This window comes from Rhea pennata, chromosome 3 (genome assembly GCF_028389875.1).
Source record: "Rhea pennata isolate bPtePen1 chromosome 3, bPtePen1.pri, whole genome shotgun sequence".
NCBI lineage: Eukaryota > Metazoa > Chordata > Aves > Rheiformes > Rheidae > Rhea > Rhea pennata.
The window spans coordinates 61,199,979-61,344,157 of NC_084665.1; the positions used below are offsets into that span (position 1 = coordinate 61,199,979).

Consider the following 144,179-nt stretch of genomic DNA (forward strand, 5'->3'; position numbering starts at 1 on the left):
ATTTCAATTTTCTTGGCAAAATTAACAAAAGTTATTTTGTGTGATCCAAAATATTTAGTTTCATTTCCAGAAAGTATTAAGAATCATTGAAACAAAATTAAACGGCAGAGAAAAAGGAGAAAAATACTTGGTTGAGGAAAAGGTGTATTGTAGAAAACTAAATACTGTTGACACTGTAAACTAGCATATGTTGTGTGCTTATGTAGTATCCAGCAAGTCTGGATCTGTGGGGCTTCTTTCAAAGTCTGGCATGACAACAATATTATAATTAATTTGTGTTGATTTTTTTGTTTGCTTTTCAAAATTCATTGTGAAAAATGTGGAAATTGTGTCTACAATAATGCCTTGCTTTTTTTCAGGCTGTGAGGATATTAGAAGATCTTTCAGTTTGGTAACTATCACATCACCTCCCTTTTTTGGTTGGAAGTAAAAGCAATTGGTTTAGCAGTATAGGAACTTGTGGAGTATAGTTATCTCATGTCCAAAATGCTATAATTTCCTAGCTTGTGTTTATTTAATCATTTAAATAATTTGTCTGATATGCTTACAACATAGTCAAGTAGATTCTGTCATGAAGAATGGTAACATATTTTCTGTATATGTAAGATGTAAGATCTCAGCAAATTAGCTTCCCTGTTGTTTCAAGACTTGCCTTTGTAACACCTCCACACTGAAGACAGGCTAATAGATAGCAAATTCTGATGATTCTCAACAACAATAGAGTACCTTTTCTAAGGTAAGTATACATTGCTGTAATATATTAGTCATTGCATGACATCAGCCCGAGTCAAAAATTCGGTAAGAAATTAGAAGAATACATACCATAACATGATCTTACAACATTTTATGAAGAGAGGATTTAGTCTTCCTACCTGTTCTGTTTATGATTTAATCTATTCAGTGGCTCAAACCAATTTTCATTAATATTGCCAATAAACAATAACAAATGTTTTCAAGAATAACAGATGGTCAGTTGTCTGAAATATTAGCTATATAAAGCATTTTTTGGAGAGAAATGTTCAAGTGGTTTTTAAAGCAAGTTTAAGGAGATAATTAAGGTTGATTAAGGTGTTCACAATGTGTTTTTTAAAAGGACATCAGCAAAATGTTCACAGACCAATTTGAAAGAAGCAAAGTAGTGTTTCTGTTGGTGCAGATATTTAAAATAATAGGATCAGATGCAATACTGGTCACTGAATAGGCAGTGGAACAGGCAATCGTGTGAAAAGTACCGTATGTAGCACTAGATAACAGTAACAGAAATGAGAAGAGAAGCTACAGCAGAGTAGACCTGCTATTGAAAGAAAAAGTGTGTTCTCTGAATTTGACCTTTAGAATTATTTTTCCAGGCACTCCTCAGATTCATCTATGTATTTTGCTCAATTAATACGACCAAATTTCACTTTACAGCAATAATGTCTTAAACAAAACTCAAGGGAAATACTATGGGGTAAGACAGCATCTCAAATGAGGTGCTGCTGTTGTTTACAAATGTTTTGTCTTTCTGATATTAATGTGAGTGCTACCTATGAATATAAGCCAACAATGACATCTTTACATAAACTGTTTGCTCTGTTTCTGTACGCCTGAAGTATCCCCTGATGTCAGGAGAGAATAGTGCCATTTCACATCATACAATCATTAGTATTGTCAAAGAACTTAAAACAGATTTTCAGCAATGTGCTTAATAAAAAGCCAGTGAAGACAGAAAATGTTTGTCAGTGAACCACAACATTTCTTTCTTCAGCTTTGTGTTGGCATATATTGATGCTGAATTCATGAACATAGAAAAGTTATTGTCTGTTTATAGTGAATATTTTAAATAATGCTGTGACGTCCAAGTTGTGAGATAGCAAGCGAACTGTTGAGGGAGTGGAGGAGGAGAAGGGAAGGAGTAACGCAGCTCTATCTTTTACATGCTGTGAAGGGATGCCATTGCATTTGCAAGTGTGATGTCATGAAATGGTTTCACATCCTGTTGTCCGCTTGCCAAAGAACTCCTCTTTTCCCTTGTGCAGAGGAGGCTGCCCTCCATACTCTTGCTACCTGGTTTACCATCCCCCAATGTATTGCTGTGTGTTGATGAACACGGTGCAGGCTCAGCAGGAGCGCGTCTACTATGCTACTCTAGTTTCGGGTGTGCTTGATGTTAAAACTGGGAAATACTTGCATGTTAGCACATGAGGAGTAGGGAAGCACATGTGTTGGCCCATTTTCTGTTATCAGGGAAGAGTGCTTAACTTCAGCCAGTGAAGTATGAGAAAATACTAGTTAAGGCAGATAGCCCAGAAGTGGTGGACGGCTCGTGCAGCGCCCAGCAGCACGGGCTGGGGGCTGCAGCTCTGGTCTGTAGCCCTAGTTGAAATACAGTGCGGACAAGACCCCCCACCAGCAGACAGGCGGAAGGAAGCGGAGGAAAGCACGCCGGCCAGGCAAGGCTACCTCGGCAGAATTCGGCCCTCCGCAAGGGCGGGGCGCCGCGGCGTGGGCGAAGTTGACCCAAACCCCGCGCGGGGCAGCAACCACCCTCCAAACGGCCGCGGGAGCCCGTCCCAGCCGCCCTCGCCTCGCGCCCGGGCTCTACCAGCGCTCGCGCGCTGCCCTCCGCGGGGCTCGCAAGGCATGCTGGGGCTTGCAGTCCTTCCCGCCGCCTCTTCCCCCGGGGACCCTTGGCGGGCGGGAGGGGCGAAACTACAGGTCCCGGCGGGCGGAGGGGCGCGTCCCCGAGCGCGTGTGCGCCCCTGCACGGGACGGGGCGGTCCCGCCGGGCCGCGCAGGCGGGCGGCGCTGCTCCCGGTGGTTCCCGCACGAGCCGTCGGCCTGAGAGCTCGAGCAGGGCAGGAGGGGGTCGCCGCCACCCGGGCCTGGCTGCGGACATCGCTCGGGGTCCGGCGGCGCGTGCTCGCCCCGCGCGCCCCTGCGCGTGCGTGTGGGCCACTGCGTGGGCTGGGGGTAGGCGAGGCGAGGCTGAGCGGGCGCCCCGCGCGGGCGGCGGCGGAGCAGGAGCGGGGCTGTAGCGCCGGCACTGCACCTCCCGCCCGGGAAGCTGCTGCCTGCGGAGGCGGCGGTGCGGACGGGCCAGCGCTGCCGCCGCGCTCCAGTGGCCGGAGAGCTGGGCTGGGCTGGCGGAGCGGCGTCGCCGTCGCGGGATGGGGAGCGGGAGGTGCCCGCCCTCTCGCTGGGAAGTGCCTGACTGAGCGGCGGTGGCGGCGTGCGTGCCTGTGCGGAGCCGGCCCTCGCCGCCGCCTCCCCCCTGCCCGCTCCGGCGGTGCCGCGGCGGGGATTATCGCCTGACCCTGAAGATGAAGAGGTGGCTGGTGCTGCTGCTGCTTGTGGGTCTGGCCGCGGGCGATAAACCTGGATAAAGGCTCAAGAAAACCCCCAAACCACCCACCCCCCCCCCAAAAAAAAAAAAAAAAAAAAAAAAGCCCCGCCCGGCACCCAAAAGACAACGGAAGGCAGAAAGTCCCCGCTCTGCCGCGTGCGGAGGGGGGACGGGGCGTTTTTCTCACCTTGCTGCCGGCGAAAGGAAAGCAAAACTAGAGAGGCGGGCGGCGGGGCGGGCCGAAGGCCGCCTCCGCGCCGCGCCGCGGGGGAGGGGGCAGGATGCGGGGGGAGCCGCGGCAGCGCCGCGGGCCGTGGGCGAGAGCCTGCGCGGCGGCGGCGGGCGGCGGCGGCGGGCGGCGAGGATGGTAGAGGGCCGGAGCGGCGCCGGCAGGGGTGTCCGGCGGGCGGCGGCGGCGGCGCGGGGCTGAGCCGTTGGGCAGCATGCGGCGGCGGCGGGGACCTGTTGTGTAGGGGCAGGCGGGGGTTAAAGGCGGCGGCGGCGGCGCCGCCCGGGGCGTGAGGCGGGGAAGCGGTTCCGCTCGCTGCCTGCGGGAGGATGAGGAGCTGCGCCGGCGGCGCTGGCGGCCGCCGAGGAGCGGCCCTGCTCCGCGCCGCCCGCGGCCCAGGAAAATCCCCTCTGGCGACGGGGGAGCAGGGCCCGCGGTGAGCCGTGCCCCGGGCCGGGTCTGCGCGGAGCGGCGGCCTGCGGCCCCTTGCCGTTGAATTACCGCTTCAGGAGGAAGAGATCGTGAAGTGTTTTTCTCGGAAGCTGGAGTTGCAGCGTGTTTTTCTTTCCTGTTTTTTTTTCTTTTTCCCCTTCTCCTTTCCCCTAATGATTTGTCTCTTGAGGGGACGCTTTAGGAATGCTCTTTTTTAGCAGTGAAATCTGCCGCACGAAGGAGGATTATAACAAATCTCAATGAATGATAGACTCGAGCGCTAAACCTTGCCTTGACCAACCTTTTGACCCTCGGAGATTTCTCTTGGGGTGGACGTGGGAAAGCAAACCCTTCCTCTTTGAAAACAAACTTGAAAGAAAGACCATATTTTTCTGACAGCCAGACTGTTTTACAATTTTTGAGGGGCTTGTTTTGTGATAAGATGTTTTAAAAAAGGATTGTCCTACATGGTTTTGTAACTGGTGGAGCAAGGAGGGATCCCTCTCAAGCATTTCTAATATGACAGCTTTGGTTTCTCAGGAGTTAAGTGGTGTTTGCATGATGTACCTATCGCTAGCCTGGTAGCAGACTTTTCAGTTTTTGCTTTTTAATTGGGGCTGCTGGAGAGGGTGATCTTAGTCGGAAGGATATCTGCCCATATATATATTGTGTATATTTTTTGGTGGGGTTCTCCCCACATTTTACTCTCTCTTGATGACTCCTGGAGGTGGTAGTGGGCCCATGAAAGACTGTGAATACAGTCAGATCAGCACACACAGCTCTTCGTCTCCCATGGAGTCTCCCCATAAGAAAAAGAAATCAGCTCCCAAGAGAAAATGGGAGGTTTTTCCTGGAAGAAACAAATTCTTCTGCAATGGGAGGATCATGATGGCTCGACAGACTGGAGTCTTCTACCTGACTCTTGTTCTCATCTTGGTCACCAGTGGACTCTTCTTTGCATTTGAGTAAGTGGCATTAAAGTCTTCGTATTTTCCCTCTCTTGCCGTATTTATTACTTTTCTGGCTGAAAGCAAAGCAAATGTATTTAACCAGGTGCTTTAGAGGATACTGGTTGATTTCAGCTATTGCTGGCTTATGTAATTGAAAATACAATCTGGGAAGAAGATGGTCTTGCTTTCATTATTGCACTCTGTGGAAAGCTGGGGTTCCTATTGCAGGAGGAGTGCTAAACAGCAGGTTTAGGATCGCCAGGAAATGATACTGCTTCTTGTCTACCAGTTACTCTCTTGATAATCAGAACTGACAGGTGCAGTGGTACCCTTTGTCACAGAGGTGAATGCAAGAAAGCCGTTTCTTTCATTAAGAGGAAAAAAAAAGCCTCATTTATAAGCTAAAGCTGTTGAATAGTTCACAGTCAAGAATTCCACATTATTAAAAAAGTGCAACTGTACAATTTCTGATATACCTAGCTTTCCACCACTAGGTAACAGCATTACTGTGTGATGCTAACTTGTATGTGAGTTTGGTGATCCTATTTTAAGTTATGTTTGTTTTAGAATGTTTTTTTAAAGCAGGCTTTCAGTGTCTTCCTGTGGCTTTTTTTTCTATGTTATTGTGAATCTTCAGAAATCTTTTCATGTGTATAAAATGATCACACAGTGCCATCAAATCAGAAATACTGAATTTGCACTTACACTGGAGTGGGGAAATTAACTATGCATGGCAATAAAAAACTGGGCATTTGATATGGGAAACACAGTTCAACTTTTTTTTTTAAGCACAGTGACAAAAGCTTGCTGTAATAATAATTGAATTCTTTTTAAATGGTTAGTGCTACTTTACCTTTTAAAAACAGTTCTAGCTTAATTGTTGGTTTGGGGCAGGAAGAAAACTCTACAAAAATACATGTACAGCTCTTACCATTTTCCTGAGTAGGAGCTGTTAATCATAAATAACGGTAGATGCTACTTCTGGAAATTTGGTTGAACACCATCTACTTGGTGTCTTTAAGGAAAAAGATAGTGACATTAGCAAATTCTAAATGGTACCAGATAAATGCAGAACATCTTAATACAGTGGTAGCAGTTAAGAAGGTAAAAATACTCAGCAGGTGACCAGAGGCTAAATATGTATGTGAGCTCAGCAGATGAATTGTCTTCATTGTGCTCCAGGTGACTTTAGAGGGATTTATTTGTTGTAAACCTTACTGCAGTCATTATGAAACTCCTTGAATGTCCTGAGAGTAGTTGAAGTAACACTTTGAATGGTGCTGTCCACATATTGCAAGCGTGTTTACTTTTCTGATTTTAAAGAAGTATTAAAGATGTATCCTGATAGTATTGATTGGGGCTGGGTGGTACTCTGTTCTATTTCCATGATTAGGCCCAGTTTTGGCAAGCTCTTCTGTGTGGGCTGACAGTTGGATCTGCATGCAGTCTCACCACCTTCAGTAGAGCCTCTGAGGGCGAGTGCTGGACTTCCTGCAAATACCGGAATGTAAATGAAATATGAAAACTAATGTTTTTTCTTTACAATTGCAATTGTAATTGTAAAACTCATTTATTAAGCCACCATTTAGAGTTTATTTAAACATGTTTTACCTTTGGATTTTTCAAAGAAAAATACTTTGTTTCATTGCATGATTCAGAATTGCTAAAGCAGGATGAACTGCTAGCTGTTCATCAAGCTTCTGATATCATTGCTAGTGTAAGTTATCTGCTCTGAGAGCCAAACACTTCCACTTATATTGTGTCTTTGAGCTTATTTGAAATGTAATTATATGCAATGAACTGTATTCTTAGCCAAGTTGCAGTATTTTGAAATATATGTAATGCTTATTCTAACCAGAAGTCTTTAAACAAGGAAAAATCTTTGACTTTATAAGTATATAAAATTATATGTATGTATACTGTACTTGAGTCATTCTTTTATCACTTGCACTCTCCATTTAAGGAAGTTCAAAATAAGAGAGTGACATGGTATTTCATTTTTATAATAATAAGGTAGATTTTCATCTTCAGAAAGCACTTGCACAGGAATTATTACTCATCTTCTGAAAGCTAATAAAAAAAAAAGGATTAGACTCAGAATGGTGTTCAGTGAGTCTGTAAACACCACAAAAGGTTGATAACGTTAACAAAGAGAAAAGGAGAGGCTCCTCTTGATTAAAAAGTGTTACTTTGACGCAGTTTCTAATTGTGTTACTTAGTACTCTGAAGTTACTATTTGTTGATCAGTTAAGATGTCTTAAGTTGTTAGAATGTCATTTTTATTATTTGGCTGATTTGGTTGTGAAGCTACTTGAACCAATGATTCACAGCATATGGTATAGATGTGTTGCAGTCTTTTGTGTACACAAGGGCCCAAGAGATATTTTAAATGGGTATATGCTATAAGGTAAACTGCCACTGAAAAGGAAGATACTCTTTTTGTTTTGGGGGTTGTTTATTTTTCACTTTGGTTTTGGAAACGGGAAAATAGATAGTAATGTTCCAAGGCATTCCACACTTGCAGGCAGTAAAGAAGAGGAGTAGGAAAGAGATAACTTTGACAGCTAATTCCTGAGAAAGCATTATCCTAACAGACACTTTTTCTGTATCCTTTTGACTTCATTTATTCTTTTAACATATATTTTCTTCAGACATACATATATTTTTTTTCTCCTCTTTCCTAGCCTTTATTTTCTTCTTACACCAATTCATCTGGAGCTGTATCTCATAGGCTTTGGAATCCTCTTCACGGGAGAATTACATTTCTCTTAATCAACAACTTCTGGCTTTCAAAAACAAACCTATATAATATATCTTGACCTATATAGTTTTTAACCTTGAACTACACCTTTCTGTTCTTTTGTTTTTTTTTCATATTTATGTTTATTCTTCTACGATCTGCTACTTTTATTCTTTTTCCCCTGTTGACTTTTCTTTCATCTTCCCAAGTACATCACCTCTTCTTCCTTTTATTATTTCATGATTCTTTTTCATTTTAGAAGTAAGCTAGAACTTATTTTTTCTATTTTAGAAAAAAAAACCTTAAGTTTTCATGCAGTTGAAATAATTCTTGCCTCCCTCCCCTTCCAAAGGAAGGGAATGCAAATAACACAGTTATTTCTGTGACATGCCTCTTAAGTGTAATATATTAATATATTAATTAATATATATTGCAATGTATTAATTAATATATAGCCAGTACTGTTGGACACCAAGATGGACTGTTGATGCTGTGCTTGAGATATTGTTAAAAATTATATCTATTTCAAAATGCTCAAAATTAGGCAGCATTTGTCTCTAAAGATTTGGATATGTTATTTTATCTTGGAAGTATAATTTATCACACTTTTTTTTTCCTGGCAAATTTGGCTTTGTGTTGGACATTTTTTTTTCACTTTGCCCCCCTACACAGACATATGTATTTTTAAAAACTATTTGGTGCTCATGTGAAAGCATCTGCGCAACAAACATTCTTTCCTCAGAGCAAAGATAGCATCAGTAACTAATGGGCAGATCTCGCTAATCTACCTAGCCAGTTCAACTACTGTGTTTAAAGTTTTTTATTGGTACAATAAAGAGAGGCAAAATTAAGGCAGTTTATCCTTGCTGCTTTTAATCAGCTAGGTATGAATACCCAACAGAGAAGAAAACATTTTATATCTACAGTCATTTAGGCTACTGTTTTTATAGGTTACTGGAAAGCAAATGGAAGCTGAATGGCCTATTTAACACAGTAGGTCACGTAAACCAAACATACTGTTGTTAGGTGGCAAGTCTTGTGAGAGTGCACAAGCTTGGTGAGTTTCAGCAGTGGGGCTTGAGCGCTTTGCTGCTCTTTTTTACCACCCCATATTCGCTGACAGGTCTGCTCCTTCTTGGAACTGACTGCGCAGTAGCAGGAGGGAACTTGTCTGCACCTGAGCTACTTCACTACAATCTGGCAAATTAAAGGACTGATAAAAGCTGGATGTGAGTGAAGATGCTGACTGAACTAAACTGGCACAGGCAGAGTCATGTTTTCTTCTGTCAACTCAGTTGCAGGGTCAGTAACTCTGTAAGAAGGTTGGAGCAGATGGCTAGATGCTGGAAGGGCTGAACCAGCGCAGCTCTTTTCTCTGTAAACGTGAGTCAGAGCCCTATCACTTCTGATTTAATTTGATACTTGTACTGATTCAGCTAGCTGGAGTTCTTTTTCTTCTTTTTCTTTTTTTTTCTTTTTTGAGCTTGTACAAATGGTCACACAAAACAAGTGTTAACAATTGCACTGTTTTTCACAAGATAGATGTAAGAAAATTATTTAGACTGAGATTGTGAATGTGTATGTGTGTGTATGTATCATTGCTTTCTATCGCTCTTACAGTTGTTGGCAGCCTGTTCTATGCCTCCCACTTTGAAAAGCGGTGTGACTAGAGGACATTCATGACTCATGGTTTTTCATGAGCTGTAGATCATTCAATATTGAACTTTTATAGCACATGCTATGGTAAAATGGTGTAACTTGCGGCTTGCTGTTACAAACTTCTGTGTGAACACTGATGTTGGTAAGCTAAGCATTTTCACTGTGATATCAACAGTTGTCTTCGTCTAATGGAAGACGTTTTATGCTCTTGAAAGAGATGGATTCTTACTGTTAGGTCATATTGCAAGTAGTTAGAATGTATTTTATCTGATAACCTCATTTATCTTTCTTCTGCTCCCTTTAAGAGGAGTAGATCACATCATCTTTTCCTTTTCTTCTTTTTCAATCCATGCACAAAAATGACTTCCCTCCCTTTTTGCTTAGAGGTAATAGAAGATAAACTCTTTGGTGAAGAGTTTTTTCTTTTAATGGTTCATTAAAGGTCTAGTTTTGATGATCTGATAGAAATTCAAGATCTTTATATAAAGATGATACATTGAACATATTTATAATAATCAGTTGATAGGCCGCATAGTATCTGTAGGACCTCGTAGCATCTATCATAATTTTGCTGTAAAGGTACTAAAAAACATGCACGCTAAGAATAAAACTTAATATTTACTCTAGACATGTATTACACTGTGTAGTCCCCTTTCACTGAGTGTTAGTCTTTTGTAGCAGCAGCGGTATTTATCTATTACTAGAACTGGAGCAAGTTTTCACTCTCTAATATCTGCTCTGAAAGGATTTAAAGTGGCTCTGTTAAAACTGTTTGAGGGAAATACATAATCGTTTAGTAAAAACAGAAATCAAAGAAGAAATGGTCTACTTTTCCCATAGAATACTCCAGCCTCTTTTGAGCAGTGTTCTAATTATTGAAACATTCTGGATATTATTGTTATAGTGTCCTGTCTCATTTTTGTATATCCTGCTGTGGGGTTTTTGATAGAGTGCCTACTGATAGAGAGTTTTACTTAGACATAACAAGTAGGACTACATTTCCTCCTTATCCCTACAGAGAACAGCTGTAAACCAGCATTCTGTTAAATACTGTTGTCACAGTCTTACGATGACCATGTGCTTAAGCTACCTGTTGCTTGAAAGGAAGTGCTACCAATTCTGACTTCATCTGTTAGAGGCTGCTATAAATTTGTACAATATTTCCTGCTGATGGTGTCAAGATGCATTTCAAAGCAAGTATTAGGATCTACAACTATAATGATTGTTCAACAGAGATCTGTATCCTTTTCTGTGTGCAAAGCAGTAGCTGCTTAATAATGCCTAGTATCATAGACAAATGTCTCAATGGATAGGTGAGGTTTGTGGGATTTTTTTCCCCTTCAGATTTCATTGCTTAAAAAATCTGTTGCAATATTTCTGTTTCTCATTTTGCTATATTATGCATCTCTGATAACTTAAATGAAAAATGCAAAGAATAATATAAACCTAACCTTTTGGGTTTGCTTTTTTACTTAGTTTATATAGATACACTGAAGGGCATGGCAAATTCATATGGAATGGTATGTGTTCCAGACACACTTAAATTATTCTAAAAATGTTAACTGTCAGAATCAAATATCTTTCAGGTACAAAGCGTATTTAATATTTTTTCCTTGACAAGTAATTTTCCTTGATCACAACAAGTTTACTTAATTCACCTTTTCCAAGTTTCTCAATGATCTGTGCAAGTATGCCTGCTGCAATTTCTCCCTGGCCAAAAGGGAATTGTTTTGTTTTAGCTTATCTTCAGGTAGCACTTCACTGAGCAGGTACATCAGTTCAAGCTTTCAGACCTTTGAATGCATTATATGATACAGATTGAAATTCTTTTACCTAGAAATACATTAATAACATTTGATATTAGGTCATGCATCTCCACTTTTCAGGGCTAGCTATTCTTTGTAGAAATGGGTAATTATTAAGTGCTTTATTTTTCAAGATAAAATTCTGTGGGGATGGCAGAAGGTAACCTCTCTTACTTTTAGAATTCATACTTTCTTCAGTTCTCCTGAAACTACAGGTATTTTTATGATTTTTATAATGCTTTCACTCTTTTCTGTACAATAGTGAAACACTGAAGTGTTTTTGTATTATGCTTAGTTGCTGGTCTTCTACACTGTTTCATGGAGGAGGCAAACTTTAAACATAATTTTTAGGTCTTTCAGCTTCTTTTTCACCTGTAGTTCTGTTTGTGTTTCTCTCAGCTTCATCTTTTCCACCTGTGAAAAAAAGCATTAAATATTTTTTCTCCTTCTTTCTAGAAGGTGGGGACAAGGGGACATAGGGAGTATGTAACAAGTAGTGTTGGCTCCTCAGATACTATTTATTCTCAGGATCTTGAGGAGATCACTGTGTGGCTTTGGACCGTCAATGCACATGAATCTGCACATGCAACTGCAGCATAAAATAGGAAAATTTGTTGTCTCCCTTGCCTGATGTCACCCTGACCTTTTAGAGAAAGTGTGAAAATTCCATAGCAGTCTCATATGAGATAATTTGCTATTCCCATTTTAGCTCAACCTGATTGTTTTAGATAGGCATAACTCTCAAGTATGACATTTGAATTTAATATCGCTTCTAGGGTAAGAAAAACAGCTAACTTCAAAAATTCAGATGTTCTTACCTGTATAAATGCTTAGAAATGTTTACAATTCCTGGTGGATAGTTGTTATGTATGTTTTCAGTTTCAAAACTGTGACGTTAGACTTGTAATCTTGTGAAAGGTGTTTGACAAAATCTATTTTAATTCATCACTCAATTTTGAAGTTTCTATCATTGATATAATCTGTATAGCATGCTTGGTTTTTGTTTTATTTTTCCTTGGGTGTAGGTAGTGTTGCCACTTTTTCTTAATGAGTATGTGCCAAAGGATTAAAATGTATCTACCAGAGGCTAGTTGGGAGGGAGGAGAGATCCATGTTAAATCAATTTAGGTTATCGAAAAATAAGTTCTCATAGTTCTTCTTAGAAGAATTAAGCATTCCTGTGTGACCTTAGACTCTACCCATCAATCCTGCAGTAGTCTTCACACCTTGTTTGAAGAAAAGGTATTTTCTGAGACTATGTCACAGGTCAGTTTCTTATGAATTATATTACATTTTTTGTTCAGATAAGGTATTTTTTAACCTCGTTTTTAAATTTGGACTCATGATGGAAAGAATACTTGCTACATGATTTGATTTCTATTATAGCTGTGTTACGTCATTATTTAGCAAATGGCATTTCATACAAAATAGAAAGTAGGTAAGTGATTAGCCTGCCTCTGGGTAACTGAGAAATTCACCTCCTTTGGAACAGAAAGAGAAAGCTTAACTCTGTGTAAGACTTGAACAAACCTATGCTTTTCATAGTCTTCTGTGAAGAAAACATACTGTGTTAAAAATTTGTAAGCTCATTTCTAGGTGCTGTAGAAACTGAAATTCTGAAACTTGAACTGGATATTTTAAAATGCAAATTCTCTTTTAGTAACTAAGTTATACCTTTCATGTGGTTAAGAAGCAAAACATAACTAACCCACCCACACCCAGTGCCCATGTACTGCCTTTATATGAAAAACATTTCTGTTCTAGTGCAACTGTAAAACTTAGAGTTGGGACATTCAGACATTAACTAATTAATGAGAAAGTAAAGATGGCTGCAGAAGAAAAGAAAGTTGAGAATATTGCTAGCCTGTCTAAGCTGTGTGATTGTTTCAAAATTGCCCAGCCAGAAATCCCATTGGCTTAAAATACTGGGGCATTTTAATAAATTCCTTAAATACTTTAACAACATTATCTAGGAAATGTTTTTATTGTGATGATGATCCTTCTAAGTAAAACTTCAGTAGCTGATGATCATGTAAGTCCCAGGTTGCCAATAAAAGGCTTGTGTAGGTCAATGCTGCTTAGTCTTTCTCTTGTTGAAGCTGATGGAAAGAGGAAAAAGTCTCACTGAAGTCAGCTGGAACTACCGGAGTTTATTATATGTGGTATAATTCCAAACAATTTTTTTTCCTGAATTTAATACGAAAACTATGAAGTCATTTAACTCTTTACAAACTAAAGAAACTTTGATCAAATTTGAGAATTCAAGCTGAAGTCAATGTATAATGCCAAAAAATTGAGTTCTGTTCATATTTCTCACTTTGTAGAAATGCTTACTGTTCCTAACATAGAAACCTACCTAGAGATCCTGTTTGTAGACCAGATCATGAGAAGGAAGCTGGAGTGTGTTGGAGTTTAATTTTGTTTAACATACTGTCTCATTCTGTCTGTTAGCCTATTGTACATATTCTTAGAGGTTTTGAGCCATCTGAAGCTCCTGTTGCTACTTATGTAAGCATCCTTTGCGTAATAACAGCAGTATTTGGGAAGCCTGACGATAGGATTTCTGCAGTATGCATCACTGTATATCTTACTCAGTTGTATTCCAGACATTAACTGCTAAGTTAATGATGTGCTGTAATATTACATGATTATTCAACCTCTATATCCCTGATTTCTCTTCCTTTTCATCAGTGTCTGTAGGATTTATGTGGATGGGAGCTAATGAGATCTTATATAATGAGCTTGGCTAATGAGATCACAGCTGGCTTTGTTTTACTTTTTTACTTTGGCTTTCCCCTTAAGTTGCTTAGTGCAACAAATACTGGCAGTATGCATTTACTGTAGTAAATTTACAACTACTTCCACTTTTTATTTGAATTTTACTCTTTTATTTTACAGAATATGTTTTACAAAGCACAGACTCAATACAATACTAAGAACCTGGACTCGGAAGTTAAGATTATATAAAATCTGCAGTTTGTGAGTTTCATGGCATAATTAAGTGCAAGATAGAGCTGGTATACTGCCTGCTTTAAGTGAATATATGAAATAAATGTATGTTTTTAATGTGTGTTTATTATAGATATGATCAATATATATTAACTCGGAAGAACTTAATAGCAAGGAACTAACATTTGTTAATATTTTATCACAGTTGCTTTGTAGATTGTTAGGAGTTATGAATGTATATTAAACAGCACTGAAAGAGTTCAGAAGTTTTCTTCAAGAGAAGAGGAATAGTAATGAGAAAGACTATAGAAAACTTTTGTTTCTGATGGTGATAAATTTTGACATCCAGACAGCTTGAAGAGGAGGGTACACAGGGAAGTGCAATTTTGCTATTGTGTGTTCAAATGCTTGTTAGATATCCCACTGGTTATTAATGCCACGTTTCAGGATAGAAGCGAGTGTAAGACTAGCCTGTAGTTAAATTTTGCTGGTATATTTGTTTGTGCTCATGGTGTGGGTTTTCATGGCATAGCCATCTATGTATAAGTTCCTTAATAAATACTGTTATAAATTAACTGAGCAGAAAAGTAAAAGCCAAAAAAAGAGTGACTTCTCTAGCATAGATATTGCAAGTCAGTAATAAACTTGCTTCTTGTGTATGTTTTTGTTTGTTTGTTTGTTGTTTTGGATTTTTTTTGGCTTTTTGGACTCTGTCCGTGGCTGAGCAAGCCTTGGGTGTGGAACCAGTCAGAGTAAACTTTTTTGTTATTAGTTGGTGATAGACTGGTACATAAAATGTGTTCTGTGGTATCATATAAAAGATTGGAGTGCCCTGTGTGCATAGCATGTTTGCCTCAGCGAATTAGCTTGGAGAAAAGAAGGCTTGGGAGATTTTATTGAAGTATATAAGTACCCAGTGATGCCCAGTGAAAGAATGAGCGGCAATGGGCAGAGAATGAAATACAGGAAATTAAATTTAAGAAAGTTTTTTACTCAGAGGGTTGTCAAACACTGGCACAGCTTGCCCAGAGAGGCTATGGCATCTCCAGCCTTGTGGATATTCAAAACCCAAGTGGACATGGTCCTGAGCAAACTTTTTGAGATGACCCTGCTTGAGCAGGGAATTTGGACTGGGTGATCTGTAGAGATCCTCACCAATTCTGTGATAAATTCTTCACATAAGTCAGAAGGAAATACATCTAATGAAATAATTTTATTACGTGCTTATTTCATGATAACTTATTTCAGCTAAAGTTCTAGGAGCTGAACTTAAAGCATCAGTCCAGGAAAATGTAAAGATTTGCAAGTATTTAAGCCCATTTAAGTCATAGTGAAATAACTGTAGTCCTTCTTTCTGTTCCCTCTCTCCTCTTTTCCTACTTTTAAAAATAATTTTCCCAGTTCAGAGAAGACTTTCCAAGACTTCTGGTTATTCTTTTCATGCATTTTTTCACTTATCTGCTGCTCTCTGTCAAGTTTTGCCCTTTAGTGTCTATCTGAGAAATAAACATAACTTGTGCTGAATTGCAGTATCTTTTTTTTTTTTTTTCCTGGTAAACTACCAGCATTAAATTTAAACAAAATCAATTTTACTCTAATGTCCCTGTATACTGTTGTTCCAGCAGTGTGATGTGCTCATCTGTTCGTGCATGGTTCACTTAAATTTTATGGTTCTGTCCATCTAATCTTCCCAGGCACTTGTTTACTTCTAATAGAACTGTGAGGAGAGAGCAGATACAAACTTGGAGGACCTTTTTATTTCCCATCCAATAGTCATAAGGGATGAAAATGTTTTTTTGTTTGTTTGGGGTTTTTTTTGTTTGTTTGTTTGTTTGTTTTCCGAGAAGTAATTAGGATTTACATTGCATTTGCCTTTGCCAGTGTGGAGTTAATGTAAAATCAGAGGTCTTTCTCCAGTTGCCTGAGTTAGATCAGTAGGTTGTTGCATCCTGTGAGCTGGACCCCTTCCTTGAGCCTGCTACTTGGCAGTGCTAGCTCTTGTAGGTTAATAGCTATTACATTCCAGCCTCTGGATTGTTAGACATAAAAGATGAAATGGTTTGTCTGGAAAGTCACTTTAGCTGGGTCTGTTACCACTGGAGAAGGAAAAATGCCCTGAATGTGTCAAGTTAACCCAAACTCACTTTAAATAGTGATTAAATAAATAATAATTTCACTAAGGCAGATGTCCAGTTCTTGATTACAATTTGGAAATGAAATTACAGGAAGAGCAAGCTAAAATGAAGCTGAACATATTTTGTTTGAGTGAAATACAACCGAACCTCTATGATGTGTAGTAATTTTCATTTTGTTTCTTTTGGGTTGGTGGAACCAAAGGGGCATCTTGCAAGTACCTTATCTTTAAAGTACACTTTAAATTTAGAGTGGACCTCATCCCTGTAGACCTGTTTGCTTGTGTGTGTGTGTGTGTGTGTGTGTGTGTGTGTGTGTGGAGGGAGTCTGGATTCTTACTACTCATGAATTAAAGCAGAATGGCAAAGTGTTTCATAAGAACCTCCCTGTTTCCTCTCTCTGTGGTAGATTGACTTGCAGTGAGACCAATCTAAAGGCTATAAGCTGCTGAAAAGGATGGACCCACCTCTTCCCTTCTCCCAGGCCCTAGATGTTACTTCCCTTGTCCAGCTCTGCTGTTTTTCCCACCCTGTGGTGAACCCGTTCAGGGAGTTCCTTCACTGCAAAAGGCTTATCCATCCCTTCTGCCCACAAAAAGAGAAAGAAAAACTTCCTAGCAGTTTAGATCCATGAGCTGACTGCCTGACAAGTCAGAAGAGTGCCCTTGCCAGTGCAAGGGAGAAAGTAGGAAAGGGGGGGGGAAGGAAACTGTTAGATCATCTTAGATGTGGTTTGAAATTGTATCCCAGCTTGGGGGACCTTCTTGCAATATTTTGATTTGTTGTTTGGCATCTGTGAGAGTGCAAGCAGAACATCTTTAGGCCTGTCTGAATTACTTTTCAGTCACTTAATGAGGATCTACAGAGTTTTGATTTCTTATTTGTGTTTTATTTTTGAAGTAAACTGAATTGCAGTTAACAAACTCAATCGCAATGTCTTTCAGATAGCACCTTATTAAGTGCTTCTTAGTTGTTCGTGTTGTCTTGTTCTTTTGTAAGTTTCTTTCAAGACGCTATGCCCAACTCTGTAGTTCAACGCAGGGGCAGTAACTGGAGCAACTCTTCTTCCCGCATCGCTGCTTGTATAGTCTCTCAGTTCCTCATACCCTGACTGAGGAGTCAGTATATTGCATTGCTTAAGTAACAGTCTGTGGAGAAGATGCATGAGCACTCCTTTATCTGTTTTCATGCAGAAACAGCAAGTTAGCTCAAACCATGCTAAGCTGAACTAGGAAAGACATATTTTCATAATCCTTGCCACTTTTCCAACCCTTAAGCTATGACATCAAGAAACTCAGAGAAATTGCCTGTTTCTTTGCAGTCTGCCTATTGGGGTCTTTCTGTTGTTTCGTTTTGTGGGTTTATTTGGTGTTGTATATGTTGAAAGTTTCAGCTTAGTAGGATGAAGGAAGAATTATGAAGTGTGCTAATGGGAAATTGAGCAGTCTGCATGCAAGAGGCGCTTGGAGTGGATGTTTCTATTCACAGTGTGATAAAAGAATTAACCTTTAAAATGATTTTGTTAAATAAGACACCTAAAACTAATCAGAGCAGAAGAACTGGCCACAGAGCAGGAGATGAGGAGGAAGTCATGAACTGAAATCTGACTGAGATGAATCTAATTCGATATAAGACCTTGAAAGGATAATTATTATTCTTTTACAAGGCGGTAAGCTCAGAAAATTCTCTTTTCTTTAGCTCAAGATGTGGAGGCAGGGACTCTGATAGTTCCAGTGAATATATGTGTCCATTTTCAAAGTACAGTATGTTTCTTCTCTAATGTAAAGAGTCTCAGTCCCTGTTGAGGTCAGGCTATACTGTTCATATATATATTTTTTTTTAACACCAATCTTTACTAAATCATGAAATAAAAGCCTAACCCTACTAAATCATGAGATGAAAGGCTGAATCTTGTTTCCAGTACTACAGTGTATCAGTACAAATGTGGTAGGGGCAGAAGGGCAACGTGTGTGAAGGTTGGGTGGGATAAAATAATTCTGTTGTTTTACTCTGTCCTGATTGTAGAGGAGTTTGGAAAATAAGCAATTGGCTATGAATAAGAACACCAGGACAGGAACTGACATGATTTGGTCCCAGTAAATGAAACTGTTTTGGCTGACATCCAGCTTGATTGAAAGGTAAACATGCCCTTCCACACACACTATTACTACATCCTCGAGAACTTTAACAGTTAGAGTTGCTCAGATATAGTCTGGAGGTGCAGTATTACCCAATTGTTGACTCCATTTTGCAAAAATAAGATTACTTTAGTTTCTGAAACTTTTTTTATTTTTTAAACAGTTATTGGCACTAACCCTTGTGGTTACAGCAAAGAAATGGCTTTTGTGAAAGGAGACCATAGGTTCATTGCTTCTTCGTTCTCATATATGTGAGAGTAATTGAAGCAACGTTTGTTACACAGGTAATTCACTGTTGAAATAAGCTTTTAATTTTGGCTCTATTTCAAATAGTCTTTCTGAATGCAAAATAAAAGTCAGAGATTTAGGGAGCATGGAAACCTGTCACTGGAGTTGATGTCTACAGGTAAGAGATGCATAGTTATGGTTATGATCCAGAATGAGTGCATCTGTAGTGCAGGTGTGCTTACCTTCATATTCTGAAAGACAAAAAGAATGATGCTGATAATTTCAGAAGATTTTATAATGTATTCATAGTTTGAGGGGGAAAAGAAATAATTGGTGACTGGGAAGGAACTGAAATAGTTGCTGTAGTATTTGCTTCTGAAAACTGATCTCAGTTACTTCAGGGACAGTTGTTTTATGTACATGTTTAATTAGTACTTACAAATAATGTAGCAGTAACTTCTTATATATATGCTTTAGTTTTCAGTAATCATTAATACATCTGGTACTTATAATGGAGTTGGAATGTATAGCAAAATACTTAGGTTACACTGCTCTCTAAGATATTTATGTATATTTTATCATACCAACATCTCTCTCTGTTCAGAAAGAAAGTGAATGTGCAAAATATGCTTGTGAAAAACAGAATATAAAAATTGTGTGCAAATATATTTGTGAATATGAGGGAAGTTGCCACCATAAGGTTTAATTGATATATAAATAAAAAATGAATATAATAATGCAGACAGGGTAAACAGTACAACATTTATAAAGAAAAGCTGAGTACAACTTTGCCAATATATGCTCTTTACTGTGCAGGTGTTAAAATCCGACAGGAGGGGAGTATAGACTGACAGTTTACAAGATTGGCCTCTTTAACGGACCTCTAAACTGTGAAATAGGTGGAGATTCTGAAGAAGTGGGATTATAGAAAGGAAAAGAAAAAATTATTTGAAGGGATAAATGCCAGATCAAATTTGACTTTCAAGTGTGCATTTTATTTGCACATTTGTGTCTACGCACACACAATATGTTTGCACATTTTATGTATGAAAACTACTGTTTTCATACATAAGAATTCCTTGCAGTTCAAGTCTTTTAGGATTGTGTTTAGTGAGTGTAAGTTTGAAAGTGAAGCTGGCACCTATTGCCAGCTGAAACATGAGAAATAGGTTAAAACTGACATAACCTTAAAAATCTAATACTTCTGTTGGTGTTTTCTAGTACTACTGACAGTCTGGAGCAGGGAAGAGAACCTATATTTGATGAGATCCTGCTAGAAAAAGAGTAAACGGATGTCTAAATCATGTTTGATGGTAGATTACACACTGGATATGAGATGCAGAAGTAGTTCATGGAGATACACTGGCAGTCCTGGTTTATCAGCACAGAATTAAGAACTGTAGAAATGACTGCCTGATGCTTAATCTTTATTATTTTTCTTTTTCTGGGTGACTTTGTATACTAGCATTAAGAACAGCAGCTGTTAAGGACAGTAATACCAACAGCCTTTTAAAATTTCAAAATCTTCTTAACAGGTTTTTGAACTCAGAAAGTATCTTTTCCATTTTCTCACTATTGTGCCTTCCTGTGCTATTTTTTCATGTCAAGGAAACTCTGTGGCTCTGTCCAAAGGACTTTTGTAGATTTGCTTTTCCCCTGCCCCAGTGCCACAATGGCAGAGGACAGACCCAGGAGACAGACTTGCAGGACATACAGAAATGAGGTGGAGTGGCTTATTCTGGATCTTTGTTATACATAGGCAAGAGTCTGCAAATTTTTTTCTCATTTGCTCTTATTTCAGGGTGCATTTCTTTCACTTTGTATTCTCTAAGATACAGCAACACATGCATCTTTTATGTACCTTGCCAGATAAAATGCTACTACTGTTCACGCTCCTTCTCAAGATAAGAAAAAACTCTAAATGCAAAATAAATACATGTTGAGTAATTTGGCTAACTTCTGGCAGTTGGCATGTTGAGGAACAAATATAGTATAATTATTTATGCAGAACAACTGGTAAGGCTGATCTCCAGAACAGTCCCACTCACAGCACTGAGCAAAGAAGGGCTCCTGGCAAAATGGAAGGGGGATATAGGAGGTGGGGAATCACCAAAATTAAAAGCTGTATTGGAAGATGTGTGAATGGGGGAAGGAGAACCTTGTACAGACTTGTTCTCTTCAGTTGGGTTCCATGGACTGATGTTTCTCCCTCTACTGCTTTTCAGAAAGCTGCGAGGGGCAGCACCTCCTCTTTCTTTTGCTCAAACCTACTTCTGGCCTTGCTGCAGGAGTGGGAGAGGTACAGCCAAGGGACCTTTTGTCCTCCTGTTGTAGTCTTGCCGTATTTGCTTCTTACTTCTCCAAGTCCTGCAGATAAATCTCTTAATGTTGCTTTTGCTTTTCTACGCCGCATGCGTAGTTGAGAAGGGAAGCACTATGGATAGCACCAGGAGAGCACTAGGAAGGGAGAGGTCCTGTGCTGGGCTGCCTGCTTTTGCAATTGGCTGTTCAGGTAGCACTTGCTTTCCTCTATTGAAATAGCTTTCACACTGCTCACGATGGGGATGATTGGAAAAAATTGTGGAGAGTGCGGAGATGCTGTTTGCAGATGATGAAGTGTAAGCAGGAATGAGTGAGATTGGACAGCACAGGCCTTGTCAGAAATGTTCCCACACAGAGGACTGCTGCTCTGCTGTAAAAGACTGGGTGACTTGCTATCACGTGGTACATACATTGTACAGAATGCTTGACTAACAGGGTCTAAATGCTGCTTTCATAGGAATTGCTTTAAATAAAAACACTTTTTAACTGTAAATACTCATCTTGCTTTTCAGTTAAAGTTTTAAGGAAGTTGCGTAGGGAAGCTATTTAAGTACCTGTGAATAGTCAAATCTGTGGGATGGCAAAGTGACCTATAAAACTCCCTGGATCTTGGTGAAATGGAAATTCTCCGTTAATTTATGGCTGGCAGAGTCCATGGTATTTAATGTGCACAGTTTTCATTTCATGACCATTTCACATATGGACTTTTTTTTACATTTGCAAAAGACCAATCTTTTAATGCCTAAGCATACTCTTTAAGAGGTAAGATACTGCAGACAGTTTGGTATTTAGGCCTACCAGCCCCATACTGTCTGGTTTTATTTTTGTACTGTAGAGCTTCAGAATCTTAAAGTATATGAATTTGACAGGTTATGTGTTGTTAATCAGAAGCTATTTGTATTTTTTTCTTTAATTTTTGCAATTACTTCCTGTTTAATTTCTGTATTCTAATTGTAGATGGCAGTCAGTTTATTTTTGCCTTTTGTGCATTAAAGGTAAATATCCCTTCTTCTGAAGGTACAGGCCACCTATTGCTTCTTCAGCTTTGACCTTATAGTTCTAAATTTAATTTTCCATTTGTAAGATGAGTCTGCCTTCTGATTGCTGTGTTGACTGAAATGGAGTAAAGTTCATATGACAGTAAAGGAAACTGAGGAGGTTAGTTTGGTTCTAAAGTGACAGCATTAGTATAGGATGCGGAACAAAAAAAGGTACGAATAACTCAAAAGTATTATTTAACTGTATTTGGTAGTTCTGAAAGGACCAGGTGTTGATCAGACTACAGAGCACTCAGGTCTCTGGTCAAGCATGTGCTTGATAGACATGCTAGGTAATAATTTTTGCTGCAATACCAGTTTCCCTCAGCTGTGTTAATCAACAGGCATGAGAACTAGTTTTTGATAAATAGTTGGGGGAGGGAGAAGCAAAACTACTTTTGTTTGCTGTTTGTAGTTATTTATTGTTATGTTATTGCACTGTAGCTTAGTGAAGCTTTTTTGCTGTAAGATTGGCACTGGCTGCTTCCTCAGCAAGTTATCAAGGCTCCCTGCCATCTCTGGGGTTTATTTTTCTTGCACAAGCCTGGGAAAGAAGATGACTCTTGCTGTGAAGGTCACTATGTCCAAACTTCTTTCTGACCAATGGGAATGAGTGCATTTTAGAGCTGCTGACCCTTCATACATAATATTGCGTCACTGGCTGCCCGTATTTAAATCAAGGACTCTCAGGACACTGGCGGGATTTCAGCATTTGTGGAAATAAATGATGAGAATGTCTCCCTAAGGTAGCTGAATGCTACCTACTGAATACTTACTGTTCTGTCAAATTCAATTGCAATTTTCTCTTAGGTATTTATTCTGGATGATTTTTTTTGCTTTTTCTGTTTTTGAAAACAGAGATCTAAGGGAACTATCTTACTATTATAGTAAGACATTAGTTAAATTTAAGCATCATTTTTGACTTCTTATAGGGGAGGCTGGCCTCAGGGAAAGCTGGCTTCCAGTCATCTGTGTCTGTTTCTTTTGATCTTACGTTATGTTTGTGAACACAACTGTTGAAATAAAGGTATACCTGAAGAGTGGAATTTGATGAATGGCTGAATATTTGCAAAGATGAAAATGACCACTGATGGATGCAGGCCCAGCATTTACTTACTCTTTTTTGGCCTGGGAAGAACCTATTCTGTCCTTTTCCAAGAAGGAAGAGGAGTAGTATCTGAAATGTAGATATATTCGAGAAATGTGGTTTTATAGCACCGTTAGTACTATGAATTGAAGACTAACTCTAGATTTGTATTTATTACAGCTGAAATATCTTGGAATGCATTGTATTTTAAGGTGGTGTCTTCCCATTTTTTTCCCTCATGCTCACGCTTTAAAATATTCTTCAAAAATTCTGGTTTTGGTTTGCATTCTGCTGGGAGGACCAACTTAGTCAAATCAAAATGTCCTCAGAATACTGAATTTCTCCTTGCAACATATCTTGGTCAGAAACAGGATAGGAGTTAAAAAATTATCTGTGCTCTGCATTGTTTTTTTTTTTTAAAAAAAAAAGAAAAAGAAAAAATCCCCAAACCAAAAAAAGCTGTATCAAGAAACCTGTTGGAGACAAGTGGACTCCTCTTTCTTTCTCCTACACTGAAACCAGATCAGATCAAATTAAGAAAACTTCAGCCAAATCTGAAAAGAATAAATACTTAAAGTGAAATCTTGAAAGTATTTGAGAAAGATCTCAGGGAATGCTCTGATGTGTCCAAAAAGCTGTTGAATGCTGTTAGTGTCAGTGTAAACTCTTAGTATAGATCAGAACTGGTATGTATTTAATTATATGAACATATGTATGTATTTAATTATATGAACATATGTATGTATTTAATTATATGAAGCTTGTTTCTCTTGTTTCTGCTGGAGAGCTCTATCTCAGGGTTTATAGTCCTGACTGTGCCTAGGGATGTTATAATAAAAGATACTGTCTTCCCTAGGATGTTGGCTTACTACAAGAAATACTAATTATGTCTTTAAATTGAGAAATTTCTTAGGAATTCTGGAATTTCAGTTTTCTGAGCCTCTCCTTTTATTTATTCTTTTTCTTCCCCCCCCCTTTTTAAAAATCAGCTTATCAGTAAAACTGGCAGTGTACTCATCATGAGAATTTCTTCCTTTTCTCTTCAGTTTCCCTCCTGCCCCCCACAACACCCCTTCTCCCCAGGTATTTCAAAAGAGGCTTGACTGTTGAAAGGTTGGGGGTTCTTTCACCTAGAATGCTGAGAGAGTTCTGGTAATTGTCTCTGGATATGTGGCAAGATAATAATAAATAGCTCTCTGCATCGTTTGGGATATGACAGGAAGTTCTGGCTTTAAGTTGCAGCAAGAAATATTCATATTCCTAGGAAGATTGTGGAATTGTTATTATTAGAAGTTTTTTGCAAAGCAGGCCAGATAAAATATTATTTGAAATGCTGTATGTGTTGTTGATCTTTTCTTGGAGAAGGGTAACTTCCAAAGATCATTTCACTGCCATTATTCAGGAATATACCTATGAAATGCTAGGATGTTAGTACCTAAAAACACTTGAAACCATTGTTTTGCTTGTTCTTATTAATAATGCAGCAGTATTAGGGGTGGGGAGAGGAAGAAGTTTGTACTGTATGTTGAGTAGAATATAATGTGTAAGTGCATTAACGCATTATAGCTGTTAATATATAGAGATGATGTTACAAAAGGATTTTTCTTAACTTTTCAGGGGAGGGGAAAGGCTACTGGTGACTCATAAAATAGTTTTAAGAGGAACCTAAAATCTAGATTGTAGAATAATCTTAGTAGACTGTTAGTGTGAGAATAAATCAATCTATAAGTATTCACTGATGTTTTAGGAAAGGTAATTAATGGAGAATGACATGAAAAATTTAATAGGTTACCAAATTGACCAGATGGTGTTTTCCAATCCTGCTGCATACAAAAAACCTAATTCTATTATGAAACATGCTCTTTTTTCTGTGCAAAACAATTAATTAAATTCCATTTATAATAATAAACTAAAATCAACTAATTATAAATGTATTTTCTTATTAGTAGGAAAAATCATACTCTATTAGTAAACATATGATTTGCTTATTGTCTATCAAGATGATTCATCTGTCTGTCTCCTGCAAATCCTGATGGCTTTTTGCAGCAGTTAGTACTAGACTTCTGGACATAATTTTTCCCAGAGAAAAGATGTAATCCAGGATATATATCTAGCTCTAATGTGGGAAGGGTCAAACCCCTCTATTTCTCATTCAAGAAAAATGGCAGATAGGAACAGTTTGCTGATGGCTGCAGCTTTTTTGGTGGCTAGAGGTAGGTTAGACCAATTATTCTGACAATGGCATTTAGTTCCTGGCTACTTGATTTCTCAGGATGGTGTATTTTTAATTTCTTAGAAGCTCGGAGATTGCTACATGTATATATATATGTCAGCTGTCTTGACATATGGCAGGGAAAGGGCTATTACCTTCAGCTGTCTCCTGCCACTAGAGAAGCTTATAAGGTCACCTTATTAGAAAAGATGGAATCTGACATCTTAAATATGTTGAGCTAAAATGAAAGATGGGACCTGAAACCTCCAAAAATTGTGAAGCACTTGCATGTTCATGTGACACATGATGTGACACAAAGATGTGGATTTGTTATGAATTTCAGCAGTATCGGTGAGAGATCTGTTAACAAATGAATGTAATGTGAAACCCTGAATGCTTGTTTTGGCCAACATAAGTACTCAGGGAATCCGTTCTTTTCATCATTGTTAGCAGTACTAAACATCTGGTTCCAGACACACGAAAGACAGGAAGGTGATTGGGGTAGTCGGCATGGATTTACAAAGGAGGAATTGTGCTTAACCAGTCTGCTAGGCTTCTGTGATAGGGTGACTGGCTTCTTGAATGATGGGAGAGCAGTGGATGTTGTTTACCTTGACTTTAGTAAGGCTTTTGACGTATGTGCATCTATTACTTTCTGGCTGTAAAGCGTAGTTGTATATTATGCGAAAAAGAATGATACTTGTTGTTAAAGGGACTATATAGGGATTGTGTGGAACAGAAGTTTCAAACTGGAAAGCTCTTGTAGCTGAAAATTAAAATCTGCATGATAGGATCATAATTGTTTAGTATCAGACTCCCACTATGTATAAAAATCATAATTGTGCTTCCATATAAATAGAAAAAAAGCATGTTTTTAGATTTCGCTTTCAAAAAAAATGTTTTTGAACTTCATTGTGTGCCTGTTAAAAACACAGTATTTTAAATATCTTATTCACTGCAGGGAATGCTAAATAAAGAGTTGCTCTTAGGCCTAACTTGGCTTCTAACTCTGGAACTTAACTTTGTTTTTATCCCAGTATGTAGGTGTTGAAGTCTGGCATAGTGTGGTAAAGACCAAAAATTTAAGGTCACTAATATTAACCTTTTTTTGTTGTCAAATTCAGTAATATAATTGATCGTAGCCTCTATTGAGGTAATGTGTAAAAACAGGAACGTATTGGTTCGTGACGCTAGGGAAACGAATTAGCATTTGATGTTATTGTGACCTTCTTCAGTAGGATCCTTCCAAAATTTTATTATTTTTGTCTAATAAATATAATTCAGATCAATTCTATGATTACCGCTTAGAGGTATTTTGAAAGTTAGTAGAAGATAGGGACAATGCCTTAGTTCTCAAGGCATCTTACCTCTGCTTCGGTTAGCTGACAAAGATAAATTTTCTACACTTTCAATACTAATTAAAAAGGAATGATTTCTGTCACTTAAACATTAGAAAGTAATACAATGAACAGAAAAAATACAGATCTGTTTATATTATGATTTTCTGTGAATGTAGGAATATTTGTTCTTAGATTTCAAAAGAAAGAAAATATTCATGAGTATTAAGTACATTTGAAAAGCAAAAACAAATTGTGGAATAGGTTTGAAAAGAAGTAACTATTACCTGAGATTTTTCATTTTGATCTAAAAGAAATTAAAATTATGCATTAATCTTTACTCTTGGGAGGTGTTTTAAAGTATATAACTTTAGACTTGATGAAAACTTGCCACATTAGAGATCTAGGTCTCTCAATCCCTTTAAACCATTAGCAAATTGTTTATAAAAACCTATTTCTTCATATCTTCTGTTATTTGTAATGCAGGATTTAAATGAGCATCATAGCTATGACTGTCACGTGGTTCAGAGCAGGTCAATTAGATTATTGAAATGATATTTCAAGTCTACTTTATTTACTATTTGTTTAGCTTTTACACTCATTTATGTTAAATTTAGTCCCTGTTTTAGGGAATGTACAGCGCGACTCGTAAAATTCATGGGACAGTCTACTTTTTGTGTCATTTTGTAAGGACATAATTCTGTTTTAGTTATTTTAGATTAAAAATGTAGCCACCAAAGTGCTTATTATATCTTCTTGCGTGGGGCTTTAGCCCTTAACACACTTGGGCTTAATGCATGAGATTTACCAATAGTGCATAATTTGATTGTGGGGAAGCACTGAGCTAATTCAGAGAGCAACATAAAATTAGTTCCCCTTTGATCGTCATTGAACGTTTTCTAAAACATTTCTTAAAAAAAAAACCCAACTCATTATCATTGTAGTTCCTATATGCTTCTGAAAAAAGAAAGTATATTATCACTTGAATACTAGCCAATTTCATTTCCATTGAAAGATATAAAGTCTTTCCATGAGCATTATCAATTGCAGAATTTTGCAACAGAAGGAAAAAGTATCTCCTTTGACATAAGACAGAAGGTTAGGAAGAAAACAATCTGTGAGGATTGTTGATTTTTATTATAGTCTATCATTGCAAATTTAAGATTTTGATGAGGCTTACACTGAGTAATTGCTGGCATATTCAGGCAGAAACGTGGATTTTTTTTTTTTCTTGATGAAGTTAATTAATTCATCCCATGCTGCCTATTCGTGCTCTCTTTTGAAATCTTAAATGGAACTTTTCCAACCTTACTTGTTTTATATTATCCTATTCTTTTTTATGTTGCCAAAGATATATATTTTGCATGCAAAAGTTTTCTTATATCCATCTGTAATATAGTTCTTCCTGAATATTTTAAAAAAATGCAGAACTTTTTGCTGCCTGTGTCTTCATTAAATACTTCTGATCGTTTTTCCAAATCATTAAAAATAAGGGGTTTTGATCACTAATCTGTCATTGATTTCAGGAGAGCTACAGCAAAATGGCAGAGAGAGTTTAATTCAAGGACTTCTCTTGTATACGTCTGTTTTCTTGTATGCACTTAAAAAGATCTGAAAGACTTTGGAGTGAAATAGAACAGACACCTGCATAATATTTTGGAAAACTGAATCTGTCTTCTCTTTGAGTGTCTCTTGCAATATGAGTTATTGTCCTGTTCCAAAGGTCTGAGTAGTTGAAGTTGTCCGATTACTTTATGGGCAAGGTTCAAGGAGACTTGACGTACTTTAGACCTTGGCTGGCTGGCAGTTATATGGATATTCATAGAATCACAAAATCATAGAATCAGTAAGGTTGGAAGGGACCTCTGGAGATCATCTAGTCCAACCTCCCTGCTCAGCACGGTCACCTAGAGCATGTCAGACAGGGTTGCGTCTAGGCAGGCCTTGAAGATCTCCAGAGAAGGAGACTCTACAACCTCTCTGGGCAACCTGTGCCAGTGCTCTGTCACTCTCACAGGGAAGAAATTCCCCCTCATGGTCAGGCAGAACTTCCTGTGCTTCAATTTCTGCCCACTGCCTCTTGTCCTGTCACAAGGGACAACTGAAAAGAGTTTGTCCCCGTCCCCTTGACACCCTCCCTTCAGATATTGTTGAAATAGATCTGGCTCTTCCTTTTTAACAGGTAGAGGTTCATATTAAATCAAGTCTAAAGTCTCCTTCTCAAATGTTCTAGCTTTGTATTTCCTCCAGTGGAGGAATAGATTGGCTTCTCCGGATTACTTTTTTTTTAAACTCAATTTTCTTTTAGACTATTTTTTTCTGTTGTTGACTATTTGGGATGTAATTGGCATGCCTGGAATTATTCTCCTTCCATTCCTACCCTGATTCTTTTAAAAAGTTGTCTAGGAAGAGGCCACCTTAAAAAAAAAAAAAAAATCTCAGAATTGGTTTATCCACTATGCCTTCTGAGCAGCTTTTTATGTCACTATCCATGATGTTTTCGGTTTTTGTTCATGGATGAGATTATCCAAAGGTAAAATATAAAGGAAAAAGAGGAAAGGAATTTGAGAACAATTCCCTTCAAAACCTAAAACTAAAATGCATTAACCCAAGAAGAGAATCAGGAGAAAAACATAGTTATGAAAGACACAGAATAACATAAAGTCCACTGTCATTTTTGTGGTGACAATTTAGATATATCTGTCTGTGCAGCATTTAACCTCTAGTGCCTAAACTGAAGTCTCAGCCTCATTCTCTGACATTTTCTTATGACTGTCTAACCACCAGCTAAGGCTTGGCAAAAAACAAAGCCTCTCTGCTGTGCCCACTTCCTCTCTGATCACTAAGAGCAGATCCTGGATTGTTGGCATTAGGTGATGGTCACTATAAATTGGATATTGTAAATGAAGTTATCTAAATTTGCATTTCTCTCATATCTGATGCCACTAACAGCAGGGTTTTTAGCCCTGCATATATTCCGGGAGAAGTGCACAGTTGCTTAAGCACTTTGTTCCTATAGCTCCTGGCTGTTTTGCTGTTTGCACAGTAGTTTACTTTTGGTGGCCTGCCAGAAGCCTGCTGTGATTTAGACATTCATAGCTGAAGAATGGTTTAGAAAATGTCTTCTATAAACTCATAGAAAGGTTATACAGGAAAGTATATAGGATGTCTTTTGTAAAGATATACGTCAAGATATGCTTGTAGAATGTTTATAGATGCTAGCGTATTTTTGAGAGTTTGAGGGTATGACTCTAAGGGTGTAAAGCTGACTTTTGGACATGAGATAAAACTCATCTTTGGCTATTTTGTTTAACTGCCGCCTAGTATTTGACATCTGGATGCAGATTCTTACGGAGTTCTGTCCTGAGCTAATCAGTAGTGCGTAATCAGGATGAAGGATATTAAAGTGCAGCTGAACATCAAGAAGCAGGTAAAACACTTTTGTGAAGCAACTTACAATTTTTTTTTATAATTATATATAAAGCACATTTTAGTAGTGCTTTTCAGAGAGTAGGAGTGTGAAGAGTCCAAATCCAGGGTTCTTGTGAATACTGTAATTATCAAACTCTGCTCTGGTATGGTGACTGTAGCCATGGAAGAACAAATATTTTTCTTTGTTACAGGCAGGAGAGGTGTCAACAGCTGCTGTCAAAGAAAAAATTACTCCAAATGATTTTATCAGGTGTGTCAGTCATTTTTAGGTAGTAAGTGAAGAATGGATGGTTTTGGCATAGTTCTTATTTCAGTAATTTAGCCTTGTCATCAAAATTAGTTTCCTAATTCCTTGCACTGTAGATGATATCAGACATGGCAGAAATGCAGCAGAAAATATAATCTTATTTTCTGAATTTCATAATAAATATAATTACGTTAAGCATCTATGTATTTAATCAGTTCCTTTAAAAAAAAAAAATAAAAATAACAGGGCTTTTCATTGTTCAATGTCAAAAACATATACCCCGAAGAAATATTTCTTCCAATAAGGTTTGGTGTTCTATTTTTTTTTTAAACAAAGGCGGCTTTTGTCCTTGCCCTATTGAAAGGAATAATGTTAAATGTATAATCTATATTCTTAATGTAATTGTTTGTAGAACAGATTAGACAGCCCTATTAGTTAAGCAGTGAAATAGTCTACATGGATTACAGTCATTTTCAGAGTTCATTTTAAAAAAATACTGGAAACACACTTTACTATATAAACAAATGTCTGTCTATATAATCAATTTTCTTTTACATAAAGATCATCTCTAATTGAGTTTGGTAAAACTGAAACAAATGCAATGACGGCCTGTATGATTTGCAAATATAGAACTTAAATAGTAAGTATGATCTCTTTCATGACTAAACTCAAATATTCATATCATTCTGTGATAGGATTTTGTGCTCTGCCTTTTTTATTGACTGCTTCTTGGAGGTACAGTTCAATTTTGAGAGCTGTGTTGTACACTGTTTAGATGGTAAGCTATTCTTCTTCAGTTACACTTATTCCTTCAGTCTTGTTAACAATAAAGCTCAGATGTAGGTTATACTAAACATGTCTGAAAGACTTGTAGTAACTGCAGAACAAACAGAGATTCATTGTGGTGATTTTGCTAGTGATTAAAAAAATAAAGGCTTTTTGAATAGCACCACAACCAGACAAACTGAGTTCCTCTGCTTAAGTTTAGGAATGAATATAGACAGTAGAACTGAAAAAATTCTGAAGTAGCTTATTAAGATCTTTGTACTTGTTAATGTGAAATGTACAGGTCACAGATTCACAGGATAGTTGGGGTCTGAAGGGAGTGGAAGGGACTTCTGGAAGTCATCTGGTCCAAGCTCCCTGCTGAAGCAGGGTTGTCTACAGCAAGTGACTGAGGGCTATGTCCGGTCAGATTTTGAGCATCTCCAAGGATGGAGATGCCACAACCTCTCTGGGCAACCTGTGTCAGTGCTCGGTCACCCTCAAAGTGAAGAGGTGTTTTCTTGCCTTCAAATGGAATGAATTTCCCGTGTTTCGCTTTAATGCAAGAAAGCATGCCTGTTGCCTGTCATTTTGTCACTGGGCACCACTGAGAAGAGTTTGGCCATGTTCTCCTGACATCATCCCATCAAATACTTATACATAGTGATAATAAAGTGATAAAAAAGATTGAGAGATTCATCTTTAAATGTAAAGTGATCTTTGTTTCAGTTCTTCTTCACCTTCTTTTCTACTCGAACAGCAAGAACCATGCCAGAGGATTTTGAGTGATTTCTGTAAACATACTGTACCAGAAGTTTCTAAGTGAGGTGAAAATGCACAGGACGAATATTTACTATAAAGTAAAACCAAAGTGCTGTTGCATATTTTCCTTAATCTATCTTTAATTCTTTCAAATAGAGGCAGATGATTAGCTGGAAACTTTAGAAAGGATTTTTGAAAACTAGAAGCCCAAGTCTCTCATTCCCTTAATTTATTCCTATAGTCCCACTCTAAGTGGAAAGATAATCTGTGCAATTTGTTTGCACTTGTAAGACCTGTTATCTGTGTGAAAGGATACTGTCCTGAATAGATATTTTTTCTCATGAAAATGATATGACAAATGCAGTGGGTTTGTTTTTTTGTCACATCTTGGTTTCCAGAATCATAATTTTTCTGTTAAGCTAGCAAAATAATAGCTAAGATACTTTGAGGTGGTGGGTTAATATCTCAACAGTAGTCCACATATAATAGTTAATGTCCGTAGAGTAGAAAATATGTGGGAACTTTCTATTTGCACATTCTACTTGGCCAAGGAATTCTATGACTATTACAAGGAATGGACCTGCTACCTGAGACAGTAACTAACTATTGCAGCTGGCAGAACAGAGTGTTTCTTGGAATATATATCATCAGCTATTTTTTGTTTTCTTTTTATAGGAGCATATGCTGGGGAGGGGCAGGTAAGCCTCTGTCTGTGGCATATGCTTTCATGTGTGTATGACTGAGCACTTGCATCCTGACTGCCATGGTTTTGGTTTAAGAAGGAGCTATAAGAGCTCTCTGAACATGCATGCCTAACATGCAGTTATGTAGAGTTTGTTGATGGTGGAGCTTTCTTTTTTGCTGCCTAGATTTATACTGAGTTCCGTAGAGGACAGAGTAACTGAGGAGTTTGCTTGCAGCAGGTGCGTATCATCCACTTGTCCTAAACAGGATTCTTTTACATATTCTTATCAGAATTGAATATCCTGTTAATAAGTCGAGATATGTAAACTCCTGTCTGTGATATATTAATGAGATTTTTGTTTGAAAGAAACAATTTGAGAAATCATACTACTACTATTTACTTTACTCTTTCCATAGCAACAAAATAAACTGATAAATCTTTGTCATTGTAAAATTGGTTTATATGGAATTAATGTACTGTGGTCCACAGAGATATTTAGATACTTGCCTTCCTGCTGAGATTTATATGATTTGAGAGAAACACCTTAAATACCTTTCTCAACCTGGTCACAAGTAGTTCAAATACCTTTTTTAGGCCCAATGATAACTTGTCTTTGGAAGTGATCACTTTTCTTTAGAAGCATAAGTTTCTTCTGTGAGAGAGGTTGGTAGAATGTTTTTTTATCGCAGAGAATGCTAGAAGGAGTAAACTTATTTCAAAATGATTATCTCTCTTTGAATTTAATTTTCTTTGCCAGCTGTCAGCAGAGGAGTTGTGTTCTCTGAGGGTAACTTGACTCTGCTTTCAGAAGAAGCAGTAAGTGCAGAAGACAGTTACTCTATTGATAAATAGACATGATTTATATGTTATATTAAGGTGTCTGCTGACAGAAAATGTTTTAATTGGGAAAATAATGAAAATTTTTTATAAAGAAAAGCAGTGTATGGGAGGAAGACAATAATGAAAGGAGGGTGGATATATTTGATTATATAGCAAATTGCTATATAATCCCCCCTATTTGTAGGGGATTCGTTCTGGCATTCTACCATGTGGTGTCACCACCAGAGGGAAGCAGAGGGAACAGTGAAAGATTTTTAGGTCCTTTGAGTGTGAACCTGGCTTAATTGACCGTAATTACATGGTTTCTTTAGGGAGGGTCCTTCATGCTGTTTGTGTCCAGAAAGAACCATTAAATCATCTAATCTCTTTTGCATGCTACAGCTCTTTAATTCATTCACTTGTCCTAAAAATGAACCTACTGACGTACTGGAGGAGATACAGTTTGTGCTTAGCTGAAGTGTATTTGCCAGAGGGATATCCATCTTTCATTAAAAACATTAAGAGATGTGGACACTTCCTGTGCTAGTTTGTTCTGATGATTAATCAGATAATGAAATAAGAAAGTTTCCTTATTTAACAAAAGAGAGATTTAAATGTATTTCAGTATTACAATACTGATTTAAAATAGGTTCTAACTTTCTTGACTGATAACATGTTTTACAGCTGTATCTGTATAATTAAAATGTGTACAACTCCAAAAGTAGCTGCATATTCCCAATCTTAACTCTATTTAATATATTTTTAATGTTATTTTGGAGAATTCTCTTATACTCTATGGTGGATGTAAGGATACAGTACAAAAATCATAGATTGATTGAAATTAATATAAAAGATTTTGTCATAGTTCTCTCTAGTGAAAGTTCTATATAAAATGCCAGAAATTATTGAAACAATAATAAAATGATTCTTTAAGAGCTTCCTATTACCATTGCTTTTGAAACCATTTATAGCAGAGAGCTTTTGTTGATACTGTTAGATGACAGTACCAAGACTGTTAGGCAATTAGTAAATATTGCACAGACTCAGCTATTAGGTTTTAATCATGTTTGGTTGCTAGTTTTCTTTTAACATGTGCTGTCCCCACAGTTAAATCTAGAACCCATCTGGCTTAGGTTTTTCACAATGTCCTACAAAGATGATATTTTTATCTTTATGAAGTTGTGTCTCAGCTGTATGTATCCTTAATGCTGGTCATTTCCTACAATGTATGTGTACTTCAAAAGCATTGCATTTGCCAAAATTCCCAGTAACTTTGTGGCTTCCTATGTGAGTATTCCTTTCAGTCAATTTGGGGATTATAGATACATGCCCCACGTAGTATTAGTGGAGATACTATGTATTTTCCTTTCTCCTTTATTGTGTTGCTATTTGGCCATCTAGAGATGCAAAATTGCTTTCAGGATGTATGTTTTGATATGCAGAACTCTCCCCTCCTCCCCCTTGGTGGCAACGTTTCAGCCCTTCATCTGTGATTTTCGTATTTTTAGCTTGATGACCTACATTTTTCATCCCTGTATATATTTGAGTAGCTTGGGACTACCAGCCATATCATTGACTTTAATTTAGAATTTAATTATAGAGTACAACTCAGTGTTGCATTGAGAGCTGGATTCCATTCCTACCTTTTCCAAGCTTCTTTAAGTGATTTGCTTAAAATCAAAATTGTGTAGGTGGTCACTAATTGAGTTTTTTTTTGTTTTTTTTTTTTTTTTTTTTTTTTGCTTCAACTTGAGAATCTGGAATTTGTCTTGAAAAGGTGTGACATGCTTTTGGGTGCAGTTGAGTTCACACTAACATGTTGAGTAAATATAAAATATACCTTTTCAAATAATTAAAATACTGTATAAAATATTAGGCTGGAAAATATGCTGCTAGATCTCCACAACTCTTGAATATTATTGCCTTTCTGTGCCTGAATTCTTCCATCTCAAATCTTGGGGGGATTCTCTGTCGGTGTGTTTTGAGGACAGTGGTTCATGAAACACTTGGGTGATATAACACTGAGCCTCACGGAATATTGCAGCAGGAGACTGAGGATTCTGCTTTCACAGAAATACTGGAATAGTGATCAGTATGTAAGGCCTCAGGCTATACTTTGAATGTTGAGAAAAAAATCAAATACTGCATAGTTAGTAAGTGAGTATATGTGGAGGGGGTTGTGTGCTTGAACTGAGTTAGGAAGCAGTCTTGTGGGGGGAGATAGAATTTGATCGTATGTTTAAAAAGTAAATCATAATACACATGCACAGGGCAAGGGCAAATTAAGATGCCGAGGCATCTTACACGTTGTTTCTGACAATGCCTTTGACATTTGCTAACTCCAGAGTGCTTGATTTCACACTTAATGTTCTCTGCTCTTAGCTGTGCAATTCTAGGAACAGCCTTGGGACCCTATGACATTGAGGAGTTGTGGTATAGAGCAGGTTTTAAAAGTTTATTTTGACAAGGTCCATTGATTGAAAAGCAAAGGGTCATGCCAGGAAAAAAGGGTCAGGCTTTTTGAATTTAGAGCAAGTGCTTTGATATGCCAACATATTTGCAAAATGCGTTAAATTATTGCAGTGGGCAGTTCATAACTTATCTGCCACTAAAAAAAAGGAACGTAAAATTTTCTTCTCACAATGAGCAATCTTGTGTGGGAGCTATTCATCAAAGTTTGAATGTCAGAAAGGTCATGGGAAGAGATTTGTAAAAATTTTCATAATTCCAGAAATAACTCTTTCGGCATCCAAAAAGAAACTTGAGTGTTTAGGAAAGAACCCATAGTGTATCTAATACCACCCTGCAGAAGGGTGGGTTAGCTGTGTGTGGTGAACGTTCTGCTCAGCTGAGCTGTATGTTTTCACATAACCCTCTCTCTTACCCTGAAGGGAGGAGGAGGGAGGTATTAAACATTATTGTGTGTGAGAAATAGATTTAATTAGATTTAATTCCTACTGCTGCTTATATATTTATTTTGATTTTGCTACTCTGCATGAAAACTGACAGTACTTTAGACACCCTGCATTAGACTTGCTGTTAATTAACTTTTTTTAGGAATTAAATTTTTCCCCATAGGACAAATGTTAGTAGGGAAGATTTACAATGGAGTTTTAATAGAGGGGCTTCTATTGTAACACACTGTATTCTTTATCAAGGCTCTGTATAATCTAAAATATCAGAATAGCAAGATATTCAGCAGCCTTTTTATTAATACCTCTTCTTTCAATAGGCAGATGCATCACCATAGAAGAATCCCCTGTTGTTGCCCCAAGTATTTTCTACCTCCATTCAGTCTTGTAGCCCCTAGCTGTCATTAATTCTAAACATAACTTCTGTGTCAAACTAGGAAACTGAACAAAGATGCTAGGAAAGCTAATCTTAAACTATTAACATTTTATGGTTAAAAGTTAGAACAGGAAATAGATTTCATTTATTTTTCCTGGACTAAATATATCAAAATGCAGAATATTTATTTGCTCATTGTAGCTTTATTTGTGAACTGCCCTTGAAAAACTGTACTTTCGAAGAGAGTAGTATGAGGAATCAATATTATTCCTATTTTGTTCAGGTTTTTTTTCCCCACCTCCAAGAGTCTATTTAATTTTTTTGATCAGTATTAATTCAGGTAATGGTAGAAAATTAAAATGCTGTCTCTGAGAACAGTATCAGGAATAATTTAGTTTCTTCTTTTTAAAAAAAGCAAAGCATATGACAGTTTAATGTAGAAAAGGATATGACATAATTGGAATAAACCAATTTCAAATTGAAGTGTTTGTAGATAAGGTTCACAGCACAATAAAAATTGCTTGCCAAAATTCCCTGTGTTTTCCCCTTTACTAAGTACGTGTGCAATGTCAGATGAAGGAACACTTGCTATGTAATTGGTAGGTCAACATAAATCTCCTGGCAATAGCCAGCACTGCCATAAGTAAATTCTCTAACAAATTCCAGATCAGCATTGTGTAGGTTCCTTTCTGCTAGCTTTTTTAATTAGCTTTTGGATAGACTTTGCAGATGGTTGATGTAACAAGGTAGGCAAAGAGTGCAGTTGATCCAAAGACATCTTGAGGTCTTTCCCTATACTTTTCACTGTTGGAAGAGAACCAGCATGTAACAAGGTTTTAAAAATATTCTCTTGCCTATGATTGGAGGCTTTTCTTATGGTAATATACTTTATGCAAAAATCTCTGAAGTTTTCAGAAAAGACAATTAACTTAACCCTTAATATTTTAGTTCAAAATCAAAAGTCAGTGAAAAGGAATGTTCCCAAGATATCTAAAGTGTTTTTAGTGAAGCAATTTGAAAATAAATATCACTGTGGAAAAAAAATCATTTTTCTATATGGAGTAAAGTGTGTTTTATCAAAGAAAAAGTGTATGTGTGTATATACATGTAAATGTGAAATAATAGTACATTAATGTTTCAAGTTATGCATATTTTGGCATACTTTTTGTCTGCCTGCATTCTGTGTCATCTGTTGCATGATATGCTTTGCAGTTTTTTCCCCTTTCTGTTTTCAGAATATAGAGTGCAGCTTGGCAATTTTGTTCTTACTGTATAGTGCTTTGTTTCTGATATTTGTTACTTGTAATAAAAATGAGCACAAATCTAGAAATCTAGAAAAGCGTTATCGGCAGAGATGCTTTGTAGAGGAGTTGTGAAGACTACAGTCGTGTTAATGCCACGTAAGTTCCCATAGATGGTACCTTTAATTGTGAAGTGAGTTGACATTACTGGAAGTGGTTCTAGAAAGTATGAGAACTTCAGTTCTTTGGTTGAAAGGAATTATGAGACCAGGAAGTGCTGTGTAATGATTTTCTTGATAATTCACAGCATGTTTATTCTTAGCCAAGAAAAAAAAAATTCACAACCTAGCAGTGTTTGGAAAAGCTGTGAAAGCAAAAGAAATAAAAAGGTTTGTCCTAGAATGCATCACACATACTCCAAAGGAAAAATCTATTTAAATCACAATACCTTTTTGTACATTTGGTGGTCTTAATAATACAGTTTTAAATTTATCTAATTTTTGAAGATAGACTTTAACATAAAGTGGAACATTTTTATTATTTATTGGATGCTATTCTTTAAAGCCACTGAATAACATGACTTTTATGGCTTGGGGAGTCACACTGTTAACTTTATTTCTTCCCATTTTTATCAATACCACAGTGTAATGAACTTGCTATTTTAAAAACAGTCTCAGATTTGGAGTAGTTCTGGTGAGGAAAAAACAGCTTCAGAAATGTTTTAATAAGCTCTCTGTATCAGATGTCCTGGTAGAGAAGAGAATTCCTGTTTTAGTATGTTCAGGTCAAAGATATTTTCTTACTTATAATTCTCATTTTGGTTATGATTAGTAGCACCAGAGCATGAGTTTAGGACTGTGCAGCCCTCAGTCAGCAAGGACTCCTGCTGATGTTCAAACTTATTGGTTACAAAGGTCAGAAATGAAATGTTTTTTGATAACTACATTTTGTGTATTATTTTGTTTAGTTTGTTTCTATCAAATTCTGTCTTTTAGAGTGTTAGATAAGTGGATAAAAATATGTTTAACTGTGGCATTACAGATATCTTTGGATTCTTTTTTTTCTTATTTCTTTTATTCTTCTAGAATAGCTAATGCTTATGTGATGTGTCTTTGTTGTTTTTCAGAGATAAAAATTTAATCAGCTTTTTAAAGTATTCTGTACTTAGATACATTTATCTTGGAAAAACTTTTTAAGGTTTTTTTGTGACTATGAGGTTCAAAGTATACATATGTGTATACAAAAGTTTGAGTAGAATTGTGTGTGTGTACACGTATGCACACACGTACCTACATCTATGCATACACATCTGTGATCTTTGATTCTGAAAAATCTGGATCTTGTACAAGACACACGAAAGCATGAAGAAGCCTAGCTAATTCCTTGCAGCTGGTGAGATTTACACATGCAACTATTATAGAAGAATTTAAAGATGGTTTTAATTCTTGCTTTGCAGTAGGGACCTTTTTTTTGGTACAAAACATCTGTTTTCATTCCCTGCTTTGTCAAGGCAGCTGGCCTGTTATGGAGATCATTCAGTGTACTTATGAGTGTTTATGTAGAGCTCAGGTATCCAGTCACGGCTGGAAGCCCTGTAATCTTGGCTGTCATCTTTTGAAGCTTTAGTAATAGACCAGTCTTAACAGTCTTGCAGCTAAGAAGTTCTTCAAGATTGAATTATATTTATTTTAACATAATATACTACACTGTACTGTATATTGCTTTCATTGTTGCTGTATCTTACATATTATATGTACTAAATATATAATAATTACTGTATTTTACGATTGTTTTGGTTTTAGTGTGATGTAATATAGAGTTGAGAGTGAAATTAGTGTTATTTAGAGTTAACATTTTTTCCTAAGCTCTTAGTAGATGTGTCTAGCAATACCATGAGTAAAAGTACATTTTGCTTCCTCAAAATCACTTAAAAATGTTAATGTTGAGGGGAAATGACTATTTAATGGCCTACTGCTTTAAGACAGTGTCTGCTATTATTGCTAATTTCTTCAATTAGGTGTGAAACAGCATTGAGCAAATGCAGTATATGAAAATAAGACTTAAAAGGACTTAAATGCCATTTGTGTTTTGCATTGACTGTCAGCATGGGATGAATCTCATCTGCAGTGAGAGAATATCAAAATGAGCAACTCTGTAAAACTACTTGCAAAGCCTTGGCAAAGATTGGATAGGAAAATAGAAACTGGAAGAACAGAGTGGAAAGCAAATATTATTAAACTACTAGGTGCAGGGAAAATACAAGATCATGGTTTGAGGGAGTAAGGCAGTGGTTCCTTCAGTAGCTGAGACAAGCTAATACTGGACTACTGGCACCAGGAGAGAGGGATGCCTTCTTCCTGTCCCGGCTGACGGCCGTGGGTATGGTGCTTCCCTCCGCCTTGCCTCCGTTGGGTTGCTCCGGAGCTAGTCCCTGCCTGCCGCGGGCTGCGGAGGCAGCAGAAAGGGTCCTTGCCCAGGTGCCTCCGGGCTGCGTGGAGGAGCTGAGCCGGTCCCGTGCCAGGGCCGAGGTGCCCTGGGCAGTGGCACCTGCAGCTGCGGGGCACATCGCCTTGTCCCTCCTGTTGCCAGAGGCGTACCTTTGCCTGGAACCCACTTCCTTGCATTTTTCATTTTCCAGTGCACTCATTTTTCAAATACACCTCATATGCAGCTTTGTGATTTTGCCCTTTTCAATACCATATTGCTAGGCTTTCTTACCCAAGCAACTTGCCAAGAGATCAGATGTTCCTCTCCTTGACCTCCACAAGTCTTTTTTTTTATTTTATTTATTTATTTATTTATTTATTTTAGGAGTTTTAGATTTTAGCCCTTACCTTTTTAACATATCTTCACAACTGCACATTTCAGTGCCTTTATTTTATTCTGGAGCTGTGCTTCTTAATTTTCATATTTTGCATAAAACCTTATCGGTATGCTTATTGCAATTTCTAAATCCCCTGAATGGGTTTCTAACAAACTGTAGAAATCCTTTCCCGTGAAGCTTTAGGTACCAAATGCTAACATAATTTCCTGCCTGACCTGCTGATTGATTTTGCTTTTCTTTTTTCTTTTTTTTTTTACTCATGTCTTTGTTGATCTAGGAATTAGAGTTCATTTCATATTATATTAAACAGTTTGGTTGAGAATAGTTCCCTTGGCTAAATGTATATGAATGTGAAACTTTAAAATTATCATTGAATGGTTTTTAGACAGAGGCAAAATTCTACTATTTTTGTACAACCTATTTTTTTTGTTAATAGGGTTATTATCTAAGTTCAGTGGATTTTTTCCAGATTTCCAGGAGTTTGCCAAGAATATATTTTCATCTCATATCAAAAAAATGTAAATTTAAATAACTAATCTACTTGAGCCATTCCCTACCACACTTTATTTACTATATGTCAGAAATACTGACTTTTTAAATTGTTGTTTTGGGGGTAATTTACAGGTCCATCACTTTCTGTAGTCCATATTTTGCTTTATATAGTATATACGTATTGTGAATCACGTAGTAATTTGAGAAAATATTCTTGTTTGTTTTTTTTTCTAGTGATGCTAATTTATATATCTGTTTAAATTGTGTTGTTTTCATAAAAGTCCTTCCAATAAATTAAAGTTCTTTTGTGTAGCACCTGGGATTAGTAATCTGCTTTTTGAAAGTGTACTAATTTCAGATGGAATCATTGAAGCAGCCTGTAAAATACATGGTCAGCACATTGTGTTAGCTTTCTGATGACTTATGCGTGGAAAAATGAAATTGCAAAAGTGACTATAGCTAAAATGTGATTGTATAACCAAAAACAGGAGATTATTTTCTTCAGAAATTTCTCTCTCTCATTCTTATTAGAGGACTTCTAATTGTCTTTTATTGTCTTTTAATAGGTCATTTTTGCCTTTGGAAATCTGTTGCTATTTGCATGTGGTAGAGATTTTTGGCAAGCTTGTGCCAGAACAAGGTTTCAGGATACTCTGCAGGTCTTTGCAAAGAATGTGTGATTTTTACAAGAGGCAGTGTAAACTGCAAATGTGGATTGGCTGAAGGAGAAGGCGGCTCTTTGGTGGGTTTAATGGTGAAGAAATCTAGATTAGTAATATGTGTCACCTAAGTGTAATTGATTTCACACCTTGACTTAATTATCTTTACTTCACCTCAATTGGTGAGTAAACATGGAAGAAGTGTCAGGAGAGAAGATTCTCCTGTCATTGTCCCATTTCTACTTCAGATGTGCTACCTACAAGTTGGTACCATTTTGAGTGTTTGACTGTCTTAGTTTCAGTTCTGTTTCGATTCTTGTTCTGTGTCAGTCACTAAGTTATTGGGCATCTGAGTATTTTAAATTTTGTGGATAAAAGTATAACCAAGAGCCTCTTGGCTGGTAGCCTTGCATTTTGAATATTTGCAGTTTACAGGACTATATGGCTGAAGGTATATTAAAAACAACAGTTACTTCAATGTTTTTGTTCATAACTGTTTTTCCTGAAGGCTTATAAAGTTCTTAACTGAAAGGTCCCTAACTGGAAGGGTCCTGCCAAAGATGAGTATCTCATCTTTGGTTGGATGTCAGTTGAATGACCTGAAATCTCTCAGCAAAGAAGAAAGAAAAATGCCAGTGTTAATGTTTGTGTTACTTGAAATAACAGGGACGTGTTCCTTCTTTCCAAACACATCACTTGTATTTTTATATCTCTATATCTGTAGTTACATTTCATGAACTCCCAGTAATTTTAAAAAGTATGAATAGCAAATCACTTTTCTTCTACATAATTCCCCTTATGGTATCATCATTGTTTCCCTGTAGCAAGTTTCTTACCCAGCCTATCACTGTTGTACAATCTTCCTCCTCCTTCAAGTGGCATTATATAATATAAAGTCTGCTGAAGTCCAGAGAGATTAGATGTACCACATTTGCACCATCTAGAGTTTTTTTTAGCTCATCAAAGGTAAGTATTGGGTACAACTTTGTACAGTCTATCTTTGGTACTTCCTTTTCTATTCTTTGCTACAAAGTGCATTCTAAAGTTTTTTTTAATGGTATTTAGGGCAAATTTACAGTTCTATATTTATCTAAATCTTTTTTGCAAAAGCGATTCTTTGCTATTGCATACTCATATGATAATATGTAGTTAATATCACAGTTTTATAAAAATAAAACCCTACTTAATTTGCTCTTTAATATGTTGCTTTTTTCAGTTTTTTTGGATTATCAGATGCACAATGGAGCATGGCATGCTCCCTGAATTTCTTTCACATCGTATGTGGTCATTTGCATTTCTCTTCACTCAGTTTCATTACTTTTCTTGCTGTGGCTCTGATACTCACTGTTCAATTTTTTGAAAAAGAGATGAAACATCTGTTTGGATCATCACCTTATATTGTCTTTTATCTCCACCTGAATGACCTAAATACACATTTCTTTTTCTGTTCATTATTTAAAAAAAAAAATATATAAAAAGAGTGACAAAATTTTACTTTTTAATTCAAACTTTTCTCCTAAGAGCTAATTTAGCTTGAGGGGTTTTTTTTTTTTTTTTTGAGCAGTTCTCATTTTAAGCAAACACTTCCTGACTTCCCAGACAGAAATTTCTTACATAAGTCTGTCTTTCCGCAGCATATCTAATGACCTTTTATTTAATCCTGGTAACTTTCTTGAGGTGTTTATTTCCGTAGTTAATTTGGGAGCACCTGCTTCTCTTTCCCTCTGTATAAAACCTGTATAGCTTTTGCACTTTCAGCTTAAAATGTGAAACCTCCTTCAGATCCAGGTTCCTATGTTCTCCAGTTCCATTGACTTTGTCCAAAAGCACCAAAAAAAGAAAAATTTAGAGGATAAATTGCATATTGCTTTATCTTTCCATTTAACTTGAGTGTTTAAACAGTTGATTTACTTTAATACTAATATATTTTCTGTGACCTGCTCTTTTATAAAATCCTTCCTACTGTCCAAAGCCAGATTTTAAATAACATTGCCTTGTTGCTAAAGGAGTGCATTTTGATTGAAATAGTCTTTGACTATCAGACTCAGGAATACTCGTGTTAATAGCACTTGGATTTTTGATCTGTATTTGTGAAGATAGTCTTCCCAAGATGATGAAATGTCTTATTCTGTTAGCGTCTATTTATCTCTCGGCCCAAATACTGGGAGCCCATTGCAGCACTGTAAATATAACCTTTAAAAACTATCATTTCACTGAATCAGTCTGACCCAGGTTATTTCTACATTATCCAAGTAACCTTATTTCTAATTGGTAACACATTATCAATGCATGTCAGTATCTAACTGGCTTTACTTTTATTTCATTTTCCTAAATACCATATAGCCTTCAGCTGTGATACTACTATTCCATTATTATTATTTTTTTGGTAGTTTCTTTAATCTTGGGGAGTTTAATGTCCTGAACTAGTGTTTCTAATTTCTTGCAGTGGGTCTTCCAGATTTCTTACGCTCAAGTGCAAATGTCTGTTGTTGCTTTCTAACCTCTTCTGTAGGAGCCAGTTCACATTCATTTCTTTTGAGAACTACTGCTGTGACTGCACATCTCATCAGTATTAGAACCTCTTCCTTGCTGTCCTATAGCTGAATTCTTTCACTGTCTTGTATCTGTGTGCCCCTGACTTTTCTTGTGCATAGACACCAAACGGGTTACAACTCTCTTTGAATGCAAGATTCCAAAAACTTTTAAAACTTCCTACAAGAACAGGTTTAAGTGTAAGCTTGTACACACAGGGATTTTCCGTACTCTCTACATAATGGCTGTTTTAGACATTTTTGCTTTGGTCTACTGAATTACACAAAAATTAACCTACTGTGGATTGTGTGACTCACCTATAGGGTATAAAGCTGCTTCAGCTTGCTTAAAATCATGCCTTAATTAAGGGGGTGCAACTCTGAGTACAGATGAGATGTGATTAAAATCCAAAGTACAACTGGCAGTATATTTCTGTTCTTTGCTGTTAGACAAAACAAAAACAAATGCCAGAAAAATTAAATTATTAAAAGTTGAAATAATTTACAAAGCTCATCTGAGTGTCCTCTATATAATATATACAAGTAATAATATGAATGTTTTATTTTTGTGAAGCATATTTTTGTATACCTTATGATCAAGGCAGTACTTGTTGGTAATATTCATTGGGTTGACCCAATTTATTCAGCATCATGTCACTTAATAAAACAGTAATGGTGGCACGCGGATAATTGCTGGGAATGCAGAAAAGAAAAAAAGATGGCGGGGAGGGAGAATAATAATCTTGGTAAGAAATGACTTTCTGTTCTGCCTCTTGAATGTTTGCATTTGTTCACAGCCCTTACTTGTCTTGTTTTGAAACTTGAGGCTATACAAGGACATACATTTTTGTATGGTATTCATTATTCCCTCTACTGTTATTCTATCCTTTTTCCCCCCGTTTAAGACTTTGCCATTGATTGCACAGTCACAATGTGAGCTGCAGGGCAGATAGGGAAATGTACTTTTCTGTCACTCAGAATTTGCCTTTGTTGGGAAAAGAAGCAATGCTGAAAGGAACAAAAATGAAGCATTCAGTGCTGCATTGAAAATGCTTTCTAGAAAAGAACTCTTTCTTTATTATATTATTAGGTTGGTAGGATCATTAAAACTCTTGAGTTACAACATCCTCATATATAATGGGCCTCTCAGGTGTAGTCAGTCTCTGCTGTTTCTCTGTTGAGCAGAGGCAATGGTCTCCTGGCTGGAGTCCTCGCTGTTGGAGTATCCAAGTGTTTGTCAAGTCCTGAGGAACTAGGAAAAAAAAAGTAAATTTTTATTTATAAGAGCTTATTATCATGGTGCTTCCTTGGACAGCTGTATAATCAGGCATATATGACTGTCGCTGCAGTCTTCTACAAGATTCATTTCACCTTGAACATAAGGCAATGTTTGGGACTTTTTTTGTTTTATTTTTGTTTTGTTTTTGTTTTTCTTTGTCACCACTGTCCATGACCCAGGGCTTCTGTGCACCAGGGGGTGAAAGAACAACGTTCAGGACACTTGAACACCAGTAATGGGGATTGATCTGTTCACTTCACAGATAGCGAAGTCCAGTTTGTGGAAAGGGCTATAGAGTAGGAACAGCTATTAGCCAGTATTTAGTTTTAGGGGAAGGTACTCTGATGCTTGCCAGTTTGGATAGTCAGTAAGCTCTACTACTTACCAAGCTGATTATTTCATTTCTAGTTCTCCTTCAGTGTTGTAGCATTAATCTTTTCCAGTTCAGAAGTATTTGTGTCATCTTAAAGATGGCAGTCAGGATTCAGCTTTCAGAATAGGACTATGTGATTAATTCTGTTTTCTGGAGCTCATTTAATCAACTCCTACAGACGTTGTGAACAAATACGAATTTTTCCAGAGTTTTAAATAAGGAATTCTAATAAATCCCAGAGAAACTGACTTGAAAAGGCTTACTTTTCTTGCAAATAAAAAGAGGTTACGCTGCAAGATGTCTGATGTCTATATTCATGATTTAAAGAGAGCAAGAAATAAAGTTTGACATTATAAGGAAGCTTTTATTCATACTTAACCAGTCCAGGAAACGATCAAGTTATCAAAGTGGATTATATTAGCAGTAATGGTATACTGTAAAATGGGGGAACACCTATCACCTATTTTTTCCAGGGATTTGTTATTCTATCCAAGAATTTTTCAGTTCTACAAAGGAAACTCATCTTACAGCAAATGTTTTGCTTGACACAGGAGCAAATTGTACACTAAACAGCTTTTATGTTAAATGGCAACAATTACCATACATCACCAACGTGGGTTTTTTTATTCGATATTTTAGAATCAGATGACTACTGTATAACAAAATCAATAGGGAAATAAGGAGCAAAGTGAGATCATCTTGTTTCTATTGTGATGGTAATGGTAATGGATTTATTTTGTAAATATAGTTCACATCTCTGGTAGATGACCCAAAACATCTTGATATCAATAATTATGTTTTGAACAAGCAGAGGGAAGTTACAGATTTTAGTTTTGCTAACTTGGCTTTGAACTACTTTTAATAGAATGAATTATTTCTCAAAAAGAATGAGTCAAATGGATAGTTACCTGAAGAAGCTTTCTAAACTTGTGAAAAACAACTTGAGAAAGCAATAGTGTATTGGGCTAAAAAGGATGGAAAAACTTTGGAAAGGTGTTTTGGTAAAATTTTGTGGAGTTCAAGAGTAAAATGTTCAAAAGTGCTGAGTATTTTGTGTGCTTTGGTGCATGTTATTCCCTTAGCCAGTCAGCTAAATTATAATATACAGCAAATATTGCTTGATAAATAATATGAATAGGCATTACTAATGTCTGCTGCTTTCCTTTAAAGTTTTTAATTGAATTATTTGATTTTGCAAGTTCACTATTTCTACAGAATACTCCAGTGATTCTAGTGTGCCTTATAACATTATTGCACAGAACTTGTTATATTGACTTGTTACAGTCAGTTCTGTGGTATGTCCCAAGAGAAGTGGAGGTGTCTGTTTCTTCCTATGAATATTGCAGTGTCTGTCTCTGTTGCAGGTATTCTTACAATGTAACTAAAGATAATTAAAATTTTTGAAGGTCAGCAGTCAACTATTTATGTATCTTAGAAACAGCCATTTCCCTTCTTTTTTGCCTGAACTCATTTCCCTCTCTGCATTTTCCCTTGCAAGAGTGTCAGCCTGGGCTGCTGCTTAGTTCACTGTGTAACTGCAGAACGTTAGTGTCAGCATAGAGGAAGAGGAGTTGAAGTTGGCACTGTCAACCAAAGTTATTCATGAAACTTCACTGAGCTGGCATGTTGGTAGAGGAAATTGCTTTGGTCTATACAGACTACTGTTAGTCTTCACAGTGGCAAGTAGTCGATGTGTGATTCCTTCAAGACTCAGATACTGTTATTCATAAAGACTGGGGCTTGTTTCTATGAAGATATTTTCTTGGAACATATGCTTCACAATATCATTCACTTTAATCCTCATTTTCTCTTAAGAAAGCATCTTAAGAAACTTTTTTTTCCCCAGGGCTTTATTTTTTCCTCTGAATTATTGCTAAAATGTTTGACAGACATACACTGACTATATTTGGAAAGAAACTATTTCTAAAAATAGCTCTTAAGATCAGATTCCTATTGCATGTTTTCGAAAACCAGCTAAGTTCTTGTGTAAACCTGACTCAATATTGTTTTTTTCTAAAATGATTTAAATTTATAAGGGCAATATCCTACCTCTTTAGGAGTGGTTGAAGCATTTCTGTTTCTGTTTATTTTCTCAGTTCTTTGTAACCACATTTTTTGGGGGGGATGTATCTACAGTCAGCAGTGTGAGATACGGAGTTACTATTTTAAGCCCTCCTTTTCTGTTGTTGTATTGTGTAAGCCAAGCTGTGTATCCTGTTAGTAATTATTTGTATTTCAGTATTTGTATTTCAGTATTGCCTAGAGATTCCAGCTGATTTGTTTGCTGCTTGGGCTGTGTTTTGTACAGGCGAGCCCAAGAACATGATCAGTGCCCATTGGCAGCAAAAAAAATGTAAAATATAAATAGCCAGGGGTCTACCTATAGCCTTATAGTCATACAGTTTCTCATATAATTACTGTCTTGCTTATGTCCTGGATAGGTGTATGCTCTCATAAAGCATAGGGATAGTTACTGATTCCTGGTCTCCTGTCCTATCCACTGAACTGCTTCTGACCTCTGTTTTCATAGGCTGCTCCTAGGTTAGTCCATCCCGTTTCTTAGAGAAAATAAAATCGTACTTCATCAACCAAAAATCAAGTCTAAACCATAAGTTCATTGCCCTTCAAGAGATACAAAAGAAGCAAAGATGGGTATTTTATTTAGGAACAGTTGGACAACATAGCACTGTTTGTGCAATGCTCTCTTAAGTCTCCGGAGATTCTTTTCTAAGCATAAAATGTTGAGGAAGTGGGCTCATTGGCATGGTGTCGGAGCAGCTGGAGACGGTTGGCTGAGCTACAAGCATCTGAGTGCAGAGCAGGTCAAAAAATAAGGAATGTTGCTTTGTTGTTTTGAAAGAATATACAGTTTTAGCTAATTTTAGCAAGAGTAGTGCAATGTCCACATGCAAAATAGATGACTGTGATACAGAATTTGCACAGAACGTGTGCTAACTATAGCTTTTTAAGCTATATATTTTCAATATCACCTTTTAAAAAATCATTTAGACATACTCTTATAGAGGTTTGGCTGTAATAGACCACCTCTGGCCAGTAACGCTCCCTGAGAATTTGTCTGCACTTCACTGCTGTGCATTGGCTTTCCATATCAGGGAGATTTGGTTTTTTTTTTTTTTTTTCAGACTTAACTGAAACAGAACTGTTACTTGAAGAATTCTAAGATGTTTTTATAGATAAAAGGTTTATTTTGCTGTTCAGTTTGCTTCAGATGAGAAGCACCTCGAGAGGTTTTTGACAACAGCAGTGTGCCCAGCTTTTCAAGTAGAACATTAAGAATGAACTAAGGAAAGAGCTTAAGTCCTTAACTTCGAACAGAGAATAATCCTCAAAAGAGTAACAAAACATCATATAACATTATTTGCAGTTGTTCAACTTCCCTTCTTAAAAATCTCTAATGATTTTTTTGATCATATTTGACTTGTATATTTAAAAATGGTTTCATTTATGGCTCTTCGATTTTAATACAAGTGTCTACCATGCTTTTCTGTGAATATTATTCTGTATGAACTGACACTGTTGGCAGTGACAGTGGAGACTGGAGTTCAAGCAAACTCCTGTTTGAAAGCCAACAGAAGAAGCCCAGGTCAGTTTATGGATCTCTGTCTTACTGGCTGTTCTCTTCTGTTTATCTTAATATCCAGTTAGGTATTACAAGTTTCAGAATATCATATCATGGACTCACTCCTATGGGTGTTTATTATTATTGAGCGCATGTGTCTGCATGTGTGTATTTTCCCAGAAATGAGGGTTAGCAGAAGATGAATTCATAAAACTCCCTCAAGACTAGGTTCATACTGGCATCTAGGACCCATTACCATCACTGGTAGTTATATGCCTAAATACTACTGTGAATCTGGGACCTCATCCTAGCGCTGGGCTTTCATGGAAGTGTTCGCACTTTTAGGTTGTTGATCAAAATGTATCTTAGGATGCTGTGAATAATCCTCATCGTTATTGAGAAGCAGTACAGCATGTTTGCTTTATGAAAAGCAAGATTTGTGTTATCCTGGGAATGTTCGCAGAGAGTTGCTTCTTCTGTCTTGGTGAGTGCATGAGCCCTAAGCACAGACCTAGCACTCAATTGACATATATGAACTATTACATTTTAATGGCTATTCACTGGTGTAATAGATTGAAAAACTGCAGAGAGCCTGCATCCTAGTATTTTTCAGTATCTGTGAGGGTTTGGACACCAGTGGAAGCTCTCATACACATTTGTGGCTATGGATTTTAATTCAAGATATTTGCATAAAAATTCTTTGAGGGGAACAATGTGATTATACAATGTGATTTCAGCTTTTCTGAATAGAAAAACTGCATGTCCCACCCTGACATGTTACTTCGGTTCTTCCACTTCCAGTATCTTCTGCATGTTTTAAATAAGTTAATAGGTAGTTAGCATGTATTTGGGGGCATAGAGGATATTAGCATTGTTTTGCAATCTAGAACAAAATGCAATGTTTAGAAATTTAATTAACATACATCTGAAATGCAAATCTCTCTAGATTATAGAATGTGATTGAGAACCATGTGTGTTGCTTATAAGCCGTGTGGTCTTCAGTCTTATCCTTTCAGCAAAATCTTGTTAGAATCTTCTGTCTGTAGTGAGAAGCTTTGAATAGGTTGGCAGAATAGAAGCATCTCTGACCAGTGTCAAACAGGGAAAGAATGAAAGCAGTAAACCAAATTATTCTATTTGGTCACTTCAAGAAGGGCTTTAAAGAAAAAAAAGGTGTAAGCTCTGTACTCACTTCATCAAAAGGGAAATTCAGTGCCTGGCATCGATTCTGGATTTTGATTTGCGAACTTACTCACAGGGAAGTGATGAATTATTTTGTGTATTCCTCATACCAGTGAACCCTTTGAGAGTTTGGTCTTCTTCAGGCTAATGAGATAGATAATACATTATTGTTTAATGGATGTGAAAAATGAGTTTTTTTCTGGAGTGTAAGAGGACAAAATAATTGCTATTGCAGGGATAAGTGCACATAATGTTATTTAGGCTTGTAATGTCAAGTTCAGTGGACCTCAAATTAGATTTACAGCTGTATTTTGATTTAAGTTTCCTTGCATGACTGTCCATTTTTTCTTGCTCTCTTACTTTTTTCAGACTAAACAGAGTATCAGTACTAAAAAATGCTACACTTGAATTGCAATGTGGAATATTTACTTAGGCCTTGAGACAAAAAGGATTCTTCTATACTTATGAAGAAATAGAATATTTTGTTCCTTGTCTGCCTTCTATTTGTAAATAAAAGTTACTTATTTTGCTGTTATGTGCGTCTTTCATACACTATCCTTCATCACATATTCATTGTGAGCATTTGCTTAATGTTTATTATATATTAAAAATAAGAAATGCAGTGCCAGGGAGTGTTTTACAAGACTGCTTTGTTTTTGTATTAGATGGCAGCCTCAAGTAAGATTTTATGCAGATTTTGCTTTAAAATGACAGCCTTGAGCAGCTTCTATGTAGATTTTTTAAAATGAAACAAGAAAACAAATAAAATTCTCCTAAGACATGGGGGATTGTATGTGAAAGGTGTAGAGTAAATAGGAAGTTATTTTAAGGTTTTTTTTTTTCAGAGTTCCAAGTATTTCTTTAGAAGGTGATTTTTGTAGTACTTGACATATAGTCTATAAGTAGTTTGCCTGATATGAAATCAAATCTGTTTATCTTTGAAGGGGATATATATACCACCAACTTCCTTGTCCCTGTGAAGGTATCTTTCTTAAGCTGACACTATCTGTAGTTAGGAGCAAGATCTACCAAGGCCTCTCCTTTCTGAATACAGACAGAAAATGCCATGAATCCCTATTAATCACACGCTGCACAGGAAAGCTATTGGAAAATGAAGAACAGTACCTGGCCTCTATTGAATTTTATGCCATCATATTTGTACGGGCACAGGAAAGAAGGAGGAGGAACATGTTGGTCATTTATTCTTTTATTTAGTGCAACTATTTCAAGTAAAATAACTAGCGCATTACTGGTCACTTCTGCGTAGTTTGTCTCTTTGAATGTTGAACCTTGTTTTGCAAGCCTGCAAGGCAAGCTTTTCCACTGCGGACAGACTTAGAGAGCAGAACAGAAGAGGACAGTGAAGACTGCAGGAAATCACCCAACTGTGGATCTTCCTCCTTATTATGGTATGTTCCTGTCACTGCGTGGCAAGCAGCAGATTAATCCAGGTAACAGCTTCTCTTTGAGTTCGGTCACCAGTGTCTTCAGATGAAGTTGGGCGCTGGCTGGGGGGCGAAAGGGCTGCAGGCTAGTGCTGCAGCGCCCCTCCGCTACCGCGGCTGAGGGGACAGGGGCGGTTCGGAGCTGCCCTGCTACGTGGCTCCTTCCCCTCTTCGCACTTCTTGTTTCTTCCTCAAGTGCCCGGGCGGCCTGCTGTGTGCCGGCACGAGGGAGCCAAGGAGGCGACGAGGGGCTGGGGAAGGCAGTAGCAAACCTGGTTAAAGACAAGGCGCCAGAGCAAAAGCTGGGGTTAGGGATGTCAGGACTTGGAGGACTCGGTGGAATACGACACACATCACCAATTTACATTTAGAGGGAGTGCGCTGCAGGAATGTAGGAAATAGCATGTTACGTTGTTTTATACAGGCAGACGCCTTTTTTTGTAAGTAGTCTTAAAACAATGTTTGGTTTGCTTCTGTAGTGCCGATTTTATTTAGCGTCTGTAAAATTGTTTTATATATTCAAAAGATTTTTCCTTTCTGTTTAACTGCGTGCCCTGCTAGTTTCCTGTTCTTATGAAGGTGCCGAACTGCATTTACAGCAGTATTTGCATGGCTGAGCGTGTCTGGGGGGAATTGTTTACATGTCTGCATCCAAAACTAGGACAACAGAGCATGTTTGACAACGAAAAGTCGTATCACAAATCTCGTGTTGTAATTCCTTGAAGTATATTCTGGGAACAATGAAGTAGCTGAGCTTTCCTCTGATTTTTCAAGGCTGGTTTGCTTTAGGGATAGAGATTGGATTATTCCACTTGCAAAATCATCTATTAAATGTCAGTGTAAACAGTAGCAAAAGAAATGCTGCCTCAGGCTTGGGACTATATCACAGACTCTCCTTGCTTTGCTTCACCTTCTTGTGAAAAGGTGAAACTTTTTTTATGTTTTGGCAGTCTCACAAAAGTAGACAGATACTAAATTGAAGAAGTAAGTTACACTTTTGAGGAAAGGTTAGCTGTAATATCCTGTGTTCATTATTCTCTATGATGTGAAATATTGGTTCGATTTACATTAAAATTTTGGTTCTGAGGTAATTACTGAACAAAATTGCAGTAATAATTCAATTGGAAAAAGGCTTGAAAGTTTAAATGAAGTACGGGAAAGCAGAATTGTATATCAAATAATTTAAATGCTTAACTGAGTGGGAGTTTTTAATGTAATATTTTTGAGAAACCCTGTAAAAGTTTTGTATTTCTTTGTCTTCCTTTCATTCAGGTCTTGTACATGCATTAACAATCAAAATATTTAGTAACTCTGCACTGATTTACTTAAATGACTGATGCTTGGATGTTGTTCTCTTAAGTATGTTATTTATTTCTACTGTTGAGCTTGTTCCAGAATCTTGTGTGGTACTCTCAGTTTCTAACCTTTCATATGGAGGATTTTGATTTTCAGTTTTTAATTTTTGTACTTCTGTTAGCATTTCCTTTGTGTATTTTTATGTAGCACATTTTTTGATTTAGTAGACTTAAGAGAAAATTTATAGGACTATATTTCCTATATTTAAAGAGGTGACTGAAATAATAGAATTGGTGCATAGTAGAAATAACTTCTGGTGAACTACAGGATTGTCCAGAAAAAGGATAGGGAATAAATAATTTCTGTCCGAGGCCTTTCTGAAGAGGATAGCACCTGTGCATGATGTATTTATGGAACAACAGGAAAAAAAAAGTGATAAAGCCACTGATTTAAATTTGTATATACCTTTTAGATTTGATAAGTGAACATTTAACATAATAGTGTCTACACAGAACATTTTAAATATCTTCCTTAAAAAATGGAAAAATTCAGACAAAAATATTTTAATATTCAAATAGCACAGTTTTCCTCTTCTCTGTACATCCCTCGAGCTAATGAAATGCTGTGATGTAGTTAACTCTGGTAATTTAGAAGCAGTCTTGCAACGTATAACATTTCTTAAACTTCTCACGACTCTAATGACTTGCATCCAAATCTCAGCTTTAGTACAAAAAAGTGAAAGAATGTTACTAGTTGTTTAAATTATATTGCTACCCAAAATATTTGCAGTAGTAACACTTTGTGTGCAGATGAATCACTTTATGCTTTAATTTTTCATGAAGTAAAAGGTTTGCCTCAAGCTGGTCTTGTAATTTATATATATTTAGACAGAATCATTTTTAGATATGGAGAGCTGGCACTGCTTTGGCACGATATCTGCCAATCTTTTTTTTTTTTTTTTTTTTGTTATCTGAAGTCGGCTGCTTTATGCAGTCTTCACGCTTTCCTGTGCCAGTCTGTTTGGCCAGTGAGTGCTTGGTCCAGAGTAAGAAAATTGCGGTGTTATTGTGGAAGAACAAAAAACCAAAGGATGGTGTTTCCGGTGCAAGTCTGCTACCCTGTGCGGAGACCCAACCTGTGAAGTTACTACAAACAGGCTCCTAAAGGTTTTGGAAGGATGACCAGGTCACTGAGTTGCCACTGCCTTACTCTGCCTCTTTTTACGAAAAAAGAGCGTTTCCTTTTTATACCCTTTCAGTTTTATACTCATCTTTGTTTAGTGATTCCCAGATGCTTTATTTGTAACAATGTTTTATATACTTTTGATATGTAATGTGGACAAGATCCTCAGTTCTCTGATTTTTTTTTTTTCTTTTTTGATACAAGTAACACAGGTACAGGAAGTGCAGTGTCTGTGAAGCTTAGTTCTGCTTTCCAGTAAAGCAGAGGCTCATATTTTGATGGGCCCTGCTGAGTGGTTAAGGTGTTAATATTTTTTCCCCTGGTTTTACAGTAAATTCCTTTGGGTGTTTCCTGCAAAAGACCTGTAATTCGGAGATTTTGCAGGGGGCGAGGGGGAGAAGTCACAATAAAAATCAATAAATAAAAAAAGGAAGATACTAGATCTAGTACTGCTAAGCTTTTATGACTATGGGTGGGGTTTCTTTTTATGGCTAAATTCACGTAACAGTTGAATGCCTCTGAAAATGGCGGTTCCACTTGATCCTGCCCTCTGCTGCGTGATGTACCTGTGGCACCAGCACTCCACTCAGTTCATCGTGCAGTGAAGCGGTTCAGGAAACTAATCTAGCAGAAAACATTTCTTTTTTTTTTTTTTTTTTAGAACAATTTTGCTAGTTTAACTCACTGTTAGCCCGCTCACTGAGGCCTGCACCAGGGAAGTGGCAGAAGAGTGTGGCCCTGGGCATGGATTGCATTGATAAGCCTTCGCCTTTGGCAAGAGCTAGGCTTTATAGCTAGCCTTTCAGACCTTGCAAATTGTGCAGGGCGAACACAAAATGCTACTTACTCAGAAGTGCCTGTTATTTGACAGGAGCTTACTTGCCAAGGTTTCACGTTCTGGAGAATCCTTCAGAAAATCAGCCTAGAAGCTTGTCCCCCTTTAGGGACTGCTGTTTGCAGCATAAGGCATTTCCTTTGGTTCTGTCCCAGTTTTTGTTTGTGTTCATAACTACTTGGGATTAGCTTAACGGCTTAGAACACTTTCTTTTTCCCTGTTATATTTAATATTATTTCCTGTTATGTCCTCATTATTTCTTATTATTTCCTGTTATGTGATTTTTCTATGTGACTTGTTTAAAACTTAAGTCTTGAGTTTTTGCATCTAGTAGAATTTACTAATTGATGGTCTTTTACTATGGAAGCCTTTCACAGTATATGAAGACAGTGAATTAAAGCACAAATACATTTTTGGCTTCTTATGCAAATAACAGAAGTGAACAGAAGCTGCATTAAAAAGCCATGTATCTGCTGCATGGCAACTCTTTTTCTAAGTTTTTGTTTTTCAAAAGTATGTCATATTTCCATTGGCCTTCCATAAAGGAAGTGATTATGTGATAAGACTTAAGCTCATGGTATGTAAGGAGTTAAATATTTCTCATTTGCTTATTACCTCACTTTGATTGTACCCACTGTTGGCAAGAAATTTCAGTGTTTTAGAAATTTTAGCTGTATTCTGCAAAACAAATAAGCTCTTGCTTCTTTGAGGAAAAATTTAGGAAATAAAGGAAAAATTTAGTCACGCCTTGTAGGAGCTACAATAACCACATCTGTTTTGCAGACAGGCTCTTTTTGCATTATGCATTTCATCTATCTCAGCTTTGAAATTTGACAGTGGATCGTTAGAGTTAATTTATGTAGCAATAAAAGTTGGGAGGTCATGTGAAGCTCTTCTTTTGATTGTTGCATATCTGTTACAAGAAACCTGAAAGACTTCTGCATGTGGGAGTTTGTAGTTAGCTTACACAATGTCATAATCAATGCCACTTACTGAGCTTTGTCTAAACTCCTATATCTAAATCCAACCAAGTGTAAATCTGATTTCAGTGGTAATGCACTGTAATTAAATTGAGCCAGTGCTGCTAGGACTTTCACTGAACGGTTGCTGCCTTGTAACAATGGGGAAAGAGGTGTCCCTGAAGTCCTTCACTCTTAGAAAAATACTTACATGTTTTGATATCAGCGTTAAAGACCAGACTGTGCCAGGTGTTCGCATGAAATTTTGAAGACTAGTTGTTGAACTGTTACTCATCAGTAATAGCATTTAGCTAATTTTATTCTATACTAGGTTTGAGAGAATTTCTGAAGTAGTTAATTTATTAAAGATCACAGTGTTCACTAATCTTTGTGATTTCATCAACTTAATCTACTTTGTTTTATGTAACGATTTTTAAATGCTGGTAGAAGCTGAAACACTTATACACAGTATGATGTAATGTAGAATACATAATTGTCTATGTGTTCCCAGTTCTGAGTGATTTTTAATTAGAGTTAAAATTAAATGGAGTTACCCCCAGCAATATAAAAAATACAGAAAATTTGAGATATAACCAACGTCTTCAAGTATGGCATAAACTGATGTAGCATTCAAACAAGTTTAAATGCTTCTTTTCTGAAACCATTCACTAAATCTACATTTATGATTAGTGTATGATACATTAGGTTATTAAACTGATTATGAAAGAGAGATAAGTTTCACCCTACTCCTCCCTTTCCTGCTGCTGTCCTGTTTCTTTTTTTTCTTAGCTGTTGTGTTTTCCATAGTCTTTACTTGTTTATAGCATTACAAACATTTTAGATTTGAAAAGGCGAAGATATTAGAAGATATTAGATTTTTATTTTGTATTTTAGCAAAAGAGTAAGTTCTCAAAACATCCTGAAATGAGGGAACGTAGGATGTTGCAAAATATTTTAAAACACAAAGAATAATGAAATGCCTAAAGCCATTTTAAGGGAAATTTCAAAGCCCATTGGAATTAGTCTGTGGTTTCCTTAATATCTTTTGAAAATTCAAATAGGAATTTTAAAAACTGTACAAAAAGATCTCGCAGATGTAGGAAACTAATGCAGAGCTCCTCTAGCTGATTTTGTTAGGCATTTATGTAATGTTGTTTTGGGCCCTAACCAACACTCAGATTACTTCATATTTTCTGTGCACGTCAACAACATGCTTGTGAAGAGCTAACCATAAATCAGTTGATGTGCAGCAACTTGTTCTTATTGTAACTTGTTCATGTGCCTGACCTTTCTTAAGAGTTTCTTAACCTTCACTTTAAAATCAGGTCCTCTCAATCAGGTAGTTGTAGATTTTTTTTGCAGGAGTTGATGGAGATTGCTGGAAACGTGAGCATCCCAGAAATATTGACCAGAGAAATGATACACTCAGTTCTTTTGATAAATCTTGGACATTGAATCTGAGGACCAGAAAGCCCGTGTCCTTTCCCACTTCTAGAAGGCTACAGTGCAGAGATATAAAGTTAACAACTCTGCTTTAGATGAGACAATTTTACATCTTTAACATTGTAAGCTAGTTACAGCATTTTCTCTGCTAAAATTATTTTGACATTCTGTTTGACTTTACTGCTTTTTAGTATCTTTCCTCTTAACAACAACGTCCATACCAACATAATATTTCTGTAATAAAAGTTTGTAATAAACAAGCTGTTCTTGTTGCCCGGATTAAATGGGGAGGGCAGAGAAGACATGAAGAGATTGAGAGGGGAAAGATCAGCTTCCCAACACCCATTGGAAGCAAGTCTGCCAGCGTAGATGCAGCCTTCACAGCACAGGTGCAGAACTTCTGTGTAACATCATCCAGCTGTTTCATATGTGGGCTTCTTCTACAGATGGGTTGTTTTTGTAACATGTTATTCCATGCTGGAGTTGCACTCTTTGATCTTACTTTTCCCTGGCTTTCCACAATAGTTCTGTGCTCTTTTCTGTGGCATTGTTTTCTGTTGTAGCTATAGATGTCCAGTGGGAAAACTGTGCAATGTGTCTTGTAATTCTGGATGCGGTAAAACACTGTTTTAATGTCATAGCTGCAGTATATCTGAAGTCTCCAAAAACAGTTTGAAGCCTATGTTATCTCTGAGAATCCATGATACCATCCTTAGAGGTGCTTCTGTGTTCCTATACCTCCTTATACTTTGCTAACACTTTTCCTAATAGCAGTATGAAACATAATGTTGTGTATTTGAGATTTTGGTGGAAAACAAACCAACCCCTCCCCCCCCCAACCCTGCAACAGTGGAATTATTTCACTCTGATCATTCTCTTTGTCAGGTTTATCTGCCTGTAATTTTGGGGGTAACCCTCAAGATCCTTGCTGTGACCTCATGTTTTGCCCATCCTCACATCTCTCACTATCCCTTTTCTATTGTGGTCTACATGTACATCTTTGGCTACTTTCTTTATACTGGTAACTTTTCATTGGAAAAGTGTATTCTGATCTATTTTTGTACTTTTAGTCCAGAGTTTTGATTTGCCTTTGATGCATCTTTGTGGTAATGCTGTTGCTGATTTTAAGCTGGATATGATCAGAATTATAATGTGGTTTCACTAGAGGCAATGAAAAGCTTACTGCTGCTGAAATGGAAGTCTCTTTCCTCCGTCCCATCATCTTCCCTTTCCCACTGTTTCTTGTGTGTGCTAATGTCAGTGCTCTTGAGACCCTTCCAGGAACAGATTTGACTTATTAAAAAGGCAGAAAGAGAACTCAATGATATAATTTTCTTATATTTTAGTATACTAAATTGACTCGCAAAAGAACCTGACAAAGATCTGTGTTGGCACAAAGTTAGTGGTTTGGGACTGAGTGACTTGGGGCAGTGATGAGGAGCAAGTGAAACGAAGGGAAGGTTGAGGGGAGCCATAAATAAGAGCAGAAGACCAAGCAGTGATGCCAACGGTTAGTTGGAGGAATGCAGCGTGCTGCCGCTCAGGTGTCAGTTGTAATGTGAACAGAACCCAGGAATCCCAGTGCAAGTCTCTTTCTCTTAGCATTGGGCAGTGTCTTCACACCAATAGGTACTGGTGAGCAGTACCTAAGGGCACAGAAATTAAATCGATGATATAGGAAAATGAATGCAAGTTTTCCCCTTATGCTACTTGATTTCTTCTATACTTATTGGATTATACTTTTCCTACAATAACTTTTTTTTATATATATACACATATATACATACATACATATATATATATGTATGTATGTATATGTATGCTGCAGGGAGTTTTAGGTCAGTGAAAAGCTTGACATATTGTATGCTAATACTGGTCTCACCAGCCAAGCTCATAGGTCATTTTAATTGGTGTAATTGAACGTGATAGCTGTATGTTTGCATAAAACCTGAATTTTTATTATATTCTGTCTTCCTGCTTAACGAGGAGTAAACAAGATCTCCCAGTTTCTCATAGATATTAAAAAAATTCTTTTTTTCCCTGCTCTGTAGGAAGTGGCTGTATTCGTCAGTTGTTAATGGGTTTTATGACTGCAAAGCTAGTCCAAGCTAAACTCTCTCAAGGTCCCTATCATCTTTACTGGCTGGATTTGTCATTTCATATCTCCCCATCAGTGAATGACAACTGTCAATGATACCTGTTTAGAAAAACCTACTTCTTTCCAGCAAAGGTCTAAAGATGGCTTCTTTTTCTTCCCTTTTCTAGTAAAAGAGGTTGAAGGTTGTAGGCTTACTGCTGAGCACTCTCTTCAATGAGGTCACTGCGTGTCTATCTTTCTGCTGGTCTTGGTAGCCATGGGGCACATGGTTATGCACTCGAGAGTGCTGCCGGTGGTACAAATTACTTTTGTTCTTCAGCATGCTTAGTTCAGGGGGATGATACCTGATAATTATCTCTTAAATGCCATCATTTTTTACTCTTATCTGGCTGTGACAGACTAGTCTTCCAGCAGATTCATTTCCCTCCTACACTCATACAGGCTTTCACAAGATGCTGCAAAAAAAGAGATGAGAAGCAAAGCAAAAAGCAGACTGACTTGTATACAGTCTGTCCATTTAAATTTAAGCTGCAGGTTATGTTGCTGGTTGCTATGTGCAAATGCAGACATTGTTCTCTGAAGACACTATTTCTTCTGTAAAAATGTTTAGTGTGGTTTATGGTCAAATAATACTTCTCAAAAACAGGTTTTCAGGGATAGTGAATATTGGTTCTGTGCTATCACTACTGATACTAATTAATGGCACTTGTTTACTGTGTAAACTGAGGATGCTAGTTCACTGCTGGAAACTACTGATGTGGTAGTTTGAAAAGGTCTTCCCTACTTGCTGTGGAGATATCCGTAAGACAGAGATTCGTTTTGGTTTTCATGCTGCTTTATCATATATGATATTATGGTCAGTTCTCAAAGGGGAGTGGTTGTATTTAAAATTTTTGAAATTTGCTGTCAGGAGCAATTTGCTGATATTTACTTTAAAAATGCAGTGAAAATGCCATCCAGAAAAGAAATTTCCTGTAATATTTGAGGAAAGTTAATGCCTGATGGGATGCAAACTCAATTGAAGCGAATTAAGGAATTTGAGCAAGTGTTAGGAAAGACCTTCTTTGTGTACAGCATTTGACTGTTCTAGAAGTAATAACGATAAACTAATTTTTTTGAAATAACATTGGACTTACGTAGTAGTACGAAAACATGTTTTATACAAGTATAGAAATTATATAAATATGCAAAAATATTTTTACAGATGTATTGACTATTTTGAGTTCAGATTTTTAATAAGTCATATTTTACTGGATTTTTTTTTAATAACTCTGAGGACATTAAGATTTTTCCCTGCTTTTTTAAATGGGCCTGTGAACAAAAATATGGATAATCAAATGGAGCGTATTTAGCTGTGCTTTTCTTCCCTTTCTAAAGCCCAGGGCAGGAAGTTCATTTGAGCTTTTCCTTCCAGACCTGTTTATGATCTGTCGTTGTCTATCTTCATTCTAGTTCATGAAAACAATTGCACAGAGTGGTGTCAAATGCAGAAAGTGAATTGTGTAGACACTTTCTGTTTTTTCGAATCTGATTGACAGGAATTTGAAAAATTGTTTGGCCTTTCTAAAAGATAGAAATTGCTTGGCTCTTTGCAGGCCTGTGTAACGTTTTGCGGCCTGTTGTTACGTGAGTCAGACTGGATTGAATGGTTCTGCCTAAGTTTGTTATCTGAATCTTTGCAAGGACTAGATTTGCAATTTGAAACAATTTCTGAATTGATGGAGCACCGCTTGGTTGTTGTTGCTAATGGTTATATCTTCAGTCTTTCCTACAGGTGTAAACTGCTGAAGTACTTCCAAATAGAAGTTGATAAAATACAAGTTGCTATGCCCTGGAAAAACACGCTGGAGTAAAACGGATTACCTTACGCTTGCATATGTTGAAAAGTCAGCAGGGCTTTGGGGGTGTTTTTCACTGCAGATGGCCTGTCGTTCAGCAAGGCATAGATAGGGAGGTATTTTTCAGGGCTTTTTTGCTGTAATGAAGTCATCGCTTTCCTGCAGTGAAAAGCTTTCTTAGGAAAGCATGGGAATTGGTTCTTTCTTTAAAATTTGCATGAAGTTAATCTTGCGATGGCGCTTCAGTTTTCTCTCTCTGAGTGTCCACCGTGGGTTCTAGATTTAAGTGTGTAGCTGGAGCGTGTTGCTGTGTGTGCATTAGCACCTGCCTAAAGTGTATTACACCTGCTGCGCCACCCTAAGATTATCTCAGGGTGCCTTTCACATACGTACGGCTCTTGCCAGGTCAACAGACCTCATCACAACTGCAGTTTCTGTGGTATGTAACATCAATAATGCAATAGAAGAATAACAGCACTATGCTATATTTAGTGTTCATTAATGTACATGTTCCCGCTAATCCTTTTAAAAATATGTTCCTGCAGCATATTTGTACTCTCGTCTGAGCCTATTACAGTGGTTTTGATTTTAGTAATCCTTTGTGGTGAGAAATATATTGAGCAGCAGGACATTTATGTGGCATGAAAGCTTCTGTTTGGTTGTTTGTGCTGTCTGGTTTCTCTGGCATTAAGGCAGTAAGGCCTCTATTTGTGAAGTGTCTTGCTGCTTGATTCCTTTAGCTGATACTGATTTTCTGGATCTGGGTCTTGGAAGTGAATTTCTGAAAGCGTGTGTGTTTGAAGTATGCTTCCAAGCATTTAAAGACCCTGTTTTTTATACAAAATGACAATGTACCCCTGCTTCTTTTACCAATTTTTTTTTAACCTTTCGTAAGTTGTTACACCTATAGCGTCACGTTCACGTAGGGTGAAGGATTCGTTCCACACATGGTGGTGGCATGACACGCCATGTGATGTGCTTGGATTGACTGCAGCTGTTAAACCCACTGTGTTTGGTATGTTTAACAGGATTATGCAGGATGAGAAACGCTCGGTGCATGGTAGCTGATGGGTGTTTCCATTCTCTCCCCATCCTATCCGCCAAAGGGACCCCCAGTGAAGGTGATGCTGCTGTCAGCGCTGGCTCAGAGTTCCTGATCCAGGGAGGTTAATGTGCAGTGCCGGGGCTCGCGCCGCTGAACCATCACTTAAGACAGTTAGCAGAAATGCAGAAGACGAAGTTAATTAAATTTGATTGATATGTAGAAACCTTATAGGGAGCCCTAGGCCTAGAACTTTTTGCTGTTGTTTTTAGGCTTCTGTTGTGACTTGTCATACAGACGCTGGAAATGTATGATGCTGCGTGTGCATTTTGCCTTCTCTGCTCTGTCTAAGAGCTTGTGGAAAGTTTGTCTGGGCATTCTCTAAAATGATCCTGTAGTGCTTACTATATGACTCAGATTAACTGAAGTCATATACCGTGTGATGTCTAAGTATTCATATCCTCTCTTTTAACACAACCATAATGATAAAGAGATATTTATGTTCATTTATTGTTTAGATTCCAATGCTTCTGTCCATGATGATTTTATTACATGTGGACTAAAGAGAAAATTGCTAAAGTTGCTGTATTATCTTGTAGCCCTGTAATTATATTGTAAATCTGGTAACCATAGAGCCTTTCGTCTGTAGTGGTAAAGGGCAGTTGACTTTGCCCTAGACCAACTGGATTATTTGTTCCCATAGGGGTTGCACTGTCACTGCACTCATCCCATTCTGTAAATGACTAAACAGACTTACTAAGTTTCAAGAAATGGATTTAGAAAGAGAATCAAAAGACTTTGGAACAGCATCCATTGGTGTTGTAATATTGATATATGCCAAGGCTGTTAAAGAGGAATGTGTCACAGGTGTAAGTTCTTGAATACCCTCTTTTTGATGGGCTAGCAATTTGTTTTATAGACCTTATTACATTTTTCACTATGGATTACTTCATCATGTTATCTGCTTTTACTTTTTATTGCTGAATATCTTCAGGTTACTTCCCTTTTCCCCCAACTACTTTGTGTAAGTAAGCAGTAGATGAACCAATATATGGGCTCATAATATTCTGTAATAAAAACATTTTCTTACGTAAGTTAGAGTATTACAGGTATTAGTGAGATCATTGCTATGCTATTTGGATTTTTATTATACTAAACAAATTAGGAGAAATGTCAGAGGAAGCGTCATGAATGCATAAACACCAATTTCAGCTTCAATAAAGTTGAGAGAAATAGTGCAACACAAAAAATGTATCCATAAGAGAAAGTGATTTCTTGATATTCATTTATAATGGTAAATATTTTTGAAAACAAGTTGCACTGTTTGTTGTTGATTGCACTTCCTTTTTTTTTTTTCTTTTCCAGTTGCCCATACTTGTCAGAGAAGATTACACCTGCTATTCCTGCAATTGGTGGGATTCTTTTCTTTTTCGTGATGGGGACCCTGCTGCGTACTAGTTTCAGTGATCCTGGTGTCCTCCCACGCGCAACACCAGATGAAGCAGCAGATCTAGAGAGACAAATAGGTAACACTGAAGGTCTGTTGTCTCTTCACTTTTCTCCCGAGGGTGTTATGTACTTTGTGAAGGCAGTGTGCTGCTCTGCTCATGGGAAGAGTTACTCCTGTTTTGCCACAGCGATTGTTCTGGAATTGTACTGTCCGATGACATTGCACTGATTCCTGGAAAGACTGTTGGTCAGTTCTTCACTCAAAGACAGTAAATAAAATGCTGGCCCTGGAGAGTGAGAGTTATTACTGCAGATACTTTTCTGCAAAATATGGTAGAAATCTCTAGTGCACAAGAGGGTATTTTCTAAAGCATTTCTGGCAAGAAAGCTGATATTGCAAAGATTCTGAAATTGTGCATCTTTTAAAAGTAATGTACCCTCAGAGTTTAGTTGAATTTAATTACATTGTTACTTGTATTTCCACAAGCTCAGAAAAGTCTCTATGTTAATATACAGACTTGTAAATTGATAGTCTTGTGTCTATTGTGCTTCCGTCATGGTAACAAAATGTTACCATTTTTTAATTGTGGAAAGGCATCGCACTTAGGGGAGAGTGAATTAGATTTTCATCGGCCTTGCTCATTGGGAGAATTGTTAACTTAAGTTCAAACTGTGGAATTTCTATAGCTACAAATGTGCTAAATAGATTAAAACACACACACACACACACACACACACACACACGCTACCTGGGTAAGAAAACACAGAGTGAGTTTGCAGAGCTGTTTAGTATTTCTGTTTATTTTTTAGTAAGCTACTAAAGCTTACCATGGTCTACTATATATGTACTTTGATATGACAGTCATTGGAAATCACATGTTCAGAGGTAACTTCAGAGGAACCCTCACCCTTGTAACTAAAAAGATAGATACCAAGTATATCCCCGCACAGCAGAAGTACCTGTTGAGTCTTTGATGTTTCTTTTGGTACTATAGTAGCATCTTAGACCTTGTCTACTGTAACAAGTAATTTCATGCAGTAAGAGCAAATGAATTGACTAAAGTTGTTAGTACAGTTCCCTACATCTACACTGTGTGAATCTGAGGGATTAACTTCAGACTAGGTTTTGTTCAGTTCTCTGGACTAAATGTCTTCTACAGCACATTTTTTGATAAAGTTCATTTTTAATAGCTTAAGTACTCTAGTAGTTCTTCAGATCTCCTGTGATTAAGAATTTTATCTTCAGGACTCAGTTTCAGAATAGTTGCAGTTGGAAGAGAAAGGGTGATTTTACTTTTTTGGAAAGACGTGTTATCTTTAGCATGGATGTTCTAAGAAGTGGGATTTCAGAATGCAGAGATGAGTTCTTTGGTTGTCACTACACTGAGATAATTTTCTTTCAGCAGTTTTGAAAGGTCCTAACCACAGATGTTATGGTACATTAGAGCATAAGATGAAAAACCATCTGTGTAATAATCTGTATTTTCTGTACCTCAGCAACTGAATTTGAGTTCTGAAGTAGAGTCAGTACATCTGCAATGTACTAGATGCAAAAGCTATTTTTACTTATTCCATATACTCTCTGTGTAGGTTTGAGGCTTTTGGAACTATATGGTCATGGAGCAGCTCTGTTTGTTGAACTCTGAGAGAGGAAAATTCTTTCCCATGGGTGTGCAAATTCTGGGAAGTATGATTTGTCAATTTTTATAGAGCTAGTACAGCATTATGAAAACAGTGCATTCTGCTAGCATGTTATATTGCTTTTGTTCATTGTTTGGATCAATTATGTGGAGCCACAAGTGAGCTCTCATGGCCACGGCAGAAAGGAGGTTATGTTTAGCCAGTTATGACTTTGCTTTGGGCAAGGGCAAGAAAACTGATAGATCCTAGATGACTCAGATATCTCAGCCCCAGATAGATGAATTTAGATTCGTATGAGTTTCTTATGTTTGATCACTTTTGGATATGGCATTCTGGGCAATTTAAAAATATAAACATCAATCAACCTGTCCTTAAATGTCATAAATAAATAATAAGTGGAGGAACATTTTGAAGCTGCATTCTCATCACAATCCAAAAAACATTAAAAATGGACATGAAATGTGTTAATGCTGAGGAATCAGAATGCTCTTCAAACAGAGTAATTCCCATCCTTTTTTGTGTAATAGAAGGAATTCCTAAGATGCACAGAATTCAGATATATGAAAAACAAATGCCAAAGTTCAAATTTATGTTGCTGGGGAAACTAAGGAAATATTTTTTGGCCTGATTTTGGAGTTTAGTTTTTAGCTTTGCTAGTGCTGCCATTGAAAACATTTTTCAAAATCTAATACTGAGTAATGTGCTGCGTGCAAGTGTGTACGTTGCTAGGATGGGTAATGATATTATATTTCTAGTTAGAAAGGAAAGGATGGAGAGTAAGGGAAAAAAATCTGAGAACTGTTTAGGGAAACTCAGAAAAAACTATGATTTCTCTCCTCCTTTTTTTCTCTTCCCCTCACCTCTTCCCCAAAAAGTTATTCAGTGTGTAGGAACTTGTGAGAGGAGGATGGAATTCAGGCAGGTGTGAGTGGTGCTCCTTGGAGAGTTGCTGAGAAATGAGTGTCTTTTTCTATCACGAAATGATGTTATAATTTGTACATAAGCAATTGTTTAAAATATAGGGCTTTCCGGAAAGAACCATTTTGAAATTGAGCTTCCTGTGTAAGTGAAAAGATTGCTATATTTGATGCTACTCACTAGTTCTCTGTATTTTTAAAATATTATTTTGCTTCAGTTATATTATTGCAGTATTTGGGGAGCAGTGGGCATTCTGTATCTGTTTCAGCAGTAGTTTGCAGTAGTGAGATTTAAAAAAGAAATCTTATAGTTGGAACGTAAATATCATTATTAAATGTTTGGAATCATAAGAATGTTGTCTTTCTAATAGAAGAACCTTCCCTAAGGCTTGTTTGAGGAACATGGACTTGTGTCAAACCTCTAGACTTTGTAAGTGTCCCTTTGCCACAGTCTGACTTCTGCCAGCTGTTTAACTTTCCCAGAATGGTGAAGCACAAGTAGGCTGCATTTGCAGATAATTGCCCTGGTTTTTATTGTCCTGATAAGTTACAGAACCTGAACAATTTCGAAAGAATAAAAGTAGATGTTTGTCATACCTGATATGAACTATTTAAGATATTTCTAAATAAGAAACAAATGTTTTTAAAACATAGAAAAAAATGTTGACTATCTCAGGTAAATTTTAACCTTCCTTTTTTTTAATCAAACTGACATTTAAAGGTAATTCAAAAATGAAAGCTTAGCAGTTGTTAAGTGATAATTCAAAACCCACTTTAGTCGTCATCTGTTCCTACTGAACAACACATACATCATCTTACATACACACCTACGCAAACAACCAGCACTTTTGTGTTAGCTGGTCCTTTTCTGGCTCATTAGTACAGGACACTGCTGTACCTGATCAGATGTTCTCTTTAGGTAAAGGTTGGAGCACCATAGGAGGACACTGTATGGAAGTCTGTGCTGCTGATGCATGCTTTAAATCAGAGCTAGGAGAAGGAAAGACATCTGTGTCTGAGCTTGTTGACCAACCATCTGTCTTTCATCTGTTATATTAACAAATCTAAAACAAATTGCAAGATATATGCATGCTGTATGTATATAGCAAAATTGGAAATTGATAGCGGGTTGACTGAGGTAGTAATAGTGTTCTGAAAAGGTACAGCATGTTTTTTCTTTGAATGTTCAGATGTCATTGATTACTCAAACTAGTCTGAAATAAAGCTTCAAGGAGAAGTTGCACTTTTTCAGAGATCATGGATAGATTCATAAAAGTGAATGATTATGTGATGGGGGTGGAGCACCTAAAAACTCTTTAAAGTATAGAATTTTATGAAGAAAAATTCTTTAAATCCAGGGACTACCAGTAGTAGAGATGATCATTATTTTTTTGGCTAAGGTTAGGATTTGCAAACAAGTCGTGGGGCTTTGATTTTCTCTGATGTTGGACAAGCATTGATGATTGAGAGAATGATTTATTCCTTTTGTAATGAGAGGTCATTGTAAGAAAAAAGCTTGAGCATTATTTTATATGAAGTAAAAGATATTGGATGAGGGAAGTTACTTTAGCTCTATTTTAACTAAAAAAAAATCACTGTCATTGTTTCTTGACTGTTTGAATATTAATGAAACAAAATCTTCCCAAACAATACAAAGCATTTCTACCAGTGTTTGAAAAGAGAACAGTGGGGAGAGAAAGATGAATTGCGAAGAATAGTGGTACCCAGTTAGGTACTGTCCTGATTTCCTTGTCATCTCTGTAGGTCTTTCTCCACTTCTCTGTCTGTATCTTTGAGTTTCTTAAGCTCTTTAGGCAAAAAAATGACATTAAAATTCATTAATGAAGGTGCTGCTGAAATTTACTGGCTGATTATATGCCAGCGATAGTAACAATGCTGCACTTGGGAAAATTTGTTCTGAACAAAAACCTCTACAGCCTGGTCTTTTTATGTAAAATAACTAGGCTTCCTAATGGAAAGGCGCCTTTTTAGTAGTTACATATAAAGATGATAATATTGGTGATGAGCTAAAACAGATTGCAAGTGAGTCACTGGAGTATAACTAGCTGTTAGGATTTAGTTATCTTACTGTGACAGATACCACTATATCCAGCTGCTTGGTGAAATGCATGAGCAGGTGCATTGATATGTATATATTGTTCAATCGATCTGTAAATTGTATTTTAAATCTGGCTTTTACTAGGAGATTTTTCCCTCAATTTAACCACAACAAATGAATTTCTCAGTTTTTCACATCTTGTATCCATACATGTAGTATTTAATTGTAGCCATGGCTTTGAAACAGCCATGATGTAATAGTCACTTTAGAGTTTTCATAATGTGCAATTTAATTCTCTAGAATGGCAAAAATATAAACAGCCTGTAAATGTTAATTGGGTGAGTGCTTGGCCCCATTTGAAGGATGAAATATTTTGAATACTTGCTAATTGGCATAGAAAGTGGCTTAGATCTGCTATTTTCATAATCCAGTGGATATAACAAAAAAAAAAAAATCCAAAAGTAGGAATAAAATGCTCTTTGAGTAATAAAACTCCTAGACAGATAAGGAAGAGACAGTATTTTAGCAATACACTTCTTGTTATCAGGGCATTGACACAGAAGCAAGTAACTGCGGGTTGTTTAAAAAAGAAATCTTTTGCTTGTTGGAAGAGCTATTCCTCTCTGCTCCAAATGAAGGAAAATGGTAGTTACACCCATGACTTTATTCAGATACTGGATACAGTACACAAAAATCCCTAGCTTCCCAATCATGCAGACAAATAAAATACCTAGTTGTTGCTGCTGCATAATGTCTGCTGACATTATTCACACTTGGAAGAATCCTAGAGACTTCCATTTTTAAGAGTTTTGATTTTAATTTTGATTCTTTATGGTAGTGTCTCTAGCTATTTATAGCTTTTGTTTCCTTTAGGCATTATTCACATATTCACATACTTTCATTGATTTCTATTTATAGAATTTCCTCAAACAAACTAGAATTGTTTCACAGATAATCATAAATGTTTGCTTATTTTGGAGAGCAGTGAAGGAAGGAGCTTCTTGTCATTCCTTTCCCCTAGATGGCTGGCATCTACCCATCCCTAAATTAATTTCTATATTCCTGACAATTTTAACAGTTTTAGAAATTCACTATTGAAATGCTGGCTCCTGTTCATTGAAGTCTTCTGGTGAACTTAATACAGATGCAAAACTACAATAAATCACACTAACTGCATATCATCCCTGTAGTACATTAAACCTTTAATATTTTGTTAATGTGCTTGAACCTGAAAGTTCAGCATACACATACATATAATCCTAACTGCTCAGAAAAGCTGTCTATTGTATTTCTGAAAGGGCTTTGACTTACAGGCCTTTGCTGGCTTGCTCATGGTTTCCATCAGTAGGTATCAGCTCATCAGTGGGAGAGAACTGTGCTAATTCGAATAATTTTTGCCTTTACTCTTTGCAAAGAACACGTGCAGAGACTGTTACCATGGAACAAAACTGTGGTACCTTATCTGCAATAACTTGTTCATCTGTCTGAGCTAACACAGTACTTTTTGTAGTTTTATACATGTATTTGTCAGACTAAAGAGTTTGTGCAGAATTTTTCAAGGCTAGGTTTGATGTGTATGTTGGAAAGCAGTGGTAGTAAGTTGTACCAGACTTTAGAAAACAAAACGGGAACGCCAGTGTCATGAAATGAATTATTATATACAAAAGAAATTTTTGAGAGGTTCAAATTAAGATTATGCAGATGATCCCAAATCCACATATCCTATTGTCCATTGGGGTGTACTTTCTTTAGAAATGGTAACATGTATTAATACTACTTTTACTCTTAGCATAGCTTCTGAGTCACTGAAGCAGTTAAAGTAACTGGTAGGTGACTCCGAGGATATGCATTTCCAGTGGGTTTCAGCTCCTGTTTCCGGAGAATTGTCTGCTCCCTCGCACTTAGAGTCCATTCCATAGCTCTTTTCTGCCCCTTATTCATATTGCACATGTTACGTGCATACACCCTGATTTCTGCCCTTTCCTTCCGATGCTTCTTTTCAGCACCACCTCCATGACTTCTATCTTGTTTCCCTTTACATCTTTTACTGTCTATCTCTCTTTCTTCTTTTTCTGGTACTTCTCCCCTTCCTCCTGTCTTGCTTGCCTCATGTTTCTGCAGTGAAATTTGCTGGCAGCTTTTCCTATCTCTGAACCTGGGAGGTGGCTCCTCTTTCTTGTTGAGGTACTAGGAGAGACAGCCAGGTTCCCAGCTCAAAGTACTCAGCCACAGCAGTCCATGATCAGTCCAGGTTTTTGGAATGTAATGTCCTTAATCTCTCTAGAATGACAGTATATCTTTTAAGCTGCTACTGAGGATGTGTGACCCCATCACCACCACCTCCTCCTCCTGCCAAAAAGTGCGTGGAAACAGTTGCTGCAGCATGTGCCAGATCTCAGCTCCTTTCTCCAAAGTCTCAAGTATGATAGAGCTATTAAAAACGTTTGCTATTCGTCTTGCTTTCTGAAATGTTGAAATGATTTGGTGAAGCATCTGAAAACCTCAGAATGAGGCATGTAACTCAGGTTACAAAAACTTGAAGGGTCTTTTTAAAAAGAAAAGAAAATTATAACGAAGTATACGTTGAGCACCTTTACTTAATCGGCATTGCTGTGTAATTTCATTAAGCTCTTTCATGGCATCATATACCTGGAATAGGTACCAGCTCTAATCCAAAATACAGGCATAAGGTCCTGCTGAAGGAATTACTGATCTGTAAAGAAGTAGATCATTTCAAATGAACGTCTGACAATAATTATTTTTTGTAACAGGAACAGACTGTGAGATACAGGATTTTGGCTGAATGCAAAATGAAAAGTATAAATTGAATGTGGAAAAGATGAAGATTATATGAAAAATAATACATATGTATATAAAATTGTGATTATTGATTAGAGGAATCAAAATGTTTCCGTGTGCGAATATTTCAGAATTTGTGTAGGACATACTGAAAATAGAACTGTATTCCACGACTTGCTTCCCTGGTGTAAACTGCTGAGCTGATCAAACCCACCATCTTTTGTTCAACAGTAGCAAAACCAGGAATCTCCAAAAAGGCCAGTGGAATCCTGAAGTGGGGGATATATTGCCAGCAGAGGTGGGATCTGGGCTTCAAGTTCCTAAATATGAGGGCTTATGGCAAGTCTAATGGAGAGGAACAAGTTAGGTAATTATAACAAATTCTTCTGCCTCTAAAACGTGTGATTCTGAATCAACAAAGGAAGTGGAAAGAAGTGTCTTTGTATTGTTCAAATGCATTTTTTTAATGTGCCCTGAAAAGATGTGTCATAGTGGGGTGGCATCTGTGCTACAGGGAGTGTCTCGTGCAGTTCAAAGGAAACTCCTTACATGCTCCAAAACTATTTTTCTGGTTTGGGTTGCCTTGGAACTTACTGGGCCTTTGAACTTGAAGTGTCTTCTGGAAATGTGATGCGAGGTTGGTGATAATACAGTTTTAAGGAACAAGTTCTCAAGATAATTCTCCTAAAAACAGTGTATTTAACAAATTGTTTCACAGCACTGTAGCTCTGATTCTACTCAGGTTGGTCTCAGATGCTTGAAACTTAACTCTGCCCTACCTGTCTCTTTGGGAAGCCATCTCACAGAAATTACTACAGATGCAGTAAGGAGCAGTTAGGGAGGGAGGGCAGAAGTTCTGAATGTTAAAAATGTTATTTTTAAGTTCTTTCAAAGCTTCATTTAGCTTTGTTTTTCATACTTCAGAGCACATAGAATAGAGTGAACTGATTAAGGAGAATGGGTCTAAAACCAAGACCTTTTCAAGAAACACTGTCTACCAGTACTCCATGTTCGTTATAGTAACTTTTCTCTGAAACAGGATGGTCCTGCTGATAGCATAAAATGCTTCCTTTTGGGCAATCACTTTTTTTACAGGTGAAGATGGAGGACGGAGCTGAGATGCTGCTGTTCCCTCCACCAGGGTGGAAGGGGAAAACAGTTGCTACTTGAGGATTTGTTGAGGTGGTGGTAGCTGAGCCATCTGTATTGTCTCTAGCAAAAAAAAAAAAAAAAAAAAAAAAAAAAAAGTGAAAGCAGTTTTGTAAAAAATAGGGATGTCCCCAAAGTGCAAGATGAGTAAAAAAAACTCTCAGTTATTGAAAAATATAATATTAAATGCATATCATCAGACTATCCCAATGCAGAGGAAGGCTGGGAAGTACAGTAAGAGGCCATTCTGGCTGTATCAATAGTTTTTTACAAAGATCACAATCCAAAAGGTATGAAAAATAGGGACGGGTGAATATAAAGAAATATCACAAGCCTACGGGGCAATGTCAGAAAGGCGAAGGGGAAAAAATCAGTTACCTGTAGTAAGGAACATTAGAAGGCAGCAGAAGAGGTTCTGTAAGAAGACAGGAAGAAATTGAGAAAGTGTTGGCATCTTATGTAATTGCATTCAACACTGTCTCTACTTTGACCTCAAAAGTACTTGTATAATTCTTGGCAGCTGATAGGAATACAGGTCAGAAGAGAGAAAGAAGTAGTTAAAATAAAACATCCAATGCTTTTTCTGGAAAGATGTGGAGCAAACTACTACATGATCAAATTACAGGAATTAGCATGGGGAAGAGTTATAGCCATTTAAGACTCAAAACAAACAACATTGTATTTCAAGCGCAAATCAGATCTGACCAATCTAATTTCCTTCATTGACAGAGTAACTGCCTTCGTCAAAAAGAAGCAGATGTGCCATATTCTGACTGTAATAGAACTCTTGATACTGTCCTGCACAGGATTCTTTTAATATAAATTTTGGAAATAAGATGAAATTATCACAAAGCCAATGAGCAGCTTTCTAAAAAGACATACAATGGCAAGCAGTAAGTGCAGAGACTGATCGTGGGCTCAAGAAAGGGAATATACTTCTCTTGCAGTTCACACCGAGCTGGGAGAGTTTGCAAGCACTCTGGTTTTGTTCTCTAAATGATTTTAGCAAAATGCGTGGTTAGGAATGGAAGTCAGATAGTAGCAAAAACTGAGGGTAACTACCTAGTGAATGGTACAGTGAAAGAGGGCTTGAGTATTATCCACAGATAGACTGAGTCAACATTGCAATAGTGTCACAAAAAGGGGAAATTCCTTCTGGGATGCATTAGAAGAAGAATCATACATTGAACAGGAGAGGTAACGTTCTGTGCTGCCTCGTACACATGAGGAGGGCTTAGCTCAGTGTTCAGTTTTCGACACCATACATGAGAACTCAGGAAGAAGGTAGCAAGAAAGAGAAGCTTAGAAAACATGACCTATAAGGGAATGTTTCAGAAATGTATGCATTTAGTCTGAGAGAGAGAAGGAGCATAGGTCTAAGTACGCTAGAACTTTTTCACACAGCGTAATAGAACAAAAAGTGACTAGATGCAGGAGGGTTGTTTTAATGCAAAATCACTGAAGATAATGTAGGATTATTTGCTGAAAGTGCCACAATCTCAGTCAAATGCAGCAGCTCCTATTTTTTTCAAACGGGAAATTAAACTTGTTGATGTAGTATTTTTACTTTCATGAAGATTAGAATCTTCATGAAAATCAAAAAGTCATTTTTCTCAGGGCAGCCCCATAGAAGTTGCATTCTTTCCACAGTGTATATGAGCATGGGTGGTATAATCACATGAAATACTGTATCGAGAGGGACAGTTGTTTCTAAGGGAGCAGGAAAATGAAGAGCAGCCATATCTAGTCAAATCAGTAGTGCATCTAGTTCAGTATCTCTCTGTGATTATGAGTAGCAGTGGATATGTTGAGAGAGAATATAATAACTGCTATGCCCTCCTTGCTTTGCATAACCCATAGTTTAGGGACATCTGAAGTTAGAGGCTGTTATCATTAGTGTTTGAACAGTTTTCCTAATTTCTTTCAAAAATTTCTGTAACCATTTTCTTTGAAGCTGCCAAAACTTTGGACACTGCCTTTGATTTTGAGTTTGTGACGATAGGAAGTACTACGTCTGCTGTTTTTCTAAAATCAGTATCTGATTTTAAAAATTCTTTCACTAGTACTGAACAGTTGTTCCCCTGCCTTCTCTCCCCACCGCTTTGGTAACATTTGGAGGTTGTGGTAACGCTGTTGCATCTTTCTTTCATCAGTCGTCTCTTCTTAAGGCTGAGAATGTCCTGATCTGTTTAAGCTTCTCTGGAATAGAAGCTGTTCCATACTTTTGATGATCTTTCTTGATTTTTCTCTGTTTCAGTTCTTCTATATCGTTTTTAAGATGCAGAGATCAGGATTTGATATCAATCTTCAATATGAAGGTGGATTATGGATTAGCATAATGTAGCATAGCACTAGCGTAATCAGTCTACCTTTATCTGCCAGCTATTTGACGACACTTGAGTACTGAGCTGCTTTTTTATTATAGCGGATACAATAATTCCAAGATATCTTTTGGAAGTCTTCACAACTAGCTTGGAGGCCATCATTTGTATGATACGACTAGATTTGTTTATTCCTGTGTACGTTATTGTTGAATTTCTCTACTGTTTATGATTCAGAGTTTTCTAATCTCTGTGCAGTTATGATTTATCTCTTGTAGTCAGTTTAATTTGCAGTAGTCTTTAAAAACAGGAAAAATGTTTATAGAATAATATTTTCTTTTTAATATGGAGGTTAGAAAGGATAACCAAAACAAGCAGAATGGGTTTTACAGGAATAAAAGCCTCTACATTTGCATTTGTTCAATCGACATAGACAAGACAGCAGTTCATCTACAATATTTATTTTGCTTCATTAGGCAAGTGTTGCAGATAAATAAAAAGGTGACCACAGTAATTTATCCATCCAGCTTTAAAAGTCCATCTATAGCAAGGACATTCTTTGGATTTTTATTTGAGGTAATTGTTTTAACTTATATGCATTCTCACTATTTATTCTGAATGACCAAGACTCTTCAGGCCAATTTGCAGTTTCTGCTTCCTTTACCGTTTCCAAAAGGCTGAAACTCAAAATATTAGCTACACTAACAAACCATATCTGGCAGTTGTTTTTGTCTTGGTTAATTTTCATTGATGCTGAAGACTACATTTGAGACTTCTCTACATTTCCTCTCCCATCTTTCATCTATTTTGAAATGCATAATCTGATTTCTCCAGAGGCGTATAAAATGAAATCTGTGTGGCCGTCACAGCATAGCATTTCATAGCATTGCACAACAGTCTGAACAAATACTGCTTGCGGGTACAACTGGGGTTTGTTTTGCTTTCTTCTCAAAGATGGGATACCAACTTAATAAGGTAGCAGTCATACCTGATACTGACTGTTTCAAACAACCTTCTTAAAATCGATTTAGTAAAATTATGTTGTGCACCAGATAGGTCTTTGAAAAAGCGCTTATAGTGTATATTTCTTTTTTCCCCTCAGCAAATCACTAAAGATAACATTTATATCTGGGGCAAGATACGAAAAATCTTGGACTTCAAGAAAATGATGCAATTATACTCTTCAGAAAATAATAAGCTAGTTTTCCAAAATCAAGGCAGAAGTCCTTTATCAAAAGTCAAGAGTAATCCTTGGTAGTATCTCTTGTTAGATAGCAGATTAAGAATTATGTGAAGAATGCAGTTTGCATTAGTTTAAGCCAGGTCCACAGGGTTCCCAGGATTTGGGTTGTTTGTCCCTGAGATTACTGTCTGGAAACAGAATGTGTCATTTGATCGGTTAATTTCTTTGCTGTTAAAAAAGAAAAAAAGAAAAAAAAGAAAGGAAAAAAAAAGACTCTTTCTTCTTGTAGCTCAGTTATTAAGCATGTAGCTTAGATTTAAACAATTAAACACAGAGTAGGTTTAAATTTTTGCAATTTTTTGTTCTTCAGATGTTATATATCAGACATACAGATTTTTCATTGCATTATCTCTTTTCCTCAGCAGAAAACATCAGAACTACTTCAAGTTACTGTTTTGTAATGTTACTATTTGGTAACTTGAGATAATTACCCTGTAAAGGTGATGATAAACCTTGCATAATATGGTCCTTGATAAGTTGTTGTAGAGGTAACATGGAGAGATCTTCTAGAGCCTGTTTGTCCTAGAATGTTAGGCAAACTAATGGTAAAGGAGATGTTTGAACGGTGAATCTTCATGATGGATATACAAAATCTGAGCCTCTGTCTTACCTAAACAGCACCTCCAATTAGTTATCAATGTAATAGTTTGAAAGAGCAGAGTATGTTTATATTTGAGGGGTCCCAGACTGTTCTGTATCTCCATTAAATATTTGAGGCAACTTTCCAGCAACAATTCAGGTACCCCAGTTCTACAAGGATGTAGATTATATGGTTTATTGTAATAGGGTAATAAAAATGCTGGAGCCCTATCTGGTGCATGAATATTCAATGCTGCTAGAGAAGTGATACAAAATGTCAGAACAAATTAACAGAGAGGGCGGAAGGCAATTGCATTACTGGGAGAATTTTACTTTTTTTTTTTTGCAAAGTATCTTGAATTGCAACATCAAGAACTGTTAACTGCAATGGAAAAGGAAAATGTAAAAAGCAGCTGGTCATTTAGAGATTTGTTTGTGGAAGATGATGCTCTAACAGTTAATCTTATCATGCTGTAAAGGGACTGTATATGTTAAAAGATTTGACTGTGTTTAAACACAAGTATGAGCAGTCCAATTGAAGGCTTAATTACAGCTTGAAGATCTCTGTAAGACTGGGACAAAAGATGTTTAGCACATTTAGGTTAGATAAATCTGATTAAATCCAAGCACAATTAACCTTGCTCTATTGTTCCTTTCCTGAAAAATTTTGTTACTGAGCAGGAGGGCTGGGACTTTAGGGCTTGATTATGCATTTAGGACTGTGGGTAAAATCCTGACTGAAAATGGTCAGCAAGACTGTTATTATTTCGTTTGTATCAGCTTTCACCCTTGGATTTTGAGATTAGTTTTCCTGGATTAGAGAGCTAGGATTGGCTGTCCCTGTGAACTTGAACTTCACTGCGCTGGTTTGGAAGGAAATCCTCTTAGAAAACCAGCATTGCAAGTACGAAGGACCAGCCAGCAGTCTCCCTTTCGCAGCAGAGATGAGGGAAGTTGCCCTTGAGATCCTACCAGAGCACATTTTAAAATAAAATAGGTACAGTGCAGTTCTTAATGAAAAAAGACGGGAAATACTGTTTTTCAGTCAGTGTTCTTTTTTTTCCTTTTTTTTAAGAATAAATGTTTCATTAAGTTAAAGTGTTTTTCTTCTAAACAATTCACTTAAAATGAATTAAGTAATTTTCTATCCAAGATTATGCTCATATTCAGTAAGGTTTGCAATAAGGTCTTCTAAAAGAAGAAAATCTTAAATGTTACAGTGTTGTTTTAGGAAGTTCAGTGCATCTATATATCTAGCAGTATAGAAAGTAATGACTATATCAAGTTAAGGCTTCAGTAATGTTTGACAATTGTGTTCCTCCATTTGAGTGTGAATATCAGATGGAAATCATACATTTATTAATGAACTAGTAGTCATGCACGTTCTTAGATGCTTTATTGGATGAAAAGCTCATTAGGGCTAATGGCTTAACATTTTAATTAAATTTAATAGTCTATCTTGACCTTTATAGTCAGAGAGGGCTTTTTTTTTTTATTGAGATCTATGGATTCGTACTAAAGATTAAAGAACATTACAAGGCCGTGGCTGCTGCTGTGCTAAAGTACAGTATATTAAATTGTATTTACCTTTTTCAGTGATAGCAGCTGAAATCAGCAATAGAGGGTCTTTTATAACCAGAACTGTTACAGAAGTGTTTATTTTCCTCCCCTGTAGATATTGTATCATCCTGAGTACATCAGTACTATACTCTTACTGCTACAGGTTTTTTATTAGTTTTTCACTGCAGTCTATGATAATTGTACTGAAGAAAAAAGGTGTTCCTTGAAATTAGGGAAGTTTTCTAACACAATCCTAAGGTTATTAGAAATTCTTCCTCGTTTTTTGGATCTAGGAATTATCCGTGTTTCTGTAAAGCTTGAAATACTGTAAACACAGTTGTGCTGTACCCTTCAAAGAACATCTTTTCAGCCTAGTTCTGAGTAAGATTACAAAAATGAAGTTATTGTCCTTATGACCCATCGGTCTGAGTTTAAACCCTGTTATGCAATTCAAAGATCATTTCCATATCACCTGAAGAAATTGAATTGTTCATTCTTGCCTTTTAGGATTCTTGTGTATGCTAGAATGCTTTAAAATCACAAGCATTTAAATAATAAGATACACTAAGATGCACTTTTCTCATAAGAAAATACACCAGCAGTTTATAATGCAGTACTACTTTAATCAGGAATGCTATGCCAGGTTGTGCTGACCTTGGCATCAAAATCAGTATTCTCGATGATTATGGGAATCACACAGCACTCAGGGCTTCCACATGCAGGTCGCAGGGTCTGGCCCAGCATCCCAGGGAACGGAGCAGGGGTTGTTCCAGATCCAACACAACCAAGTGCCTGCACCTCATCAGGGTGTAAGAGCCAGCTTCTGAGCTGTTCTTTCTTCAGCGTTCACTGCTTCATTCGCTACTTCGTTCCCATCAGGGGCACTTCGGAGCTCTGTGTCTTGCTTCCCTCGTTCTCTGCTGTTGCTCCCCTCCTCCTACCTTCTTCTCCGAGAGGGAGTTTTCTGAAGGCCAGATGTTTCCATGGTCTGGTGGTACAGTGTCTTCCCACAAATACTTCTCTTGATTCATATTGATGACGCAGGTGAATGGGTTGCAGATGGGAACTTCTTAAGGTAGATTTGCTGTCAAGTTTAACATGCTGTTTTATTACACCTTAGCTCGTGCAGCTTGACTGTCACTAATTTGAATATCTTGCTAGGCAGGAGAGTAATTGCTCCCTTGAAACATGTGTGGGGTTTAGGCTGTAGATGTATCTGCAGATATGGCAGAAATGGCAGCTGCGGGTGATGTTTGTAGCAATATGAGCTCAGTTACAAGTCATGGACCTCACCACCCTGTCAGCCAGCTATGCTTGTCCTTCATGAAAGGGCAGGGGATAACTTAAAGAAAACACAACCGTGCAGGTGAGCCTGACTTTGAAATGTAGCTTCATTTATAAAGTGAAAAATAATTGATTTCCTTTTTCCATAGTTATTGCTGTTCTGCCTGTCTGAGTGGAATAAAAATGTATTTTCTGTTGCTTTTCTGTAGTCTGATTTGATTCTGATTGCCCAAGAGCAGATAAACTGAGAAAAAGGTACCACTTTCATGTATTCAACTTTCAGAATATAGCTCAACTTGGAAGCTGAGTTTGAATTGGTCTGGTCAGTCTTTTAGTTTCTGTAATAATGAATGCTGGTGTCTTTAAATACTCCCCCCACCACCACCCCACAAAACCACTTTTACCAAATAAGGTAGTCAAACTTTTTATGCAACAAATTTCAAGACATTTTATATATATATTTGTATAAAACAAACAAACCAGGAGTTGCTCTTTTAAACTTCGAAAAAGCAAGATCTGTTAAATGCTATTCTGAATGTGCTCCTTTGTATCACAGCATTTGAGATCTGCAAGTGATGACAGATCTTATTTATACCATATGCCCAGTGGTCTGGTGACAAAGTGATGCTGCTGCCTAAGTAAAAGTGTAATTCTACATTAAATTGAACCGACACCCTCAATTGCATTTGCTTTTTTAAGTTAAAAACTTAGCTTTTTTTGTTTAGAATGATTTCCTGTTTAAAAGTTAGCAAAAAATCTTTGTTGAATTGCTGCAATACTTCTCAAGAGAAAGACTTTTTGACTTTTTTGATGTTTGGATTTTGATGTTGGATTTTTTTTAAAAAAAAAAAGTCACAAGAGAACTTGTGCAGAAGGGGCTTTCTGAAATTGTTATTTGAACTGTTTTCCCTTCTTATTTTAAATGAGTTGGTGGTCAGTCCAGATTCATGTTTACTGCTGAATGTCTTCCTGAAAGCAAATTTATCTTTCAAGACCTGAATGAGGTCTGTTGCAAAACCAGACTTCTTATCATCCTGTACTAGTAGTTGTAGTTGTCTTTAATACGTTCTCAGTATGCATGCTAGGGAATGTGAGAAAGACTTTTGTGATCCCAGTAGCTCTTACTACTTGAAATTTGTGCTTGGGATTTGTTTTTTAATTCAGACTGATTGGCTATGGGTGCTGTTTGAAATGAACTGTCTGTTTACTATCTGTAAAAGTACTTACCTTAGGAGAATGAGAAGGGGAAAAAAACTGTAGTTTATTTTAAGCCCACTAATATGCAGTTAACATAAATTTAAATCTTGCTCTAGATTGACAGTGAGGACAGTTATATGTGTATATATACACCATAGCTCATGTAAGAAAATTAATGTGTTGTATTTCCATGTTTAGATATTGCAAATGGGTCCAGTTCAGGAGGATATCGCCCCCCTCCCAGAACAAAAGAAGTGATCATCAATGGACAGACAGTGAAATTAAAATACTGTTTTACTTGCAAGATTTTCCGCCCACCTCGTGCCTCACATTGCAGCCTTTGTGATAACTGCGTAGGTAAGTACAGAAAGATGTGCCATATGTTCAATTTAGTAATTAATATAGTCTTAAGAATACGTTCAGTATCCAGAGAAAAAAGAACCAATCTGAGCTGATGACAGGATTACCCAGGAGGTCACTTACTGTGTTCATCTTTCCTATAAGCTCTAGTAAATGTTAAGACTTTTAGAGAACGCAGATTTGGGGAGATTTGGCCTCATAGATAGTCATTCCTATCCTAGGAAAGAAAAATATTTATTGGCACACAAACCTTTCCTGACCTGCTATGTAAGACAAGGAACAGACCCAAATTGAGTAAGATTGCCTAGTATGGGCCTTGAACTTTCTAGCTCAAAGAAAGCCATGATTTACAGGAGTCTCCAAACTGTTTTCTTCACCAAACTACACTGAAAACAAGCAGCTACTTTTCCAGTTTTAATTCCAGCCTAACTTTATAGGACATAGTTTAAATATTTAGACTTTGATCTGTGACCTCAGTATACGTTGTTGGTAATTTCTACCTATGAACAGTTTTAAAGAGAGAAATTGGAAAGTCAGAATCCATAAGAAATTACTGGGCAAGCATTTTATTTTGAAAGTGAGTAGATAATGCCAGGACCTACTTGTAATGATACTTTTTATTTTTTCTCTGAACATCTTGTCTTTTTCCATGACATTTTTCTTTGGAGGGCAGGCAAGGTGATTAAGATATGCTTGAATTTAAAAACACACCAAAAAAACCCACCAATCAAATCTAAGTAGTTTTCCAGTTAATTAGATCACATTTGGAGTTTAGTGCAGCTGATTAGCCCACTGTTGAGCCTGAATCTTATGCATTCAAGAAAATAATGTAGAAAGAAGTTTCCAGCTGAGAAATGTAATTGCAGCATTCGGCAGCGATATTTTTAGATACAGTGCAGTCACTGGAAGAATTATATCTTCATATTTAGATGATATTCATGTAGTGAATACTCTTAGATGAGAATGAAGTGTTTAGCCTTTTAGCCCTATATAATGGATAGATATTTATAGGTGGTTCCTTTCATAAATAATTATTTTTTTCTGATGTTAAAGCATTGTAGAACTGTTGTAAAAGTCATTGAACTTCACAAATAGGAATATTTATGAATTGCAATTGACATGTTTTCAGAAAAGTATTCTTTATACTGTTGTGCTATTGCTCGATGAACCTGACAATGTGAAAACAGTTGTTGACCTAATTGTGCCATAAATAAAAGTTAAAAGCTGTTGTCTTTATTATGAAGTATGTGCATAAATAAGACCAGCTTCCTCTCCACCCCAATTACACACACACCAAAGCTTATTTTAAAATAATGTTTCAACAGGATGAATGTTGAAATGAAGGAATTTTTCTTCAGGTTATTCTGTAATCTGAGCATGTCCTTTGCATGCTATGTTTGGGAAACCTACTCTGTGAAACAAATGATTAGTGTTGGGGGAAAAAAACTCAAAACCCTCTGTCTTCTGATTGTTTGTGTTGGAGCAACAGATATGAAATTATTATGAATATATTTCAGAAAGGCAGCTGTGCAAGTGATTTACATAAATGGTAATTGTATCAAAAAATTAGTCTTCTGTTCATAAAGTAGTTGTGAGATGATGTAATTTCATCTCATGCAATTATTATTTGAAGTTATTATATTTAAAATTTTTGCATCCATTTATTGGAATGAATTTTCTGTAATATTCTCCTCAATTTTTATAACGGGAATTACAAAAAACTGACTTTTTCATACAGTGCACAGTACTTTTGTTTCCTGATTAGATACAGATATTTCTCATATAAATATTGATGTGTCTTGAATGCAAAATGTGAAACTTACCAATATTTTCTGTGAAAATTTGATGTCAGAAGTGGATTGCTCATGCACTTGTGGAAAACTGCAGTCTGAGAGTGTACACTTGATCAGACTACATCTTACTCATCTGCCTCCATTTTTAAGAGACAGGCTTGTCTCTATGATGATTCTTCTGCTTAACTTAGGTTTAGTTTATATATAAATTTGTCTTAGCTATGAATCTTCTTGTATCACTGTAACTTGCTAGTTTCTCGTTGGTGTAACTAAACCAATGCAAAAATATTCTTACTTCACAGACACACAAACCTTTAAGTTACTTAAACATTGCAACTCATTACCAATATGGTTATTTGCTGGATAATCATAAATTAACTACAGGAATTGTGCGATACAGAAATGGAATATGTCTTCAAACCAGCATTCACTGCACAGAAAAGCCTGTTTGCTTTTTTTGCCTAAAGGTATTCACGTTACTGAGTAAATGAACACAGTGCAAAAGAGAGATTCTTTCATTCAGGATTTTCTGTTAATGCTTTTTTCTCTGTAAGACATACTTTGCACATTTTAAAAATGTAAATACATGTAAAAACCTTTTCCCTTTTAGTTGATCCTAACTTTCTAGTTGTCCAGTAAATGTATCTATTACTTCTTGATCTTGCTTCTGATTTTTATTTCTTCACTAATTTTATATGGAATGCTACCTAGTGTATTTTGTAAAAAAAAAAATAATAATATATATATGAAGTAGTAGTTCTTGGGAGGGCTTTAAAAAAAAAAAAAAAAAAAAGAACTTCAAACTAGTCTGAGTAGTAGCATATTTCAAGTGCCTTTAGTTTTGCAATACCTTCATAGAGTATCCAGAAAAATCTGGATTTTTGTACAAATGCACTTTGCATTTATGTAATGCCTTCAAAGATTTGGTCAAATAAGTGTTCCCTGAGGCAACAATCTTGGATGGATTCCTGACTTGCTTTCTTTAACTGCCTTTTGGAATGGCAGTTGGAAGTTAGCCCCTTAAGGGCTTTCTGTGTGCCATATGTTTGCTTAAAAAAATTAATGTATATATAGTACATATAAACATGAGAGCTAAAATAAAATTAAAAAAGAAATAACTAGAGCAATCAAATTCGCAGCTTGGGATAGTTATTGCTGCTTTTGACAACAGGTTTTGATTTCAGTATGCAATGCTATTAAAAAGCCAGTGGTGGGACTTGCTCCGGAAATGACGTTTTTGATCGTTTATTTCAACGCTGTCTCATTTCTTTTTTTTTATTTTGTTTTGATAAATAATTTTAGTCTTGCTTTCTACAAGAAAATAAAAACTAAACAAGATGCAGCTGGCTATTTCCAAACAATTTAAATATTGCACAGAATGACTAAGCAGAAACAGTAAATAGTTATTAGCAAGCAGTAAGTCAACTTTGTCCAATACACCAAAAGTCTGAAGACTCCCTCACATTGATAGGCCTCATCTTTGCCTGCCAAGCAAAGTAGCCTATTTTAGACTAAGGCAAAAATCTGGTGTTGTAGAAGAGGAGATACCACCACATCAGTTTATCTAAGGGAATATGTCCATTCTATATCTCTCAGATCTGTGCGTCTTAAATCTGTATGTGATTGATGGATAAAAATCTCCTGTAAGATTCCACTGTGCTTCTTTCAACACAGATTTTTTTCACAGAGGATTGAAAGCTTCAAATTTTTGAAGTTGGATGTCACAGAATAACTTTGAAATGTTTTAAAGTTTAATTAGGATTACTAAGAAATCAGCTTGATATTTCAGAGCTCACTGATGAACATGAGAATGGATACTGAGTTAGTCTAAAGTTTCGATTAGTTCAGTAGCCTATTTCCAGCCATGGCCAGAGTGGATCCCAAGGGAAGAATATAAGAAGAGGGGAAGCATGTGATGATACTTCCTGCAGAATATTCTCACGCTCTCCAAAATTTGCAGCATAGGCCTTCCTGAACCCTGGAAGGTTATTCCTTTCTTTTTAATAGCCCTTGATGGATCATAGCTAGCCATCTTTATGCCTAATGTAACCTTTTTCAGAGGAAGAAATAGGATGCCACGTAGTGCTAAATGACCATGGGTCGTACTGGCATTTTATGATGATATTTTTTTGATTTCAGTAAGAGATAAGAATTCTTCTCATTTGTAAATCTGATATATGTTATTTTCCTATAGATCCTAAACATGGGAGTGAGTGTCAAGATTTGGTGAGAGAGAGGTTGTTGTTTGAGGTTGTTTTTTTTATCTTTGGTCTTCAAGCAGAAGAGATAAGGATGTTGCTGAGTCAAGAAAGCTGTAATATTGTGGATACTTTTTGACCTTAATTTCTTTTCTCTCACAATTTTTTGACCATGTAATATATGGTTAGCATTGTGTATTCTTTATATCCAGCTGTAAAATTACTTAGATTGCTTTTGGGGAAGTTGATAGAATTGAAATGTTGTTTCCTATTTTCATTAGCTTGTATCTATCTTAGGCAGCGGCTAGCCATAAGAAAGAGCATCTTGGGAAAAATAATAAGACATAGTTCCCTGAAGATGGGGAAGAAATGAAATCAAACTTGTTTACGTGATGTTGTAACATAGTTACAACTAATCCCCCCCCCAAAAAAAGTATGAAAATACAAGTATATGCATCAGTGGCAAAGACGTCACTATCATTTTTAGTCCAGTATTGGAAAGATAATGAAAGAGCACTATATATTATTGACCTCCTTAAATATATGTTATATCAAAAGACATTTGACATCATTGCTTCCATAAAGAGCTTCTCCCAGGCAGTCACAGACAGTCATTTGTTTCTGGCCTGGACCCAATTAGGTTGATTTATTGTTTTGAAAATGTGATGTGTCATTTCACCAGCAGTATAGCAAGAAGCAGAATTCAGATAAAAACATGATTGTTTACAAAAGTAGTTTCCTGGATTAGGCTCCACTGTTGTAAATTTATTTTCTCAGAATGGAGAATTAATAATTAAAACACACACAACATGTCACTGTTGGAAAACAAGGGGTAAGAAGTTTTTCCCAGGAGCTGTCATTCCAGATGCCCCATTTGTGGCCTGCAAAATGCAGACTGAGAGATGGCATTATAACTTTTTTTTTTTTTTTTTTTTTTTTAAAAAAAAAAAAAAAAACAAACAGCACTGTGCCCGAGTAAATTTCCCAAAGCTTTCTGGTGCTGTATAACCAGTGTACATTTTCCTTGATGTCTTGACTTGGTTCAGTTTGGTTTTAATTCCATTCTGCAGCACTCCTCCTTCGTTACTCTGTTACCTCCCTTTTTGCCTTCCCTTCCTTTTCATGACCTTTGACTATTTCTCTCCTTACATTTTCTGGTTTTAGCTAAAATTATGAGTTGCTAATAGGAAGCAAGTACAATTTTAACTTCATTTTAGGCCTGATTTTGAACCTCTTGAAGCTTAGCTCCAGCTCTTTTAGGAGGTGCCTCTTTAGCTGAGCAGTTGAGTCTGTAAGGCCAGCTGCGATGTCTGCTTTTTCTTTTCAGCTCTCGCACGTGGGAGTCAGCTTTGGCTTAGGACACCACCAACAGAAGTACATGCCAGCACATAGAGAAGTGATAGATTACTTGTTTATGGTTGTGCCATCTATATACTACCTATACTTTAGAAATAGAGGCAGAATGACATATATCTCAGAGTTGCTAGTGTAAGCATTAGGAAATACAGCAGGAAGCCTGTTTAAAAAAGATAGGGTGTTGCAGGTTTTTTCAGAGCAGGGGCACAGCTTATGTGCTGGCCTGCCTGTGGAAGAAAGAGCAGAGACGATCGTAATACCCGAGTATGTAAATGAAGTCGTAAACGTCAGAAGTCAGAGTAAAAGCTTAAAAAAAAAACAGAAATTACTAGGAGAAAATACGAAGAAGCAGTGAAGCAGTAAGGTCCTTTGCTGGGTACTCTCATTACCTAGCACGTAACATCCCTTCTTAATTGCCACTGGTGTCTTTGAAAATGTCACCGTTAACGTGCTTGCAGCCAAAAGGATTTATTGTTAATTAGTCAACATTTGTTATTGGAGATAGCAGTGAAGTGAGCTATCTGACGATATAGTTTAATTACCATGAAATATTCTAGGGCAATGGCTGGATGTTTTCCTAATAAATCAATTGTTATTTTTATTGACAAAATTAAACATGTTTATTTCCCTTTTGTGCATAACATTAGTCTGCCACTACTGAAACTGATTAGCGTGGAAGAAGTTGACTTCACAGCTGGTTTTCTTAAAATACCCACGTAAACAATTTAGCTTTCTGGGAGAGTATTTAAATGATCTGGAGAGTAAAATGTCTGTAGAGTATCCCTTGTGCTTGCTTTTCTGAATGACACCTCCTGGTTACTAATTTATCTCATTAATAGAGGCCTATTTTTCGCAATATTACTTTGCTGTTTCAGTTTGCATCACAATGTAGAGATGAGTTTTCATGCCCAGGATGTAATCTGGAATAAACTTTTGGTGCACACGTATTTCCTGAATGTAAACCTGAGGCTAAAAGACTCGTTCCGTTCTGTTTTGTTTTCTTGAGTGTTTCAGTTTGGAATAAGAGTACAAAAGTGCTCGAGCTTGGTGCTTTAAATGACCCATTGTGTGTTGTCTCTAACAGATGTTCTGAAGTAGCATAAGCATGCATACAAATGCAATTCTCAATTGCTCCTTTGTTATTTTATTATTGACTGATTTTCTTTATAAATTTCTACTCTGATTTCGTTCCAAAAAGTAACACCAAAGGCATAGCCAGGGGAATGACTATCACACAGGTGGATGTGATGTATGCTAAGTTATACATACTGATCTATGTTTTTAGATTACTGTTGCCAGTGGAGGGCAAGTTGCATCAATTTTGTTAATATGAATAAATAAACAATTTTCATCTCCATGATGTCATAGTCTTGCAAAAAGCTGTAATTGTCATTATTGTAAATATGTGCAGATGCCAGCGATCTCTACATAATTGCCCAGTGTGTGTCAGAACAGCGGCCTTGTAGCCTCTCTGAAGTAATTTTGGTTAATGCTGCCCAATTATTTGAGTTATAATGTGATTTTGACTGTTGCATAATTTGAAAAGCAGGCTGTTGACTCCTCAAAATCCTAGGATGCATGTTTTCACATGTTAAATAGAGCATATGAAACATTCACTGAATGTCTTTGCTGTACAGTGCTTTATTTGAACAAGGTGGGAGAATAAGAAAGTAGATTTTAAGTTATTTGCATTAGAATCTGCTAGTGATATGACCTACATGTTTTTATACCTGTGGACTTTTTGTCTTACTGAGACCTGCCTTCACATTAAGCTTTAGAAAATGTACGTTGGCAGGTAGCAATTCAGTCAAGCAGAGAAAAAAAGAAGCAGTTCATAAATAATAATAAATGCTGCTAAGGTAACAATGCATATAGAGAAGAAAGGCTACGAGCTGAAGGACCAAGCTGGCCTACAAATGTTCCATGTAAAAACATTTTTTTTGTTCTTCCAAGTTATAAAGAATATTTTATATATATATATATATATATATATATAGAATATAAAGAATATATATTGAATGTTTTAAAAGAGGAAAGAAATCTTTAGGGTCATTTTGCACATGATTTCCTCTTGTGCGGTGATTCAAAAAGGGAAGAGAAACATTTAAGGATTTAAAGGGTCTACGTGCTGTGCTGTGGAAGAGTAGAGATTTGACTCTTCGGTCCTGAGCAGCATGGAACATATTTTAGTGGGGGCTTTTAAAGAAACACTCTGCATCTATAAAGCCCAAACATGCCATTACTTGTTAAAATAAGAACTGTTCTCATTTCTGTTTTTGTTTGAGATATCCAGCAGTTAATGTTTCTTAAGCAAGCTTGCACATGTAAATGTTTCAGGAGGAGGTAAAAAGTAAGAGGAATACCTGAAGTATGGTATAACTTGTATGCTCTTCTGTCGTCCAGTTGGTATATGTTATAAGGTGAGTTTTATTGGGACTGCTTAGTCATGCTGACAGCATACAGCTTCCAAAGGAACAGTTTCCTAACCTCCTCCCCTTCATTCCCGCTTGTGTGGTTCTCTCTTTTGTGCCAGCAAGGGTACAGCCCTTGGTAAGCCCAAGTGCTTTCTTGTTTGGTTTGTTTAAATCTCTGCCAGTTTATTTAATTGACCTCACTGATCCACAGCTTAGATAAGGAAAAGAGGAAGCAGGATGAAGGAAGGTCAGCTTGTGACTGTTTCTTTTCACTACCAATAGACTGTAGATTGCTTCAGTAGAACCTCACACTTAGATGTGGGTATGGAGGTGCTGGTTGTACACAGAAGTTGTTATCCAAATCCTAAGTTATTGATGACTTAGGAAAAGCTACTAAAATAATCAATATTGGAGGTTTCCTCTCTCTTGAGGTTTCTTATCTCTCTTTTTGTGTGGTCTTTACAGTAGCATTTCTAGTCTCCATATATCTGTCTCCTCTTTTCATTGATACTTCAGCTTATAATCTGTTCACCTGTTTTCTCAGTCTTTTTTGTTTACTTCTGCTTTTGTTCTCAGACTCTGAAAATTTTGTCAAAACTGTATTTCCTTGTACATGTAGATTGGTGTTACAACTAAGCTGGATTAACACATAGTTGTCTCTGCAGAGGTCATTTCATCTCTTCTCTGGCACTATATTCTCACTGCTGCACTTTGTGCCAGCTTTAGTGTTTGATATTTTGATGAGTTGATTTGCAGATGTAAGCAATAGAAAATTAATAGAAAATTAAGTTTTCAGTTACTCTGGCTCCCTGAACCAGCTCCTCAAGGGGAAAAATGAACACCAGTCTTGGCCAAAGGAAGGAAGGCCATAAACACACCCAAGAGGCTGCTCACAGGATGCTAAAAGGAGGGAAGCAGGACCATCCTTTTCACCAGGTTGGTTATTAGGTTGGTAGGTCATACCACATCCTGAAACAAAGGCCTTTCTTATTTTGCTTCAAAGTGAGATCACAGGAGGAGGATCTGTCATAATTTCTCTGTCCCTGGGATGCTTCCATAGAGAAGCTTTCCAGACCCTGTAACTTCCTTGCTCCCACATTAACAGTTCTAATATACTTTTACCAAGAACCATTTTTATTGCCAACAACCATTTTTATTCTCTCATTTGCTGCAAAGATTTTTGCATTGACTTTGGCACAAGTATCACATTAACTATGGTAGGATACTCCAGCCATCGCCTTCAAACAGTTTATGATCCTTTGTAACACAGGTCAATTGCATTTATATTTGCACTTCATTAAGTTCATTAGGCCAGAATTCCCAGCTTTTCTGAGCATTATTATTTTTACATTTCTCAATAAAGATAAATCTAGTTTTGCTGCCAGCACTACCCAGACCAAGCAAAGAGGTTGGGCAGAGCTTGCTTTTCCAAACTGGTGATTCTTTGGTTAGCTGGTTTCTGAAATGTTGAGGATGAAATTTAAGATATTTTGTTATTTCTTCATTAATTCTTATTAAACTGCAACACTTAAGGAAGAAGAAAGTGCTCTAATCTTAAGAGAGAGTGCTTATATTTCCTAATAATGTTAGAAGTTTCTGCTCAGTACATGTCTGCTCACTTTGCCAGTATTGGCTGTTTTCCCTTGCATTAATAGCTAACCAGAACAGTTCACAAGCTCTAAGATCATAGGTATTTTTAGGTTTAAAGTCAACTTGCTTTCCAAAAAATAATGCTATTAATTGCAGAGGATTCTTTAGACCTTCCAGGGATCTTTGTGCAATTTGGTGGAAAGAATCTTTCCACTTTCTCCTTTCAGAGGCTGAATGAACAGGTCAAAAACATTTCTAGAAGAAACCACAAGCAGCTTTTTGAGTGCCTCTTGTCTCTCTGCAATTTATTCAAGCGTCAGGAAATTTGAGTCTTGTCTAGTGTACCACTATGTGGCTATTATCTTTAGATTGCATTTACATGTTTGTGTTCAGCTAAGCAGAATAATCTTTTACTATTTAATGTACTGTTTTGTGGCATATAACATACATGTCACATCCCTTTGTATTTTAGAGCTATTTATTATTTGTAGTGCTATGTATCTGTAGAGCTGGGATTGTCTAGCCTAGAGAAGAGATTGCTCCAGGAGGATCTTATCAATGTGTATAAATTTGAAGGGAGGGTGTAAAGGAGATAGAGCTAGACTCTTTTCTAAGGTGCCCCATGACGGGATGAGAGGCAATGGCCATGAACTGAAACATTGAAAATTCTGTCTGTATCTAAGGAAAAAATGTTTTACTGTGAGGGTGACTGAGCACAGGTTGCCCAGAGAGGTTGTGGTATCTCCATCCTAAAACCTAATTGGACACAGTCCTGGTTACCTGCTCTAGGTGACCCTGCTTGAGCAGGGCAGTTGAGCAAGATGATCTTTAAAGGTCCCTTCAAACCTTAACTCTTCTGTGATTTTGTGACTGTTTGTGAGATGAGGCCGAATTTATTCATTCATAGTACTCACTATAGTAGAGTTGGTTCAATTTTAACCCTGCAACAAAGGGTTTTTCATATTCAACTAGTGTTTTCTGTGCCATTTCTCCTTTATTACCATCATAGTTACTTAACTTTACGATGATTATGTAAGCTATTTACTGTAAAAAAGGAGTCTTTCAACTTACTAAGGAGGTCTGAAGACAGAAAGGGAAAGGAATGGCAAGTAGGTTAAAAATGTCAAGTCAGTCTGCAGCATGGAGTGCGTGTGTGTGCCTGTCTCCATTTATCTGAATCCATCGTGTAGCCATCTTCATATATCTGAATGTCATTTCATGGCTAGAAACTGAGATTTATGTCAATAGAATTTGTTGATTTCTACTGTTTCAGTATAGAAGAGAATTAAAACACATTTGTTAAATTCACCTTCCAAAGACGCATCATGAAATTTTTTTCTGAAGCAGTAGGGTATAAAAGGACCTTAGGATTATGCTTTTAAAAGGATTTATAATTTTTTTTGTGGTACTAATTGCTTGTGTGTTGCATTAGGTATCCATCAAATAAGGTGTTTATCAGTGCATAAGGACTCATTCGGAAGCACAAATGTAAAAATTAGAACTGTTTATATGCAGTGTCTGCTTGCTTTGAGAATACCGCTGTATTGCATTGAAGTAAAGGTGATAGAGCCCACCCTTTTAGGTAGCTGAGGTACTTAGTTCTTAGTACTCTTAGCAGTACTCAATAAATTAAAGTATTTCTAAAGTTCTAAGAAAGTTCAATAACTTCACCTTGAATAGCCCTGTTGGAATTTGAAACAGATTTATGGCAGAAAGATGTAGTTCAAACAGCTGTCACGCAAAACTGGTTTAAAAAAAAACTCTGAAAGTCTAGTGAACTCAGAAATCTGTAGTGCATGTTGTTTTGACTTTTTTTTGTTGTTGTTAATGAAGATAATCCTAAACATACCCTTCAAGGAAAACCTCTCATGTAGGTCTTTAACATAAAGCCATAGCTAAAATAAACTAGTCTGTTTGAACAGATGTGCCTTTTTAATGTAGAGCTTAGGGACTTAAAATTTATAGCTTGCCTTTCCTGTGCAATTACAAATAGACTGATATCATACGTCAATGGAGGCATAAAAGTCAGAGAAAACAAAACAAGATTTGGACAAGGATCAGAGAGTGAGAAGGAATCAGCATGAGAGCATCTGTCTTATGTTATGATCTTGGATTTGATTAAAAATTTAAAATTCTGTTATTATGTCAGCATAATCTCTCCAAAGCAAAGTTACGAAATGCTGTTTTGTTTTCTGACAATCGCTCTGTTTTCATTAACTGGCATATTGGGCCTGTTAATAACAGATTATTAAAAAGCAAAACCAAAACACCTAAAAACCCCTGTAAAGCTAAGGGAGGAAATAGATTTTACCCGGCAAGCTGAATCTTAATGAATGAAAATGTTTTTTTGGTTATTGGTTTTACTGCTTCGAATGGTTTTATGTGGCAGTGTCAGTTCTAAGTTGAAAAATAGGAGATCTGAAAGGGATAGTATTTTGAGTAAAATACTAAAAGAAAAGGAGGAGAGTAGAAATATTTCATGTGCCATAATTGATGAATGATATGGTAGTCGGCATGAATGTCAAAGGTATGATCATGACATATGTTTTAAAAAAATCAAAAACTCTGAATTTGAGTAGAAAAATCACTGAAGAAAAAGATTCTTACAGTTGAATTGGTACTGCTTCATGTGACAGTGGAAAATATACATTTATTGTTTGGACTGCACAATTTATCATTGTAATGCTGTTAGTTTAACAGAAGCTCACCTCAGCCATACTTTTTCTTTAAAAGATGTAAGGTTTCATTAAATTATTCCTTTTTTTTCTTTTTTTTTTCTTTTCTAAATAAGATTTCTCTGTGGCTAGTTTTCAAATGCCAGTTAAGTCATGAATTCTAATATAGTATTCAGAGAGATTTTTTCAAATAAAGCAGCATTTTATTAATTGTTTTCCATTTTTTTCTTCTACCTCTCATTTCAGAACGGTTTGATCACCACTGTCCCTGGGTAGGCAACTGTGTGGGGAAAAGAAACTACAGATTTTTTTATATGTTTATTTTATCTCTGTCCTTTCTGACAGTCTTTATATTTGCATTCGTTATCACCCACGTCATCCTTCGTAAGTATGCTGGTGAAATCAGATTACGTATGTAGCCATTTGCTTGAGTTTTTTATTTTTAAGTTAATCTTTTGATCATTCAGGGTTTATTTATTTATTTATTTGCCTTTTCTCTGAAGCGTCACAGTCTCCAGTGACTCCCATTCTGGTCTGTAGTAGACCCCAGTCATGGTAGTCATTGATACAAAACAGACTTTATCTTATTAGTGTTAATTTTGTTAATTTTTTTGGTCCTTTTGTGGACAAACCTTTGGAAAAGCAGCACACATACTTTACATTCAAGTGTAGTGATAGTATCATTTTCTCAAAGAAAAACTGTGTGTGCTTTTTTGACAGTAAGCATTGGTCACTTGTCATCCATCCAAAAACGATGACTTACTAATGAATATATTTGAGCTATTGTTACAGCTTCTGTTGTTCTCCTCTTTAGTTTTACATCTTTCTCGACCCTATTTTTAACACAAATTACTTTCATTTGCATAGACATTCTGAAAATGTAGTGAATGTAGGAAGATGAATATTCATGAATTTGAGACATTTTTATTTGTATTTGGGATTGAGTTTAAGGTGGGTTTTTTCAAAACTCTTTCATTTTTTTTTCTTTTCTTTCCCACACGCATAACAAATTACGTCAGCTTCTGCATGTTGTTATTTTTCCAGTTTGTGGTGATAGACTATATGAGCTGTGTTCAAAGACCTCTTGTGTATTCTGGGTTTTTTTAACCCACTTTCGTTAGGAAATTTAAGAATGCTGTATCTTTTTCACTAATTTAAAAGGGTATTGTCTTGAACAGTATTTTTAAAATCATTTTAGAAATATGATCTTTGTGTTTCTTTGTAGTCCTTATTATAATGGAAACCTGATGGAAGCAACTAAGTCCAAATTACTAATTTTATAATACGTTTATAAAGCTAGCTTCATAATGAAAATACTTAAAAAATGATCTAAGGAAACATATGCCAGATCGTATTCAATCTCTTAAATTACTTACTGTGCGGGGATGAAAATCTGTATCTTGAAAAGCAGAACTCCTGCTGTCACTTGTGCTAAGGGGTAAGGTAATAGGGCTCTGCAATGCTCTGTAGTTCGAAAATGTATTATGTGGAGACTAGAGCTAGGGATATTTTATTTTTGTGGAAGTCTGGATCAACAAGTTATCCTCTCTGCCAGATACAGCAATTCTAATATTAGTTGAAATAGCAGAGAAAAGATGTACATATACTTCAAAAAGAAAAAACTAATTTTTAGAAGGAGAATGTTTGCCATTAATATTTAAATCCTTGATTTTTTTGGATGTATCTGAGCATACACATGCCCAACTCTTACATTTAAGAAGGCAGCATGTTTTTGACCAGTCTTGCTCTTTCCTGCCAGAATTCAGTAGTTGAAAAAGTAATTGCTCTGACAAAGCTATTGTTGTTCAAGCTAATCTACCTGTATTTCACAAAGACTACAGTGCTTTTTTGCACTTTTAAGTGTTTGAATTACTGAAATTGTGCTAGTATTTCATGTTCTGTAGATCAAATGAATTCATCCAGCGTATCTTAACTTTACAATGTTGACCAATTAGAAGTCCGTATCTACTTCTAAATGAGAATTAGGTAAAGACTGGAAAAATGGATTGTGTCTCTGTGTGGTTGAGAAACACTTTTAACATTGTGTAGGTGTTGCAGATAATAATTGTTAAATGCTGACCTTTCTAAGTATATCAGCTGTAAAACATTCTTGCTATGAAATTTTCTCTGCCTTGCATGAATCAGAAAATCCTCCTCAGTTCTAAGGATTGTTTGGTCCTCAAAGGCAATGGGAGCAGGTATGAACATTGAACAGTAGCTGAGCTGTTTGCTTGCTGATGCTTGCTACATCTGATTTCAGATTTATCTAGGGTACTCCTGACTGTGACCAAAAAAGAATTCCCTACAATGAGGTATCTTAATTGGCTGCAGCGCCACTCTTTCTGTGCCCACCATGCTTCTGGAGCTCTTCCTGTTCACCTTTTTGTTACTTACCTTTAGTTGTTCTGTTTTGCAGCTCTGAAGTTCTTCAGCTGCTGCTGTTAAGCAAGGATCTTTGCAATTGGCATAGTGCTTTGTGCTAGTGTATCTGTGGACAGAAGTCTCATTTCTAGTCTTAGGACTCTGATCTAGTGTTTTGAAGGCCATTCAACTGTGAAGATACTTTTCTTTTTTCTTCTAAGATGTCCTCTAATGCAATATTAATTTGATGGAAAGGAAGATCACGTAATAGCTGAATAGTGAATAGTTCCCTAGCCAAAATAAGACCATACTGACAGGGGAAACAAGTGAACAAAAAAACTCACACAATGAACGCCCAATGATAAGTTAGACCATGTTGCAACCAGTAAAAATACCTCTCTGTATTTGTGTATCATTGTAATCATTATGTTTGCAAGGAAAACATTCTTATGTGAATCTAGGACCTCTTTGGAAGCCTGTACTTCATGAGGACCTTCACAACATGTCCAGGGAATTATAACCCTTCTGATAGCCATGATATCCAAATGCCAGACTAATCCTATCTAGGTTTTTGATACTGAAGTTTGTAAGAGAACAAAAGAACAGAAATTATCTAAAGAAAAATATGGATACAAGTATCATGAAGTTGCAAAAGAACTTGATCTCTGAAAGGAATTTTGTCTGTAGACACAGGAAGTTTTTGCAGCTATGTAGTGGAATATTTTGTCAAAGAAATTTCTTAAATGATCTGTGAATTTTCTGATAGGTGTCCTTTCAATTAATTGCTTTATCAATATCAGACTGCATGTGATTTTCACTTGAACAAGAAGTTATTCAATTATTTGTATATGGCAATGGGAAGAGACTATATTAGATGCATTTTTCCCAGTGTTTCCTGGGGAGGAGAAAAGAAAGCTATTACATCTATTTCCACAAATCCTGGCAAAATTCTTGATTGTAGAGAAAGTTCTGCTGATGTAGCCAAATCCAGTTCTTAGCTCTTATGAAGATGGATTACCTTCCCATCAGCAACATTTTATTCTGGCTATCCTGTGTTTAAATGTCTTCTGACAATAGCTCTTTAGGAAGGAGCTGAGGGATAGTCATAGTAACGTGTAAGCATTTACATAAACAAAATTCTATATAGTTCATCTTAAGAGGGAAGTTTTTTCTCTGACTTTGTTCTTGTTGATTACATAAGAAACATGTTCTCTCTCTTTTATATATCTCTTTGATGTAGACAAAATGTTGAAATTGCTTTCATTTTTTAATGATTATTGTTAGCTGGCTTTTTTGTAATTTCTGATTAGCATAATTGGTGATGAGATTTATGAGATATAGCTTAACGTTTTATGTGGCCTTACTTCTGGTGCATCCCTTTGAAATTTTCCTTCTCCAACATTAAGAATCTTTGCACCTAGTATTATTGAAAATACTAAAATAACTCTGAAGGTGTTGTCTTGCAAGATTTTCTTCCAACTTCCCAAGCTCAGTACGCTTTCAGTAGTATTGTCTATCTTAGTTATTCAGTTTTATGTGAGGCATCTGTATTTCAGTTGTGTGTTGCAATAAGAAACCTTCCGCTTCTGATATATTGGGAACTGGAAGAGTGTAACCAGCAGTAGGGAATGTAGGTCATGCCTACCTGATGCCATTGCCTTTAAGGGTCCTGAAAATAGTAAGAAGGTAGGGAGAAGTTCCACTAGTCTTGTGCCTTGAGACTAAGACCCAGTTATGAGATTCTGAGAGAAAATCTCAAGGCTGAGAAATACAAGGTAAGTAACTTTTCCCTTTTTAATGACAAACAGTAAAATTGGCCAGGCAAGCCTAGAGAAACAGTATATATACATCTCTCATTTTCTTTTAAAGATATCTTGGTTTATTAAGATTCTCCTCTCTTCCTAAAAATGTTCAGATGAATTCAGCTAAGGAGGGGGAAATTTTTGCTTTGAGAAATACTTTCAACCTGATACCTTTAAATCATTTAAATTATGGAATAGAATAAAGATGTATATGCCTTATCCTTATGTAACATTAAAAGTTGGTTTCTGCTGACTATTTCATCTGTTGCAAATTGTCAAATTGCTCTTTTTGGTGGATATTTCATGGTTGTGGAACCCAGGCAGTTGCTTCTTCATCTCTAGTTCATTGGAGCATGCTGTTCTTGGGCTAGTTCCAGCTAGCAGTTATCCTCAGCTCACCCAGAGGCAAAGAGCACCTATACAAAAAACCCTATGCAGGTGCAGTAGAAGCATGATTATAGTCTAGAGAACTTTGGCTGCCTCCAGAATAAGGGAAGGAAAGCTGAGAATGTGGGTTTATAGTATGATTTTCGTAAATTTTCCAAGTCAAAAGTTGCTAAGAAAATAATATTTAACAAGTGAAAAAATAGCTTATTCTTTTTGTTTCCATATTTGGTCTAAAAAGAACAGGCATAATCAGAGATCTTGTTCATGGGGGAAAGTATGTGGGCATCAATCTGGTGTTACTGCAGATGTTAGACCTGATAACTTAGCCAGGTTATTTTGTTGTTATTGTTGCTGAATAACATAATCTCAGATTCACGTTAGTAAAATATATTCTGCAGTTATTCAGTAGATCTTCAGATATTAATTGTGTGTGTAACTACGGTGAAAACAATCTGTGGTTCAATGTCGTATTCAGTTGGTGATTTGGGTTTTATTTCCGCAGGTTCACAACAAACAGGGTTTCTCAATGCCCTGAAGGACAGTCCTGCAAGATATCCTTTCACTGAAACAAGCTGTAGCTTTTGTTGTGTAATAACATCTGAGATGTATTTTTCTTTGATTGCTTGTTGTTGTTGGACATGTGAATTTGGGGCTTTCATCAGTTAATGACTTCATCACTTTCTGCTCAACAGGATTTCTCACCCAGCGTTGGAGGCAGGAAACAGATTAGCCTGGGTTTTTCTTTTGCAGCATAGTATTCTTGGCAAATATCTATACTTCCCCTGTGTGTAGGAAGTATGTTCCATGTATTTGTGATGGAATTCATAAATATATTTCACATTGTACTCATGCCATGGTTTCGTTTAATGTATTGAATAATTATGCTACTCTTTCTATAGAAAGTATCTAAAATGGCAGACTTCTGTCAGAATACAAAAAGTGGATTGTGAAACAACTGAAACTTTAAGCTGCCTCTGAAATGTGGAATATTTGAAAGTGTTCTTAATGTTGATTTAATTGATGTACTCGTTTTAAAGCAGTCATATTTTCAAGCATCTGCTTCTGTTAGATACATAAAAGTATGCGTATACATACACAGGGACTACTGTACTGCAAATACTCAGTGTTCTTTGTATTACTTGACACCAGCTTTCTGTGTATTTCTCTGCTCAGTGAGAATGGAACAGAATTCCTAATGCTATCTGAAAGCAGGTAGCATAAAGGAAAAATGGGAGTCTGGCATAACTTTTATTTAATTTCCTGCTTACATTACTGTGCAGATTGTAAGCGTCCCACTCTTATCTTTTGAATTGTGTGTCTGTATAAGCGGTTTGGACCTCTCACAAAGCTACTATAAAAACAATTCTTTCCGATTCATGTGCTAGAGCAACTTCTTCTGGCTCTTGTTCCTCATACAGTTTACTCTTTTCCACAAAAGATTACAAAGAAGAAATTTTCCTCTATTCCCAGTCATCCTTTGTTATTACTTGGAATGGAAGCATGAGAAAGCTTCTGCATGAACTTCAGAAAAAAATTTATATACTTGAGAGAACATTTTCTTAAGGCAATAATTGCTGTGGAAGGAAGCAGCAGATCTCATTCCAAATGCTGAAATCTCAAAATGAAATGATAGTATGTGTTTAAGGCTTATTTCCTTGGTCTTTTAATATATACTAATTCTGTGCTCTCTGAGAGGAGTGTTTGGGGTTTTTTTTCTCATTTTCCTAATACAAAGGTTGAAACACCTGCTTACTTCACAAGTGCACTTTCAGAGTTGCTCTGTAGAAGTACTTTTTATATCAAAAGGCAGTAGCTAGTTTTAAAACTGAATGTGATGAATGATTATACTGCTTATACTCTGTGAATTGTCTGTGAAGCCTAATGCCATTTAAAAACCCTTTCTTAGCTAGTGAAGATAAGTGGAAAGAATGACTGTACAACTTCAACAAAAAGAGGAGAGAGGGGATGGAATGTTTGTGAGGGTCTGCCACAAACAGTCTTGAAGGGACAAGTTCCATTCTCTAAAATATCTTTTCATTTTTGTTCCATTCTCTAAAATATCTTTTCATTTTAATGATAAGTAACCTGTTAAAAAAATTACATCTATATTGTACATGAAGACACACCTCTCTTTCTAGGTTGTCTTTCTGAATGTCCCATCCTGCAGATACAACTTTATCCATGTACATTCATCAGGTAGAGCCACTGAGTTGTAAAGGAAACGCTCTTTCTAAGCAAAGCCACTGTTGATATTTTTTTATACATAAAAATAATTTTGCAAAGCACAAACAATTATAAATAGCACAACAGTACCTTCCAGTTAAAACAATAACAATCATTTCTTACCAAAGATTAGTCTTGCAGTTTTTTTCAAAATGAAAATAGCTTTCAATTGTGCTTAAATCGAAAGGTAATTGATTGCACATTTCAGGGTCCCTTGTACAGGAACAATAGGCTGCTTATTCATAATTTGTATTCAGAAACATGCAAATCTGAAAGACTGAATAGCACATCTTACAGAAGCAGCCTGGTTTGATAGTGACATATTGGACATTTTTAACAGCTTTGTTACAATTCCTAACGAAAAAAAAAATAAATTGTCCAAATGGTGTTGGGAATTCTGCTTTGGGGCAAGAATTTTGGGCACAAAGAGAATATGGCCATTTGTATCTTGCTAACAACCTTGTAAGAGATACCAATATTATGCTCTGTTATGCTAATATGTTTTCCTTTATATTGAGAGTATATTGTTTCTTCTGTATTTGTTATTGATGGACTCAGTCAGGCTAACCTAACATAAACCCCCTGTTGTCCTAAAGATCTTTTAGGATCTTGGGGTGGGGAACTGAAGTAAGTCTGAGGAATTCCCTTTCGTTGTCAGGAATGCCGGTAGGCATTACTGTGTGGGAGGAGAAACTCGCTTTTCAGAACCCTCTGGAGTGTGATGGTGGTGAGGAACAGCCTGTTGTTAGTGGTGTGCTCAGTCACACGGCGAGGCTCCAGGAAGCTCCTCTCCCCCCCCCCCCCCTTGGCTTTCCCTTTTTGGGTCTCCTGGTTCTTCCTCTTAAATGCCACAAACCAGTGCTTCTCTGTAGTTGTCCTTCGGGCTTCTGACTGCTCAAGCCCAGTTAGGTGGATTAGCCTGAGCTGTGCCTAATGTTTTTAGGCTGTTTCCCTCTATCTTACACCTTTGGAACCCCTGCTAACAACAATCTAGTTCCATATCCATTCCCCCTCTTTCTTATTGCTTTAGCTAAGGCTGTTGCATGGCCAATTGAGACTAAGCTCTTGTCTTGTGCTGGTTTGACTCACCTCGTGGCTGGTGGAGGAGATGAGAGAGAGCAGTGACTGTCTTGCTGCAAAGCGCTCTTAGCTTTTGCTGTGGGAGCAGATTTGGGTAGAATGTAGACAGCTCAAATTTAGAGTAGTTTAGAAAACAGAGAAGAGTGAAATGGGAATTATAGAGATAACTTATTCATTTCCCAATTCTTTAGATCATAGCAGATTGCAAAACAAGACTCTTGACTGTTAATTTCGATTAGGATATTTTAGGATGCTTGGGTCCATCCGTGCTTTTTCCAGCCTCTGTCTCTATATAATGCTGCAGAGCTGTCATGTTTCTTTTCTGTCGATAGGTTCAGTGATAAGTGTATTATTCGTATGTTTTAGGGCTGACAGTGTCCCTGTTATGGAATATTTTGAGGTGCTGTTGTCTTGGAAACTGACTTCATTAAAGGTTAGCTTATGGTTGGCGTACAGATTATTTTTATCCTATTCTTTTCCTGTTGTCTTGTTCTTACTGATTTATTATATAATTTTTCTAGGAACCAAAGCCTTTTCTGCTCTTAATTTCATATTCCCTGGGAAAAAAAAATTACTCTTGAAGGATTGCAGAAAGTAATATGGGAAGCGGATGTATTCTGAGTTCCTGGCTATTGTATGTAAATGAAAATAAATATCGATTTAAAAAATTGACCTATAAGTAGGAAGTCTTCTATAGGAAGTTGCTCTTGTGCTTGAGTGTATAAAGTTGCTGAAAGAGGATGCTGTGCATGCTCTAGGCAGATGCTGGCAAAGTGACTTCTGGCAATGCCATGCCAGGTTTTGGCAACTGTTGTTTCCACTTCGGGGTCTCTTCCTTTGATTTTCAAGCTTTGCTTGTACTTCTTTTCAGGCTGATGCCTCCTTCAAAAGTCTCTGCAATTCTCCAGCTTCTGTTTAATCCAGCTTCCTATTTAGCACCATCAGTAGGGGGTAGAAAGTCGTCGTCTTCAACATGATCAGTTTTAGACAAACACTCTTCAGGCAATTTTGTGTGTTCACACACAAACACACACACAGCTATTTAAACTCACATTCTTAACCAGAGTTGTTATCCACACCATTTGTCAACAGTGACCCATGCAGGTGCCCCCACAGCTGCAATGCAGAATGTATCCAGGTATCAAAGGGATTTGAGAAAGCAAGTGGATTTTGTATTTTACTTGGATTAACACACTTCTATGACGCTAGTGTTAAGGTCCTTATCAGCGTCTTAACTTCAATAACAGAAGAAAGAAGATTCTTAACAGTTAATACAAATAACTAGGAGATACAAGTTTACTCAGTTTTTATTATTGTATGAGCACAGATCTAAAAAACTTGGTCTTTGCTCAAGACTCCTTTTGTGCACATTTTCCTGCTACTTTTGTGTTTATGCAAACATCTATGTTCTATTTTTCCTGTTCAAGTAGCGTTCGGTCACCTGGCTTGTATTTAGTCTTCCCTTCACCTCATTAGAGGTATTATTTACTGCTATTTATTAACGTACCTGTCTTAATAAAAATATGAAAAAGTTTATTGAGTGAACATGTAACATTTAAAGTCAGCAATTAAAAAGATCTGAACCACTCATTGCTAGTTTCTGGCCTTTCTCAATCTGCAGACCCTTAAATAGTTTCTGGTGTAGATGTTATCCAGTGATCCATACCCTAAAGCCAACTGATGATAGACATGCTTTTCTGAATTAATATTAGCTGAGCCTTTTGCAGTATCCTCAGGACTTCTAGGGAGTTAGGGATTACAGGTTGACAACTGTGAATTTTGTGATTGTAACTACTTGTTTTTAGATATAATATCTTTTGCTTGTATTTCCTTGACTTTCAATTACTGTGCTGGAAGCTGTGGTGTGTTTTTTCTCCGTATGGTCCATTGTTGGTCTCTCAGGTTTTCACACGTATTTGATCAGCTCCAATCAAACAACAAATGAAGATGTAAGTTCACGGTATATTTCTACTTATATGTCTCCAAATAGTAGTGATGAGTAGATGATTAATTTTAATTGCATACAGTTTTTTCTCTGTGATTCTTAGAGAAGTTATTACTGCATAACTTGTGATTGCCTCAATAAGAAAGAAGGAACCTCACCAAACTTGATTCAGAATATCAGAGGTGATCTCTTGGGCCATGGTTGTTATGGCTTGAAGATGTGCTGATTACCTAGTGCATCCATTGTGATTTATACCCATAAGACCTATATCTTGAACAGGAAAATTTAGAGAGTAGAGAGTAGACATAGAGGAACAAGCTAAAAGTGTATTTTATACATTTCAATTCAGTAGAAAGTCACTGAACAGTTTCAGTATCTCTTTTTAATTTGGAGTCCTAAGTACTCTTTGACTGAAAATTTGCTTACTCTAAAAATTTCAAAGTATGTTAACTTCTCAAAACAAAAAAATTATGTTTTATCTCACCTTTCCTTTGAAATTTCTTTGCCAGTGTTTCAGGTGAAACATGTAGTAAGAAATATATTATTAATTCATAGGTCAACTTCTACCATTGTCTTATATAACACACAAGTTTTCATTGATTTTTGATGTGGAATTAAAAATAACTGGGTGTAGAGGCTTAATATGTCTCCTCCCAAGTGAAAGAAGAAAATAAAAATAGCTGTTTAGCTAGTGGTATAGAATGCTTTTTGGAATTTGGCAAGCAACCCAAATACAGTGGTCCTAACATTTTTGATCAAATTATTGCAAGTTTAAAATTACTTTATTGTAACTTTTTTGCTGTACCTTTTCTGTCGATAGCTGGTAAAAGTAAATTAACATCTTTGGCACTGCCACTTACATGTTTGATATTGGTAAAGGTCATAGGGAGGGAGAAGATAACCCAGAACTTACCAAAGCAGACTCAGAATGGATTGTGCCTCAGGACCAGGTATCCAGGCAAGGAGCCTGACTTTGGAGAAGTTCACCGTGTTAGTAAGACAGATGAGATACAGTAGCGTTCCTCAGTTATTAGGTTCAGGCCAATGTTGTCTCTCTAGATGGACCATGCATGCTTCCATTTTTTTCCCCCTCAGATATATTTTTCTCCTTGAAAGCTGTCAGACTACAGTGCTGTAGTTCCCCATTATATGGGTGAATTTCAAGTAAACTGCTTAGTAACTTCATTTAAAAGCATACATTTTGAATTGAATACAGCAAGGTGTTTTACTCCAGCTATCAAATATCTCACAGAAGGTGTAAGAATGGCTAAAAGAAAACATAGCTTAGGTTAAAAGGTAATGACTGCAGTTGCTTCAGGATATGCTAGAGCCATTTGGGGGTTTGCAGGAAGAGAGGGTTTTGTGATATTGTACAGCTCAAGTGCCCTGTTGCTTGCTTTAGGGATATGTGTCAGTTGAACCTCTTCCGTAGAACATGCTATGATCTTCATACAAGTAAATCCAGACCTGTTGTGCAAAACATGCTTAGATGCTGAAATTCCTACTGTAAATATGTGCTGAAATTCCTACTGTAACTATGTTGACCCTTTGAGATTTGGGGCGCTCTGAGTCTGTGGAGGTAAGGCATGTGCTTTTAGCGTGTACTTCAAGGGTTTGGTGTACAGCCATTCCTAAGAGCGCACAGCTCCGAGCTGTTAGGAGAGTGTAATCACTCGTTTTCTCTGGTCCGTCTTGGACATAAGTAGCCTGCTGCAGCTTTGATAACCCTTAATTTGCCTCAGTGTTTCTCTGTATTGTACTATATGAGATATATTTTGTTCATATCTCTTCAGATTAAAGGATCATGGTCAAATAAAAGAGGTAAAGAAAACTATAATCCGTACAGTTACGGCAACATCTTTACTAATTGCTGTGCTGCACTCTGTGGGCCCCTCTCTCCAAGGTAAGAGTATCAGAAGTACTGTTAGCAAGAATTAAGCTAAATGATTATTAATGATAAAATAGTCTTTCTGATTTCTTCAACTTGACGAAACTTTAAAAAGTTTTGTTTTACTGTCCACAAGAGACTTTTAATTAATTTTCTTCTATATTGAACAGACAAGTCGGTAAGTTGTGGTTAAACTAAGTTAGTGATCAGATCCTGTAAAGTAGATGAACTTAAATTTGACACATCAGAAATTAAACTTTTTGTTTGTTTGTTTGTTTGTTCTTTGAATCTTTACCACAGCAGCTAATGGCTGCCGGCAATAAAAAAAAATTCTAAGTAGTTAGGTGTGGATAAGCGGAGGCTCTCCTTTGTTTTATAACTTTCTCATCATGCATCTTCATTCTTTTCTTACTAGGATAAGAAAGCTTTCCATAAAATTAAATGCCTTTAGTTCCATATTTCTCTTATTTTAATCCACAGATAGGTCAAGTCTCCAGTAGGCTTTCCAGTTGATGAAATTTTTGGCTCATTTCTATATGGTAAATCAGCTTAAAGAACAGCTGATATACCTTAAACAAAGGATGTTCTGGATGTTCTGTGGTTAGAAATCAGGAGGATATATTGCAAACTTTCAAAATGAGGAATATTTGATCAAAAATAATCTCTAAAAAATATTTTAGAATATCTGATCTAGAAGGTATAAAGTATAATAGAGCTTCCAAATAGTGAAAGTAGCAGAACTAGGACACAGTTTTTGTTTCATCCAGATCAAGAAACATCGGACATTTTCTCTGTGGCTGTTAGATAGAGCTGGATTTGGTATTGGTGAGCTTAATTAGAAAAATCAATCAGAAATGGAACTAGAGGCATGAAAATCTCAGATTATTTTTAAATATAATCTATCTATTTCTATGATTGCTTGAGTGATATAATCAGAAGTGCCAAGTAGTTGATGTAACTCATGTTTCAAAAGAAAGATCATCTATGCTCTAGGTGACCCTGTGGAACAGGGAGGTTGGGCTAGATGATCTCTAGAGGTCCCTTCCAACCTTACTGATTCTATGATTGTATGATCTAGTAATTAAAAAATGTCATTTGACATCTCTTGCCAATTTGCCAGCCAATTACCGGTATTTATTGCCAACAATTGGTCTTATGTGGACTTCAGAGTAATGCCTAACTTCTTCGGGACAGGAAGCCTGTCCTGTATAACAGTGCCATAAAACCACTGTACAATGTATGCATCTGGTCCTTATTTTACCTTGCTATAAAATATAAATCCATAATATTTCATTTGCTCCTGACAGCCATATCAAGGCAAAATAATAATAATATTTGGTGACAAAATATAAAAGAGGAGAATACTTTATTGATGCTCGTGCCAGCAGAAATTAGTCTAAAAACCTACACCATATTTTGAATGCTAATTGAACTCTTACATATCTAACAAGCGTGACACAGGAGTTTAGGAGAGGTATGGGTTTGGAGCCTTAATTCTACAACTAGTTTGATTTTGTCTTTTCACATTGAACTGTCTTATTTAAATGGGTAATAATTTTTCTTTACTTATAATACTGTTAACATGCATACACTAAGCTGAGTTTATTGCTTTTACACCAAAGTAAGTTTTAATGGATTCATTTTTTTGGTGAATATGTATTTGCTTTTCAAATAAAAAATGTTGCTTCCTGAATACATTTGATGTTCAAGACTGCAGATGATTTTTAGCTTAAACCAAAATATAAGACAACTAAGATTAGACAAATAAAACTAGCAGCTGGAAGGACACAATTTTGTCCTTATTTCAAAGCTCTGTGCTCAGGTTCGTCTGATACGTGTATGATAGAGGCCCAGTTCCTCATGCAGAGAGTGACTGCCACCTTGTAGATCGTTGTGACAGGACGCATCTGCTGAAGCTGTTTGGCTTTGTCTAGAATTATGTTGGTATGAATCTGAACATAAGAGATTCATTCTTTCTGAGAAAGAAAGAGTAAATGATACCGATGTAATGTAGCTAATGTGCTTCATTAGAAGTGGGATTTCTGTCCCTGCTACTGTGAATATTTGAAATTCTTATTCAGAGAGGTAGAAGGTCAACAGGAGAGACTGATAACATCTTTTCCTAAGGAACAGATAGAACTAAGTTATGTTTTCCACATACTGGATCAACACAGTAATCACTGTAGTGGGAAAGGGCAACACTGCCACTGCCTCCTGCCTTTATGGGTGGTGCCTGCAAGGGCGGTGAGTTAAGGGCCAACCCTTTAATTCGCTTGTTTTGCTTTCCACAGAAGTATGTGAGATAAAAACTCAGTGCCTTGTTTTGAATCAAATTCTTTTGGTTGACTCTACATGAACGTTTTTATGAAAAACATGGAAGATTTCACAGTATTTGAAATAGAAGCTTAGACTGATGCAAGTAGCAGCACAGCAGACAAGTATTCATCCAGACTGGCGTTGTCCCTGTGTTTTGACTGAGTTTGTATGTCTTTTTTTCTGAGTCCCATCTACTGCCACAATTTATTTAGATGCCAATGTATTGACAGTTTCTGCAGGGAGATATTTTGTGACAGACTGTAAATTGTAAATTATAACCCTGTAATTGTAAGTTATACTCTCTTTCCTAGTCTGAAATCTAATTAATCTAAACTTCTGCTTATGAGTGAGATCACTCTGAAATATTTAATCCCAGCTACATCCTAAGTCACTGGATATTCAGGTTCCTTTTTCCCCTTAAATCCTGATAAAATGGACTAACAGCAATTAGAGCTTAAAATTCCAAATGTTCGTGTTGCTCTAAGGACAGAACGCAGATTCAGAGAGGATCTCTGTAAATAATCTAAATTTTTCTCAGTTCTCTGACAGATAGTGTTTCTCAATTTTGAAACACTTGCAGGTGAATTCAGAATGCATTTTGCATATCCTCAACAGTAACTTTCAAATCGTTATTTGGATCCACAGTAGTGTTTTGACATAATCATAAACCTTTTTGTTAAGGATCTGACTTTTGAGGTGTGTTTTCCACAAGAAATTGTAATCTCAGTTTTTCTTTAAGTATTCTGAATGTACGTGAAAACCTGTTCTGCAGACCTTTGTGATGAGAGTTTTGGTTGGTTTCTGAGTGGTAGAAATCTTGTTCTCTTTTGAGAGGAAAAATGCTGCATTTTCTGTGTATCCGATTCTTTCTTCTAAAATTGAGGCTATCTTGACCCAAGATTTAGAAGTCCTGTAAATCAGCAACTAAAACCATTTCTGTGCTAACTCTAGCTCTCAGGTATTTTATGGCATTCCTGTCATTATCTCTTAGTAACAGGCACTATAAAAGCTCTGGTAAAATTTGACAAACTGTGGTAAAAGGTTTTACTTTGGAACTAAAATTTTGTAGCATTTTTGGCCTGTTAAGTTTGTTAAATTTTTAGATGTGAAGCAATATTGTTCACATCACAGCTTTTTTGGCCTAAGATTAAAAATATATAGAAATTATGAGAACTTCACCCAAGATTTTGGATGCATTTGAAGCACAAACAGTCCAGAAATTTTTGTCTTATATATTTCAGAAGTGCTAATGCACGTATAGGATACTGTACTTCAGTCAGTATATTCAGTTTTCCATATGATTATTTATTAACTGTGTTTTGATTCTCAAATTGAGAGTAAAATTGTATATAGAATTTTAGCAAAATCTTTAGTTATGTCAGATGGTTCCATTCATTATTTCATGTTCTTACATTATCTTTTTACTTTGTTTTAATGAATTTCTCCACAAATCCATTTCTTTTTCTTAAAAACTTTTTACTTGAGTCTTACGAGCGTATCACTTTGGTAAGAGCAGTAGAAAAATATGAGCAGTCTTAGATAACTATAGTGAAACACCCTGGTACGTAAGTTGTCTAAATCAGCGTTCCTCTTTCTTTCTAAATTTTGTTGTTAAGTAGCTTGTAAAAATTCTTTTTTTCTTTTTTGGTCTTGAGCTTTAAGGTACAGGTATAGAAATTGAATAATAAAAGAATCTTTAAAATAGATACTGATTCGAAGTGTGCTAGTAAGTTTTGTAATTTGTTATTGTACCTGTAGGTTTTAAATTCTTCTTTTCATGGTACCCGCTACTCAGCTTCTAAATATTTTGTTTATTTTAAAAATCCAGAAAAGTTGCAATACATATAATGATACAGAGGGATAGTAATTATCAGTTATCCTGCTAATGAGTGGACACAAAATGTCATACTTCTTTGGTTGAATAAAAGGGATATTTGAAGATGTGCTGATGATGCATTAAGGTCTATTGCATGTTATAATTTTTTCTTCCTTTTATTAAGAGAAGGATTAATAATCAGAAATATTTCTAATTCTCTTTTTCTTTATTTTGATTATTCCATAGCTTAATTGACAGAAGAGGATTTATACAGCCAGATACACCACAATTAGCAGGACCATCAAATGGCATTACTATGTATGGGGCCACACAGTCTCAGAGCAACATGGTAGGAATCATCCCATAATGTTGTTCATCGAGATCCCTGTGAATGTTTTCCTTCTCCGCTTTCGTGTGAACTAATCAAGTAATAACTAACTGGATACAGCTGACATTGGGTGGAATGACTTGTTTATTAACAGTAAAGAGAAAAAAATCAAGGCCTTTTTAATGTATGTTTCACACAGTGTAATAGATATTGCTCATGGATTCTGAAAAAGCAAGGCTTTTCTACACTGTTGATTTATTGAATATATTGGCATTTTGATTTGTACTATTGACACCTACCATGTTTTGAACTGGAATATTCAAGTATTATGGACTTACTCCGGTTCATCGGTTTCCAGCTAAATGTTATTTGATATAGCACCTTCTTCATTCACTGTTTCCTCCTTTGCTTGTACGCTGCAGTTTTGCATAGACTTATGTGTTTTAAAAAGCAAAGATTAACAAAAAGGAGTTTCTAGGGGAGGAGTGTGTTGAAAAAAGAGCAGGAGGACACTGAACTTCCAATGAACAAAAAATGGCAACTGGAGTGATGCAACAAAAGCTTTTAAACATCTATTGAAACTGTGCCAATAGTTCTTACTATGTTTTTTTGCTGATAGCATTGGCTATCATAATAGATAGGATTTCCTCTTTAAGAAGATTTAAGAAGATAGGATTTCCAGTGCCAAGATGACGACAATAACTGGAAAGAGATCTTTTTCCAAAGGCAAGCATCTTATGTGCCTATTTCTGAATTGTTATCCACGTATCTTTACAGTATGTGAGTTTTAAGACTTTATCAAAGAAGCTATGAGTTATGTACTCCTCTTTCTGCCAAAAGAGAGGAGGCCACAAGGCCTCCTAATATAATTCAGCCTCTCTTTTGAAAATAAGAAGAAATGGCTCACTATTTCCAGACAAATTAGGTTTAGTGTCACTTACAAACTGGTATATATATCTTGTTGTAGTTCCTAAGCTGTTTCTACTTATTATTTCTAGAATGAAAGGGAAGATTTGTCAGTCTTCTTAATGAGAAACTTGATTAGAAACGCAATATTCATTTGACTCTTTCCTGAGGTGCAGTTGAGCAGAACAAATTTTACTCATAAAATGTAACCTTGAAAGAAAGAAAAAGAGAAAAAGCAAAACTTAGAAGTATTCTGAAGTCTTTAAAGGTTTGGCCAAATTTCCTGACTCTATCAAGGCTTGTTATTTATAAAGGTTGTTAGCCCACAGTAAGTCCTTGGCATTATATTATACTGGCATTTTAAGAATTTTTTTGGCGTTGTAAGAAAGCACTCACTTGTTGTTACTAGGTATTAATGAGCAAATTTGTTGTCAGTTTGATAGTAGATGGATACATTTTTCTCTAGAAATACAAAAAACTGTTATAGTATGATTTTAAGTCAAACGAGTAGCTCTTACGGCTTAAGAGTATACTACCTGTAAATACACAAACACAAATCTTCAAGGATTAGAGCTTCTTATATCCTTATATGGCAGAACGTCACAGGACTTGAGCTGGGAAAGACTTAGGTGATACAACAGTTATCAGTCACTTTGAAGCTGTTGAAATCTTCAGCTTTTGTTCCTGCAAATGCTCTCCCAGAGAAAACTTGAAAATTTTAATAGGTCATATTTTGTGTACAGGAGTATCTTTAAGACTGTGATGCCATTTTGCTCAGGGTATTATTCCTGGTGTATGCCTAAGACCAATTGTCTTCTAATGGCAGCTGGCTATCGGTGTGATCTTTATAACTTCTGAAATGTCTCCCTTGAGTTTTGTTACAAACTGTAAAGACCTGTTTAGTTTCCCAGTCTCTCTAACACTAACTTCTCTTCCCTATTTAAAGTAGCACATTGTTTTCTGAGTTGTTTGGAGCATAAGAAATAATAAATTAATTTCCTATTGACAACAGTACAGCAGGGCATAGTTTCACCTTTGATTGTTCTTGCTTCAAATATCCCTCTTTTTGTGCTGTGAAGTGGATGATCTTTTTCTTCTGAATGGACCCTGTTTTAGGGCTCCACTTTCTCCTATCTTATAAAGCAGCAAGCTGCAAACCTGTTTTTCCCAATTTGCATCTAAGACCTCAGTCTCATCCATGTGTCAGGCTTATTTTCTCTAACACAATTAAGTCGCTTTACTGCTAGCTGAGTTGTTGTCAGCCATTCTGTTCAGTTACCAGATTCTCTGTTCCATCTTAAATATAGATGGAATTAATCAAATGAAACTTCGTGATTCTGTTTAAAACTTTTTCCCATTATGTGACCTGTAGTTCTTTGGGCTTTACAGTATCCGTTTTTCCTATCTTTCTCCCCAGTACACAATCCTAGGTTCTTCTGAAACAGTTTGGGAACAGCAGTTCTGGAAAAAACAGCCATTCACTTCTTTCCTGTAAAAGAAGTACTGAAGCTTCTTGAATGACAGGCAGTAAAGTATGCTTTATGACAAAAGTAAAATAAAGCACATGGTGTCCCATTGATTTGAGAGGAGAAATCTCTGCAAGATTTTGTGGAAATCCTTTCACTAGGAGCTTGGATGTGAACATTAAAACTTCCTTTGTTGCTTGATGGTTTAGGTGCCTGACTAGCTCAAACCCAAGACTTCAATCAAAGCAAATGAGTAGAGGGAGAGTCTTTGTGGAAGACTATAGGTTTTCGTGTGTCGTCCTCACTGACAAGTTAGGCAACAGATGGGAGATGGTCCTACCTTCCATTCTGGAAGGTTTCATACCCCTTGGAAATAAAGCTAGAGGTGTTCTTAGAGCTGAGGCAGATGAGCCCCAAAGGGCTAGCTAGTCTGAAGGAACATATTTGAAATTGTAGCTTGTGTTGTTATATGGCTTCAGAAAAGAACAAATGAAGTGAAATTCTCTAATTTAAAAACGTATTTAGTCAGCAGTCTTAACCTATAAACACTGTTTAAATGGGCAGAAGTTTAGCCGTTTTTACATCGCCATAGATAATTACGCTATTTTAACAAATTTACCTCTGATAAGAATAGCAGATCATTTAGTAGAAATTTGAAATGTGTTCCATTACATCTTTATGACATGACTCTTTGGATCTTATTGTAGAATGTGTTACATGTTATTAGCTATAGTCAATCTTAATTTCTAGGTGTTGTACTGCTTCATTTGTATAGTGTGCAAAAATGTTTCACCTGCTTGTTGGTATTAAAGGAAGATTTTTATGAGTGTTTTCTCTCACATTTATATTCTCTTATTCCCTTGTCCTGCAATACTGATTAGTTTTATACTTTCTGAGTAGTCCACAGAAATCAGTGGGACTAATGAGGATGCATAAAGATAAGCATATAACTCTTTGAAGAGAAAGATAAATAAGTTTTGTGAGTCTCTTATCCCAATTATTTTATTCTGTAAACCCTCTTATCTTTTTGTTGGAACACCTTACAGTTGGATATAGAATTCCATATCTTACCTAATCGGATACAAAAGTTTGATTTGGTTGTACTGTGTTGTAATGTATGAAAAACATTCTCTTTGACCTTCCTTCCTGCCACAGTGCATCGATGATTTTTTTTTTTTTTTTTTTCTCCCCATTCTTATGATCTTTATCAGCTGTCTTTCCCTCTTGGCTGACTGTCTTTTCCCCATTGACTTATGTCTTTCTAAATAGAATTCTTATGCCCCAGCCATCTCATTTCTGGTTATTATTTCATTATTTCATGTCTTTAGCTTACTTAGTCTTATACTTTTTTTGGGGGGAGGGGTATCTTCCAGGAAGGAATCATTTTTACATTTAAGCTTAAATGAATATCAGTCTAAGTTTAGACAGGTGTTTTCAGTGCAATATGGTATTTCTTATTCAGGACCCCATCTGTGGGGTCCTATATTTATATTTAAGAGCTTTTATGGTAATTTTGCCTTTGAGACTGAATATTTCATAGAGGATCTACCCTACTTTTGGTATTGACTGTTTGCACAGTCTCAGCAAATCAAGGTTGCTGGTATAATCAGTGCTTCATAGACCCCAGTATCATTTTTTTTCCTAGACCTTTAAAAACAGAGCTGTTTACTTCTTAGTACCTCTTTATTTTACCAAGGACTAAAGTTAAAGTTACCAGACCTTAACTTTTTTTGAAGGTTGGTTACCATGTTTTTTTTCTTCATACATTCCTAGTATTTTTAATGTTTTTCAAAATAAATTTAAATTAGTCTGATACATTCATTACCCAGCTTCTTATCGTCTTTAGACGCATGCTGCTTGGAGTTAATGACCTGTAGACATTCATACTTCCAAAGTATTTCCCTATTGCCTTTTATTACTAATTATTTTTATAAGCTCTTCATTAGCTTGATTGCTCAAGAATCTCTCTTCTCTTTCTAAAGAGATTTTTTTTGCAAGAAGCACAGCATCTCATCCATTATGAAATCATTATATTCTCTGTTTTTTTTTCTTTCTCTTTCATTTTATGTTTTTTTTATTTGTATTCTGATAAAGTTTTTATTTCACCATAAACCCATCAGCTACCATTGATTGAATTTGCACTTCTGTAGTACTTACCTTTATCTTAAAAGCCTGAGTTAGTTCTTGGGTTTTGATGCAGAATGTCTTCTTCTTTAGCAGTCCATTATAGAGAAAATTAGAATTTCATTCCATGCACTTTTTTTTTAATAGTTATTAGTTTGATTTATTTTTTCAGTGGTGTCTCTAGGAATTCTCTGTTGCCTTACCAAGTGGCTTGCATTAGTCTTTGCTGGTTCATTTGGACTGGTTCATTTCTTTGTTTGAAAGGAATTAGCTTGTACCCCTGCATTCTAGGCATCTCTTCCTCAGTGCTTAGTTCCCTCGCTGTGTTCTTATTCCAGTTCTCCAATTCCTTTCTTGGATGCTGGTTCTTTGGTTAGAGTGCTTGTTTTCTTACTCCTATGTACCACCTCCAAATGAAGGAGGAAATCTTTTAATGCATGTGCAACTGTGTGTTACCAATAAGACGTGCAGTGAAGTCCTCTCTCAAATATTCGCATCAGTATTTCCAGCACTGATCAGGAAACAGGAATCCAACTGACCCAGAAAACATTACCTCTGACTATTCCAGCATCCTTTAGCTTTCGTATTCTGATCATCAGTAGTAAATATTTCTAACATCACAATACACAGCTTCACAAGGATTGGAGCCGCACTTTGAGACTTTTACAAACATGGGTCTGTGTATATTACTCTAGTTCTTCACAGATACGATTTTTCTTTGCCTAAAACAGAACTTAGGGATCTTACCAGGTCAGTGTTACTACAGTCAAGTTAAGGTTGAAAGAGGTTTTTCATTAAAGCATTTTATTTCACAGATACAACAGGCTAAGGGCAAATACAGTGAATCTGCATTAGTATTTTCTTTGGGTCAGGGTCTGCTTTAGAAGCCATTCTTTTGATCCTCCCTGTTTACTGCTTTTTGTTCACATCGCAGAGCAATATCAGAGCACATGAACTACATTACTTCTGGAAGATCTGCCCCTGGTGTATAGCTAATATGCGGTAATGTACGTGGACGTTTAGTCCACCAGAACAAACTATAGCTAGTCTGAAGTAAAATCCCTGGAACGTGCATACTTTGACCTCAGAGCTGTTTTTCTTTGTGCATCCACTTCTGTTGCACTGCGCAACGTGCTAATGTAACCACTGTCTGTGTTGGTCGATTTTTGTGGCTCAGTTGCCACACAATATCTGCAGTACCATGGTTTTGAGTCTGAATTCCTGCAGACATTGTGAACAATTATGCAGCTCCATCTCTCCACTCTTTACTAATCTATTGTATCCATCTATTATGATATTTCAGCATCCTTTCTATTATTCATAGCACTGTCATTCAGTGTGCCTAAATCTCCTCTGAACTCATTTTAGTGTTGTTTGTACTTTATTCAGAGATGCTGAGATAATTCAACTTTTTTTTCACATCTTCCAAAACACTGTAACGTTCTTTAATGTTACCAGCGTTAGAAAAATTTTGACAAAGTCTGTTTTAAATTCAAAACAAATCATCTCTGGTCTTGGCGTTAGAAATGTGAAAACAATATTGCCATGTACAAAAGCTTTGTTAACATGTGTGTTTTGTGTAGCCTAGAAAAAAATCAGATTTTCTTCATAAAAAGTTAAAGACACTGTTTCCTTAGTTATTTGTATTTGTTATTTGTGAATAAATACAGAATTTTAGTTTTTGTCTGATTTGCTTTGGTTTGTGCCTTTTGATGTAAAAAGAAATAGCAAGATGGCTAAATATTTTTATGTAAATATATATAATTGAACTTCTCTACTTACAGAACTTATTAATTTCGCCTACCTTCAGAATCTGCTGTTCTTCTAGAACAGTAGAAAATGTAAACAGAAAATAAAATCAATAGGTCTGAAATACTAAGATACTAGTGGAATAGTTTCTGTTAGTATATTTTTTAACTATTTAGATGTCAGTGCTTGACTTTTCTTACATTTGTAGCTTTTTTTTTTTAATGCTAACAATGAATAATTCATGCAACTTGTGGCTGTTAAAATTTTTGTCCATATAGTTTATTTACTTAAGAGTGAAATATATAACAAAGAAAAATCATGCCAACTCTATAAGCGAATCTGTGTTTTTGTTAGTTTTTTGTAGGCTGCTTAAACTGAAGACTATCCTACTAGCATAGTATGAATTGTATTTGCTGTGTATTTTTGAGAGCTTCACTTAACACATCTAACTTCCCTAGTATAAACCCTACTCAAGTGACTTTTGAAAGCTGATTACTCCCTGTATTTTACCTAAAATATTTTATGTTAATCACTGTTCATTAAGTGAATAAAAAATGAAAAGCTGAAGTAATGCATCTGTATGAGAGTGTTGTAGAGATTATTAGCTAATTTACTTCAGCTATTCTTTCTCACTGGTCCATAAACCCAGCTTTATGTCCCAGTTGAAAATGTGTAAATCTCTATATTTGATCACTGAATGTGTGTCCTTACCCATGTTATGACGTGGTATAAGAACCAATGCCATCTCCAAAAATCTTGCAGGCCAACTGGGTGAGCTCAAGGCAACAAAAAGTGCATGAAAAAGTAATGAAATACACCACATTTAGAGAATTAGTCGTTGTGTCCATCCTCCCCAGTGTCCATCCCCCTCCACTCTCCAAACAGCAATGCTGAAAACACTTTCCTGAAAAGAATGCACTGTGAACCAGATCAGGAAGAGAGCTTTAGGGAAGTGAGAAGTGCATGGAAAAGAAAACTAAGAAGAGATATGCAACACTTGAAAGCATTTTATAATGCTCTGTTTAATGGAGCTTTATGAGGCTACTTTGTCTTTTAGATGTTGGTCCAGTTGAGATGCAGTAGAATTTGGTAAGAAAATTAATTCAAGTTATACAGTGAGCTCAAGTGAATTACCTTCAGTCATTTTAAAACTGTGTACTTGTGTTGCATGGAATGTGTTAAGTAATGATTTGCTTTTGAAATGCTGGAGCTTCACTAAGGCAATAAATCAGGTACTAGAATTACTTCTTTTTTTGTGTGTGTGTACCCCAGTGGTTATAGGCATTACTTTGTTATTTAACATACTTTTTGACTGCTGCTTCTTGGAGAAGATGAATTTTGTGGTCACCTTGAAATTGTAAAATTCTGTTAACAAATTTGTAGGGTCTGCATAGTAAGTTTGAGTCAGGAGCTATTATTTATTTCAAACTAGCAGGGTTTTATATTAATCTTGAATATTTTTTCTTATTATTTCTTTATATTAATCAAGAATTAGTGATTTGCAGTGAATTACTAATTGAGAGCTTGACTTTGTAACATGCTGAGAATTTTCTCTTTAGTAAGGTATTTATACAGGGTTTTGGTCTTAAGCCTGTGCGTAATCCCTCTGAAATGATACGAGACTACTTGTTTGGCTGGTCCAGTCTTCATTTTGCAGGACCAAAAGTTGCCTAAAGAATTGCCTGCCTGAAAGCATAAAGTGTTGGATAATGTATAATCAAGTAAGGATCAGACTTTTGCCTGTCAAAGTAATTGGCATGGTGGTCCTAAACCACTTAGACATGTCTAAAGTACTACCTATCTATTCTGATGAGATAGTTAGCATGCACAGTTTTTGAAGGTAGTATGTATTCATCTACCATTCAGGTACTCTGTGTTAGAATTTAAGGACCTGAAAGCATTCCTAATGCTTTTTATGGTATGCTAAAGGAAAGAAAAGACTTTCTATTAGTTTACATAGAACATATCATAGTGAATTATTAAACTTGAATGGGCATTGTAAGGAATTGCTGTAATGCCAGTAGTAGTGGTTGTGCTTAGGTGTATCTTGAACTGAAGCTGGATTTGTAATGTCTGTCAGTAATTTGATATAGATCAAAGAAGTCAGTGACAAAAAGTAGAACATATTACTTGAACAGAATCCTTGAAATAACAACAATAAATAGGCATGTTTTTACCCCAGATATATTTTTTTATTCTACTTGTTTGCTTCCAAGTTTTATCTGTGTAGCATTGGATTTATTGTTGTGTTCACTAAGTGTGTAATGTTTCTCTCGCACAACAGAACAGTAGTATGGCAAATGAATCAAACATTGAAAATCTGCAGATGTTATAACTGGTCAGGCCAGGAATTAAATATACATTTTAATTGGACGCTCTCAAAAATCATGCTGGTTAGTGTTACAGAAACTTAATTTGGCAGTAGCTCAAGGGAAGTTCTTAATAAGCAACAAATATTAAAACTCATCAGAAAAGTTTAACTGTAGATATTCCTTGAAAAGCAGCTATCTTTACTTGCAAAAGTCTGTGTCATGCAACTCCCATTTAGCTGGTGGGTGAAACACCCACCTGTGTTGTCATCTCAAGGAATGAATGATAATTTTGCATTGCTAAGTGCCAAGCCAAAAGCATTCCTGGTAATACTCACTAAGCTTACATAGTTTTATGTAATGCTGGATTTGGCTTGTTATTATAAAAGCGCTTGCCCAAAAACTTGAATTTTGTAGCTTGAACCTTCACATTATCTAGATTAAATACATAAGACAAGAAATAGCCTAATTGAGACACGTCCTTTAGAGTAAGAATATTATGTGTTAGACTGGAAAATATAGATTTTAGTCATGCAGGCTGTATTGTCAGCTTTATCTTTATAAAACCATCTGCATCCAAAGTAATTTTTTGTTCTGGAAGATGTCTGTAGCACATTAATTCATAGATCATGTAAAGGCCCACAAAGTAAGACAGATTTGCCTAGTGTTTTTAAACTTGGAGGATGCTTGAATTAGGCCTTTGGGCCTTTCTCTGAATTGCTGGTTACTGTAGGGTAAAACGAGTAGCAAGAAGCGATCTCACCTGCCTGCTTACTCTCCTAAAATCAGGGAAGCTTTGAGGTGCCCCATGCAGTTAGCTACACAAGCAAGGACTTGTTCGGCAAGGCATTCCAAATGGCTTCATATAACAATTAGCAAAGCATATGAATTATAGTTCTTACAAAGTACTATTTTGGAGGTAACCAAACACACTTAAGAGGATACTATAAATGTTAATCTACTCTGACAGCAACCCAGAACACTGGCTTGGTTATGCATGTATTTTTTTTTTTCTCCTGGGCAGCATGGAATGGGATTTTTGGGTGGCTAACCATGGAATGATACTAATGGCTTTCTTTTTTTCTCTTCATATCCCATTCTTTTCCATACCTTTTGTCCATATCCTCCCTTTTTTTCTCTCTTTTGTTTGCCTTATATGATTTTGACACCCTTCCATTCTACAGTGTGACCAAGATCAGTGCATTCAGAGCACTAAATTCGTTTTGCAGGCTGCTGCCACCCCCCTACTACAGAGTGAGCCCAGCATAACTAGTGAAGAGCTACCTTTACCAGGAAAGACTACTATCAGTGGGCCTTGTGCAACCCTAACTCTAGGGCAACCAACACCACCATCTTCCATGCCAAATCTCACATCAGATTCAGGTTTGACAGACATGATACCATTAAAAGAGGAACATGAAGGTCATCAGTTTCTTACTCCTGAGGAAGCTCCGTCACCCCCTGGGATGCTGCCAACTGGAAGTCCTATTACACACAGCCATACAATGCACGTCCTGAGTCTAGCCAGTCAAGATTCATTGCATGAAGACTCAGTACGTGGTCTTGTGAAGCTTAGCTCAGTTTGAACAGCTTTTTTGATGGCATTGCACCATTTCATGGTGTCTATACAAATCTTTACTCAACAGGAATGGCACTGTAAGACTTTGTAACATGCCTATATAATGGAAACTTTACCGCATAATGGAGTCTATTAAAAAGACAAATTATTTTTTCAATGGAGCTATGGCATTTTTTGACCAGATTGTTAATGGTTGTTCTTTGATGGTGACTATATTTTATTTTTAAGCAAAACCGGAAGCAGTCAATCTTTTGAAGTTTGGGTACAGCAAGTTGGAATTCAGCCTGTAGCAAAGACCATTGTACAGTACAAAAGAGAGACTATTGGATGTAAGTGTCATGCTCTGTGTTCTATGCTCTTGTAATACACACTTGTAAAGGCTTACCACACTTGTGGCCAGAATGATCTGCACTTACATGTTATGCTACTAATATTTGAGATAGAAAATGACCATTCCATTTGTTAATAATTATAAAAAAAAAAAAAAAAAAGACTACAGATACGGATTGCATGCCACGCTACAGTATGTGTTACAGTGGTGTTGGTATTAAGAGAAAGTGCTGCTTTTTTTTTATTTTTGACGTTCAAAGTGCTGTTTCATTTAAAAACAGTGCAACAAACTAATGGACTATATTATTTTTTCAATTTATTAAAGTTTATTTTAAATTAATCAGTGGTGCCTAGAAGATGGAGAATTACTGATCTGATCATGTTACATATCATTTAACCTTCTGTTTAAGTGTTTAGAGTGAGGTATTGTGTTGTGCCATACCACAGATTCTTCCACTCCCTGATGTGATACAGTTGCCTGTGGACCTCCAATAAAATGACATCCTCTATTTCTTGGACATGTGTACGGTTATCCTTGCACACAATTTCCCTGGGGAAAAGGGGGAAAATCATGATTTGATGACACAGGTTATAAAGGATTTAATTTGAATATATTTACATAACAAAACCAGAGTAGCAAGGAAAAGCTGATTATGATTAGTGTTGTTTTAATATCTTTTATGGCTTTGGTGAGATGTGTACTTGTTCCCACAAGAGGTCTGTGTTTGGAGACAGTGGAGTTAGCATCTGCTTGCACCTTACTCCTTTGCTTCTTGTCATGTGGCTAAACAGTGAGGGACCTGGCTCAAGATAGAGACAAGTTAATGGAGTAAAATCAAATGATAAATGATATGCATGGCCATCATGCTTCATTTGTATTTTCCTCTATTGTTTTTAATGTAAATGTTGATTTCAGAGAATACTTCTGTGCTTTTGTTTGTGCTTAAGTAAAACACAATGAACAGGTTAAGAGGACCTTAGTTAAGCTGAGAAAGCTTAATAGCTATAATACTGTATTTGCTTTGCTTTTCAGGATGTGGAACCTGGATTCTTCTTTTCTCAGGACAAACTTAAGTTCAGTGTGTGCTTTATCTGATGCTTCTATTGTGTGGAAGTGCTTAGCAATTAAGAAATGTGATGTTTCTGAATTGTTCGCGCATGGTCATTCACTGACATCAAGCTAAAAATCATTTTATTTCTATTTTTGTTGTTGATATTGAGGATAATCAGTCTGCAGAAATTCAGCCACCCATGCTATTGAAATATCAGACTGGATACTGACAAAAAATCTACTCTAAGATTTCATAAGGAACTTGTTTCTATAATTGATGATGCCAGCTTTGACCTGATTCAGTGTATAGAAAATAGCAACTCTGTCTTGCCATAACTGAAGTAATGGTCCATAGAAGAACCTGTGGCAGACAGGTCTGTCCCAGCTGTTGAATCCTTCTCTCAGCTCTTTTCTAGTGCTGGGATGGCCCCAAGTTCTTTCCAGCAGCGAAACTCAAGTGACTGACACTTTCTCAGTTGGCTGGTCTCCCACTAAATCAGCACTTATTTCTGAGCCTGTTCTGTGAGAGTCGGTCAAGCTTATCATCCTGATTTCCTCTTTCCCTAATACTGGGATGTTGTCTTTTCCCTGATGATAAAGATCATTATTTTAGGCAAATTATTCTTTTTAAGTCTCCCTGCAATACCTGAGGGATCTCTTGCTTCCGCAAATACCAGGTTTGTGACAGCACCTGTATATCCTTACCACCAGCAAGTAGTGCAGAAAACTGCACGTTAGCTTTATGTGGCAATTTTGACGTAGAAAAGAAGGGATGAGGACAAGATTACAGAGAGGTCTTTATATGCTGTTTTCATTGTGGGCTTTTCACCATCACTTTCTGAACCTTCTGCTTTGTGTGTAACTGAAAAATAAGAAGAACCTAAGAAAATCAAAATAGACGTGCTGCTTTAAACAGGTATGCTAGAGTTACATATTTGATCAGATGATTATTTCTAGTCATTAAAGTAAGGCTTTTTTTTTAAGGGCTGTCTATATTTTTAAGGTTGGCATTTGAGAATAAAATATTTCAAGTTTGTCTATATATAATTTTATATCACCCTTATTTTAAATCTATTACCCTTCCCATTCCAGTCTTTTTTTCAATGGTAACATCTCTAACCTCTCTGCCACAACTGCCTTGTGAGGACATCTACTGGAAAATTTTGGAATTAAGTCTATTAATGCCTGTGGTTTGGTAGTTGCAGTCTTTGATTGACAGCAGACAAGGATTTAACACAGATGGGGATTTAACAGCAGGTTGATTGAAAAGGTGCCTCTGAAAGGATTTTCAGTCCATTCCCCTCCATCACAAATGTCTTCTGTCATGGGATCTTGCTTAGCTGGAAATTGTACATACATCTGGAATGAGTCAACACTATTCATCTCCTGCTCTACAGATATGTTTATTTTTACTGTAATTACAGAGCATGCATAGTAGGCATTCAAAATGATAATCCTAGTCAATACTGCAGAGGTATTTTTTTTCCTATGTTCCTTTTCTCTGACAGTTAGTACACTGATACTAAATTGCTCTTTTTATGTTCATCTGATTTTTTTAATGTGGAATCTAAGTGAAAGTTGATATTTGCACAGGAGTGAATATTTAATTTTTGCTTAAAAGTCTAAAATCTTTGTGTAGAAGTTAGTTGGTTTATCTGATAAAACTATTCTACTTTGGGGAGGGGTTAATAATGATTTTTTGTTTTCCTTTCTGGGTGTCTATACAGTATAATATTCTATGTAGAGTGAAATTCAGTGCTTCATAAAATGTTCTTAAAGGCTCTTTATTCTTGTGATTTCTCAAAGACATCTCTATTTTAAGAAAAAATTTTATATTCATAGCAGTTAAACAGTAATGTCTTGTAATAAATGTCAAAAAATAATTGTATTTTTGTATATGAGTGCATCCTTTATCAGTTTCTCATCTATTCATATTAAGTGATGATACAGGTAAATTTATTTGTCCATAAACTGGTTAATGTATTCATTAAAATTAATTTTATAGGTGAAGATAAGCTATTTTGGAGTTGATCCTTGTGAGTGACTAGAAGAAGCAAACTGATTTCATAAATCCAAAGACGTACATGCAGCATGTGTTACAAGGGCGATGACCAGCTTGTGATAGTAGTGGAGAGATTTTGTGTCTTTTAAAGTCTATACAATGAGTATAATGGTTTACAGTAAGTAAATTGATATCTAATGTTCAAAATACTAAATGAAGGAGCATCTCTGTAGAACATACAAAATGAGGCTTCTGCTAGTCTTTTAGTCCCCAAATTTAAGACGATTTGAAGAAGAATTTAGCAATGTGTAGTGAGATCTAATTCTTACTTTAATTGTATTCTGTTTTGAGTTGTATGAGGGGACTGTGATCATGTGCTTGTTGATCTCCCCATTTTGACCATGAGTGGTCACCTGAAAATGAGCACAATGTGCTTGGCAGCAGACCAGCCTGAGTCCTTGTTTTGAAAATCAGTCGCTGCCCAAGAAATTCTGTTTTAAAAACCAAAGTGAAATCAAGTAGCATACTTTAACACACTTTCAAATATTCCTAGGCCCTAAATATGAATGGAACACATTTTAGACACTCACATACAGATTTAGTTCATTTATGCTGGAAATGTCCTACTTTTTGAGATCTATCTAGGTCAGTGCTTCCTGGTTTTGATTATCTGTTTTAGCATCCGACTGCCAAAAGCAATAGTTTAGCCTTCAGAGACATTGCAATTTGGCATCTGGCTGAGTGCACCGCTTTGGCAGCGAAAAGACTAGTGGATTAAGTGAGCTATTTAAACTTGTGCAAATCTATACTAATTCCGAGTTGATGCAGCAATTTAGTTCTGACAACAGTACGAAAGTATCTGTTAACGTTAACTATATAATCTGAACAGTCACCCCAAACTGTGCAGGGCAGAGGGTGGAACAACCTGAGGAAGTTATAAAGAGATAAAATAGGGATTTGCTTTTGCAGTAGGTCACAGAAAGCAGGAATAAGAAGATGAAAGGGAGAAGTCTGAGTAAAAGCAGAACAGAGAAGATTAGAAGGTGACACAGATGAAGATGGGAATTACCTGTAAGCTGCAGAAGAAGTTGGAGGAAGAATAAACAAGAAAGTCACAAAGAAGGGGAAAATAGACAGCTTAAAGAATAGAATTTAAAAAAACCAAGAGGATTGCTCACTGGTATTCTGATATTTTTATGAGAAATTTCTTTAAAATAATTACGAAAAAGCTTTAAAGAGAACTAAGGTCAGACCTCAAGGCAAAAGAGCTGTAGGAAGATGATGAGAAAAATGTGAGTAGTTGATGCGCCTTCAAGCTCCTTTCCCTGATGTCTTTTCCTATTTTAGCTTCGAAAATACATTTGTAAACATAAGAACAGATGAAATCTTCATCCCTTTGAAGTTAATGGTAAGCTTAAAACATTGACTATGTGAAAAGTTGGTAATTGTTTAGCATTCTATATTTTCATACTAGAAGTACTGTTGCACTGGGAAAATGGTGTAGTAGGGTGCTGTGTTTCCAGGTGATTCCATTAAATTTGCTCATTTATAAGGAAAAGTGTTTTCCTAAGTAGTGGTCTAGCCTATTGGGCATAAAGCCTGGAATTCAATCAGCATGCAAGTAGAAATTAAGACTACAAGCCAGATAAAATTAATGCTTTACACAACAAATAAATCTCTCTGAGATGTGTACTTTGCAGTATTTACTGAAGAAAATTCTGTTGGCAACAAAACGTTAGTATTATCCTGATGCCCTTCCTGAGTTCAGACATACTACCTCTTCTGAAAACTAGGAAAAACAAAGTTAGAAAAAACAAGGTAAACCCTACCGTAATTTAACTCTCCCCAGTGCTGAAGTAATAGCTGCTGGGAGTTATCTGTGTGGATTTAGATGTAGTTGCAAAAAAAGACATGAAGGGACCAACTTGAATCAAGTTGGTGGAGTGATCTGTGATGCGAGAAGATATCTGAGAGCCTTTCTTGGGTTCCTCTCCAAGGAACCTTGCTCCTGGACCACCATATACAATTGAAAAAAAAAAAATTGGCGAACTCCAATGTGTCTCGCTTGGGTATTGTGCTCCATAGAGTGTCTGTATTAATGTACAGGGGTATGACTGTATTGGGGATTACTGATAGTGAGGTGGAAGATGAGGTGGAACATTGGGTTTCTTGCTTGTTAGGGAATGAACTTTACAGAATGGTGTAAAATTCAGTCAAGGTGGTGGAACCGTAGCTGACGCAGTGTTTGCGTGAAGGGTATGAGTAAGTAATTCCTGTTGAGTGTATTTTTGCTAAGCACAAGGTTTGTGGTAGCAAATGGTGTTAGACTGAGTCTGATGTCCTCTTTCCTGAGTGTTCTGCACTGTCAGCAGAGACAGCACTAGCACAGCTTGTCATTGGGGAAGTTCATTTCTCTTCATTTAGAAAAAAAGGTTGCTAATAGTTGAGAGTTTTAAATTAATGTCATGCAAGCACGTGCAGTTACTGCATGGATTTGCAGGTGAACCACAACTGCATTGCAACAGATAGCAGAGTGGTTATAAGATCCCTAAGGTGGCCGCCCGCTGCGTGCCTTGTAGTAGTGCGGCACCCAACTGTGGTTGTTGGCTGGAGTTCTTGGAAGGTGGTGTTCCTGGCAGAAACCACGGCAAGAGCTTATTTCACTGTTAAGTTTCCTTCTAGGTAGGTCACAGAAAATTAAAGGCATGTTCAGCATAGCTAACTAACCATCTGAGTTCGTAGCATACAGAAAAATACCTAGTTTTTGTGTTTTTTCACCCTAAATTGTAAAGAAAACCAAGGTTCTGAGAAACTTCCATAGCTTTTGGAAACTTTAATTTGAAAAGCTTTTTGGAACACAAAGAGCAGTTAATCATTAAATGAATAGTAGGTTTGTGTATTTCAATATGACATCTATATGACTCATCATCTATTAAAATATTAAATATTTTAATTTTATTAAAATATTAAAATATCCCAACTTCCTACTGTTGTTTACATATTCACAACGTCAGTCTTTTATTACAGTTACCTTTGTAGAAGAAAATATGGTTAAAGATTTTATTCCATAATTATACAAGTAGCAGCTGTTTCTCATGTTCTTAGTCTTGAATATTTTTTCTGTAATATCAGACATTAGAATTCTCTTCCATTCCTAAGTAAATATTCCATAATACATCATACCTTGTTCTATTAATTAGTTAATAATCAGATACTTGATAGGATAAGACAGGGATACTAAAAATGGATACTACTCTAATTTATATAATTTTAAAATAATAACAATATTTTTAAAAAATTGTGTTGCAAGACTTTACCACAGAATTAGTGCACATGATATGAAAAGACTCACTCTGGATTCCAGATTTTGATACCAGAGAGGCATAGAAAGTTCAGAGCTCCCATTTTAGAGTAAATTTTCCTTTCCATCATCCTGTTCCCCTCCTCCTCAAAAAATCCCAGGGCAAATGGGCTCAGGCTCCTCCAGGCTGGCAGGCAGGTGCATCTAAGGGGCTTTGCCCCTTTAGCTGGTCCACCCCTTTCTGCACTTGCCTGGCACCCCCATGTGCGTCTTCTGCTACGCCTGTGACTCCTGAGAACCCCTGCGTCTGCAGCAGCACGAGCCGGGTTTCCTGCTGCTCGGTCCTACATGGGGTTCTCTGGAAAGGCGTCTTCTCTTTGAGGCCACACCGAAGCCTTTCTCTTGGGGTCGGGGAGCCGCACGGTTACGTGGGGAGCCTCTCGTCTCCCGGTTGCCCGCTTTCAGCTCAGGACTTTCATATTTTGAAGACTTCAATTTCCTTTATCTGATCTGCTTGAAATGTGTTCTTGTATGTGCAATATGAGACTGAGACGCACACTGGCCATACACTTGCATAGAAAACCAGGCTGAAAAAAGTAGTAAAAACTGGTATTTGTAGGCTGACGTATGTTATAAGGAAGGTATGTAGGGGTGAGGGAGAGTGAGAAGCTGTGTATCCAGGCCATTTTGATTGAATGGTCCTGTGATTGAATTTCCTCTGGCATTTGGTCCTGTTGCTCCAGAAGCTGGGGATACATTCTCAGTAGTGTCTTAGTGCATCTTTGAAATGAAGCTTCCTGTTTTCCCTGCTTAGCACTTCGGTTCATGTTATGGAGAAGTCTTGTAACATGAAAGCTAGATTTTTATTTTATTTTTTTTTTTAATAAAACTAAGCCAGAACGTTCATTCCAGGGGCATACCTAATGTACTGCGTATGCTAAAGGGACCGGACTGGAGTTAGTTCAAAGTATAAATCCCCAAAACATATAGCGTGAACATCAGGTCATCAGCCTCCAAATGTTGCTACAGAAACCTACTCGTATTAATGTCACTATTTGTGAAAGCAAACAGCCATAGGCAGGTTTCATAACTAACAAGTATTGATCCTCTCATTCATAACGCTGAAGCTGTACTCTTCTTCATAAAAAAAAAAAAATAGCAAAATACCTCATAATCTGTCAAAATCAGCTATTGTGAATTCACAGGGCACTTTTTTTTTTTTTTTAAGAAAAAAAGAAAAATCCTTAAAAGAGGAAGATATTAACAGTGTGCCCAGAAAGTGCTTTTGGAATTTCATCAAACACGTGCAATTCAGGGATGCAATTTCAGTAGCATCGTATACCTCCATGAGACATCCACTCACTGTGGGTGTGATATCCAGAAATCTTAGGGCCTGATCTGTTGTACACACTGATTTCATTAGTTTATGAGCTGTAATATCAACTGTTATAAAGAGCTTTTTACTGGTTTCTGCAGGTAAGATTTTGTTTTAATTTATGCAAATCTATTTGAAGAGATTTAAACAGGTTGTATTATTTTAACTGCGTGTTTTTTCTGAAAGACGTGAAGCTTGGTTGCTTTCCTATCCTGTCCTATCTACTTCATCAGCTGCTCTGAAAATGCAGATCTAAGGCTCTGATCTTACATTCTTGACACAGTAATTGCTGAAATTGATGCCCAAGGAATGATTGGTATGATATTTTGAGATTAATGATTGCATTCATTCTTCCTACATATTTCCACTGGCTCTAATAATGACAGTATCCTGCCAAATTTTTGTTACATATGTTTCAAGATGTAATTAAAGAGAATAGTACTGCTTAGAATTCATATATAAAATGTCTTAAAGAGATGTGTTCCTTTGACTGTAAGGAAATAACATCAGGTTACATTTGAGAAAATAGAAATAACTGTGCAATATTTTGAATTTTATCTAATCTCATATGAGCACTAGCATATCACATTCATTCATACAAATAGTTTGTGGTTACTAATATTGCATGGGAACATCAAGCAACATAAAGAATTTAAAGAAGAAACCTCAGAGTTTTTAACTTTCTGTCTTAGTGATACATGATGACAAATCATTAGCTCCAGCACAGTGGCAGACGTGCTGCATACATGTCAGAGGAAAATCACATGAGAGTGGGGCTGCTGCGTGGAGCCCATTACGTGATTCATGGCAACTGTGTGCAAAATAAGCATGTGTATAGGCCCCTTAAACTACAATTTGTTAGTATCTTATCTTATTCTAGAAGTCAGTTGTTGACCCAGCATGCTATTTGCCTTATCAGTGCTTGAACATCTGCATTAGAGGCATTTGTATATACTCAGAATCCTGTACCAAAATACACAAATAAGTTATCACTCCCTAAATGCATGAAATTTTCTCTCTTGCTTTTTCTGAAGCTGGCTTTTTTAATTTCTGTTAGAGAAGAAAAACAGGAAGGCTTGTCTTTGATACCAAAGCTTTTTTTCCCCCTTCGCCACCCAGAGACACAGTAATACCTGAGACTAATGACTTTTGGTTTTGTTTGCTTGAAATATGTTCTTGTATGTGCAATTTGAGGCTGAGACGCACACTGCCCATACACTTGCATAGGAAACCAGGCTGAAAAAAGTAGTAAAAACTGCATGACTTACTCGTTTATTTCCATAATAACATGCAGGCTATGCATTTCCAAATGCAGTTTTTGCATGCTGCTTGCCGGCACCAGTTCATGCTGACTTGTAATTGGGTCTGACCATCATCCTGAAGTAGGCTGATAGGTGTGAGCCACATATGGTTCTTGGTTGCCGATCTGCTTTCTTCTACAGAGGTCATATAGTTTAAAGGGTAGTAGGGCTAGTAAAAAAGAGAAAGAACATTTCAAACAGTTCTCTAGGGTAAGCTACTTCATACAATGAAAAGTCTAAGTACTAACATGCTGTAAAATGATTAATTATTAAGATTAATTTTACAATTTTCAAGTAATTTAGAAATACAACTATATTTGTATCTTTGTTTGAAATCTGAGTTTTGGATATGTCTTTAAAGTTCTAAAAAGTTTAGATTAGATACTGAATTTCCAGCAGAAAAATATGGCTTAATGGGTGCAATTGCTGCCCAGTGCAGGCAGCCCTGATTGATTAAAGGATTTTTTTTTTTTTAACATTTTCAGGAGTCATAAATTGCAAATACTGTGCTGATTTAATATCAATCTTGAGTTATGAGATTGTTTTTTAATTAAATGATGAAAGCCATATTTTAAGCCATATTTTCTGAATAAGATAGAAGTAGATTAAAAGCACATAGTAGTTTGAGTATAGAATATCTTTTTTAAAAAAATACAGCCTTTCAGCATTCTGTGTCTGTCATACTTGATACTGTACAGCTCAGACTCACAATACAAATAAATATCCAGGTCTCTCACCCAGGTGCTCCACTGACTTCACAGCCAGCCTGTGTCCCAAGTAAGTATCACTATAGATAGTTTCTTCTGTCTATTCTCACAAATTTAGGCAGTATTTTGCTTCCTTTTTTTAGTGGTAAATCTTTTTCTAATAGAAATGTGAGTGATCAGAGTTCTGCCCCAAGCAAGGAGCAGGAAATATTTTCAGGTTTCTTCTCTGTCATCTGACTGGCATAAATACTTACCTTTATAATTTGTCCTGTTTTTTTCTGTCAGATGGCAATGACTGATCCTGGATGGTGCACAGCCCTGCTTTGTTTTTCTGATTTCATTGTCAGAGGGTTGTTCTGCTGGGAAGTTTTCTTGTTGGGGACTCTCAGGAAGTTTATTGATAGAGGTGATGTTCCTCTTTTGATATCTGATCACAGCTCTTTGAAGGGGGAATCAACCATAAGCAGAGTTTCAGACATTCTGCTCTTGGGTCAGTGATGTTGAGATTGAGAGATCTGTAGCTTTCTATTGGGCTTCAGATATAGCTCATCTTTGGGACAGGGCTTCATAGCTTCCCTCATTTTGCTGTCTCTAGGTCCTCTTGTTTACAAATAAACATCTTTTTCCTTTTCTTACACTCCCTTTTAGCGCTATGACATCCTGGGATCCAAATGCTATTTTTTTCTGACTTTTTCCGTCATGAAAGTAGGAGTATATAGGTGTAATAAAGATGCAATTAAATTTATGATTCTGATCAACTGAGTGTGTATTTTCTAGTGACAGAAAATAGACTGAAGAAAATAGGTTTTTTCCCCACAGTTGCATAGGTTTCAAAAAAAAATAGTGGAAAAACAAGATTGTATTGTTTTTGTCACTGAAGTCTGTTTTAAAAACAACCCAAAAGCCCCACTCAATTCACATGGGAAAAAAGCTGCTAACATTTCTGGGTTTTTTAGGTAGTTCTTTTTTTCTGACCACAGTCATCTTTGTTACTTGCACTTAAATGTCAGTTGTCACCACTACTCCAGCCAACATTTGCAATTGGTTCCTAAAGGGGAAATGCACCAATTTTGCACCTGAGCTAGATGACCAAAGAGTAAGTTGTCCATGGCTCCTCACTTGATGGCCTCGGTCTGTTGATCCTCTGCCCCACGGGTGCTCCTGGGACTCGGTCTCTCTGCGCTTCTCTGGTGGTGGCAGCGTGATGGTCCCGCACAGCTTGGCGAGGCCACTTCCCACCTTGTTGCAGGGACTTGACCATTCCTCCAGCCCACCTTGGGCACTCTCAGTGGCAACCCTGCTCTCGGCATGCTGCCTGACACCGTTTATAATTTTGTTTTACGCTTTGACCTCCTTTACATGCAAATCCACAACAGTGTGGAGTTTCAACCCCATGCGTGCAAAGCTGTGTAGTACGTGGCTTGCTTTCCTGCTCTGAGTATGGCACAGAAAAGAGCTGCTTTCAATGCATTTTGCAACTCCCTAGTGCTTCTGAGATTGAACTAGAGCGATTCCTTGAGCTAAATTGAAAGTCTGCTGAAAGCTTCGAGATAGCAGATGATTCTTAGTGTAAGTGGTTTGGTGGACGACTCAATGTATAAATGATTTAGTACCTGCATCTCTAGAAGGGATGAAGCTAGGTTATCTTTTCTATAATTCAGAGAATACTTAACACTAGGGTGAGTGGATGTACACAAAAAGAAGCAGAGTTTACTCAGAGCAGCTCTTTTCCTTGTGATTTTTTTCTTGCATCACTGGTTCTATGTTCAATAATGTCAGGAATGAAGCATTTTGTATCTAGGACTAGAAAACAATGAGAACAGTAGGAATAAAACCCTGTTGGATTGTACTGCTACATGGGAGCATTTAAAACTTACTGGGTAGGAAAAAATATGTTGGAATTTGGGGTTGGAGGGGTCGGAATAACTGCCTAGTACAGTACAGCTATATTTAAGCATGTGTTAGTTCAGCCTTACAGAAAATCTGATGGTTCTTTTCCTGTGGAAATATATCACACATATCCGTGCTGTAAATGAATGCATTATATCTACCACATCATCTTAAAGTGCATGCCATTCTGCCTCTTTAAATTAATGTTTATTTACTGAGATCATAATCAGTAATCACTGTATCCTTATAAAGGAAAGTTTCTGGGCAATAAGTGTGCTCACTTGTGATAATATGGGAAGTTTCTACTGCAGTTATTAGTTTAACTGAGTGAAAATCCACTCAGACCCATGCAACACCTGTGCATAGCTATTGTCCCTATGTCTTTATGGCCTGAAGACCTTACATTACAAATGGGAACTTCACTGGGGGAACTGTTTGTCATTCAAAGAAAAATGATTACTTTTTTCAGGATCTGATATAGACAGCTATGTAGAAGGCAAAGGGAAAAGTATCAGACTTCACAGAAAACTCACCTCCACCATTCAAAATTGTTTTTATAATAGTGGAACATTGCAAAACAACCTGTAGTTCTTCCCAGAACAGCATTCTTTTTCTTTTGGAAAATATTCTGTGTCTCTATATTGACAAGCTTTTCATCTGTAAAAGCATATTTTGGCAAAATTGCAGTAACTTCTGAACAATGAGTGTTCTGTGAAAGCCTTTAGCAAAATGATTGTTGGGTTGCTACTATACAAAAGCTATTTAGTGCATAGGAAAGAGTTTCATAGTCATTCTTTTTGCTATAAAAAAAAAAAAAAAAAAAAAAAAAAAACACGCTTCCAAAAGATAAAATTATATTTGCAGACAAGGTCTTCTGAAAGGTACTTTTCCTGTCTACCTATAACGTTGCAAAATTTGTAAACAACTGATAGTTTTGCCCATCGTATGCAGTAGGTATTGGACACTGGCACACAATATTGTGCAAAGCAGTGTCATCCAGGGACTTGATGAGATAAGGCAAATTCATTGTCTGCATGCCCACACTAATGAATAGAAAGAAATCCCTTTCCATGTGACCTCTCCATTGCTGCATCTGCAAATGTTTGGATCGCAGTCGCTTCATGTCAATGTTTTGCAATAAGAATTAAATAAATAGGCTTACATTGATGCCAAGTTCAATTGTTAGCATTTAGAATCAGTTTCTCTGCTGTGATAAGAGTTAGATGCATACTAGTAAGTGTGAGCTAATAAACAGATTAGGTTTTCAGTAAATAGATTCGTACCTTCTTTCATTTGCTGTTTTAATGCTGCCCCCAGTAAACTGTGGGACTTGAGTTTTGGTTTGTTTTGTATAATTTCCAAGAAAGTGAGAAGCTCTTATGTCTTTTGGGAGATTATCCCCACCGCTTGAAAGCTTGCAATCTCAAAATTGGCACATCTGTGATAATTTAACATTCTCGGAGGAGAATATTCAGCTCTACAAGGAAGTAGAACATATTCTGTTAAGGGGTTTGGTTGGTTGGTTGATTGGTTTGTGTTTCTTTGTCTTCCTGTTTTTACTCTGAGAAAAATAAATTAGAGATGTCTGGCCCAGTAAAGAGGTTTAACTGATATTAATCCTGTAGTAGACTGTATTTCACAGAAAGCAAGAAGTATGGATTGAAGATGCTAACTCCCAAGTTAAAGTCAGGAAATTAGGAATTGTTGCTGGAAGATGCTTTCAATTTCTCTAATCCATCCTCACATCCCAAGGCACACTGATACCTGTTCCTGTCATACCTCAAAGACTTTGCCTGTACCGTTTATAATGAGGGAGACTCCACCACCTCCCCAAGCGCATGTGCTCTCCAGTTTCCCTATCCTCGACATTAGATGAATTTTCTTAATGTCTAACTTGAATCTCCCTTGACGTAGCTCACTCCCATTGCTCCTTGCTGCGGCCGTTTGGGGCATGTTGATCAGACTGTTCTTTCCACTGCCTCAGCAGCTGTTTTTCTCCTCTTTAGGCTAAACATGCTGTCAGTTACTCTGCGATCAGAGTGTAGGTCTCTTAACTGCTCTCATTGCTTTTCTCATAGCTGTCCAGCTGGCTTGTGGCATCCTGGAAAGTGCAATGCCGCTGTAAAAGCAGATGTGAGACTCTAGCTGAGACCCACACAGTGCTGAGGGAAGCAGAGGATCAATTCACATAACAGAAACCTTCCACTTACCATTATATCATTTGCCTTTTTCTTAACAACTTGATGTCATGACCGAAGTACAGTTTAATGCACTATAAGCCCTAAATTCTTTACTGAAGAATTGCTGCCCAGCCAGGTAATGCTTGCTTGAGCCATATTCTTGTTTGTTACCATGAGATACTTTGAGCTGGTCTATAAAAAAGATGTAACAATACTTGTTTAGGGAGACTTAAGAGACTTTATTCATTCTACCTGGGAAACTCTTTAATGGATTTAGACCACCTTACTGATTTTTATTTCCAATACTTTTAAAGTGCAGTGAAATGAAGAAAAGTTGAACAAGTAATTAGATCTTGCCGTATTAACTGAAAGCATAAGGAAGATGATGGAAATTTTGAGTAACTTCTAGTTGTAAAGGATGCATTGTGACAGTATCTTTATGCTAGCTCTTCCAAAATTTATAAGACGACTGGCATGATTATTTGGAAAGGGATCTCATTTTCACCTTATTGTAATTGTGATAAAGTTTGAGGGCAACACCCATCCCCATTCTTTGCTCTGATAAGACAGCCAGTGCAGAGGACTTCATTTTCCAGACGCCCTCATAAGGGCCTGTTGGCAACACAACATCTCGCATTAGGCTGTGCTGCACGGTAGCAGGATAGGCGTTATCTTAATACCTCTCCATCAGATGCTTTCAGCAAGGCTGCAGTACTACATGCGTTGCCTATATGGTCCTGGTGGTTCCTACACATTGGACAAGGGATACTTCTGGGAGACACTTGTGTGACACTGCCCGACTGCTTACCCTTTCAGTATCTCATTCAGCCCCTGTCATGAGTATGATATCTTTATTTCATTCAGAAATGGAGGGCTGTTGGGAGATTGGTAGGGGAAGAGAAAGGGTGAAGGAAGAGAAGGAAGGAAAGAAGGAGCATGTCTGTTGTATTTCTACTAGTTCAAACTAGTATCTGTCTGAAGTCTAAATAAGGTTATTTGAACATAGTTCTTCTGCAGTTTAGGATGTGATGTTTAAAAAACATTTGGATCCATGAAGCTTGCTTTGTTTTTGCATATGAATTGCACTTGCTCAGCAAGCTTGGTTAACTGAGCTTATGGTCCAGCACCTGCTTCCTGATAGCTCCAGGCAAAGGATTTTAAAAGTAGTACTTCCCATGTCTCACCGCAGACAACCCCAACAATACCAAACAATTAATTGGAATATCATACAGAATTTCAAGCTATCTACCAATTATTAAAACATTTGTGGATTAAAAATGTTCAATTAGTCTCTAGACTTCCTTTTCAGACATGGGAAACACCAGTGCTCCCCAGAGACACTCCAGTAAGTGTCGAGCCTGCTTGTTCTGATGTGTAAAGTGCTGGGGCTCAGCAGCCTGAGCTGCCTGCAGCCATCCTCCCTCTGAACACTCAGACCAGCCAGCCAGATCAATGCGCTTTGCTCCTTCCCGTAGTGGAAATGCAACTTGTTTCTCTGTCTGAAATTTATTGGGTTTTTTTTACTGCATTTATTTATCAGAGAACCTGAATTAAGCAGGATTGCTTGTATTTGTTGTTCAGTGAGAAGCTGTTATAGGGCCAGAAGGGTGCTACTAATCACTGGCAGATAGCATGTTCTTTATACTGTGGTTCATAAAGTGCTATAAAGGCATCTGAAGGATATGAAGGGCATATCTAAGGAGCAGATGAAACCCACGTATGCAAGAACCTCTGCGTACTTCTACCTCCTGCCCTTATTAGGCAACTACAATTCCATTGGTTCTGTTTTGCTAGATTTTAATTATTATTTACAAATGGCTTGATGAAGTAAAACAGTTGCAGAGGAAGAGGGGAGTGTGAAAGATGAGTATAGCCTGGAGCACATCTCAGGCTCTAGCCGGGCTCAGCACTTTGCAGAGAAGTGCTGGAGTCCCAGTGAGCAGAGATGAAGGCAAGGGTCCTCAGGAGCACTGTAAACATGTCCTTTACCTGGAAAGAACAGAGCTCTGAACTAGCCACTTGACTGAGGCTATAGGTTACAGGAAAAAAATTTATGAAGTAGGAAATAAAAAAAAATAGATTGGCTATGGGTATGGAAATTTGACACTTCACATACACTCAAACCCTCATGATCTTTTGGGTTGTGGTTTTTTGTTGAAAATCGAAAAAAGCAAAAACCCTGTCCTGAGTACAACATTGCTAAGATGATTTTTGTAAGAGTGAGAACCATTTAAGGTGTGTCTGTACTGTAATCTTACGTTAGTTAACCTTGATGCTCAGTCAGCAGAGCCACTCATCTGGAATAAGTGAGCCATGTAAACCTGCCTTTAATGACTAAGCTATAGGACTAAGCTCATCAGGAAGCTGAATCACTGACTTGCTGCGTGATCTCAAGCAAGTTGTTTATTGTCATCATATTTACTGTGCCAGACGCTCTGTATGTTGGTTAGGTTTGTTCTGGGAACTTTCATTGTGATACTGTATGAAGACATAGTTTCCAGGCAGAAAAACAAGCTAGCTTCATCCTCTGTTTCTGCATACGTAAGGTGTGGTTTCTTGCTTCCTCACCCTCCCACCACCCCTAGGAGAAGAGTTATTTTTAGCTAAAAATTTTGATTACTTTGAAAACAACACCACTAATCTAGAATTTGAGAATTCTGGGGTTCAGGTTTATCATGTTCTGCAGTCCCCAAACCCTACCAAATTATCTAGAATTTAGTTTAGAATGAACTAATTGCATGTGTCTCACAAAACGGTGCTTTATTACATATCTATGGTTGTATGCCTTTTTCTGTGGCCTGGAAACCTGATAGGGATGTCCTGGAGCTTCCATCTGTTGGAGGTTGCTGGGGTATTCTGAAGAAGTATCACCATAAGATTTATAAGACCTTTCTTGTAGAGTGGTCTGTGGATATTGTAGAATCTACCTCGAGCAAAGAGGTTCTCCCCTTTGAGACGCTTGCTTGAAAGATGCACGTAGAGCGATTGGCTTGGAACCCAATTTCTGGCAAAACATAAAATTTGCTTGCATAAAATGGTTACAAGGAGAACAGGAGTTATAACATGACAGATTACAGAATCAACTCATCTGGCTTATATATGTAAATGAGTCTAACTGTGGTTCTACTTTGGGAGATTTACTTCCTTATGCTAGCCTTCAATATGCACATGTGTACATCTGTATACAAGTATGTGTCTATGTGCATGTATATAGAAAAATAGACCTTTATAAACAGACTTCAGATTTCTTACTGGAATTTTTTGTTCCTTTGGAAAAAAAAAAAAGTTATAAAGGAAAACTAAAACACTTATGTATTTTCTCTAAACTTAAAAATGGTTGCAATTATGGGCATTTCAGAGCTTGCAGTGATTTCTCAGTTCCCATGGAGAAAACAAAATTTATTTCTCATTGTTTCTTGCCTCACAGTGCCATTAAATAAAAATCACATAGGTTTTGGGTAGATGGAGGAATCTGCAATCTTATAGTTGAGCAAAAAAAAAGGAACAATTTCTCTGGTTGAGTTTTGGTAATTGTTTTTTCAGTAGGTCATTTGAAGATGCTCAAGGTTTAGATAAATCCCAGAGGACATGGAGTAATATGTGTTGTAAGGCTGTTGTGATTAAAGAATACACTGAACTGTAGAATCATTATGGATCAACCATTTTTCACTCAGGTATTTACCTATATATATATTTATGTGTATGTGTACAATCACATTTATACCTACACACATTGTCCTTAGTATGTCTATGTGTAGGTAAACATACATTTTAACATTAATAGTCACAGTAGGTTATGGTCAACAAGGAGAGGAAAATTGCTGCCCTGACTATCTGAATTATAGCCAGACATTAAACTGCCTCTATTCTGGAGGTTTTATTTTTGTGCCATCCCATAAGGAGAGAAAACTTGACAATATTGCATTTAAATTGATGTTTACAAAGTGGTATTATACTTCTTAAGTGAAATGCATTTCCTATGGTTCATTGCTGAAAGTAAGTTTGTGCCAACCTGCAACATGATATGTTAGGTGCTATACAAGGACCTAATGGTAGCTAAAATATCACAGGAATCAGGTCTAGTGCTTCCAAATTGCAGTCCTCAGATTACCTGCAGTTCTTGGACTTTAGGTTGGCAGCCTATAAAAAATGGGCCCATCTTGTTTGCTGTTGTTGTTGCTGCATTGTACAAAAAAGTCAAAAAATCTATTTTGTGTGTTCATTTTACTATCCTTGTAAGAAACAAATGGCTGTTGTTGTCACAGAGTTGGTACCAGTCACTAGCAGAAGGGAGAACAGTTGTCATCAGGGTCCAGGAACAGAGCTGAGAACCTCTGGGTGACACCATCTCTGGTCGACTGCTCCAGGCAACATTTCTCCAGTGTCTCTGAATTTGATGTAGGGAGTATTAACATGTATGTTAATTTTCATTCCATCATTAAAAGTACTGAAACCTGAATGCCAGTTCTCCAGGGTGTAGGTTTAAGTAGTGGCTATTTTTGCGAGGGAGAGGAGGAAGGGTGTTTTTCTTTGTTTGTCTTCAAGTGAATCTGTTGGGGTACAAAAATGGGCTGCAAGTAGAGGAGGGGTTGTGGCTTGACGCAGCTGATGGTTTGCAACAAACACAAGGGAATCAGGACCTGCTGTATCCTTTTAGCTTGCAACCATCCTCCCAATGCTTGAAAGAACACAAAAGGATCGGAAAACTCTGTGAATTTTATTTTATTTTTTTTTTCTGGAGTATAGGATTTACAGAAATTGGCTTGCTAAAATAAATGTTTATAGTTTCTTTCCTAGTAAAAGGCAAGGAAATAGCAGAGAACTTTTCTGAAGTTTGCTAATCTGAGCTTAATTCAGGAAAATTTTTCTTTTATTTTTTTCTTTCATTAGCACTGGTATAAAAGTAGAAAGTTTTGATGAAGAGGATAGTTTTCCTCCCCTGAAAATCACTTAGTAGATCAAATTTGTTCAAAAGAAACTGAATTTAAAGATTTATTTCTTCTGATTTAATTTCCTGGGAGCCAGAGGGGTAGTGTTTGCACTGTCCTAATAAATCACTTTGGCTGATTTAATCAGGTCTCATTTCACAAGAAAAGGTTCCTAGAGATCTGTGAATTTATTTGCTTGTTAATCAGGATACAATACTTTAAATCAATGTTTTATTTGAAATCTCACACTATAATTAATAAAACATAAAATATGAAATATTTAATAAGATTTTGTTAAACTACGTAACTAAAAACTGTTCTGTAGAATTTTAGAAAATTAATACTAAAATATGAAATCAGAAAAGGTTTTGGAAGTAGGAATATGTGTTACTGCAAGTTACAAGTTCTTTAGGCTTAATTAAAAATATAGTGTAGAGCAATTACCAGGCCATTGATCTGTTTATTCCAGTTTCATTTGTTTGCAATGGCCAGAAGGAAAATGCATGATATCCTGCTAGGAGCACTGATGGAATCATCTCTCCTAGAAAGCGCTGGCCTAAGTTACGAAGCCTGATGATTTATAGCTGTTTCATAACACCCAGGGGGGTGGTGGTTGTTCCTTTTTTTTTTTTTTTCTTTTTTTCTTTCTTTTTTTTTTTTTTTTTTTAAAGAAAGAATGCCACCACCTTTGGATATTTTTGTCATTCCCTAAAAATATGTGATGCTTTTGATTCGAGTTAAGATCTTGGTATCTGTGATACATATGGTAGACAGTTCTGCTGTCTAATTATTCAATACATGCCCCTCTACCTCAAAATATATTTTTTAAGTTTTTCATTTGCTAACTTTTAATCTCCATACTAAAGTTCTTAGCCAAAGCAAATAGATGTGGTGTTTGTCCAAGGTTTGTGTATGGTACTAGTTCATCACTGGATATAGGCTCCAATGTGATTTGCTTTTTTGTAAGATGCATGCAAGTCCAGTTCTTTGGTGCTTGCAGATCGTATGCAGGTTCCTCAGCTCTTTCCCCCCAGAAGCAGAGCACCTGACCCAGTGACTGTCTCCAGAAATATCTTTCTTCGGGGCTTGCATCCAGGTAAGTCACGCAAAAAAAACAAGTTTTCAGCGTCAATCTCAGTTCTTGAGATTTGCCTCAGGCAAACCCCATCAAAACTCCTTTCAGGCCATCTCGGCTTCGAAGATGAACCCGGTGCTGTCAGCCCTGCTTTCCTGCAGCTGCCTGGCAGTGTGAGTAGCTGCAGAGCTTTAACTGACAAAGCCTGCATTTCACGTACGTAACATTCTTCAACACGGGTTGAGAGAACAAATACTAAGCCCTCCATAAGGCACCTCTCACCGTGACAAGGACAACTTACTTCTCGCGTGACATTTTCTCAGCGCCTGCATGGGAAGCTGCAGCACCAACTGGGACCTGCAGGCGCTGCAGAAGGAGGTCAGCCGCCGCGCCTGGTGCTCCGGGTGCAATCGTTCTGTCCGTCTTGGCAAAAAGCAGCAGGGAAGGGTGAGCTGGGAGCCCAGGGAGACCTTCCCAAGCGGACCTGGCCACGGGGGGCCCAGGGCACCGCCAGCACCTGTCCCCCACCAATTCGGTGGTGAGGCTGGGTTGAAGGCAGGAGAGAGAGGTCAACCATGATTCGGGGTCAAAGAATTCATCTCTTTCTGAAGTAAGATTTAGCTGCTCTTTGTTCATTCCTTTTTATGTCCATTCCAGAGAAGTTTTTATATTAGTGATAACTGATGAGTTGAAAAGAAGAAAAAAAATCTTTCAATGTTATACTTGCACTCTTTATAAATTTTCACTTTCAGTGTGAATACATTTATCTCAGATAATTACATGCCTCTAATGCTGTTCCCTCTGTAAGCTGGACACATCACTCAGGCCAGTTGTGAGCTCAAAAGCCCAATTTTTCTTTTCTTTGTGTGTGTGTGTGTGTGTGTGTGTGTGTGTGTGTGTGTGTGTGTGTGTGTGTGTGTGTGTTGGGGGGGGGCTGTGGCAGAGAATTTCTCTGTAAAGCTCTGTGGTATTTATTTATCTTCATGCTTAAATTCTAAAGAACTGGGGGACAGACTGGATGGAGTTCAGACATATGCATATCTGAGCACACGAATCCCAGCTGTGGACTGGAGAGCAAGATAACAGTAGCAGGCTGTCGTTTTTATGGCAGCCAGGAAGAACACACATGAGGAAGCAGATGCAAAATAAACCCGAAAATACCAAGCCCCTCATCTTTGTGTTCCCTGCAGCTCTGAGCCAGCTGTGCGATAAGACATTCTCTTCAATTGCTAGTAAGAAAACCGTTGTAATTTTAAAAATAACATTTATATGTATTGATCTTAGTTCAATGCCACCAAAGTAACTGGGAATTTAGAATTATCTGCAATTACAAAAAGCAAGTGTGACCAGCTTTACTAACTGCCTCTGAAATTAAAAAACACATTAATAGCTTCTAGGAAATTTGGAAACTTTTCTATTGAGGAACTGCATTTTAGATTTATTTCTCTTCCATACTTTTTTTAAATCAGTAAGCATATTTGTGCAAGGGCAAAATCTTCCTACTCTTTAAGAGCTTGCTCATGTTTGTTCCTGTTTCATACTCCCCAGTTTGCCAGTGCTGTTGTTTAGACTGTTTCCTTGTGTAGCTGCGGTCAGCATCCCTGTTCCAGCTGGAATTGGCCCCCTGCACCATCCGCAGCTCCACACACGTACCCCAGAACTGTTGCTGCAAGCAGGTCAGTTGTGTCATAGCCGCCGTGTAGTAAACAAGTACTTAAGTTTTGCCCTTTTTTAAAAGCATTCATAAGGCTCAATAATTTTCAATTTATTTAATGACTGGGGTTTGCACTCTCTTTAAGGCAATAGACACGATTTTTGCTTTGTCCTAGATTTTCCTTTTGTATTAGTATATATAATATCTAATCAACAGTGATGTTGAGCAGTCACTACATCTTGAATATCATTTGCTATGGGCTGTTTCTGTGCAGATCTTAACTGCTGCTTGGGGTTTCAAGTTGAGTGAAATTGAATGTTGGTGCATTAGAAATGCAAAGACTTTTTTTTTTTTTTTTTTTTTTTTTTTTTTTTTTTTTTTTTTTTGACTGTTAGGATAAAAATATCTTCTGGCTCCAGGAGAGTGATGTCTTGCATATATCTGTACTGCCTTCCAGTAATCAGGGTGTGGCAAGGCATGCATGGTAGAGAACTGTGAGTATTTTAACGTAAATGCTTTATCATGCTGTATTTTCTGCTTCTTGGTATTCCACATGCCTGTAAAGACACCTGCATCTTCTCCTGGGCAGCTGTAAGTCTCTCTGGATCTTTGCCTTCTGCACCAGTCGGATGCCAGGATTGACTGGCTTTCTTATTTTCCCTTGTGGTTGCTGAGGTCCTCTCAGGCCTGCTTTCACACCACTGACAAAGCCACAAAACATGCCTGCTCACTAACACCACAGCGTGGCAAGGGACGGTCTTTCATACATTTGTGAGTCACAGTAATTTGCCCTTTGACTTCTATTTCCCTGGTTTTTTTGCAGTGGTGGCAGAAGCCTGTACTTACTGCCCAAGCCCTGTGCTTCAGCCCTCATGTATTTTTGATCTTAGGCTGTACTTCTGGAAACCCCCACGTACTCCAGGTGAGGCACTTCCACTCCAAGGAGCCTCACTTACGCTTGTGCTCGTCTCTCCTTGTGCCTTCTTTTAGTCCAGTCCTGACGTGAGCCCTTACAATGAGAGGGACAGGAAAGGGTGACAGCCACGACTGCACTGAGCTCTCAGGCAGCTGAGAGATTTGGACAAGCAGGACTCACCTGCAAGTGGTTGCCTGTTGATATCTCAAAACAATTCTAAGAAGGCAAAAATAGGCTGTCTCAGTGTCAGAATTTTTATAGCTTTTGAGCATGAAGCCAGTCACCTTTCTTATCCAGCATTTTTAATGAAAAGAGGGGCATTCTGCTATCTGCTACACAGATGTCCAGCTGGAGTGACTTCAGCTTTACTCCAGTGAACCAATCTTGTTCAAACTTCTCATGAATAACAGCAGAAGTGAGTGCCCCAAAAATGTTCTCAGCGGAGGTTATTGTTTCAAGTTGCATACCACGCTAACGGGGTGACTACCCTTACTACCCAAGTTAGGTAATTTGAGTTTTGATCAAGTGCCTCTGCAGAAGGTGTTCCTTCCTGGTTCTACCATAAAGGTTCCTTAAGCAAAGCACCCAAAAAACAGTGTTCTGAAATAGCTTTGCTTTTCCCCAGATTGAATCATCTGACTTTTTCTTTATCATTTTCCTATGAGTACAAGAATAATCTCATGCTCAGTCAGGCATGCCTGAGGTGTCATTCTTGTTTTTGTGATTATGCCAAACTCCCTTTGAATTCATATAGAAGACAAGAATTTCAAGTCACACTTCCTTGTCTCAAGGTCAAATCCAAAAGCCTGTCTCTGCATCTAGGTGACAAGCTGTAGACTCTAAGAAGAGTTTGATCATGCTGTGTATTCTCTCTTCTCAAGATGTATTGATATATATTGTGTCTCCTCTCTTCAGGGTGCATTTGCAAGAGATATCTGTGGATTAACAAAGTAGGATCATTATTACATTCCATTTTTACTTTTCCTCTGAGCCTGGAGTTTGTTCTCCACTTGCCAGACTTCTAGCTGTCCTGTCCTGCTTCAAAAATTGTGATGTTCCTTCAGCCTTCCCACATGCAATTTCTGCCTGCCCAAATGTTAAACTGAATTGGGTAACTACCGCTTCAGTGCCAACCTGAGCCATAACAGATTGCAAGCCCACTGTGAAGCAGAATGTCCTTCCGCATGAGGCTGGACAACATTTATATTCCAGATTGTACGGGTTATGTGCATGATGATCCCTGTGTTTGAAATGGATATATGGACAGTATATAGTATGATTTGCTTTATAAAAATTAAGAGATTTAAGACACATAGCCCATTACTGTGATATAGTACCGATTAAATCCCTTCAGGATAGTATAGGCTCTGTGAAGAGCAGCTGCTCTGAACCCTACTTCTAAAATAGACAGCAAGTTATCCCGCCATGTGGTGTATTAGTCATTGCAATACCTTTTAATCAGGCTTTTAATCCACAGGCTTTGACTTTTTTCCTCTCTAAAAAGTGTGGGATCTGAAACCTTTTCCTAAGACCAGATCATTCCAGAGATTTAGGAAAAAACAATCTCTGCCAAGATCTTATGCTACATTCTCTAGCTGGGATAGAACTAGCATGTAAGAATAATCTCCCTAATGGTGAGGCCAAAACATGGGAGTTTCCAGGAGTTTGTAGAGGCTTTGTGCTTCTATATAAGAGTTTCTGCCATTTCAGCCCCCTGGGCTACAGCT

General features: G+C 37.0%; 1 protein-coding gene across 6 annotated transcripts; it reads left to right on the forward strand.

Moving 5' to 3' along the window:
• The first annotated feature begins 3,860 nt into the window (after positions 1–3,860).
• On the forward strand, positions 3,861–120,590 carry ZDHHC14 (zinc finger DHHC-type palmitoyltransferase 14). 6 transcript variants are annotated; one of them, XM_062572413.1, is made up of 9 exons: positions 3,861–4,951; positions 64,245–64,417; positions 81,276–81,434; positions 93,710–93,847; positions 98,516–98,564; positions 103,163–103,265; positions 105,055–105,164; positions 109,528–109,630; positions 119,348–120,590. In XM_062572413.1, the coding sequence occupies exons 1-9, from the start codon at positions 4,701–4,703 to the stop codon at positions 119,747–119,749; spliced, it is 1,488 nt and encodes a 495-aa protein (XP_062428397.1). In that variant the 5' UTR covers positions 3,861–4,700; the 3' UTR covers positions 119,750–120,590. The 6 variants fall into 6 exon arrangements, with proteins under 6 accessions (XP_062428397.1, XP_062428399.1, XP_062428401.1 ...); XM_062572415.1 differs by having other exon boundaries at positions 119,393–120,590; XM_062572417.1 differs by having other exon boundaries at positions 93,809–93,847.
• The last annotated feature ends 23,589 nt before the right edge of the window (positions 120,591–144,179 follow it).

Coding starts and splice junctions, on each gene's coding strand:
- ZDHHC14 (XM_062572413.1), top strand. CDS start 4,701: ATGACTCCTGGAGGTGGTAGTGGGCCCATGAAAGACTGTGAATACAGT. Junction 81,435..93,709: donor CCTTTGTGATAACTGCGTAG/GTAAGTACAGAA, acceptor CTCTCATTTCAG/AACGGTTTGATCACCACTGT. Junction 93,848..98,515: donor TATCACCCACGTCATCCTTC/GTAAGTATGCTG, acceptor TTATTTCCGCAG/GTTCACAACAAACAGGGTTT.